This window comes from Apis florea, unplaced genomic scaffold (assembly GCF_048593485.1).
Source record: "Apis florea isolate Af1SG1 unplaced genomic scaffold, ASM4859348v1 contig_3564_pilon, whole genome shotgun sequence".
Classification (NCBI taxonomy): Eukaryota; Metazoa; Arthropoda; class Insecta; order Hymenoptera; family Apidae; genus Apis; species Apis florea.
In genome coordinates, this window is record NW_028256782.1 from 94,480 (window position 1) to 216,375 (window position 121,896).

The 121,896-nt window shown below is 41.1% G+C and overlaps 6 protein-coding genes and 1 long non-coding RNA gene across 21 annotated transcripts; 3 read left to right on the forward strand and 4 right to left on the reverse strand.

The window, feature by feature from the left end:
• Positions 1–22,859: 22,859 nt before the first annotated feature.
• Rim (Rab3 interacting molecule) lies at positions 22,860–90,150 on the reverse strand. The gene is made up of 26 exons (XM_086914004.1): positions 90,015–90,150; positions 85,053–85,257; positions 74,293–74,565; positions 73,463–73,687; positions 72,560–72,794; positions 63,360–63,573; positions 62,503–62,692; positions 55,749–55,950; positions 55,191–55,436; positions 52,307–52,574; positions 51,723–51,977; positions 50,830–51,015; positions 47,370–47,399; positions 44,703–44,847; positions 44,197–44,363; positions 43,952–44,124; positions 43,356–43,593; positions 40,369–41,976; positions 39,536–40,313; positions 38,527–39,466; positions 37,989–38,168; positions 33,679–33,889; positions 31,165–31,379; positions 30,763–30,902; positions 29,577–30,622; positions 22,860–28,604 (listed from the first exon to the last, which is right to left on the reverse strand). Exons 1-25 carry the CDS (start codon positions 90,122–90,124, stop codon positions 30,416–30,418), a joined length of 7,641 nt encoding a protein of 2,546 aa, XP_086770130.1. The 5' UTR covers positions 90,125–90,150; the 3' UTR covers positions 22,860–28,604; positions 29,577–30,415.
• A 2,818-nt stretch (positions 90,151–92,968) lies between these two features.
• On the forward strand, positions 92,969–95,066 carry LOC147656631 (uncharacterized). Its single transcript, XR_015294083.1, has 2 exons — positions 92,969–93,054; positions 93,121–95,066. It is a non-coding gene; the product is annotated as an uncharacterized LOC147656631 (long non-coding RNA).
• botv (tripeptidyl-peptidase 2) lies at positions 94,044–99,222 on the reverse strand. Of its 4 annotated transcripts, none has more exons than XM_086913997.1 (10): positions 98,940–99,222; positions 98,556–98,789; positions 97,938–98,478; positions 96,985–97,826; positions 96,706–96,921; positions 96,415–96,625; positions 96,089–96,345; positions 95,611–96,015; positions 95,431–95,535; positions 94,044–95,310 (listed from the first exon to the last, which is right to left on the reverse strand). In XM_086913997.1, exons 2-10 carry the CDS (start codon positions 98,730–98,732, stop codon positions 95,206–95,208), a joined length of 2,859 nt encoding a protein of 952 aa, XP_086770123.1. In that variant the 5' UTR covers positions 98,733–98,789; positions 98,940–99,222; the 3' UTR covers positions 94,044–95,205. The 4 variants fall into 4 exon arrangements, with proteins under 4 accessions (XP_086770123.1, XP_086770122.1, XP_086770124.1 ...); XM_086913996.1 differs by having other exon boundaries at positions 98,556–98,792; positions 98,940–99,080; XM_086913998.1 differs by lacking the exon at positions 98,556–98,789 and having other exon boundaries at positions 98,940–99,052.
• Positions 99,223–99,261: 39 nt separating this feature from the next.
• Positions 99,262–111,125, forward strand: SCCRO (defective in cullin neddylation 1 domain containing SCCRO). Of its 8 annotated transcripts, XR_015294082.1 has the most exons (7): positions 99,588–99,677; positions 100,209–100,422; positions 100,525–100,693; positions 100,780–100,993; positions 106,438–106,526; positions 107,183–107,332; positions 108,346–108,625. XR_015294082.1 is itself a non-coding variant. In XM_003689549.4 (5 exons), exons 1-5 carry the CDS (start codon positions 99,675–99,677, stop codon positions 101,319–101,321), a joined length of 765 nt encoding a protein of 254 aa, XP_003689597.2. In that variant the 5' UTR covers positions 99,262–99,674; the 3' UTR covers positions 101,322–101,382. The 8 variants fall into 8 exon arrangements, 4 of the variants coding, with proteins under 4 accessions (XP_003689597.2, XP_086770127.1, XP_086770128.1 ...); XR_004224985.2 differs by lacking the exons at positions 106,438–106,526; positions 107,183–107,332; positions 108,346–108,625 and adding exons at positions 110,147–110,620; positions 110,953–111,125; XR_015294080.1 differs by lacking the exon at positions 107,183–107,332.
• LOC147656633 (uncharacterized) lies at positions 103,152–104,519 on the reverse strand. Its single transcript, XM_086914003.1, has 5 exons — positions 104,226–104,519; positions 103,928–104,166; positions 103,656–103,811; positions 103,529–103,597; positions 103,152–103,421 (listed from the first exon to the last, which is right to left on the reverse strand). Exons 1-5 carry the CDS (start codon positions 104,350–104,352, stop codon positions 103,248–103,250), a joined length of 765 nt encoding a protein of 254 aa, XP_086770129.1. The 5' UTR covers positions 104,353–104,519; the 3' UTR covers positions 103,152–103,247.
• On the reverse strand, positions 104,368–114,105 carry LOC100867989 (tripeptidyl-peptidase 2). Of its 4 annotated transcripts, XM_086913994.1 has the most exons (20): positions 113,967–114,105; positions 113,041–113,315; positions 112,298–112,426; positions 112,041–112,208; positions 111,420–111,580; positions 111,157–111,320; positions 110,758–111,090; positions 110,401–110,670; positions 110,009–110,320; positions 109,760–109,916; positions 109,491–109,678; positions 109,259–109,413; positions 108,966–109,183; positions 108,648–108,882; positions 108,333–108,583; positions 107,091–107,350; positions 106,974–106,985; positions 106,132–106,589; positions 105,810–106,025; positions 104,368–105,723 (listed from the first exon to the last, which is right to left on the reverse strand). In XM_086913994.1, exons 2-19 carry the CDS (start codon positions 113,200–113,202, stop codon positions 105,816–105,818), a joined length of 3,843 nt encoding a protein of 1,280 aa, XP_086770120.1. In that variant the 5' UTR covers positions 113,203–113,315; positions 113,967–114,105; the 3' UTR covers positions 104,368–105,723; positions 105,810–105,815. The 4 variants fall into 4 exon arrangements, with proteins under 4 accessions (XP_086770120.1, XP_086770121.1, XP_086770118.1 ...); XM_086913995.1 differs by lacking the exon at positions 106,974–106,985; XM_086913992.1 differs by having other exon boundaries at positions 106,974–107,350.
• A 3,506-nt stretch (positions 114,106–117,611) lies between these two features.
• Positions 117,612–120,719, forward strand: Uxs (UDP-xylose synthase). 2 transcript variants are annotated; one of them, XR_001112301.3, is made up of 6 exons: positions 117,636–118,049; positions 118,144–118,734; positions 118,858–118,971; positions 119,038–119,358; positions 119,442–119,851; positions 119,989–120,719. XR_001112301.3 is itself a non-coding variant. In XM_003689548.4 (5 exons), exons 1-5 carry the CDS (start codon positions 117,989–117,991, stop codon positions 119,708–119,710), a joined length of 1,356 nt encoding a protein of 451 aa, XP_003689596.1. In that variant the 5' UTR covers positions 117,612–117,988; the 3' UTR covers positions 119,711–120,719. The 2 variants fall into 2 exon arrangements, 1 of the variants encoding a protein (XP_003689596.1); XM_003689548.4 differs by having other exon boundaries at positions 117,612–118,049; positions 119,442–120,719.
• Positions 120,720–121,896: the final 1,177 nt, after the last annotated feature.

A 121,896-nucleotide genomic window follows, 5' to 3' on the forward strand; every position in this document is an offset into this window, starting at 1 on the left:
GAGATACTACGGATGTTCTTCTCTCCTCCGCGATCAGGATAGAGAACGAATGTTTCCTGTTCCACGCCACGATTTACACCGATAATTATCATCGACGAGTCCTTGATTTATCTACCACCTCTCGCCTACTTTTTTATTTAAAATAGAAATATTTCGATCACAATTTAAACAATCCTATATATATATATACATAACATTTAACTCCTATTCCCGTTCAAATCATATTCTACTCGTATTCCAACGTCAAAAATCATCGTCGTCTTCTTCGAAAGAGAGAAGGAAAATTCGAATTCGATCTATTTACAAGGAAGAGCAAACTGTCCGAGAGAACCTCGAAGAGATACCAATTCCCATTGCAACGTAACGGATCGTTGAAATAGGCGAAGACAGCTGAAGATATATATATATATATATATACCTATCGACTGAGACAGAAGCAGAGGAATCAAGAGAAGGGGGTGGTTGAAGGGGGGCCAAGAGGGAGGGTCGAGCTGTCAAAGGCAGAGACGTTCGGGGATGGCCCCCATCCTCGTCCTCATTCTCGTCGTCTGTAATCGCGGGGGCGGCAACGTAGTCCTGTCTCCGACAGGATCACATCGCCACCGAGGCTCTGCTACTGTGCCTACACGTACATACGTACAACAATGTACGGAGAGTACTACCCTGTCCTATCCTTGCCTGCCAGCCAACGTGTGCACTGCCAATCTCGTCCGCCTAACGCAAAATCAAGTCAGAAATTGTCCCATTGTACGTAACGTCGCGCAACCTCGTCCTCTTTACTCGGATGGATTCCACGACTTCGGTGAGATGTCGGGAAGATAGATCGGCGATATATCTCGTTATTATCGTGGTCACACATCCATTCACGATTGGTAATTAAGGCATATGGACAAGGAATTCGAAAACGCGTTTGGATCCCGCGATGGTTCGAGATGGTTCGATCAATCGAGTCGGATTCTCTATCTTACCACAGTGAATATACGTATCCACGTTGTAATTGGTAACGGGATACGAGGCGTATAGATCCTGACGTTGGAAATATCGTGGAAAGTAACTCGATCCGGGATACGAGATAAATAATAAATCCGCAACGAGGTGGACAGTCGGAGAAATGGCCCGTGTCCCGCGAGACGGTAATAGCTCCACTCGATTAACCTTGCCTCTAATACGACTGCTACTACTCCGGTTACGTTCCATCTATCAAGCTGCAGTTGTTGAATTTACTAGCCGGATCATAACTCGTCGATACGCGAATCGAGCTACCGTATTATTACCACCTTTCCGATCCAATAAATTCAAAGCGAGAACGTCCCGTTTCGTTCGAGAAGAGAAGAGATTGAACGAAATTACTATTGAAAAAATTTGAGATTTCCTAAAAATATTCGCCTGATTTATAAATCGCTTTATTAAAAATTCGTCCATCCTACTACTTTGCTCGACTCCTAATTGCCCGGGAAGAGGTGGAGGGTAAATTCTCCAGGGGGTGAAGGAAGCCGAAAGCAGATTCGAGGCAAAACGGATGATCGTCGGAGAGAGGGACAAGAAGGTAAAACGACGACAAGTCGGAGGGAAACACGTACAAATGGAGGGCGAGCGAGGCCGGGCGACCGCCGTCTCGACATTGGGCCTCTGGCGTAATTTCGACATCGATCATTGGCGAAACGGTCCAGTGCAAAATCGTCGGCGCTGTAAACGTCCACGCGCAGCACGGTAAAAAACACCGGTCGTAGACGGGACACGGGCACCACCACGAAAGAGCCACGAAATACTTTATTCATTTGTGGGGAACCGCGGACGAGCAATGTTTTAGCGGTGGTGTATAGAGATGCCAATAAATATGTCGTGGACGGCATGCAATATGTATGTCAGCGTCTGCCAATCCGCGGATAAGTCGGGCCCCAATTCTTCTCCCCTGCGTGTCTGCCTCCCTCCCCCGCCCCTTCGTCTTCTTCCCCTTCATGCTCTTCCGTCTGGTCTCGGTCTCGGTCTCGGCCGGGCAAAAAAGGACCCAGAGTTGCGCGCGACCGGCCTCACGGACGTATTGAGACGAGACGCGCCTCACGACGACGATGATCGATACCGAAACGTTCTCCAAGCGGAGACCCGGTGGTCGGACATCCAGCAAGGATGCCGGCGTTATCTCGCATCGGTTGACGTGTGTCGATCGATTTCGATCCTCGACCAACGTTACCACGCGTTGCACGCGCTCCTACTCCAGTCCCGTGCAATGCTCCATCGAATTTATGGTGGATATACTCCACCGCGTAGGCGGACGATATTCGAAATTGGAACGAAGAGGAGAAGGAGAAAGAGGAGTTTCCATATCCACATCCATGTATATATTGGTCGAATTTTCGTAGAATGGTGAAAGGAAGAAATGGTGAAACGAAGAGGTGGGGGGCGAAACGAAAGGAGCTCAAGTATCCGTATCCCGGAAAGGCAGGCGGATAAGAAAGGAGAAAGTAACGTTTAAATAAATGAGGGAGAGACAGCGATCGGTTAGCAACGAGCTTAAGTCCTTTTTGCACCGTGTTGAGGAGACGGGGCGCATCGGGTGGTCGCCGATCGCGACGGATAGACGTCCGAACGGTCGGCAAAACATCCTTCGATCGGCCGTATTAACGATCTCATCAATAAAGCTTTCCTCGTCCTGGGGCCGGACGAGGGAGGGACGCCGGGGCAAGAAAAATCGCCAATTTGTTGAATGCGCCGGCCGTAATTCCGCGGGAAAAACTTTGCATCTGCATTTCTGTATCGAGGGGGGAGGTGGGGCGAGGGGGAGCGCGCAAATATCCGCTTACAAGCCGATCACGACGAGTCCCCGGTTTCGGCCAACAACCGAGGACGCATCGCGTGCGGTACGCGTGAGCCTTACCCCGTCACCGATGAATGTCCTCCTCCTCCTCCCCATTTTCCAAGCCTCTCCCTCCCCTCCACCCGTGGATATTTATCGCGTCGCAACGCTATTTACGGCTCTGCTCCGCTCCTTTCGCGACTCGTGCGTTCGCGATGCGGCCGATGGAAAATCGAATCTCGAATTACGAGCAGAGGACGGATAGAGAAGAGTTGCGCCTCGAGGAGAGACCGGTTAAGGAGCTATTACACCCGCGAGGGTTTGTAATTAATTTAGCGAGGCAAGGCGGGGAGGAGGAGGGAACGTCGAACCCCGGGCTCGGTAAAATGGATGGAACGAGATGGTGGAAAAGGCGGACTAGAACTATTTAAGTCCGAGGAACGAGAGATAGAGAGAGAGAGAGAGAGAGAGGGAGAGGAGAGAGAGAGAGAGAGAGAGCTGTTTCTCGAGTTGCTTAATTGACGCTAGGCAGATGCATACTTGCTTTTACCGTGTTTTGTAACCATATCAATTCGAATCCGGCCAGTTACACAAACAAACCGCACAGTATTTCGGGATGTTGATTCAGGGCGAAAAAATACCCGCGAGCTGAAACACCCAAACACCTACGCGCGCTTCGAATCCCCCAACAAATATCCCCTATTTTTCTCCTCCATCCGCGGTTGGAAAAATTCACTCGTGCGAGTAACGAACCTCTGCCCTTCGAATTTATATTTCATCGTTCAATTGTCGTTTAATTATTTGGTAATTGTACGATTCAACGTTTATCACGATGTATACAATCTTGTTATAAATCTGGTTATTATACGTTGTATTATGCACGAGACAACGAAGCATTGTCGTTACTCGGGACACGTGATCCAGCCTCGATTTCCGGCATTTCGATCGTGCGGCAAAAGCTATTACGGTGGCGCAATAATCGAAGGGAAAAGAAAAAAGGGGGCGGGTATAAAGAAGAAGCGTGATCTAATGCGATCGTATATCACTCACCAGCCTGTAATAATATCTATTCAGTTCCGATTGTGCGTACATCGCGATCGTAAACGCTGCGGTATGCGAGAAACAGGGGAGGGGAGGGGAGGGAGTCGTACCATATTCGTTCATCGTATCTCTCTTTTGCTCGAGTTTCCGGAAATCCTGGGACGGCGAGAGCTATAAATTTTGCACGAGAGCTTGATTCATCCCGTCGAATCATTTGATCCTTGAGCAATCTTTTGATTATCTTTGTAAAAAAAAAAAAAAAAAAAAAAAACAAACTCAAACACTCATTTCCAATTTCGAATCTTGTTGTTTGAAGAAAAATGAATTTGAATTTTAATATTTGTAAAAAGGAGGAGAGGAGAGAAACAACGCAATTCGCAAAATTCCAATTCTTCGAGACATAACTTCACTTTCACAAGTGAATCCCTAAATTGAAATTTTATAAGGAGGCGAATAATAGATTCCCCGGATCGGTAGATGCAGCGAACTGTAACTACTACGCGAGGCGTAGTTCGAAGAGGGGGGTGAGAAAGGGAGAAACACGATACACGAGGGGAAAGAGAGAGAGAGAGACTATGATTTACACTGTTGAACCGCTTGGTTCCTGCGATACCCTTTGTCCTTGGACGGTGAATTCGCGCCTCCACGTACGACCGCCTAACGTACGACTACTCGTGGAAAATAGGGGGACGCGTGATTGTTTACGTTATTTATGACGATGCCGGCTCGCGTCTCGTTCCTCGCCCGACATTATCCTCTCTCCACGAATTATTCTCTCGGCGTTAATAAAACGCGAAAAAAAAGGGGAGAAAGGGAGGAACATTTTTCGTACGCGTATCGATTCGACTAGAAACAAATTGTTCATTATTCCGCGCGTATTCCAACGCAATAATTTATCGCTGTATCGCGGCGATACTCGATCCGTTCCGGGGAGAAATTACGAGTAACAGGTATCCGGACTCGGACAATCTCGGATGGATATTTTGATACCGCGATGAAAAGTGGTGGCGAGCTAATGCCCGTTACGGCCCCGTTCTTGAAGCGAACGGTTTACTTCAACAGGGAAATAAAATCGGCCGCGCAATTACGGCGGGGCAAAACGAGTTCACCGAGATTCGGATAGAATAAAATACGGGGGATCGTAAACTCTCCGCCGTTTATATCGCTTGCAGTCCGATATCCGCCGCAGTCTACTTTCGAGTTAATCCACGCCTTTCGCGAAACAACCAATTGGAAACGTTATTATTATCCGCTCGGGGGTTGGCTGGGCGGGAAAGTTGGGCGATAAACGGGAAAAGGATATATCGGAATAGTATCGGCGAAGTGTTTTCTTTTTTTTCTCTCTTTCAGGAGAATAATTCACAATTTATGGCTTGATTATGGTTGGATTAAATATTGTTGTTCGGAGGATAGCGCGATACATTTGGATTGAAAATTTATGAAATGAAAAATAGGTAATTGGATTATGGATATTGTAAAAATCCTTGTATCTTATCTAATTGATTTTTATTCCTTTTTTTTTTTGCAGCACGTCGTTTCGAGAAGTGTGTGGAATGGAATCAAAAATATGAAAAAAATCTTCGACTTTGATTTTATCAACGATTTTTTAGACGCACTGTTGAACAATATTTTTTTTTTTTTTCTTTTCTTTTCAAACAAATAGATCGTACTTTACTCACGAGTAATCGAGAAGGAAGTGGTGCGCGAAACACGCGACTCACCGTCCGATCGGGCGTTTATACGTGTATATATATATATAGGGCGGAGAAATGGGGAATGAACGTGTCAGAAGCAGCCCCCGGGGTCTAATTATGAGTTTGCACAGAGGGTTGGTCGGTCTGACTTGGCTGCGTTACGAAGAACCCCATTGACTCATTGACCGAAATATCTTCATCGAGATATGTCACATGTGTATTAATTATTTCCTCCAACGCGCTTACTTCGTACGTGTACGTCATTTCTCTCTCTCTCTCTCTCTCTCTCTTTCTTTTTCTCCATTGTATCCTCGACACATAAAAGGGATACATAAATCTTTCTCTCTCTCGATATTCCAATGCTTAATTCGATCGAAAACACTTGACGGATGGTGGAGGAGGAGGATCGTCGAACGGGACGATTCCATGGGAATTCGAACGTCGTTAAGGTTTCATCGCGACGGGCCAAATAAAAGACGGGAGAGGAGCGCGAGGCCGAGCGAAAAGGAAGAGAAGGAAGAAGGAAAGAGGGGTCACGAGTCGACGGAAAGTTCGGCCGGGCAATATCTCGCGGCGTGGACGGACAAAAAGGGACACAATGCCGAGGGCAGAATCGATTCTCCTCGGTCGAGAGGATCACGGACAAGGAGGACGAGAGAGAGAGAGAGAGAGAGAGAGAGAGAGAAGAGAAAGGCCGAGGAGGTTACGTGGCGCGAGGAGGGCCACATTGTTGTCGAAACGATGCTCACCGAAGAGGTTCGGGAAACAACGAGCCACCGGTGAGTCTAAGAAGCGTAATTAATCACTTTTTGTTGCGCAAGAAACGACCGAGGAGGAATCGAGTTGCCGCGATTCCCGATTCATGCCGCCAAAACTTTGAATCGCAGATCGAAATCAAAATTCCTTCCTTTGTTACACGTCTTAATTAAAAGAATATTAAGACACCGTTCGATTATTTCCAATTTCCCCCTCCCTAAACCAGTCACAAGTTCTAGAATTCGAGGAATTGTATAATAAATTATGCAACGATAATGATAAATTCGAAAGGATCGGAAAATTTGAATCAGACGCGAAAAGGATTCTACTCTTCCAAGATTATTAAAAAAACTAGGCATATTCATTCGCATCCCCGAGTCTCGATTCACCCCGATTTACTCTCGACCCGACCTTCGAATTTTTACGTTCGACGAGGCAAAGAGATCGCCCCCAAGGGAGCGATCGCATCAACGTGTCCCGCGTTCCCACGAAGAGGATCGGATCGCGGCCGAGGGCCCCCTCCTCCTCTCGCGTTTCGGCTATGATCCGGCTAATTACCGACCAAGTTAGAGGTCGTCGGGGCTGTTAACGTTCGGCGGCTAATGGTATGCACGTCGGGGCGAGATAAAAAAAAAAAAAAGAGAAAAAAAAGCGGGCAGAAATCAAGGGAAAAGAAAATAGACCGTGGATCGGAGAAAGACGGTGGAGGATCGGAGGAGGGTTATGCGACTACGCCAGGGCCCCGAAACGACTTTACGGGAATTACACCCGCGAAATCGGGGAGATATGGAGCCGCGAAATGCGATGTGGCCATCCGTCACTCTCGCGGCCCACATGTCCGCGCCTGCCTTCCAAACCGGCTGCCTGCCTGCCTGCCTGCCTGCCTGCCTGCCTGCCCAGCCTGGCCAGCCTGCTTGCCTGCCTTCCTTCCTGCCTGCCTGCCTGCTCGCTCTCACCCTCCCCTTCTCGCCCCTCTTCGCCCTTTCTCGCTTCTCCTCTCCTCCACCGCGTGTACAGGTGGTTCTTCCATCTTCCATGGACTCCTCCATGGACTTCTCCGGATAGCGGTGCTGATAACGCGCCACCTCGATCAATTTGGGACGATTACTTCGAAACGAAAGAAAAGGGAACGTTCGATACGAAGGATCGAAAGAAAGAGAGAGAGGGAGAGGGAGAGAAGAAAAGGGAAAAACGCTTTCGAGAATGAGAAGCACGCGAGACTCGCTTGGACCTCGTTTAATTCGATCGATTCGACGATACGATTCGAGCGAATCGACGAGGTTGGAGGTCGCGAGAGGAGAAGGATCGAGGAGGGGGGGAGGGAGGGGAAGGGTTGGCGCGCGGTCGCACTTAGCGAGCTTTGATTTATGAAGCGATGATGTTTTAAACGAATGTCCCGGAGCACGGATCGTAACGCGATCTGGCCACACAGCACGCGTGTTTCCCGCGCGATATCGCGCCCGTAATATCTCGTGTACCCGGGGCCCGAAATGAATACAAACTCTTTGTCGCTCTAAATTTATACGGTGATAATAAAATTAGCGGCCGGCTCGCGGTGGATCGGCCGAGCATCTTTCACGCGCCACAAAAGTGCCCTCCCCGTAATAAACGTCCGACTCTCGCGGCACGCTTTTGCGTTTGCAACGAGATCATAGATACGATTCAGATACGAGGGGGCCCTCTTAACGCGCGGGACGTCGATTCGCGTGCACGATTCGATCCAAAACAGTCGAACGAAGGATGATGGTGCGCGGTTTCCAAGAGTTATTCGAGAAATTGGGCGCAATTCTGGGAGGGAGAAGGAGAAAAAAACTGTTTGAGCAAAAACTCATTAAGACCGACCCCCACAGAGGAGCTCTCTCTCTCTCTCTCTCTCTCTCTCTCTCTCTCTCTCTCTCTCCTAGACAAAACTGACGATCCTGATGATCCTGATCCTGGCAGACAGGCTGGAGCCTTCCTAGCCACAAATTCTTGGAAGAGACTCCTGCAACTCCGCCTACCTGGACAGGTGCGCGCGGTTTCTGGCCTAGGGCAAGAGAAGCGGGCTGGCTTCGGGTGTCAAGAACGTATCCCTTGAGTTATTGCATTTCTCGAGTTCCACCGAATGCTCGACGCCTAATGATTTCTTTCTTTTTCTTCTTTTTTCCCCTCTTTTCTTTTCTTTTCTTCTTTCCTTCCTTTCCTCTCTCTCTCTCTCTCTCTCTTCTTCCTCCTTCTGGGAGATCGTCAACGTTTTCTAGGTCTGACCCGCGTAAAACGTTTCCAGCTGGATCACAACACCGTGCGAACCCCGGCTTCACCTTTGCACCTTCTGTCCTTTGTCAGACCCCCCCGACCCGAATGCGATCCTATCGTACGTATATACACGAGTGTATCTTCAAGTCGATCTATGACTTCCACCAGATAACTTTCTATTATCGTGATCACCGGTTAAACTCGCGCTGCCCCATGAATCACGAACTCGCACGGCTATCCGCCCGCTACGTGCACTTTTCATCCTCCGATCCTCCTCCCTCCTGGTCTGGGAAAGTAGAACTTTGGAAACTCCGTTGCCTCTCGCTCACCTAACCCGGAAACCGTACGCGCGGTAAAAAATAAAGACAAAGGTATCGCGTCGATTTCTCGATTCCTCGGCCTGGAAGGATCGAAGAGGATGGGAAAAAAGTCAAAAAGAAAAGAAAAAAAAAAAAAGAAGAAAAAGAGTCGTAATCGAAGGGATGATCGAGAGAAGAAATCTAATCATCTTCATCGGTTGGTGATGAAAAATGTAAGCGTTTGGCCTAATGATAAACGAGCGCGAGTTCGTAAACGAGCGAATGATACACTCGAGGGCTCGTTGTCCGAGTAAGTTTTCACCACGGATCTGGTCTATTGTCGGCGGTGTCGGCTCGCATTGTTGCTGGGCCGCCGTGCACGATGAAACGCTCGAAAATCTTTCGTGGCGGAAAAAAAAAAAAAAAGAAAAGAAAAAGAAAAAAAGAGAAGGAGAAGAAGAAAAGGAAGAAGAAGAAGAAGGAAAAGAAAACGAGGGAGGCTCGTCCCGGGCGGGACAATGGCGATATTCGTTACACGATGTTGGAAACGGTGGCCCAGAGATTTTCGGCCGCGCCGAAATGACAATAGAGCTGGTGGACGCGAGTCTGGATTTTTGTCTTCCACGCTTCTTCACGCTTGCCAAAAATTTCTTCTAAGTTGGCCCGTTTTTACAATATCTCACCAACGACACCGCCTCTTTTTCCTTTTTCGGCCGAAAACGAAATTAACCCGCCGATTAGTTCCCTTCCGTCTTAGCGAGCTCGTCGTTAAAAGTTTTACAATCTTCCAGAGAGTTTTCATTTTTATACGAATATGAAGAACGATTCGTAGAAAATTCTCTTTCTCTCTCCTCGCTAGAGGAGGTAGCTATAAATGGATCGGTGTCACGCGTTGAAAAACGGGTTGAAACGAGTGCAACGCATTCGATGATCGCGTGGATGATCGAACAACGGAGGCGTAAACTGGCAACAGGGTGGAATATATAGCGCGCACGATGTATCCGTATATTCGGAAGTAGAAGGCGCAATGGCACCCCCAGTAAGCCTCCCTTCCTAGCCCCTTAACATCCTTCCCTTCCTGCGGTGGTCGTCATTGTTTCATTGTGTTATAAACGCATTGCGTGTGCTTAGCGCGCGAGGCGAGGGTGTATCGATTGCCCCGCCCCCTGCTGCGTAGCCATGACGACACACCCTATCCTATCTAACCCCTAGCCTAACCTCCAACTTCTACGTTTCACCCCTGCGACAAGCTCACCCCTCCCCGACCTGCTTTCTCTTCAACGCGCTTCTTCTTCCTTCTCCTCACGCGCAACCTTTGAGAGCACGTCCTCGAGGAGGACCGGAGTCCTAGCTCCTGGCCAAGGAACCTCCTGTCATCGCTCCTCCAACCGACCTGTCGTCTCTCCTCTTGCCGAGAATTTCATCCACGTCCCGTCAAAAGGGATGCTCCTCGATCGATAATCAAAAGGGATAAATACGATGATGGTCGAAAGAGTCATTATTCCACGAGATATTCTCGTGTCTTTTCAAGTTTCCGTTCGATTCGTTTCAATCTTTATTATTCCGCGAAATGGTGTAATAAGAAACGGTACGGAGAAATGTTCACGGAGAAGATTCATGTCGCTTGTCCAGAGATGACAAAGCACGCGGAACACCTCTCGCCGGAAGACAATGGGTCAGTCCGCAAGAAGGCTTCCGTTGCCGAGTGACGGAGTAACTGAGATCTGTCACAGCGGTACGTCTCACCTTAATCCTTATCCTCCGCAAGCTTATCCTCCCGTTATTAATTATCGCAAGCATTTCGCGTTCGTTCACGCGCACGATTCATCCCTCTAATGGCGAAACTTGGCGAAAAAAAGAAAAATCCTCGCGTGACTGTGCGATAAATTTAATGGAGGATCGAATAATCGAGAGGAGACCGCTTTTCGCAGAAGTAAACGTTCGTTATTCGGATCGGGAAATCACGTGTTTTCTCTTCTTCGGCCGAGAAAACTGCAGTTCCCGGAAAACGGAGGTAGAGAAACACGTTTCTCCGTGGCAGGGCGAAATTTCTTTGGGGGCCCGGACCAGACCAAGGGCCTCAGAGAGAGAGAGAGAGAGAGCGAGAGCTCCCCGGTCCTCGTGGGTCCCTCACCGGCACAATACGTCTCATTATGTTATCCGCGCATCTCTCGACACGGCCATTTATCATTCCTCCGCCCGTATACCGATATATCGATCCTCTCCTTACGCGTGTAAAACTCTCCGCCGACCCCTCCTCCCGCTTCCTCCCTCGCCCCCCTTTACAGCCCGCTCTCCTCTTTGTCTATGAGCCCCGTCGAAAGGAAGGAGCGCGCGGAAAACAATCGGGGCGGCGATCGTGCCAACGATACATCGCTTATGAATATTGTATTCGCGAGAGTGGGGCAAAACAACGATCCGAGAGATCGATATATGAATGTAAATAGGGATCGATCGGAAGAAATTCCGATCTCCTTTTCTTTTTTTTTTTTTTTTTTTTCGTTTCTTCCGACGAGTCGAAAAACGGGTGAATTCTTGGCGCGAAGAAATAACTCGTTCGATGACGTATTATCCGGAATGCGCGATGGGTGGTCCGATAAATATACGGTGCTCTACTTAAACTCGGGCACACGGAAGAGTTGGCGGCGCGTGGAGAAGAGGAACGATTAACCAGCTCCGTGAGGAAGAGGTAGGTTAATGGGAGGAAAACGGAGGGAAGATCTCGTTACGGTGCAGGTACGGTGGGGGAGGGTAAGTGTGGTACGAGGATCAAAACGGAGTCGGTTCGCGCCACTTATTATTCATGAATCGCGTCCGTTGCATCTCGCTAATGTGTCTGGCTTGCGAAGTCTCTCTCTTTCTCTCTCTTTCGCACACAGCCGCGCGGTTACACGCACGTGGGTGGCGTGCATGGAGTGGTACGCGCGCGCAAATGAGAGCCGCAGTAGAGAAAGATGGTCCGGGCGGACCTATCTTGGCCGCGTATGGGAAAGAAAAATCATCCATCACGTTCGAGGCTATCCAGAACTGGCAGTTGCCGGGACGGGCCATGTTTTAGGCGTCGTTCCACCTCTATGGACTCCCGTCATAAAATTGATGAGAGCCTTTCACTAATTTATTACGACGAAAAAACCGCGCGAAATTCATAACGATCGAAAGGCTATTTTCGCCTTTGCGTCGCTCGCTTTCGAATCAAATCTCTCACCACGGCGGACGTGCATGTCCACGACTCGATCCTTGATTTTCCTCGGACGAACGAAGATTACGTCTTTTTTTTCCCTTTTTTTCTACTTCCACGCACATCCCGAGCAGCGAATCGAAGAAAAATCCTACGAAACTTTTTGGCTAATGTTCGCGCATTCCTCCGCGAGGACGCAACGTTCGAACGACGACGAGGTTTTCGTTATTTTACGAGTATTCCATCGAGTCGGATCATCGAATTAGAGAATTATTTGCCGGGGACAGGACGGGTAGTACGCGTAATATCCGGCGAGCGGAGGAGTGTGGTGCGTGTTTACAACGGAATTCAAAAGGCTCATCCAACTGCAGAGCTTAATTAATAAACTCGCGATCTTATCGGGCGCAGCAAGACACACATCCTCCCTACTGTATCCCCATCCTCCTCGTTCCGTTCCACTCCTCTCGAGATCCCCTCGCCGTCCTTGTCTCGCTGCCGGGCCAAGGTGGCGCGCCAATTTTTGAATCGGGCAAGGGAGCGCTCGCGAGCTGTGAAAAATGACGCAATTTTCGCGGCACGCCTCCCATAGCGAACCTGAATCTCTCGTATAAAGGTACCTATTAGGTATACCTAACCCGTCCCCACGCTGTGTACCGGCCATTGTGCCCAACTTACGCGAATCTAACGGGTGACACGCGACGAAATACTTCCAATTATTTGCAACTAGATACACGTTCCATTTTTCTTTTTTTTTTAAAGATCTCGTTACGAATAAATTTCTAATCGGATAGGATATGATTGAGGGAAAGATTCGAAATAAACTAGGGGTAGAAGAGAAAGAGAGGGAGTTACTTTGTTCCCAAAAGATGAAATTCGTTTGAACGAAAGGTGGAACGAGCGATTCTTTCCCGAGCGCAATCTTTCATCCCGTCAACGTCTTTCGTACGAAATTCAATTACGCTGTCGTTACGAGGAATGGAACTGGGCAATCACCCCGTATATATTGGCGCAGGTATGTAGGCGCAGCGAGCACGGGCCCCGCGCCGCGCAACGGCGCAGGACTTTATGAAAGAGACAGATGGAGGCGAGGGCGCGTTCGAACATCTGCCAGTGATGTACCCCCTTCGTGTCGATCAATTACACCGACGTGCACGGGCTCCGTGTGCAATGCTAAACAATTCCTCGGTTATCTGTACCACCATCGTATTCAGATTTTCGAGATAGCCACAACCCTTGATCCTTGATAAACGTGTACTTCTCTTCTCCACGCTTTTTGGGTCAAACGCGGATGGAACGTGTCCCCCAATCCCAATCTCTTGATCTTGTTCTCTCTTTTCTCGAAACTTTAAAAAAAATTTGAAACTATCCAGGGATAGGAGAACGAGGAAGAATTGCACGAGGAGCCAAGATTCCACTTCGCTCGAAGTGGATTCTAAAAATATCGGAATTCTGCGAAAGATGGATGCAAAAACAACGGAGGCAAGAAGCAAGGAATCCCGGAGGGATGGAATTTTTCTCGAAGCGGACGGTGTTACCGAGACGGTGCGTTCGTTAAGCGAGCAAAAAGAAAGAGGAGGAGAGAGAAAAAAAACTGGTCGCGACCAAACGGAATTAAGGCTCCATAAAAAGGCTCCCCGGGCCTCTTCTCTCTCGGATCTGTCCACACGAGCACACGGGGATCTACCGTACGTGGCCCAACGATCGAGGAATCGCGCTGATCTACCGCGAGAGGCTCCACCTAACGGTGGATCGTACACGCGGGGTAGGATTGTTGCCTCTCCTCCGATTGGTCGACACGTGGCCCGCCATTGTTTCATTCACGCCTGTTGCACGTTTCTCGTTTATCTCGTCCAAGTTGCTCCGGGGCCGGGTTTCGAGCCCGCTCTCCTCCGACCGGGGCCCGATCATCGTTTCTTCGCCCGGCTATATAAATGGCAACACGATCGACGTTGACGGTAATGCCGGTTGTGAATCATTGGCTGCGAACCTCTTGCGCAAACGAAAAGAAGAAGAAAAAGAAGAAGAGAGGGGAGGGGGGAGAGAAAGGAATATGGGAAAGAAGGAAATTTAAATACCGCGGCCGGTTTTACGAGCGGCTCGTTAACGAAACGTCCGATTCCTGTATGGTCGAACCACTTTTTCCCGAAACGTTGCATCCACGATGCTCTTCGTAACCTTCGATATTTAAGGAAATCGTCGAAACGAGAATGCATCCTTAAACGAACGATGTTAAGCGAAAGAAAAGAGTAAAATTCATTGCGCGTGTTACCTTCGAGGGCTGCATCTAGCGATGCTAACGAGGGTGTGTTGGGGAGACGAGGCTGGAGGGACGTCGATCACCCGGAAAAAGAACTGGAAAGGAGGATGAACAGGGAGGGAGAGAGAGAAAAAATAAAGAAATCCTTGTAATCCTGAAAAGCTAAGCCGACAAGGAGGAGGATGATCCTGACGGCGTTACACGGGGAAGGCTCCTTTCGAATCTGAGAACAAACAGCGCGAAGTCAAGCCGAACCACTCGAGCGAGTCGAGCACGCGGTACATAAAGGACCAACAATGCTGGACGATGCACAGCTGCCTTGTAAAACATAGAGATCCTGTGAAGATACAAGAATACCCTTGGCTACCGCCCGCGTATCACGGGGTGGTCTCGTGTTTTTCACCAAACCAGGGATTTCCATGAACATTTCCACAGATTCTCGATCGAATTGTACACTTAATTAGAGATGTTCGAATTTAGATCTTCTTGTTTCCACGAGAAGAATTAATCGTGAAAAAGGGAGTCTCTGCTTCGATTGAAGAAAGATCGAAATGATACTCGTTGAAGGTGAAACTAGCCCAGTTTATTCTACGAATCTATTATGGGGAAAGAAATTTGAAAACGGTGCATCGTCATCGCGATCGTTCTGGCGGAAAAAAAGTAAGAAAGATCTTTTCCCTATCCCGGGTGACAAAGTCGTCTCAGAGCGCATCCGAAAACCCAGTAGGGTTTTTCCGCTTAATCCGCAGAAGCAACAAACAACGATCTCGAGGATATACGAGGAGCCGCGGGTAGAAAAGCTGTCCGTAAAGCTTGGAGGAAAACTGGGGATGATCGGTTACTTGGCTCGAAAGGGCTTTTCACGGCTTGCGGAGCTCGAGCTAATCCAAACTGAATATAATATGAAATTGGTCGTGTCGAACTGGTCGAATCGAGATGTGTGTATAGTGCCAGACACTAATCTCTTTAGCTTTGTCAAAATTCCTTAAATTCTTTTTGTTACGGGCGAAGAAAAAAGAAATAAAAAGGGGGAAAAAAAAAGAAAAGAATGAAAAACTCGGCAGTAGTATCCTATTTACACAACTTATTATTAATTGCAGAGAGCGTGCAATCGTGCAAAGAAATATTCTACGAATGTTCAATTATTTTTTATGTCATTTATTTTATATCCTCGCTAGACACGTTCTACGCTTCCTCTCCCAACTTTTCCCTACCATTTATGTTTTCGTTTAAGAGAAACTCGCCGATAAATATAATCGTTAACGAACAATCCCCCAGCGTAATGAATTAACACTAACGCGTTTGATGCTGTACGATTGCGTTTAAACGGGCATTACATCCCGGACAATTTAATCGGGAACGTTAACCGGCTGCGTCGAGTTCGCTTAATGCCTCGCAATGAAATGTCGTCGGGCTTTTCTTTAACCGGGCTCCCTCGCTGATGAAAGGTACATCATCGAGCCGACGAGTAACAAGGCTAGCTGGTTTTTGTATTGGCCCCCGGCTGCTGACCGCGTGCTCGTCAAACCTATTCACCGATGGTAATGACGAGGCGATGAAAAATTGCATAAACCTCTCGTAAATCACGTTTTATTTCGTCCAAAGGCATCCAGACAAATCCGGGGGAGATTTTTAAGTGGACAACCTCTTGCTTTGCGCGCGAGATGGAAATTTTCTCCCGGAAAGGGTTTCGTTATGAGCCTATCGTTCGAGAGGGGGAGGAGGAAAGGGAAACTCGTTGGAGGGCAAACACCTGTCATCGGGAAAGGAAAGCAGGGCGAGAATGTCGGGAAGGGAAGAAGAAAAGAAAAAAAAAAGAGGGGAAAGGAGAATGAGTAAGGTTTCAGAAGGCAGTTTCGTGTCTCTTCTGGACCTGATGCCATCCTAGAAATCCCCATCGCAGGACTATAATTTGGTCCTTAGAGGTGCCACGCCCACGCGTATACATCACCCTGCTATCGAGATCTCCCGCCACCGATAAAACTTGTCACTTTGTCGGTGTATGTATACATGTATACATACATACATATGTATACATACATACGCGTCAGGAAGCGCGGAACAGCGGAGATGAGAAGTAGGATAAGAATTCTGACCAGGAAAGTAGGAGGATCCTTGGACGAAACCTTGGAATCTGAATCGATCCCTTCTTAACATCAAATTATTTTCAACCGGGGAATCAAATCCTGGGCCTGTTCTCCATTATAACGGAATTGATTTAAATTAATGATCGAATACCAGAATTAATTCTCGTACAAATAAATCGTAATATATATATATATATCTTTAAGAATTAAGTCTCGTCGATGTCAAATCACTTTCACTATCGGTCATCGAGTTTTTTAGCGAGCGAAGGCACAACTCTGTCCTACTTGACACGCGTTACATTCGGCGTATCAACCTGTCAAAAGATGTATCTGGGTGTGAAACCCGGTGCGTGCACACGTATATACACCGAGCCACCGCATATATAATATACCAGGTGACCCTCTTCAAAGCGAACCACGCCTAGTTAGCCACCATTGTACGTGGGGAGGCTTTATGAACTGGAAACGAACGATCCATGACAACTTGATCGTTATGTACCAAGGGTTGGATTCCATCGTTTTTCGAGGAAAAAAACTTTTTCCTGGAGACACGCGCGTCTCGCCGCTTATTTATAAGCAGTGAAAGGGGGCACACGGGATATATGGGAACGCGGTCGCGCGCCACCCATACGAGAAAAATCCTGGTAAACACGCGTAATCCACGGAGCCGCGCTTACAGGCACAATTCTTAATCCCGATTCCACGGAATCCTGCATCTATAGGAACATAAATTCAAACGATCGCGTGAATGGTGCACCGTGAATATATTACGAGAAATCGAGTATTTTGTTCGATCGGGTCAGTGGCTCGTTGCGAATCCAATTTATCACTATCAGAAGAATTTAGTTAGTTGGCCTGCCTTCGGCTGGCTTCAATAAATGCTTCGTTTAACCATGCTACGTCATTTGTATCGTATTCGAAAATACGAATTCGCTTCTTAACTTATATACCATTCTACAATTTTTCATTAAATGTCAATAAGAGAAAAAAATTCCAAGTTTTCTCTTCCATTTTTTCTTTCTTTTTTTTTTTTTTTTTTTTTTTTACTTCTTCTTCTTCTTCTTCTAATATCGATTCCTATCCTTATTGGAAGATTAAAATCGATCGACGCAAGAACGAAATAAATCATCGAAAGATCGTACTCCCGTTGGATTAATATCTAATAATGGTTACCCACCAAGTTGAGGATAGTTTCAATCTCCATAAAATCTAATATAACGATATTCTATCCGATTATACGCGCGATGTAATCCCGCGTGTCAAGCGGCGTGATTAAGTGCGGAATATTCGGCGTTGACCCGCCGCGCGATTTTAATTCATACTCCAGTGCCACGTGCTTCCCTCAATTCCCCCCTCCCCGTTTCAAAGTCAACGCGATATATACCGTGTCAACGATCACGATCCCGTTTCTTTTTATTCTTCAATACTGACGCTTTATCCCTCCACCTCCTCGTCCTAAACAAATAGAATCAGGAACCACGAGTAAATATATGTAAAGCCACGCTGCTGCTGACCGTTTAAACGCAAAACACCATTTGGATGACACGTGCGAGTTGCACGGATGAATGACGAATATCGAAAGCAAATATTTGAAAAGTGAAACGTTCGATGGAAAAGATCCGTAAATTTTGGAAATTTATTGCCAATTCTACTTCGTTTATACACGCCACTGAATTGTTAAAAAATATTTTTCGAGATATAATTTCGTTATATTCACGCGTGTGAAAAACTTAATGGAACGTTAAATCATCATTTCGTAATTATAATTCGAGTTGTCAGCACGTGCTACCGATCCCCGACGCGGTGAGTTAATATCGAAAGTACGAGCGAGGGTGAAGCATAAATGAAGAACAGGGTGGAAAACTCGTATCATTGAAACGCGGTTCGGTTTTTTTTTAATTAAATAACCGAATGATCGATTACTCTTATAAATATTTACACTCTTATTTGTTCTTCATTGATCGGAAGAAAGAAAGAACGAAAAGAAAAATTGTTGAAAAATCGAGGGCGGAGAGAATTCTTTAATTGCTGTCGCGATAAAAATTATCTTTCTTCTTTTCGATTTTTCACCGCCAGAAAAAGATGGTAAACAACATCGTTAATTCTCTGTTAAGAATCTGTTATCTCGCGCAATTGCCCGTTTCGCACGAGCTCACCGCCCACGCGTGCTCGGATAAAAACCGGCGAGATAATTTTCCTTCTTTTTCCTTCGTGGACACGATCGTGAAAATATGCAGCGCGTAGTTTTTCCACGGTGATGAATGATAAAGGGAACGAGGAGCTTTCGTGTCCGGGCAATAATGCGATCGCGTCGGGGGCGGGGCACCGTGAAAGTATCCGCAGGGCACCCCGCCCATTAAACACGAACCTGTCGTGGAAAAAGGTAACGAATCCCGTGGAATCCTCCTTCTTTTCACGTAAATCTTCCACGTGGATGGAAGAATCCTTTGGAGCAACATAAATTCGTTGGTTAGTTTACTTTTATCTAATTATTCCCTCGTAACTCAACGCTTAACGAGCTGCGTCTCTTTTTTTAAAAAAAAAAAAATAATAATTCCTCCAATTCAATCGACTTCGTTTCCTTCATACGACTCGTTTTATTATTCGATGATTATTTTTCCTGATTACTGGACAAATTCGTATAAAGTGGCATCGTTTGTAAAACGTCAAATAACGAACTCTTTGTTGCGGAAACGATTTACTTTCTGGACACGATACTCGAGACCGTGGAAACATCCTACGATCACCGACCCGAATAAAAATCCGTTTATTTCCCCTGACACCGGCCATTTATTAAAGTTTTCGAAAACAACTTCACTTCCATTCCCTTTGTAAACTCCTTTGTCTTATAACAACTATAGATCTAAATTTTTACTCGGAAATTGGAATTGAATCTATGATACACAACGAATAAAATGATCGGAGAAAACGAAACAAGAGCTGTATCATCGGTCAAATTCACTAACAACGCAACCTAGGCGGAAACAGATACGTAGTCTGAAACAGATATCGCGTAATTAATCACGGACGCGTACGATGCACGGCAGCATCCTTAAATAATCCAGGAGCGGATTGGTCGAGGGAGGATCGAAGATCGGTCGTCGGGATCAGATGCAAATCAGATTCATTAGCGTTAAGCCGGAGGGACGGGGGTGGAAAGCGGAGTCTCTGCGTGGAGACCCTTCGACGTAAACACCGCGTCAACCTCTGCCCCAGCTTCCCAAGGGTTGTTATTGCGCGGTTACGCCGACCCCCCCGCGTGACATTCGTCTTCTTCGTGAATACGTTCATCCATACATCCTCTTGAAATTCTTCTCGAGACGCATTTTATCAAACGGTGATGAATATTGTATATAATTGAATATTTTTAACTAAATTTAATAAATTAAGATTCTAACTACGGAGATATTTTTATTTATTTCGTCGAATTATTACAAAGTTCTATCAATTTTTCTATTTGGAAATGATATTCCGTCGAATTTAATACACGGGAAAAGTTATTAAGGAAGGGAAATCGAAAATGATCGAAACCGATTATTACTGCGAGGAGAATACAAACATCACACTGTGTGGGGGATCGTGTTCGACAATGCTTGCCTGGGGAAGCGACCACGAGGTTATACTCTCGGGATTACAGAGATTACCAAGAGACTGTATCACTTTCGATCATTCTACGTTGATGCCTAAATGTGTTTCACACTAAGTCACTCCGTCTTTAGTTGATCGTTATCGCAATCGTATCAATCATTCGAATGATTAATAAAAAATCCAATTTCTAATTTATTTCTACGTCTTTTATTTCTACGAAAATGTTCTACGTCTAAGAACTATTAGAATTATTATAGAATATTTAATAAAATATACTACCTCCTCTAAAATAATAAAAATTCAATTTATACGTAACTCGTTAATTTTAAAAAAATCTACCAAAATAAATCAACTCCCCTAGAATTCAACAAAAAATTCAAAAAACAAAAAAACAAAATAGAAAAAGAAAGAGTCAACAAAGACTTCATCAAAATGTAAAAAGAAGGTGAATAATTTGCAATTTCCTTTCCGGCAATAGAATAACCGAACAGAGTGACAGAGTGGCCAACTTTTTTTTCCCCTTAGCGAACGATCGTGTCAATTATGCGAAACCGGAGTAATGAAAGCGCGGCTCCGTGGAAACCAGTCGAAAACAAACTCTGAAAGGATCTTGGCAACCCCTAATCAAGTCCCGTTTAATAAAACGCCCGGCCCCTGGTATTCCCGCCTCATCCCACCCCGCGAACCGCCCTCGGTAGCCTCGGTGTCGTCCCTTCGTGGCTAATCTGACTTTGATTAAAGTTTTAGCGACACCTAAAAGCGTGCCGCCCGATAGAAGCTGGTATACACGCGGAGAAAGGTGGCTAGAAGACCGGCCGGCCGCTCGTGTAAGTCGATTTTTATTACGTTCCGGCGCATACATTACCAAGCATCGGTAGAGACACACGGTAATGGGCTTATCGACGCCATGGGATTACGATAATAAAGCTACGAAGATGCGAAAACGCGCGACGCATCGTTCCGCTCGCGTCTTGGACACGATGTAGATTATGAATCGACAATACGGATCGAAAAACTTTTTGGAAATGCGAAAATGTATCAGCTAAGCTTTAATTACAATTTTTACCTAATATGATATGACGTTGGCACGATGAATATTTGTATTATACGTAGTTGTAAGTAGATGGTTTGGAAGAAAAATTTTTAGATAAATTTACAGTATGGAATACCGTTAACATTGATTTATGTTATTATTTTTACGTTTCTGAATCGTATGTAGTATGTTTACATGTATATTGATTGCGTGACTAATGGCATAATGACTAATATGTTTATAGTATTTCGAGTCTTCTGTACATTAGGCTATATTTTTGTATTTACTACTATGTAGTAGTATGTAGTAGTGTAATGTATATGAAGTTCGTATGAGAAGATTAATAGAAGTACGTTATAAAGTATGAATCGATTAAAAAAATGTATTATTGCATATAGTAACGTATCACAAGACTCGAAATATAAATCTATGCTACTACGTAATAAAATATGTACGAAATTCATACTCACATTGACGAGGATATGGCTACTTGTTTGGTTATCTTTCCCTTGCTTATTTGCTGACCTTGTTGCTCGTGTGACTGCAAATTTGCAACGCATATTCACTAATCACTTTGGAAACGTACTAATTATTATCACTAAATTTATACTTTTCACGAACGAAAATAACTAACGCAATTTCTACACGATAATATCTAAAAAATTATTCACAATATGCAAAAAGAAATAATAATTTCGCGCGTTTTTTAGTCACTTCGATGCACGCACCGCCATTTTCTTGTACACTGTACAAGTGGTAACCTCTAACGGCGAAATTTTAAACTAAAGTTTTTTGTTAGCATCAACCGACATTTTATATATTAAAATTTAAAAAAATATAAACGTATAAAACATCGAATTAAAAGCAAATTCTAAAATTAAATTCGAAATAATAACAAATATCGAAAAAGCAATTGAAAATATTGAATAATTTATATATAAATACATATATATATAAACGAAATATTGATATATATACTATTATTATAAATACGTAGAAGAAGAAATATAATATATTGCAATTTGTATCGTTTCAAATCGTTTATTCTAGAAATAAATGTAATTAAAGAAAATAAAAAGTATATGACTCACCGTTCGTAGATAATAACTTGGCAGTGGATAATCTAACAGCTTCTCTTTCCTCCATTATCAAAAACAACACTCACTCACGAATATAACGCGCGAATATTTTAACAAACATTAAATATTAATTGTAATAACTACGATTAACTATTAGCACACATGAGTTGAACAAAATTCACAAACCGTAACCGTCACATTATGCAATATTCGTACACGATTTTATATTACGCAATAGAATTGAAATAAATTACAAAATCAAACAAAATTTTACGTCCGTACGTTTCGGCGTTAATGGCGTAACTGAAGCTCCTTGTCCGTTGTGTATAAACATTGCGCGGCAGGTAACACCTCGGGCAATGTCGATTACATCGATAACGAAGGTAACTGCGGGTAGAGTCTCTATATACGAAAATAAAAATATTTTAATTTTAAATATTTATTATTTTATATTTTAAACATTGTAACTTTCAAAAATATTTTATTAATATTTTAATAAGTTTGTAAGTAATTACTATTTCTCATTTATTTATTTATTAATTTCTTAATTTAACATAATTCGTAAAATTATTTCTTAATCTTTCTTATTTTTTTAATATTTTTAATTTTATTAACTTGATAAATAATTTAATATCGCGTGTGATTAATAATAAGTGATCTTATATAAGAGACAAAAAAAATCTAATATTTTTTATGCAATAAAATTCAAGCATATAAATCGTAAATAAATCGAAAGGAAAAAAGTGAAAAGGAAATTTTTACATAATATATATATATATATAATATATAAAGGTTTTTAAGAAAGTCGTTCTCTCAGCTTTGAATAAGGTAGCTTTATTTTGTTAAAAATATTACTGACATTATCAATTAACAGCGGAGTAACGAGTAATCGGAAAACGATGAGATACTTTCTTTTACACATCGTGATCGTTGAATTCCGGCGGTGTCGTCTCGTACTTTACAAAAAAAATGTTCTCGTTTTGCGTTAAAATATACATGTCTATATGCACGTGTTTGTGTGTGTAAATGTATATATATAAGTGTGTGCCTGTGTATCGTGAAAGGTGGCTGCGATTGAAATGCGACGAGATCATTGAATCACTTTATTGTCACACGCCATATCTGGCATCAGGGGTATCTTTTATCAGATATATTATACTGGATACAGTCACTAACGCTTTATATTTAATCATTCCGCGTATAGATCCCGCCATGAACTCCTCGTATCGTAGCAGTGCTGCATTTCGAATTTTTTACCAGCTAGCCGAACCATTGAGATATATACAGAACTACGATTAAAAACGGTTTCGTGTCAAGGATTTGCAGCCGATTCTGTATCGATCCTAGACATTTCCCCGAGAACGAAAGAAAAAGAAATCGTCGGAGGAGTTCCCGGCCGAGTTCTTTTTATTCCCACGGAACTTTTTTATCTAATCGTATTGTTTAAATTCTTTCGCCTTTGTATTTCTTAATTTCTCTTTCTCACTCTCTCTCTCTCTCTCTCTCTCTCTCTCTCTCTCTCTCTCTCTCTCTCTCTCTCTCTCTTTCTAACGAAAATGACGCACCTTTTTTCGTGATATCCCACGCTCTCTCCCTTTCTCTCTTCCTTGCTTTCTCGCCCGTACTCCTCCGTGTTCCTTTTCGAAATATATCCGGACGTATGTCACACAGATAAATTAGAAAACCGTCCCAAGCGGTTGGCGCATGTTTCGAACGGTGCGAAGTTGCCTCATTGATATTCGAGAATCAGAACCGCGTGATCTTACAATCGATATGTGCATCGATTCCGTCGCGAGCGACCCGCGCGGGAAACTATGGGAATCAACAGTATTAGAAAGTCACGTGATCGAGGCATTGACGAATTGGAAAAGTCTATTTGAGATTCCTTAGTTCCGTCGAAATGATCTTATACAGTGCAGTGTTTGTGCGTGACTTGTCGAAATCCATTAACAAAAGCAACGAATTCGAAGCACATTATTGATCGTATTAATCGTTCGACGCGATTACAGGAACACCTATAGCTACGTTGGATCGTCTCTACGAAATTTTTAAGTAAGTAATGAATTTCATTGTGTAAAGAAATCGTTGACAGTGTCCCTTCGTTTTTATCGTTTTTTCTTTCATCTATCTCTCTCGCTCTCTTTTCTGTTCTCACACTCGTTCTTTCTCGCACACCCTATATCGTAATCGTAAACCTAAATTGCCTCTCTAAATTTGACAAAAGTGGTACCCCTTGGCTCTCAAATTTTCTGCATTCCGTGTAAATTGTATTATTTACTCGTTCTATCTCTCTTTGCGATTAATTTATTTCTTTTATATTTTCACTATTACGCCCCCTTTCTATCTCGTTTCAGCCATTGTTTTGTCCGATTCGATTATATTTGTTCGAAAGATTTCATTTTTTTTTTGTCTCCCTTCAATCTTCTTTTCGTTTTCGTTTAAATTCATTGTAAGTATATAGGTACAAAGTTGGATATTAATTTGTTCGTTTTCGTAATTAATACTATTTGTATGTATATGTGTATATATAATATATATGTGATTCACGATGCGTGTTCGATCCTAAGATTGAGCATGCCTATGTACAAATGGGCATGGCAAGAGTGTGAAAATTAACGAGTTCTATCTTGACTCTCTTCGCGTTATTTCTTCAGTTAAAACTTTTCAGTTATTTTGAAAGAATTTGAAATTAATAATAAATAAATTATACGTTTCTTACTTTTTAATTTGGATCAATTTTAAAAAATTTTTAAAGATAATTTATTTAGTAGGATATTTTTAAAAAATATTAATTAATATAAATATTAAATTTTAAATTACTGCGAAGATAGTCAAGGAATTAAATTAGATCAAATCATACGAAATTAAAAACAGTGATATCTATCATTTTTTCAAATTCAGCCTGCTTGTTTTCATTTTTGATACGTTTACCTGTTTAACAATTCTTTTCAAAATTTCTAACGAAATTTTCTACGAGAATTTATCGATGTTTTTAATTCTCCAAATTACCTGATAATGCAAGTGTAGAAAAAGTAAACTCGTCTTCCTTCTTCCATTCTTTTCTTTTTTTCTTTCGGAATTTCTTAAAACCGGCTACTAATTATAAAAGTCCTACGTTTGTATAGGATATGCAGTATTTTATATCATAAGCATTAACAGTTCGCAACGATAAGACCTTCGCGAAATTTCTTTTATATAATTTTATCATGATTATAATAAATTGTTAATATTAAGGAATTGAAAATTTTAAAACTAATTTTCAATTTCGTCAAATTTAAATTTTTCCTTCGTATCGTATTGTAAAATGAAAAATAATAAATAAAAGAAAATTAAAATTGTAAGAAGTTAGAAATCGAATAAATTTCGCGAAGAATCTTACAGCCGCAAGTAACCGGCGGATTACAAACTGAACGTATTATTATAATTCGTAGTCTTGTATATTTTTTTTTTTTTTCCCCGTTTATCGAGTGTTATTCACTAATACAGAGTTTATATTTTGTTGTGTGATTAATTACGTAGTCATTGTTCCAAGAGTCTACTAATATAAGTCATGCACTTGCAAAATGTTTTTTTTTTTTTTTTTTTTTACTTAGAAATCGTCTTAATAGTAATTTTTTTTTCTTCGTTTGTTCATTTGATAGTTTACGTTACACGTCGTCTGATAGAACTCTACGTTTGGTTTTTGTGTTCGCTTTTTTTTTTCTTCGTTCACGAGTAAAAAAGCTTATTTTTTCGATTTTTTTTCTTTCTTTTTTCTTTTTTTTTTTTTTTTTTATTCCTTTGCTGCACGTTCTGTCCACTAAATCAAGCGTGTTATAGGTATGATAAGATATCGCTTCTTTTTTTATACATCCTTCTCGTAATAATGGTCGATCGATTACCCGGTTACCAGATGGTTCAGCCTATCTATAGAATTTGTCGCGAAAGAATCGAGTTTCTCACTATTTTTTTTATCCATCTCATCTCAATTCTGTTTTCGAAATTAAGCCTCACATCGTGATCACGTATCATTGTTTCGCTCGAACTTGCTTAAACTATATCTCTATGGAATTTTGTAGAAATTTCGCGTGGTAATAGCGGGTAATACGATAGAGTGCAAATGCAAGAAGGAAATGATAGAGTTGTCGCGAGAGTTTAAAGCAGAATAGCGTGACACCGGATTTTATAAGCGTAAAAATATACGATGAGATATCGATAGTGAAGTCACTGACATAGAAAAACTTTCTAAATGTTCTAATATTTTAATATATGAAAATTCTTATTCAAACGTTTCGAGGAAAAGTGTAGGTCGATATACGAAAAATTAGATTCGGTTGCAAATTTTAGACCCTCGTGCGGTACCTACATAAGTAGCTATTCTGCAGTATCTCCGAAAGAAAAATGGTGACTCTATTTCAGTGACGTCGATCAATATCCAAGGAGTACCTTTTAAAGAGCAACAAACGAGGAGTGAAGCGATGTAAGGGAACGAACTCAATTTTCGTCGTGATGAAAAAGGACGACCACAACCGTCGTGTTTCTCAACGAATGCGTAATACGTGCAATCCAAAAAGCGGAACGTATTTGTTCGAAGCAATTAAACCGGCAGATTTCTTTTTAATCTCTTCGACTCGAATGATTCCTCTTTTATTCCCAATTTTTCTCTACGATCAACTTTCAATAATTCTCCTCTTTCTTCTATTCTTTTATCCCAGTTTATCCTCATCCTTTTTTTCTCTCTCCTTTCCTTTCCTCCCTCCCGTCCTCATTTCCAAAGAGAATTCACATATTGCAAGCACAATCAGCAAAAAGGAAATTACATTCGTTAATCAAGTGTTTAATGCTACAGATAATTATCTACGTACACGTGCATGCTCATCGAATTTTTGTGTTCACAAGTGACCAGACGAATGCACAGACAAAGATCGAACACATAACATGATAATTAAGAGATATAAAATCGATTGTGAGTTTCACGAATCGCGCCTCCTCCCCCCCCCCCCTCCCCCCCTCCTCGTTCCTCGATGGACGATGGCGGGCGCCGTTCCCGCTTCCGTTCCCGTGAGGTTCGGTCAGCAGTGATGCGTAATGTTAATTCATGGATCGACGGTGTCCGTGCCGTGTCTCGTTTTTCAGGGGACGAGGCGCGATTCCACGGAGGGTCCGTTTTATATGCAAGAATTACGTGGGCGGTTCGTTCAGTAAATATTCACGTTAAAAAAACGAGCGTTCCTTTGAAAGTCGAGTGCAAGTCGATAAAGAGAATAAAATATTCTAAAAGGTACATACGGTTGTCCCCTTACGCGTAACATCCGATTCGTGAGGTTATTCGACAATTAAATAAAAACTAACATAATCACAATATATGACAGTCGATATAGTTAGCATTTTACTTTTTTCGTACGCCTCGTACTCTCAATCTTTCTCTCTCTCTCACTCACTCATTCACTCATTCATTCACTCACTCACTCGCTCGCTCGCTCACTCACTCACTCTCAGTCGCTCACTCACTCGCAAAATAGTTGAAGATGGGCTACTTTAACGTTCAACAACAATTCGCTAATTCACGATATTTCTCGGCCTCGTTCCCGTTCGCTCTCGCGATACGTTCGAATCCACGGACGATTTTCGACGGATACAAACGCGATGCAAAGCTCGAGTCAAAGTCCCGGTCTCGTCTCGAGCTTAATTATTATTATTATTATTATTATTATTATTTTCTCTTTTTTTTTCTCGATCGACGATAGTAAAAATCCATGTCGCGTTGCGGTTACGCCGCGATCCTTGAAATCGCGAGGGGAACGGGATGACGAAAACGCGACGGTCAAGGCAAATTGTTCATCTTTTTTTTTTTTTTCTTAATAAACAGTTTCGTGCATACGTATCGCGAATTCATATATATAATAATATATATATATATATATATATATATATATATATATATGTACATATATATATATGTATATACATATATATGCCTATATATATATATATCATTGTTATAATATTTACAATAAATAATATACGCTCTGACGATGATATCTCTTGGCTAAAAACTTTGACAACGAGTTCCAAGTTAATTTCTCCTTCCTTCTTTTTTTCTTTCTTTCTTTCTCTCTTTTCCTTTTCTTTCTAATTTGTTCATTTGATTGTTCATTTGATACTACGACTGTCTTTTTTCTTTTTATATACATATATATGTAAATATATATATATATATATATATATATATATATTGTGTTCTGAAAATCGTCACATTGGCGTTCAACACACGGAGCGTTCTAAATTATGTACAAATATAATGTCTCTTCGCGAATACGCGAATAATATATTAATATTATTAATATTATTATTACTTAAAATTTCGTTAAATGGTTCGTGAGGATGTTTCACAATATTCGCGTTCACATCACGGGTTCGTAACGGGTTTAGATACGAACAATTTCACCACTTCACAAGTTTCTCGTTCCCCGTATCACTTGAACATCGAACATCGAATCACCACCGTTCGCCACTCCTTTCTCACAGCACACCGCGTTGAAATTCGTATCGATCTCGTATCGAGTATCTCTGGGTTGCTTTCACTGTAAAGGAAACGAAAACGTACAGATCAGTCGGTTGCTCGGCTTTTGGCGCGATAATATATGTATATAATCCATAGAAACATCGTATATATAAGAGGAACAATAAGAAGTAGATAAATGTGGAAGTAGCTACGGACGTATTTACACAATTAAAAATAAGAGATTCAGATCAGGAAAGGATGTTGCATCTTTGGTGGAGCATCACTCGGGGATAAATTTTTGGTCGTTCTCCCAGTGTTATTATTTGTATAAGAGACATTGAAGAAAACTTGGACAAAGGACTCCGAATACGGCAGACTTACCTTTTATCTTTGTTTTCTTTTATTTTTTTTTTTTTTTTTCAAATTTACTCTATTAAATCGAACAGGTTTCGCACATTGGACTGAAATCGTTGAAAAAAAGGTATTTGCGATAGGGTGCAATGTTGTGCAGAATTGTAGATCAACAAAGTAACACAAGTAATCAAGCAATGTCGGGGGGTTCTCTACGATTACTCGTAGCTGCGAGTAACGAACAGTCAAAGAAAAAGAAAGAAAAAAGAAAAGAAAAGTAGAAAGAGGAAAAAAAGACAATCAGATTTCGAGATTGTGAATACAGATTGTGGAGAGAAAACAAATACAGAGATATTCATAGTAAGAAAAGAAAAATTCATAGTAGGAAGAAAAGAATGGAAGCTGAAAAATATACGATTGGCCACCAATACAAGAAAGAAATTTAAAAAGCGACAAGATATAATTCATAATAATTCATCATAAAACGGAAGACAAGGGGTACTTTTAACAGCAGATAGATTTCACGTGGATACTTTTGAAAATATTTGATTATGATTCAAACTTCAACCCTTTACAACAATCGAATAAACACACGAGAGATTAACACGGAAGAGTAATATTGTCCAAGTATCCGCGCGAGATCGCTTTCAAATCAATTCAAATTATTTAGGAACGATGCGTTGATCTTTTAGGTGCGTACCTAAAACTATCTGGCGCTCCAGGAACATGGCTGCTATCTCTACATCTAGTCTACAGACTAGTGGCTCATCTGATATGCCGTACATGATATGTGATGTGCTAGTGGTGTTTCTAGAAAGACATGTCCTCTCGTACGACCTTTCACACTTTTCCCATTCTCGCTGTTACCTTGCAAAGTAAAACACACTTTTCTCGTTTTTTTTTTTTTTCTTTTTTTTTTCTTTTTTCTCTCGTCCAACGACGCGAACTCACTTGCCCAATACTTTACCCACGCAAACTTTCCTCTCTGTACATTTCATCATTCTTCTCGATTATAATACGATCATCGATCGTGATTTCCTCTTTCACCGTATTCAGAGCCGACGGTTATCGATTGATTATCGATGCCATTATCGATTGTCGAACGGATTGAAACGCGACGAATTTCTTCGTGATACGCGATGGAACGAATAACGTATCGCGTGAAATCTCGCATGAAAATCTCTATCCCTTAAACTTACGACTAACGCGTTTTTTATTCATCTTAACGATCCTCGAATATTCGCCAACAATTACATCTATATATATGGATATTCTGTTCGAAAAAAAAAATATATGTGTGTGTGTGTATATGTGTGTAGATTATATATTCAAATCGCGATCAAGAATATATTCGATATTTTTTTTTCTTTCTTTTTTTTTTTTTTTATATATACTTTTTTCTCTCTCTCTTTTTCTTTTACCCTTTTTTTTTTTTTTTTTTTTTTTCAACTCTTTCCATCGTGGGAATTGTGCTCGAAAAGAAGTTCGAAAACTAGCGTCGGATTACACTTAAAAGAGAATACCAGATGGAAGAGCTGTTTAAATCTTAAAGGACTCTAAGGACGTGGCCGAGGATCGACGGGACAAAGCTAAGGATGGAGGTCCACTGACCAGGGATATGTTGCCAAACAGCTTATACCACCCGAACACCATCTCATTGAGGTTCAGTTCGTCCAACACGATCTGCGCAATGCCCATGAACACTTTTTTCCCTTCTAATCGGCCGTAATCACCCCATACTGTCACCTGTAACATCGGCAAGGAAGACACGGGGCGATTAATATCGAAATCTCTTAAACCGATTAGAATCTCGCGAATACGATTACGATTATATACACGATTTAATGAAAGGGGGAGGGGATCATCGCGGATCGGCGTATACTTGCCTGCAGTATACAACCCCGGCAATTTTCCCTGAAGGCTAACGACTGTTGGTAGAATGGATCCAACGTTTTCCTGGCTGCTGTCGTTTTCGCTTTCGCGATGCATTTCTTCCCGTTCACCAAATAAACTTTCACGTAGGAAGCTGGAGGATCGATATAATAAAATGATTCGGATTGATTAATAAATAAATAAATCAGAATTGTTTCAACACATTCAAGATCCGGCTGGTATCGTCACTGTATATACCCATTTTTCATTTAAAATCAATATTAATAATAAATCCTTCACTGGAGACTCGCTTCGATTTTGGACGCAGCCATTGAATGTGTTAAAAACAAAAAAAAAAAAAAAAATAACCCATGGTGCGAATAAAAGTAATAGGTCCAAGAATTGACCGAACGAACCTGGAATGGCTTTAGTGCCCTGTTTCGGTTTAAGGTCTTTGGCACGTATGACCTCCACTTCGAGGAAGCCTTTCTTCTGAGAGAGCGAGAGCTGAATCTCGCCAAGGCAGCGAGCACCGAGTGCCTGCCTCCCGACCACTTGTCCAGGCCCAAGATCTTCGATGAAATCTCTCAGTTGGCCGGTCTCGCCCGACATTCGCAGACTGGGGGACCAACTGCAGTTCCCAAAATCGAGACGTTTAATCGAAACCATCGAGAAGTCTCTCGATTATTTATTAAGGTGGGTTTGTTGAAAAAGATCGAACGAAAAAGAAAAATGTAAAAATTAAAACGGGGAACGGGGGTGGGCGGTAGGGGGGGAGAGAATTGGTTTGAACAGAAAGTTTTTTTTTTCGAGGGAAAGCTCGATTCACAGGGTCTGCGAATCGAAGATAATAAACGTATAACATTTATTATTCGTTGTTGTTCGACGTATCGTTCCATCGATTCTCTAATTTTCCAAAGTTTATCGATATTTATCAATTTATCAATCACGAGAGAAGGGGAAGGGGATAAAAATATAAACGAATAAGAGATCGTTCCGCGGGAGCGAGGGACGATTCTCGCAAAGCCTTCGACGTAAGTGCGGAAAGAGAGAGCACATCTCGTTCAATTTGTATGGACAAGAAGAACTCACGCTGCGAGTATAATAATAGTGTTGGTGTAGCGAGTAAATATATATATATATATATATATATATATATATATATATATATATATATTATATATATATATATATATATACGTATATTATAATATATATACATATACGAAGAAAATTGTAAGTTTTGGAGAACGTAGCAGGCTGTCGGTGCATGCAGTCCATTCTATGAGCGAGTAGTAATATACCATTCAACGATAATCAGTTTTGCCCTTTGACACGATTCGCTTCATTTCGTTGATATTAAGATTTACGCGCAGCTTCTGATTATCCTTGAATCTGACTAATTGTACTCTACGTCTATTCATGCTTCGTCAATTAACTTAATCCAGAATAATATTGTTCTCTTAACTTACGTTCGTCGGATTTACCTTTCGTCGTCTTATTGTCTATAAAATCTTAGTCCTTAGTTACCGCAACGCTTTAGCATCCTCCTCGCCATATCGCGTGAAACGAAAGTTTTCTTTATACATAGAGTAAGACGATTAACGATTTGATATATCCATCTTCCCGACTGTTTCGTTATCTTGTTGATTCTTTTTTTTTTTTTATTTTTTGTTTTTCGAAAAAAAAAGTCGAGAAATACTTGGGATCATTAGCTGCGGATCACATGTGGTTCGATCACAATGAAAGGCTGATGATATATTTGTCTGTGAATATACATATACATATATATATATTATATACATTGCGCTCGATCGAATTAGAAATTAGCATGATAAATTTGTTCAGAATAATAACACTCTATACACGTATATATGTATATATATATATAGACAGTTTTTAATTTTTAAGATGGGTTATAGATAAAAATATTCTTCGTCGTGGTATGGTATGGTCGATGAAAATGAATTTGAACGAATGATATGAAACACGTATATGTGTAACGTGTATATATATATATATATATATACACACAGAATGTGTGCGCGGTTCACATACAATGGTGCTTCGACGATTATTTAGCCAAGCAATAAGCCAAGACGACGATAACATCGACAAAAAAAAAAAAAAGAAAAAGAAAATGATAACGATCAAGATCACATTGATATCACATTGAAATATAAAAGTACGAGAGAAACGAAAGAAACTTAAAATAAGTGACATTCGTATACGTTCGGCAGGCTTCCATTTCTTCCTTCTCGTGGTAAACTCACGTTAACTCAACGAACAAAAGAAATCGCATGTTTCGAACGGAAATGACATGTGGTGGTGGTGATGGTGATAAAAAAGAAGGGAAGGGGTAGTAAAAAAAGCATGAATGAGCAAAACATCGATGCTGGGCATACACATCAGCTCAATCACACGTCGAAAGACAAAACGATCCACGTTTCACGTTCGCGATCTCCTGTGCAATAAAACAATAAAAAAGGTTCGTCCGAGGAGCACGGTGAAGTAAGAAACAGAAAGAGTGAGAGAGAGAGAGAGAGAGAGAGAGAGAGAAAGAGAGTAGAGTCATTAGCAGGGTTAATCCAAACACTTCTCCTCGAATCAACTGCGGATCATTGATCTTTTCTTCTTTCGGTACATTTAAAGCTCGCGAGTAACCCTGCTGGAAAGATAATAATGGAAAATAGATCGTTGAGACAGATAGAGCGAAGAGAAGGAGACAGAAGACGGAAGAGAGAGAGAGAGAGAGAGAGAAGAGAAAGAGACAGAACGCGAAGTGAAGAACAGAGAGAGACAGACAAAGACAGAGAGAGAGAGAGAGAGGAGGAGAAGAAGAAGAAAGAGAAACAGACAGAGAAAGAAAGAGACAGCAAGGAGTCTCGCAGTTCCGGTTGCAGAATCGGTCGGTGGAGGCCACTACTTACGAGCTTCCTTCGGAACTAGAGATCGAGTTGAGACTTCCGGCTGTGTCACTGGCCACCGATCCCGATTGTTTCCCGGATTCAAAGCGCTGATATGGTACAATCTCCTCGGAACGTTGTATGCTGCTCGGCGTGCTGTTGCGTTTCCGGCTCGATATACCGGCGCGTGCCTCCGCGACACCACTTCCGACGAAGACCCCGCCGACACTGCATTCTGCGTTGTAAACCAAACAAGAAACAACCGCTAAAGCTATAATCTTTCATTTTCATCCCGGTATCGCGTCTGCCGCAGCCCTTTCTTTTCTCTTTTAATCCAGCTCCAGGTGGTCCCCCTGCCATCTTTCTTTCGCGATTCTAATCACGATTCTACTAACTTTCTCTCTCTCCCTCTCTCGCGCTCCCTCTTTCGCTCGCTCGTTGGCTCACGCATATCTTTCGATCTCACCTCTCATTCGAATTTTCTCTCTCGTGACGAAATTAAGAAAAATGATAATAAGGAGAGAAAGGTACACACACACACACACGCCCAAGATACAGCTCGTGATCGAGAAACTCATTTCAACTCAGTCAGATATAATGAATGATATAATCGATGAGGGTTGGAAGGCAGACAGACGTAAGGGAAGGAAGGGTGGCTTTTTTCTTTTTTCTTTTTCTTTTTTTTTTTTTTCCTCTCTTTAGACTTGGTCAATTACCACGTAGAGAAAGAAAGACTTCGTCAACCTGTGTTGTCGGGTTAAGCTTTGAGATTCGATGATATGGATGATCCCACACAAGGAAGCCTGCAAAAGATCTCGTTCCTCGATGGGGCTAAACGTTCGCTGTCTGGAAGAAAGAATACGATAGGGCAATGGTTAACGGCCAACGGGAATTCGAGCGTCTCCCCACAGCTCTTCCCAACTCCGTTTCTCGAGCTCGCGCTTGCAATCAGAAGCGAGCAAAAAAAAAAAAAAAAGCGTCACAAGCTTGAACGTATTTTCCGAATGTATGCTTCCTTCAACGAAACGTCACATCTATGGTTCCGGCTACGGTTGAAAACATTGGCCTCGCTGCGCCAACTACGTATATATATATATATATTGCTTTGCGTGTCGTGTTCGTGTTTCAACACAGAAACGTGTATGGAGGGGGGAGGGGGGATGTCCGATCCTACGAAAACTCGTTCGTTTCTCTTCGCACGAATTAGAGAGAAATATAACGAGTGTTTACCACCAAATTTTCGAAAGAAATACGTGACAAGTGTCCGCAGGCAGAACGTACAAGATTGTGCGCTACATTCAACGAATCTGTCTTTTTTTTTTTTTTTTTACTTGATAACTGTAACGAAAAAAAAAAAAAAAAAGAAAAAGGATAAGAAGAAAAAAGAGGGAGAGAGATATCGAGATATGTATAATCATGTGTGTACATATATATATATGTATATACACATATATAGATACATATATGTGTATATATATACACACACACACAACGTACGTATATGTAGAAATATATTGCGCATAAGAACACTGCAACGCTCGAAGACACCAAGAAACGAATAAGCCGTAACGGGTGGAGCAACCCTCACCCCAAGCACGCTATCAACAGCTGCCTCTAAGATAAAATATAAATGAAAAACGAACCAGGTGGTCAACTTACCTACCGTGGACGCGTTGATTCTCGATTCATCGCGATCATCATGCGCTGAGATTCGCAACAAGTTGACCACGTGTTTCATTCTAAAATGTTGTAAAAAAAGCTGTACAAAAACAGACAGACACCGCGACATCGTATTCGCGCCAATCCGGCGCTATAGTGACAAAAGTCACGAATAAGACAGCCCGAAACGGACAGAGATGATGATACTTGACCGGTTGAATACGTAAGGTATTCTTACGAATACGGCAGATACATAACCTTTCCGCTCTTCTCGATTTCATCGAGCTCGACCCGGTTCGACGACAACAACGTGCAACAACGTTCCTCTAAGAGCGTACGTATCGCTACTAACAATCTCTAATTATCTATATGGGGACGGGGGGCTGATGGAGGAGGAGGGGAGAGGTGGGGGGGGAGTAAACCGAGAATCGTCTCGCGGCTTTAATTTTTTTTTTCGAAGAAAAAAACACTTCTTCTCCTCCTCAAATTTCGATCGAAGATTCGAAGGGATTAAAGAATATCTCTTCAATCAAAGAAAGAACGAAAGAAAGAAAGGAAATAGCCAGGAAACGTTTCGCGTGTTACTCCCATGCACTCTCTTTCTAAATGCACAAACTTCTTTCTAAAAAAAAAAAAAAAAAAAAAAAAAGAATCGGTCATTATGCGCTGCGTGTTAGTTTATAATATAGTTGTTGGCTGGTAGAGAGAAAAAAAAAAAAAGTGTCGTGGATCGATCGTCACGTTGCTCTCGTTCTTCTTGCCTCTCCCGTGCCTCTCTGTACGCTGCAATTTTTTTTTCTCTGTACTCACATTTCTCTCGAAGGCTCGATAAGGCGGCGATGTCGAGCGTTGCATTCGACCCCCTCCTCTCCGACCGAGCGTGGACCGCGCTAATTATCAAGTTGGAGAAAGAGAGAGAAGAGATCTATCGAGGGATAGATCAGTCGCGCGTCGTCACTTTAAATCTGAATCGCGTGGAAATCGAAAGGGAGGGGGTGGGGATTGAATCGACGACACACACGCGTCGCCTCGCTCCCGCCGCGTAGCGAAAAGAAAGAAAAAAAAAAAGGGAAAAAAAAAAGGGACGTGGCAAAGGGGAGGTTGAAATCAAAGGGGAGAGAAATAATTAAAAGGGGGGCGGGGGTGGGGGATGATATATTTTGCAGGGTGTGTTCGGACCTGTCCCCGTCGCCGCTACCCTCGCCGTCGCTGCTGGCGGAACTCGGTTGTCGTCCGCTCCTTCCGCTGGCCGTGTCCTCCGGCAATACCTCCTCGCTCCTATGAACTGTAAACGAGGACTTGCCCTTCTTCCCGAATCCTAGCCGCCGTTTTCGTCCTTCGTCGCCCACGCATGTACCACCAACAGACGCACGTGGTATGTTATGGTTTTTGCGTGACGTGACACAGTTTTTTTGTTGTGATTGTAGTAGTAGTAGAAGTAGTAGAAGAAGTAGTTGTTGTAGTGATGGTGGTAGTCGTGGTAGTAGATATTGTTTTGTTGCAGCGGATGTGATCGTGTTGTTGTTGATTTGCATATATACGATAAGTATATATGCGTGTGTGAAGAGATATTTTTTTTTTTTTTTTTTTCGTAGTAAAATGTGTGGTGTGCGTATATATACACACACATATTTCATTCGTTGAATTTGATTTGAGTGTATTGTTGCGAGTATATTTTGCGTACAATAGTAGAGCGATCGTTCCAGCGATCGATCGGGGGTGATCCGCGTCGAGTGTTGTCCCGTGACACGATCGCGCGAGCGACGATTATAGCCCGCCACGATGAGAATTCGTGCAGGTGGGTGCAGATCGATGACGTGAATGGTCCCCAGCGTCGAGAGATAGAAGTCGGTTGGTAGAAGTAAAGTGTGAATGTGTTCATGTCGAAGAGAGGCGGATAGAGATGAGGAGGGATGGCGGAGAAAACAAGAATACGATTAGAATGTACATACTGCCCCGTTTTACTGGGATTTTTTTTTTTTTTTTTTTTTTTTTTTTTGTACATCTACGATGCGCTCTCGATATCGTAAGACATCGCGGTTCCTTCGAATTTCTATTATTCGTTCGATCCACGCGAAATTCGAATTTTTTCGAAATCGGTTTTTCGTTTTTTTACAAAGTGTCGTCCCAAGTGATGCGAAAAAAAAGAAAAAAGAACAAACAACGAGGCGTTGTAAAATTTTAGAAGGAAAGGAGAAAAATTATCTTTGCTCGAAAGCAGCGAGAGCACATCGTAATGTCTACTCGCTAATGGCGCTAAAGCTATTTACGCTACGCTATTTTTACTCGGAAGGGAGACTATCGTTACATTTATATACTGTAGAGACTGACTTAGAGATTTAAGATGACGGATAGAAAGACAGAGATAGAGAAGATAGAGAAGATCTAGATATCGCGCGTGTACGACAAGTATGACAAGTATGAAAAATAAAAATAGAATAGAAACGTTTTCTTCTTTTTTTTTTTTCTTTTCTTTTCTTTTCTTCGCGCGACCGCTCTCGCCGTGATTATCGCGTTTATTACACACATATATATATAAAAAAAAATTATATATATATATTTAACGGACGCGCAGAAGTAAGTTACACAGTTTATACACCGCACGCAAAATATTCTTATTAAAAAAAAAAACGATGATAATCGAAGAAGAAACGACTAGTGTGACGATGTGTTACCTGTGGCGGACAGTTGACTGGTGCTGTTACTCTTCTTCCCCAGACCCGACTGATACTGCACCGCGCTTCCCCCACCGCTGCTACTTCCGCTTCCGCTTTTACTCCCGGGCGAGCTCTTGCGACCCCTTCTCGAGGAGTCCTCGACGTTCAAACCGATCGCCGTGTCGCTCAAACTACCGTCTGAGAAACAAAACAAAACTCGCGTGAATAAGCTCGAACAGGCGAGTGTAGCAATAATCTTGTTATATCCAATTAAAATGTCGCGAAAAAGAAAAAAAAACCGACTCTCTTCTTCCCCTCTCCCCTCCTTCAAAAAGAAGAAGAAGAAAACAAAAAATCCGAATTTGAATTCGAAACGAAATCGATCGATCACGAAAGAGAGAGAGAGAGAGATGAAAAAGAAAGGAAAAAAAAAAGAAAAACGAACGCGAGAAACACGAGTCAGTCGCTCGTTTCGTTTCCCCTTTGGATGGAAAAAGTTCGGGGAGGACAGAGAGAGAGAGAGAGAGCGGGATCGTTCGTTGGCGGTCTGACTCACCGACTTTCTCGTCCTGCGGCGCGTCCGTGTTACTGAGACTCCTGGTGAACTGACCCCTTTTACGATCGTCGTGCTCGGTATCGGGTGGCTGGCTCCTGGACGGTTTCTCGTACGAGCCCGACTGACCGGTGTACTCGCTGCTTTCGGGCACGGTGGAGGATCGGCGATCCCGGCCGTCCACGCGTTGGCGGTGGTCGACGGCGGGGCCGTCGGAGGCGTCGTCGGCGGCGGCGGTTTTTTTCCGCGAATGCCGTCGGATGGACGACGACGGGGAGGGCGTGGCGGTCGTGGTCGCCACGGTGGTGGCCGAATCGTTGTAGTCGTCGTAGTTGTCGCGCGGCGACGATTTCGTGTTTCGTGAGGTTTCGTGGTGATCGACGGCCCGTGGGTGGTAGTTTTTAGCAGTGTCGGAGGTAGCGGTTTGGGAATCAAAGAGACTTGAATTAGCGTTACCGGGGTGGGGTGCTCGGTTACGGGGCCTACGCGGATCGCACGGGCCAAATCCGCAGTTCTCGCTGCACTGGCTCTCGCTCTCCATCGAGTACTCGTAGTACTCGAGGGTGTCGCTGATCGCTACGTTCCTCTTACTACCCTGCTGCTGCGCCTGTTGCTGGCTCGGGTGCCGCTGGGCCTGCTGACGCCTTCCCTGCTCCTCCTCCCTCTTCTCGAGCAGCTCGAGATCCCTAGCCTCCGGGCAACTGCTATTTCGCCTACGATAATACCTAACACGCCTCGACGGATCTATCGACGCCCTCCCATCCTCCATCTTACGCGGCGACGAGCCGAACCTACCTAACTCCACGTGACTCGACATCGCTAACTCCCGACACTCCGGGCAGCTCGTCTTACGCCTAGCAACAATCCCTCGATACTCCGACGTTACGATACCCGAACGAGAGGGCGGGGAGTACGAATCCGGGTGATAATACTCGCCGCGGCTCTCCATCGTCGTCGTCGTCATCGTCGTCGTCGTCGTCGTCGTCGTCGTCGTCGTCGTCATCGTCGTCGCGCCTTCGTCGTAATCGTAACGACCTCTCTCCCCAACCTGTTCGTCGTAGTAAACCGAACCGAACCGACCCTCGCCCCGAATCCTCGTCGCCCCGCCACCGGTTTCCTTTTGGCGGAAACAGTCCGCGCACACGACCGTCTCCATCGAGCCGAAATCCTCGTCCGAGTCCAGGATAAAGTTCGTCCTTCTCTCTTCCTCTTCCATCTGCTCCTCCTCCTTCCTTCTTCGCGGAGGCGCGTCGTAGTGAGAATCGTAGTATCGAAGCTCCCTCGCCTCGGGGCAACTCGTGTTCCTTTTGCGACGATACAGACGCCTGGCCCGCTCGGCCCTCTCCGACGAGCTCAACTCCTCGTCCGAGCGTAGGATCGGCGTCGATTCAGCCCGTTGCAGCATCATCCGTTTGCTCTCGGAGAACGTTGGAACGACCAACGAAGACGTGGTTGCCTGCACGTTCTCGTAAATCCCCGCACCGGCGCTCGCCTCCCTGCTCCCTTCTCGCCTGCTGCCTCTCCTCCTTCTTCGACGGGGGAACGTGTTCTCTCGGTACAAGGCGTCCGCTGCTACTCGCCCGTATTCCGGCCCACTGTGCGCTTCGTAATCGTACTCCTCCGCGGAACGATAATCCCGATAATCGCCGTCGTATTCGCCGTACTGCGACGACCTCCTCTTGCGTCTACCTCTTCCACCGTCCCCTCTCTCCTCTCGTCCACCGTAATAATCCTCGTACATCTCCATCGCAACGTTTTCATCCTCGTCGTAATCGTCCTCGTACACTCGTCGTCCTCGTCGTTGTCGTCGTCGTCGGTTGTTGTTGTTGTTCTCGTTGCTGTTGCTGCTCGTAATCGTCCATACTCCCTCTGTCGACGAAACCCTCGTCGTCGTAACCCTCCACGTCCCATTCGTAACCGTCGTAACCACCGTTCTCCAAATACGAATCGCTTTTTCGCGCCGCTGTATCGCGAACAGCGGAAGAGGAACGAGCTCTTCTCCGCCCTCCTCCCTCGGGAGGATCGTAGCGGGATCCCTCGAAATCGGGGACGAGTCGGATCGAGGAACGAGGGATCTTCCTCCTGTCCCGCCCGTATCTCTCCACGGCCTCGTCTATGCTGCAGTATATGTGCTCGTTGTCGGCGTCGGCGAGACTCCTCGCCCGGGATTTCTCCGCCGCGTACGTGGCGGGTACGTCGCGATCCTGGTGGAACGTGGCCGACTCCCCTCTGTACCTTCGTACTTTCGTGGGATCCTCCCGGCCGAGCAGGAGGGGATCCTCCCTACCGGCGAAACCGATCGTTTGATCGTCGCTGCTGAACGAGTTCTCCTCCGATAGGAATTCGTAGGAATCCCGGGGATAACCGTCGATAACCGTCGCCGGGACGGTCGAGCTCGTGTCCAATCCCTGCTTGTCGACGAAACGCGGCATGTAAATCTCGGTCTCGCCGCAGCTGAACTCGGAATCGTAGCCGTAGAACGGTTTGTGATCCTGTTTCAGCATGTAGTCGTAATTCTTCTCGCGGTCGAGCAGAATGTTGGTGGGCATCTTGTTGTCGTCGCCGTTCGAGTCGAAGTACGATTTGCTCTGGTCGCCGAGGGCCGGTATCTTGTCGCCGTAACCGGCGTCGTTGATGGCGAGATTCTTCTTCAACTTACGGCGGGCCGTCCTCAGGCTGTCGTCGCTGAATATGTTGCTCGAGATCGTGTCGTACTCGAAACTCTTTGCCCTACGCGAGAGCGTGCCCGCTCCTAGTCCGAAACCGGCGTAACGATCGGCGTAGGTGTCGTGGAGCACGTCGTAGTCGAAGCTCCTAGCCTTCGAGAATAAAAAAGATCTACGCGGCCGCAAGCTAACGTCTAGATTCCTAATGCCGAGATCGTCCGTAACAACGTCGTGCAACAACCCTCTCGAGAACAAGTGGTGCCTAGATTTCGCGCTTCTTCCGCCACGATCTTGCCAGCTACGCGACCGTCTACGAGCGCCGGCCTCCAGTTGATAGGGCGACGACGAGTATCTGTCGCGAAACTTCTCGATGAGGCGATCGTTGAAGTCGACCTGAAGGCAATCCTCCACGTATATCTCCGGTATACGTTTCTTTGAGCTACCCGTAAGCTCCTCCGGCTTGAGCATGTAACCCTCGGAGACGCTGTACTCGCTGGTCTCCGGGCTGTAATATCTCAGCATGTTCTCGTCGACTGTCTGCGACCTCGTGAACGGCGTACGCATCTTTCTGTACAACGAGCGCACCACTGCGGACTTGCTCCGTACGAGGGGATGCGGGGTGGGATTGTGCTTGCTGGGGTTGTTGCTCCTGGGCTTGGTGGGATTGTTGTTCGGACAGTGACATTCGCTGCAGGGTACCCTAAGTCTGTGCCTGCGCCTATTGCGCCTAGGGGGCAGGGGCATTGGGGATATGACACCGGGTATTAAAACGTTTTTAACTGTCGGTCTGCAAACAATGTTTTTCATATATAGAGTTTTAGCGCTTCTGCGATTATCAGGTTAAATTCGATTTTCTTTCGAGCCCATTCTTTCATCTTTTCTTTTCTTTCTCTTTCTATTTTTTTTTCGTTCATCATCAAAGAATAAAAGAAGAAGAAGAAGAAGAAGAAGAAGAAGAAGAAGAAGAAAAAGAAGAAGAAAAACGTAGACGTTCTACTCGCGCGTTCGCGATCGATCGAACGCGTTCTCTTTTTCCTTCCGCTCTCGCTTATCCCGACTTTTCTTTCCTCTTTCTTTACTCTTTCTTTTCCTTTCTCTTTTCCTTTTTCTTTCCTCTCTCTTTTTTCCTTTTCTTTTTTTCTCGTCTCTTTTCGTTTCGATCAAAGCGAGCAAAAAGAACGTGGCAAAGAAAGAAGAATTTTCGATCTCCCGATTAATTTTGTCGCATCTTGTCACTCGCCCGAACAAATATATACATACGTATATACATATACATATATATATAAATGCAGGTTTATGTCTGCAGGTAGGACGTGCGACGATTGATTTATCGATACTCTTTGTACGTACGTATATAAACAACGTTATTACAACAATTGTGAAACGTGTTTCAACGTGTAGATATACCTAGCCGTTCGACCAACGCCACGCACTAATCCCTGCTTTATTAGAATGGGACGATATTAAATGGACATTGACACGGTGCATAGGAGGTGCAAGTTCTAGCCAACTAAACGCAGGTAGAAAGAGAGAATCCTCGAAGAGAGCGCGGAAGGAGTAACGGGGTAAACCTATCAAGCAGGCGGCGGCGGCGGCGGCGGCGGGCGGGTGGGGGGGGGGGGAGATGAGACGAGTGCAACTACGGGATGTCATTTCATTCGGCAATGTCCATTTAATTCCAGGGATTATCGTCGTCGATGAGAAGGTAAGCCATCAAATGTTCCATTCTGTGCACACGGTGTACATGGTCCATCGACGAGCAATAACGATTATTAATTTATATATATACACACACACACACACGGGGAACGAAAGCGTTTTACTCTATTCTTCTCTCAGCTGTGGAAAATGCATGGATTGGAAGAGGGAGAAGAGAGAAACGAGAGGAGACGCGAAAAGAGAGAGAGGGGGGGAGGGAAGGAAGGATTTTATTGCACGATTCAACCGAATGTCACGTAAAAATGGTACAGTGGATGGCTGTCTCCTCTAAAGGGATAATTTCTTCTCTATGGAAATTTGTCTTGCTTTGTACACTGATTTTGAAATGCAAGGTCATTGACTCGACAAAATAATATATATATATATACATATATATACATATAAAAAATATATATATATATATATACACACACACATATAGTACAATAGACATCGAACTATACTCACATTAGTCCTCTAGAGCCACGTGGTCGTTCCGATTGCGTACTGAAGGCACTGCTCGTCACGGAGGCTACACTCTCCATATCGGAGTCACCGAGATCTCCAAGTACGTCTTTGTCAGGACTTAAGTGTCCCCTTCGCGGTCTGTGCATTCGATAAGCGTGACTGTGCGGCAACGATAACGGATCGTGATCTATCGAGAGTAGATCCGAGTCCGACAGACCGCTGTAATGTCTTTCCCAACCTGGAAAAAGCGAGAATCATCCCCCTGTGAGGGTATTCGTCGATTCCTGCCGCGCGTGAATTCCGTTCTTTCGACTGGAGAAAATAAGATACGCGTAATCGAAAACTATCGCAAAATTGTACACCTCCGAAATTTTATTATACCGCGTCAAAAAGATATCCAAATATCCAATTTAATAACATCGTGTATACGAACTCGTAACTCGCCCCGGCCGAAATTTCGGGAAACAGGGTCAATCAGGGTTGCGGATTTTCACGAGGTTATAATGTTCTCGTATCTCTAAAACTGGTATTCGAAAACTTTCGAATTAATATTCCGCGGCGAGGGGATCGTGTGTAAAAGTAGCACGAGCTCTCACCTCCCATGCCCGTACTCCTGTACGTGTGCACCTGCCTACTTCGGTGTCTCATGAATCTGGCCCGCTCCTCGAGGTCCTGGGCGGCCCTTTCCTTCAGGGCGGATGGGATCAGAGGCAGCTGCCTCTTCTTCGGGCTGCCGGTGGGAGTGGCTGTCGCCGACCTCGAGCTGAATCTGGAGGAAAAAAAGAGAAATCAGCGTTGTATCCCGTCCCGATAACGAAGCTCGTTGGCTCTCTTCGCGTACCTGGGTGGAACGAAGCCGTGCGAGTAGGGCATGGATCTGTGCTCGGGCGGGGACAGAGAGCGATGACCGGTGGGACTTTGGGACCTTCCGCGGTACCGAAGGCTCGGCGAGTCCATGGGTGCTGCACTGTGCGACCTGTGGCTCATCATTCCTCGATGAATATCGTCCTGGGGATCAAACGAATTTAACGTCAACCGTCCGTACTCCATACCCATACCCGTTCCGTAGATGGGAACGAATCGATAATCGCGTCGAAACACGGATAACAGCGTGTGCAAAAGGAAGCTATAGCCCACGAAATCATTGTTAATTTGAGGCACACATTTCCTTCGATTCGTCTCTTTTTTACCAAAATTTTCTTTTTTTTTTTTTTTTCAACAAACGATGACTCGAAATCAACGTGCGATTCCTCCAACTACCGATCCGTTCCTCGACCGATCGTTAAATTCTCGAGAGAACGGGGAAATTTGGGGAAAACGTGTGGAAATGACGCAGCAACGACTCACCTTGCGATAGGTCTGGTAACCAGAAATAGACGCCGGTTGATCCCGTATAAGGGCCCGTTTACGCCCCTGCGGCGACATGTCCCTTCGACTTCGATGCTCCCCGTCCATGCAGAGCTCCCTTTCCGGCGGGGGGCTAGAATAGTGGCTGCTCCGGCATGCGTTCATTTTTTCGCCGATTAGTGATCGTCGTGTTATCCTTTTTTTTTTCTTTTTTTTTTTCTTTTTTTTTCTTTTTACAGATGCGTTTAAAATATGGGCGGAGGGGTAAGGCGAGTGCTTGTGATCTCTCGCGCTAGATTACAGAGTGCATGCGGCCAGGCTGGTTCTCATTGGCGATGCTTTATCAAATATGCATTCTCTACGCTCTGCGCGTTGCAACCGTGGCGCGGTTCTATCCGTACGACTGGTCACACACGAACGAGCTCGGTAAGCGACAGACCATGGCACAGAGGACACGCTCTACTACGTGGCGGAAACAATAATGGATAAACGCAAGAAGGTGTTCTCCGTATTTGGGGTAAAAGAAAAAGAAAAAGAAAAAAAAAAAAAAAACGAAAGGCGATCTCGATAGCCGAAGTACTTCAAAGCCCAAAGCTCGGGCCAGCTTGTTCCTTTCGAATATTTCTACCGTACGTTTATATATATATATATATATACACATATACGGTGCATAAAAGGGTTTTACGAGCGTTAACCGTCTCAATCCTTCTCGTGGAACAATTTACTCGATCTTCGAATAATCGTGGCCCTTTTGAACGGAGCCGAGATCGAATGGAATTTCGGGAAACGAAACGAACGATGCACTCTAATCGAACATTTTATATCACGAGTTTCTTCCATCCGTGGAAGATATCGTAGGAGAGGAATTAATTTCGATGCAACGCTGGTATCGATCCACGCGAGGCGGTAATGCGAGCGGTCGCGATCCACGCGCGTAACTACACCCTTAGTTGCCAATAAAAGCGGGCCGAGTCCGCTTGGACCGCTCTCGGTGTCCTTCCCGCGGTGGAGGGGCGGGTTGTTGGCAAGAAGCTACTCGGTAAAGAAAGGGTGGTTTGGCTGCTGTAAACAATGGTCGGCTGATCAACCGAGCCAAATGCGTAGGAAACGGCGGCGGGGCGAGATTGATCGCGCGCGAATCAACCAGCCGACGCGATTCCGCTTCCTGGCAACGATGGCAACGCCAATAAGCATCGCGGAACTGGACGTTGCCCAACGACGAATCGGTGGAAAAGAAAAGGAAAGAAAAGAAAAGAAAAGCATTCCGTCCGGAGGAGGACAGAAGGGGGAGGGGGAGGGAAGAACAGAAACGGAGCCACCCCGGCCGATGCATCGCGTTTGCACTAAGCGTTACTAAAAAGCCATGTCCTCGCGCAAATCTAAGTCTCGTTTTTCTTTTTTTTTTTTTTTTTTTTAAACGTGAAGAGATGCAAGAAGCGATGACATGATGACGCCTACGTGTGTCTACATGATCGGTGACCTACTGAATCTCTGCGCCTAACTAACTCGTCTTTTTTTTCCCTTTTTGCGCTTTTTTTCTTCTTCCCTTTCTTTTTTTTTTGTTCTTTTCTCTCTCAATTTTTCACTCGTACTCGCTCGTCCAATCGTCTCCGAGTGATGGCGAGTCACTAAGGTTTCTCCTCGAAATGCCGAACTCGTTTTTTCTTTTTTTTTTTTCTATTTCTATCGTTTGCACGCGACAGAGACGATCCGCGCGCAAGCAGAGGGGAACACCGAGAGGACGAGAGCGGAAGCAACCACGAGCGGCTAATACGGGAAGTGGAGCTGCGTGATCCCTTTACTTTGGAAGCGACTACGTCTCGAAGGGTACCGTATCTATCTCGGTTGCACGCTCGCTTTAACGAACGCTCTGCCGACGCCCTCGCGCGAATATCCGACATTTCCACGTACGCAGATAGAGCACACCCCCTCCCCCAGTTCGAATATTATTTCGATGTTATAGGATCCGACGTTATATTCGAGAAGTTTCCTACCGAAAGTAAGGAAAGGCGGCTTATCGTGCACGAACGTGTAGATTGGCTAGGCTCGAAAGATTTCCCCAACGATTCCATTCGTCGATGAATTCCTCCTGTTCTTGTTGTTGTCGTCGTTGTTGTCGTCGAGTTCGAGCGAGTTTTTATCGTATCGTTGATGGGTGCGTGGAGGATCGAACCAGAGATTGTTTCCCTAGAGTAGATTTCCCTCGTTTCTCGCCGATAATAATGACGCGCGAAACTCCGGCGTGGTCGTTAGTCGGACCTCGTTTCGAGGAGGAACGAAAAAAAAAAAAAAAAAAAAAAAGAAGAAAAGGTGGGAAAAATACGGTCTGGCGCACATTTCCGATCTCTTTGAAATACGGCATCCCTCGTTTCTTTGACTCTTTTTTGCCAGCCATCTCGTCGATCTGACTCGTCGCGACTCGTCCCGTCGCGTTGGTACCCCTCCCTCTAACAACTCGGGCAACACCTCGGGTGTCGATCGTGTCGTACGTACGTAGAGGAAGGAGGAGGGTGGAGGAGGGAAGGGAGGTCTTTATCTACACACGCGGAACGCTACCTTCAACCTACCTAGCATGGCGAGGATGCAAGAGACGCGCGTGCTTTGCGTGCGTTTCGTGAGAGAGAGAGGAGGAAATATAATAATATAATATCTTTTTAATGGCCGTACCGCTTATAATTTGACGGCATATTATGAAACCTAAAAGATAAACAAACAAAGAAGAGATAAATAAGAAAGGAAATCGATCGAGCGGGGGAGGAAGGGGGGGGAGGGGGAGGGAGGAGGATGATCATTACGGAAACGTAATCATCGTTGTAAACGTCATCGTCGTTGAACGATGACGGAAGGAGTGGGAAGAAAAGGTACACGTGTCCCCCTCGAGGAAAGGAAAAAGAAAAGAAAAGAATAAAGAATAAGTAAATAAAAGAGAGACGGGGAGGGGAGGGTGAAAGGGAATTCGTAGCGGAGGAAAGAAAGAAAGGAGAGTAATCTGATCGTGCGACACGTCGCGGCCGCCGACTCGACCGACGATGGATTTATTAATGTGTAACCAGTGAAACCCCTTTGGATAATCCTGTTAGACGATATTGAAGGTTATTAAATATCTCTGGCAGCCCGCACACGCTCGCCTCTCCCTCGAACGTGTGTCGCCTCGAACGTTTCAATTATTGCTGCGCGCGCGTATCCCTTTTCGCGGGCTCGTCATCATCATCATCAAGGGAGGGGGATGGAAGGAAAGGGAGAGGGGGAAAAATTGGTCAGCGACTCGCAGATTGAGGCCATCGTGGATTAACGAAGCACGCGCCGTTCCGATTCGTTTCTACAGATTCCTCGACACGACCTCGAGAGACGGCAGAGAATGAATCGTCGCTCCTCGCCGCGTGTGCTCGAAATATAATGAAAAATTGAACGTATCGACAGAGAGAGAGAGAGAGAGAGAGAGAGAGAAAGGAGAGATGACGGGGAACTCGCGAAAGTTTCGAGCGGAAGATCGGCCAACTTTCCTCGGTCATTCGACGCTGCGTCGTGCAATTTTCAACGAGCACCGCCAACTTTCGGATATTATTATTCGAGCACCCTCGAATCGAAGAGGGTCGGGGCACAGATAAGGCGATTGATTACAAACGAAAGCGAACGAGGCGAGCGTGCAGGGGAATCCCGAACAGGGCAATCGCATTTGCTCTTGTTTCTAGGAGGAATCGAGAGAGGAGAGAGGAGGGCGAGAATTTCCGCGGAATAAATTTACAAAAGTTGGGGGAAAAATTGGTGGAGAGAGATTTCGAGGCAATGAGAAAATTTTGTTTGTACGAATCCCGAGTGGGTGGTAACCTCGTGGTGGATCTTCGAGGCAAATGTTCATCGAGATGAGCATCGAAACGATACGACGATGACCGCGCGCACTCTGAACACTCTTTTCCTCGCTCCTTTTCCTCGCATCACACGCGATGTGACTCCACGAGTTTTCACGTTTCTTTTTCACGTCTCACTTGTGACGTATGTTGAAATAAACGCGTCGAATCTCTCGTCGAAAAAACATTCCAAAGTAGAAGGGGTAGTGTATTGTCACACGGATCCTCGAACGTTTAAAAAAAGGAGTCGATCAATTGGCCACGGGCCCATGCCCCCGCGAGCCAATGAATCCAAAAGATACCGGTGCTCACAAAATTCGAGGAAATTGCACGAATTGCGGCAAAAAACTTTATTAAGCGTCTCGTTCAAAGTGGATTTGTTTAGACACGCCGTTCGACGCGGGGTTACCATCACCGTCCGTAGCCGTGGGCTTCGAATCTCGTCCTTTTCGCTTTACCTTCTCTTTCTTTTTTTAATCTCTCTCTCTCTCTCTCTCTTTTTCTCTCTCGCTTTCTCCAATTTGCTCGCCCTTTCCTCGTTTTTCTCACCCCTTTCGCTTCAACTCCGCAACTTTCGGCGATAATCGTTATGTTATTCTTTTATTCCTTCCCTCCCTTCGGGAAAAATAAAGGATCGGAATGGCTGGATGCACGAAGAAGGAAGCACTTTGCACTCACAAATAACGATCGGACGTCATCGTTGGAATATTAATATGGATACGGGGCTCGGAGGCTGGCTTCCGCAGCCAGCGGTGGTTGCAGGCCAACTGGCATGTCAATTGGCTTGTTGCCCAGTTTTATAACTTGGCTCCCGGCTTCTCTTTCTCTCCCTCCCTCCCTCTGTTTCTCACTCTCTCTCTCTCTCTCTCCCTCCCTCCCTCTCTCTCTTTCTCTAATTCTCTTCCCCCGCTACACTCTCATTCGCACCCTCCCGTTGCCCCCGCCGCCATTGTCTCTCTTTCATCGTTGTGGTCGACGGCTTTACGTCACGACGACGACGTCGCCGTCTTCCGCGAACACACGACACACAAAAACGCCGCTCTATCCCCCCTCCCCCCTCCCCCTCCTTTTCCCGCAATTGTCCGGAGATTCACCTGGTGAAATCGAACGAAGCCGGGAAATACTTGGGACCCTTTAAGCGTCCATTATTCCAACACGTGTTTGCTTATACAAAAACAGATATCTGTGAGAGAATAATAATTCTCGAATTTTTTTTTTTTTTCTATCAATCGAGAATCATTTTCGAAAAGAAACGATCGTACGATTTCGAGCATGAATTTCATCCGTTACGTTTCTTTCGGTATCTTTTCAACAATGAGCAACAAAGGCGAATGATGCATGGAGGAAACGGTTCGAATCTCTAGGCTAATCTCGAGTACCGGCACCGCCTCGTGTGTTATCGACGATTAAGAGCGCGTCGCGTGCCGCCGAGGGAATAACCATTACGACGACGACGGTTACGGTGCCGATTACGAGACCTGTGAACGAGGAATCTTAAGTCGGGAATAATAACGCTCGACGGATTAATAGACGCGAGCTCCTGTTGGCCAGACAGACACGCTGCTTCGTGTTAAGCGCCATTAATTCCTGCCCAAATTCACCCGCGTCGAATATCTTTCTCTCTCTACTTCCTGCACAAAATGTCTTCGTCGAACGACATGGATTCGCGAGAACGCGAGTCGTCTGATCTCGGGCGCATTAATATTCCAATCGCGTATCGGAAAGAATCAGCTCCTTCCTTTTTTTAGAAGAACACTTTCTTCTAACTCTTCTAATCGAGCAAACATCGACTGACGTACCGAGTTTGCTACAAAACAAAACAAAAGTAAAAGAACGAACTCATTAAAGCGCATCGATCTGCATGCAAATGAATACGATAACAAGAGCTACGCGTGCAGATGCAACTGAACGTTGCGTTTTTCTCTTTTGAGACAAAATAAAACGAGAAGAAGGCGGTCTCAAACTTTTAAATACGTTTAATTGTTAATCCGCATATCGACGGTGTCTATAGTGTTGACGATCCACGAAGTTTATTCCTCGTTAAACGACGACCGACGCGTTCCTGTCTCGTATCCGCCCGTGCAAGATTTCTTTCGCGCGTGAAAGTAGCAAGGCGCTTCTCTCTCTCTCTCTCTCTCCCTCTCTCTCTTGTCCCCAGTTTTATAAATGTATATATCGTTTCGCGGGAGGGACAGGGGGGGTGGTGGTTGGTCGGTAGAGTGGTTGGGGAGAGTCGTTCGGGACGCGACCGTGGAGAGATTTTCGAAGGATGCTCTTACCTGGAGGAACTGCCGATACTGCTTATACTGGCACCGTCAGCTGTTCTCCTTTGCTCCCTGGAGCCGTCGCAGTCCGTGATATCGCATTCGGAAGTGTCAGAGTCGCTGAGCCGCGACGTCGTCGACGGTGGACTGAGATGGCAGTCCACCGGTGTTATCACCATGTCATCGGGCTCCTGATAGTATCTGTGCAACGCGAAATTTAGATCTCACGCTACGCTCTTCTCGCTAGCGCTAGGTGAAAAAGAATCAGCCGAACGGATTCCGCTGAACGAAACATCATCGTTTCGTTTCGACAAATTTTTTTCCCCCTGTTTATTCTATCCTCGAATTTCTTTACTATCATTTTCTTTCTTTTCTCTCCCCCCCTTTTTTTATCTATCTATCTATCTAACTATCTATCTATCTGTCTGTCTGTTTATTTCGTTTACTCCGTTCCCTCTGTTCACTTCACGAGTTGTTATGCGCGAGAATGTTAGACACGCGCGCGAGATTTGGACGTGATAAAAGGGTGATAAACGCACGTGACCGTCGACGGATTCCTTCTCCCTCAGCCTAAGATACTCGGAAAGAAATGGCTGCACGCCTACACACACACACACGCACACACACACACACAGGCCCCTAGGCCCTTCTCGCAAAGCTGTAGAAGACTCGGTCCCAAGACAAAGTTTTTTGTATTTTGCATTCAGCGACTAAGAAGCGCAAAGAGTATTCGTCAGTCACCAATCTCTAAGATAAAATTCTCACCTAATTCTCTCATTGCAACAAGCGGACGAATGCGTTTTTTAGCGATTTGCGTCTCATCTCAGAGGCATATGAATAAAGTGAAACATCCTAAGGTATATATATATATATATATATATATCGATTCGCATAAGTGATCCACATACCCAATATGCCGGTGCTCGCTGTGGCCTGCGAGGGGGTGCCACTCGGCCTCCTCGTCGAAACGCGCCGCCGCGAGCTCGAGGACCACCTCGCCCAGGAAGTCGTTCGTGTCGTACTTCCCGTAATCCCAAACCGTGATCTCGAGCGCCCTTTTCCTCAACTCCGACACCCTCCTGATACCCTCGTACACGAACGTCTGATTCCACTTCGGGTCGTTCGTGTTCGCCAACGTTTTCGTCCGTCTCTTCGACTTTTCGCTGGGGGAAAACGAGATTAATAATAAATACGATTGCACGTAATCGCTCGTAATCGATATGGTTGACGAGAGAAGTTTCGGTGGCAACATCGTTTGGCAACCCGGCCAAACTGACCGGCTACCTTTTGGCCCCCGCGACTCCTTCTTAAGGAAATGATTTATCTTTTCGAAAGGAGGACAGCGATGGCCCGCCCTCCGTGAAAACGTTTCGCGCTCTCTCAAATGCACGCCTCTATTTCGATTTCGCGAGAATCATCCGCATTTCTCCCGTTTATATAAGAACATATATGTATCGAAGGAGTGGATCGGTTTCCGATCGAGAACACTCACCTCTTGTCGGGGAGCAGGAAGATCTTGGCGTAGGGATTTCTGGGTTGGCCGTTGCTCCTGGGCGTGAGCCCGGCCGCGCAGATCAACGTGACGATCAACCGTAGCGCCACGGGATCGAAGCTCAGCTTCACCTGGAGATTACCACCGACGTTCGCGTTGCTGGACGACGCGTGCCGTAGGTGTCTCGCGTGTCCTCGGGCGTGGAAATCGGGCGAGCCGGGCGAGGTCACTAAAACCGAAGGTTTCTCGCGCCTCGCGTCGTATAACTCTGCAAGTGATCGTTCAAGCGCCGACTAGATTTTAGACGTTTCTTCCTCGTAACCTGGCGTGCTTCGAACGAAATTGGAATTGGGCTACGTGGGTGTTAAAAAGGTGTCTATATACACGTGATGTGTAAAATATGACGTAGGAAATAGTATAAATATCGCGTGGGATGTATGTTATGCAAAGACACTAGCATTCGCGAGGAGGAGAAAAGAGGGAGAAATGGTCGGCGCGCGACTAGCTCGACGCTTTTGTATAGACGCCATCTATAGAAGGTGGATATGGAAGGAAGATTGGCGGACAAACTCGTGAAAACTGTGGGGGCAAAACGGGGGCGTGGGTTCGACGATCTTTTACTAGGGCGCCGAATCTTGGGATAGGCGAGGAGTGTATATATCGAGGGACGTTCGAGTTACGGGCAAATGCAAGAAATTCGAGCAACTTACGGGCCAACGTTATCTCCGATATAACTTGTTCCCTAGAACAACGTGTAAAACGGTTGTTTCGCGAATTTCGATTATTCCGGGATTGAAACGGGATTGATTGGATCGCGTGTGGATTTTACAGCGATTCGACGAATATTCAGCAAGACGATTCGATTCAGTCGCTCGAATTCGATCTTCGACCGGTGTCGAATCGCCGTAAGATTCCCCGTAACTTTCCATCAGGACGATGCAATGCAATTTGCGGGCGGACGCGTCCATTCCATGGGTATGAGAGGTGTTCGCAATTCACGCGCGAGTCGCGCGAGTGAAAAGAGCCATGCGTTAGACGCGTCGTACGCAGCCGGCGGAAAGTAGATGCGGTGAAAGTGGTTCGCGGATGCGTTTATTAACTGGTGGCTCCGCGTGACTGGGCGTCAGGATGCGATACACGCGCATACATACGTCGCCGGTGCGGTTGCGTTTTCTCTTCGTATTCGGTTCCTGAAGAAGACGTGGTCTGGCTATCGGTCGATTATTTATAAAATAAAAATAAAAACTGCTTCAACAATTATTTATATATATATGTATATATGTGTGTATATAGAAATGAATTAAAAGAAAAGAACGATCGCAAGCAAAACGTTCACGCTCGTCGTTTGTTTGTTTTTTTTTTTTTTTTTTTTTTGCGACTCGTGATCTTAAGTCACGAACGCAAGGTGTGCAGCTTTCGACGAGTCTATAAGAAACAAAAGGAGGGGTAGAATCGCGCGAAAGAATGGCGCGTTACAAGGATTCGAACGCGTTTGATCGGCCAATATCGAAGGGGAGAGCGAATTACGAACGACGCGATCATCTTTGTGTTTGTCAAAGTTGTTGCTCCCATAAAAAACACTATGTAATCGTAGAAAAAGAAAAAGTTAGCATTGTGGCGGAGGGGGATGCATTGGCACTACCTACTCTCTACGCTCTACGATAACATCGATGGATGGGTACAGAAAGCGGACGAAATCGAACAATCCGTAACGGGGCTTTCTCGGTTAAAAAGCATAGATCTCGATAATCGTTGCTCCTTTGTGTTCCATTCCGTCCGGGAATGGCAAATCCTTTCCGGTTTTTCGCCACTCCTCCCGTGAATCTTCCCCCAAGGAGGATTATCGGTGAGAGAAAGAGAGAAAAGAAAGGATGTAAATATATAATATATATATATGTAAATACAAGGGAAAGAGTCAGAAGCATGAACAATCGGGGGCGGGGCTAAAACACCGATTATTAAGGATCAAGAAATTTAAGAAATTTGAGGCCTACCCCATAGAATACATTTCTTAAGACCTGGAATACGAAAAATCATATAATCTGTGACAATATAGCGTCGCTTTCAATGCGCTTAACTATACTATAGCTAATAATAATTAATGGTATCGTGACTTGGGGGGGGAGGGGAGAGGAAAAAGGAAAACCCGATCGATATTTCCAATGCTCTCGTGCTTTCAATCGACATTTTCTTTTTTCTTTTTTCCCCCCCAACAAACTCTCTTCTAAAAATTCTGGAGAACGTGTATTATATATCTCGCTCTAAGTTAGCTCTAGAAACTCTCTATATACTACGTAAAATGGATGCTACGTAAAGGTGAAATTGTCGAACGATGTAACGATGATTGTTACACCATCTCTCCTTTCAACCACGAATACGAAAAAAATATCGAGAACTCGATCGATCATCGTTCAACAATCACCCCTTTCTCTCAAACTGCTACTCGTTCGCAACAAATTCCCATCTTAAAGTATACCTCTATCGCAACCGAGTGAGCTTCGCTCGTTTGTCTACCTCCATTGTCTACCTTCTCTACCTTCTTCGTCGTCTAAACGCGCGTCTTACGCTCCGACCACGGTTCGAATTATCATCATTTTTCTTTTTCTTTCTTCTTCTTTTTTTTTTTTTATATTTCGAACGTCACCGTGTCCGCTCTACGTACACGTGTATATATATATATATATACATACATACAAGTATACGTATGGTAGCAGGCAAGAAGGGAGACAGAGAAGAGAGCCTGAGAAAAGTCAGTCTTCTCTCGTGTGTGTTCAACGAGGAAGGGAATGGTAAATAAGGATAAAGAAAGAGAGACGAGTAGAAGATAGTAGAAGAGAGAGAAGAAGAAGAGAGGGGACGAAGGGAGCGCGAAGCGCATAGTCACCTTTGTGATGCTGCGGCCCGGATATCGTCTCCGGATGCTTTTGCCTCCACTGGGTCTGCGCGGTCTTCCTCACCGCCATCGCGGGCACAGGGCCCGCCGAGGCCATGGGGCCCGTAGCCGACGATATATTCCGCGAGACAACCAGCTCCACTTGGGGATCCTGCCTCGACTCGGCGATGATGTCGTAAACCTCGCCGAAACTCTTGCCCTGAAGGGATCTGCCGTTCCACTTGATCACCTCGTCACCTGAAATCGTCGAATCGTCCGAATCGGGTGGCCAGCCTCCAACCAGCAATTTATTTACTTGGGATCTACCGAGTCGCCTCGTTTCCAAGCGTTGTATCCGACCGACAGGTTAGTCTCGAGGAGGTACGGGGAAGAAAAGAAGTCGTGACGCGAGTATCGATGAAAAACGATGATTTGGATCGGATTGGGTGTGATCTTGGGTTGGGAGGAACCCAACACGAGACGAATTCGCACGGAGGGTGGCGAAGGTAGGCGAAGCATCGAACGTGATAAAGAGGGGGAGGAATTCTGTGGGTTAAATTTATTTCTTACCGGGTCTGAGTTGACCTTCTATGTCGGCCGTGCTACCCTTCTTCACCTTCTCGATGACGGCGCCCATGGACCCATCCTCCAACAGTTTGCCGCCAACCACTTTCAATCCGAGTATGCTACTACTGCTCCCGGAGCCGGACTGCTTTCGCAATACCATGTGGCCAATGATCTTCTGGCCGTCTCTGCTCACTTGCCATGGATGCTACGAAGCGCGGAGAAACGGGTTTTCGTTGGTTTCTTTTTCTTTTCTTTATCGTCGTTACGACTTGGTCGCGTCTCTCGTGAGAATGATAGAGGGACGGATGAAGGGGGAGAGAGACGCGTGTCTCTCTCACGCTTTCGAACTTGGGAACCAATGCGATGCTTAATCTGCAATCTTGGGAGGTTTCGCGATCCTGGATTGGTAATATCGTGGATTGGTTTCCAAATTCCTTGCGTGACATGGACTGATCGCTATGAAAGTAATTCGTGAACGGGCTTGTGACGTTGATGGTTTCAAGCTGATCTTTCCCCGCAACAACATCCTGCGCCCGCCTCGATATATATATATATATGTTGTATAGCGTTTAATCAACCGTCAAAGGAAACCCGGTATCGATCCGGCTCATCAGTCGCAGGATATTTCTGTCGCGGGGGTGATTTCTGATGAAAGAGAAGCTGAGAAGAAGAGAATGGTAGCGATTCCTGGCGATGCGATGTGCGCAGCGGACGGAGAACACCCGAGGACCAGTTTCTTGCTTTCGCGTTTTTAACAAATTAGCGCCACGTTTTCATCTTCACCATCCGTTCGCTCGGGTATCCTCCTCCTCCTCCTCCTCGTTATTATATATAAAACGTGTGTCCACAGCGAGGTGAGTCTACGTGTTCGAGAGTGAAGTATATAAGTATAAAATGAAGTAGAACGAGATCATCAAGCTTGACGGAAGAAAGAAAGAAAGAAAGAAAGAAAGAAAGAAAAAAAAAAAAAAAGAAAAGAAAAACAGAGTTAGAGAAAGCACTTCTATGATACATCTAATGATCGAATATACATCTATTTACATACACGGTATGAACAGTGACGCTAGGCTCATGCTTCGCGGCATGCTTCTCTTCCCAACGAGCATACGAGCAGAAAAAGCGACAATCGCAGTCCCTTCGAACGTCCGATGTTCGAGGCTCTCAAGGTTCCAGGCATGCAACAGCGACGTGATTGCAATCGTAAAATAAGAGGAGAAAGAAAAAAAAAGAGAGAAAAAAAAAAGAGAAAAAAAAAGATAAAGAACACCGTGGAAGTGAGGTATCTTTATCGAAGAGCGATTCGATTTAATCTGGTGGATCTACTTTAGGGAGAGGGGTCGCCTCCTTCCAAGGGGTTTCCAAGTCGATCGTGTCGATCATGAGCGAGTCGTGGCACTTTCGATTTCGATGCAGACGAATGTATGCGCAAATGTGTTCGCGCGTTTATCCCAATCGTACCTTTTAACCCCTATTCGTTGGATAACTTTAACCCCGATATAATTGGCTGCTTGAACCGTGTCACCGTTTATCTTTTATTAATCCTCCCTTGTTATTTCTTCTTCTCTCTTCTTTTTTCTTTTTTTTTTTTGTTTGCCCTAATTAAAGGATCCGAAGAACTTTGGATTCGTTCACTCGACACTCGAGCTTTTCTTTCCACTTTTCATTTCCACAGATTCGGATGGGATACTTGAAAATTAAATATCTCATTGACGAAGATAAACGCGCGTACGAAAAGTTTCGTTAAAAAAATGCTTGTTAAATTGGAAAAAGTTTAAATATGCCTATTATGAACGCGAGTTTTTAATTCACGATATTCTATTTTTTTCTTCTTCTTCTTCTTCTTCTTCTTCTTTATATATGTATATATATTCCATTCCCATTTACTTTCTCCTTTCTCCTCCTTAAAGCTTAGAAACTAACGTTAAGGAGAGAGTACGTAGTTTATGTTTCGTCACGAGCACACGACAGGCGCAGCCAATTACATCCGTTTCCGGGGCGGCAAGAGTCGCGGATTTATCAAAAGACACCGCGAAACCGATCGACGAGAGCCTAACGAGGTCGTCAAGACTCGTCACTGCTTCGGATATCCTTTGGCCGTGCTCCAATTCGATTAATTATGAAACAGGTACGCCTCTCTCAACAACCAGCCATCCTTTTAATTGGACGGTTTTGGATCGGTACACCGGTAATCGTCCAAGCTTATCACCCAAATCGAATTTGAATTGAATCGTAATCCTATAAACGAGAGTATAAAAAAATTAAAAAAAAAAAAAAAAAACGCACAATGCTTCGTAATATTCAAAATGTTCAAAAAATTGCGAGCGATTATCTCGCGATCTTCTTCTCGATCGAACGCGTGAATACGAAGAAAGGGACGAGAGATTTAATTTCCTGCGATCGTGATGCAATTTCCATCGATCCTGTTCTGCCTCTTATCGGCTCGATCGACACCTGTCGATTATTCGATGGGACGGTGACCGGCCTCCCCATCCCGGAAAAAAAGGGGGTCGATCTTGATTCGACCGAAGGAGTACACGAGATGATCCGCAAATGGGATAAATTGCACGATTCCCGTCCGTTTACTCGGATCGAATTTAATCTTGCTTATTTGCTTCTCATAATTGGAGCACGGCCTTTCCAACCCTCGACCCTCGGCCGACCCTCCACGGTTTCTCCTCCCTTCTTCTTCCATTTATTATCGAACGTCCGTGATCCGTGGCTACGTATCAGGTTTCGTCCAAGTGCATCGAGTGATTTCGTTGGTAATCGTTCGTTCCCGAAAGAAAGAAAGAAAGAAAGAAAGAAAGAAAGAAAGAAAGGAAGGAAGGAAGGAAGGAAGAAAAAAAGAATGAAAGATCTCTTAGAGAGATCGAGATTACGCAGGGTAATTGTAGAAAATTAAAGGGGAACGATCGAGAGATATTTTGTACGGTCGAAAAAGGGGCCTCGGGAATTCGGTCGTGGCACAGCCGCAATTCCCTCGTTCTCGTTGCGGCGCGGAGAATTTTCCCGAGAATTTTTCAAGAATTACCTCTCTTGCCGAGCGCTGGATTGTCGTTTTTATTGCACTGGGTATCGTACAGGGTGTTCCGGGCGGGGTTTAGAAGAAGACATAATCCCTCTCGTTTCAACCGGGAGAAACTTTGAAACATCCTCTACTCGCGGGCTAAAAATCAATACGAGATGCGATACTTTGTTTCTGAGAGGGCCTTCTCGTGCAAACGAACTCGTCAGTCGCTACTCGGGACGGCGACTCGATCATAACGAGATAAATACCTCCCCTCCGAAAAATATCTTTCTGTAATAAAAATATTACAAGAAAAGGTAAGGAAAGTTTCTAGTTTCTCTCAATCTCGTTAAACTGCTAAGATACAACGTTTCTTAAAATTTATACCCTCCCCCCCCTCTCTATTTTTAAACGGAATCTCGCAATCGTCCTTAAGTCTCAAGAAGCTTTCCATTCGGGAGACGAACGATTAAACGGGCGTGCCGATGCGGTGTTTCCACGGCTTATAACTCGGTTCCGTTCGGGCGAATCCGAACGAGAGACGTTCGAGATTGGAAAAGAATGGGCGCGCATCGGATCGAAATTCGAAGCCGATTTACGGGGCCGCGTAATAACAATAACGGATAATCGAAGCGTGGCCGGCCATCGGCCATCCACCGACACCAGCCAACTGACAAATGCGCCCGGCAAGGAGGCTATCGGAAAACCAGCGCCCGAACCTGCTGCAACCCGCCCGTCCGGAACTACGAGCGATGATGATTGGCAAGACTCTTCTCGCGCGATGACACTGATGATTCTTTTCTTTCTTTTCTTTTTTTTTTTTTTTAATCACGTTGGTGCTGCTTCTAACGATCTCTACCTTTTCAAGCTCAACTCGCAGGAACCATTTCGGAATAGATGATTACGATTACGAACGGTGGCTCCCGATTCTGAATCGATACACGCATAGTACATAGAAGTACGTACAACGATGTTTTTCCCCCTGTAAAACGAATGACCGATTCCGTCCTCGATTCCAACGAGTGCAAAATTTAATCGCAAACACGAGTGGTCCGTGCGAGTTAAACCTAAATCGATCTTCGAATCGATAGGACGATATTTATCCCTCGTTCACGATCAAATACGAACGAGATCGTATACGATCTTGCTATAATTCGAGATTCGAGAATTTTTTTTTATAATCTCATCGAAGATCGAACGAATCGAGTGAGATTACGCTCGAGCCTATCCTCTCGCGCTGAACGTGAGAACGTTCGATAAAAGGAGGGGGGAGGGGGGGGGAAGGGGGGAGAGGTAAAATTTTTTCCGGTATCCACGCTTTACCGTGGATCGGCAAAGAAACGAGTTTCCAATTAACACCGTGGCGTTTCGAAATTCGGCCGAAGAGCGCGATCCTGTTCAAAACTTGATTAAACGCGGTCGCAAATGCCCCCCTCCCTCCATCCCTGGCCCCCTCCTGGCCGTTTAATAACGCGGGGCGATATATCGTGGCGGGCGATGTATCGTGTGGTGAATGAACAGTGGTGATGTCGGTGGTGGTTTGGTGGATAAGTTGGTGGTGGATGAGGGTGGTCCGTTGCACGACGGACCGTTTCGCATTCACCGGGATGACGAAACACGGATTGCGAAAATCGGCAAGAAAGAAGATCGGTAAAAACCCAACGATCCCGGATATCCCGAGGATGGGGATCGAGAGATGCCTCGCCGTTGGTGAGAGTTGAAGTTGTGAGAGCTAAGAAGAAAGAGGGGAAGAAACGGCAGATGAACCGATATATGCGACGAAAACGAGCGACGATGACGACGATGACGACGGGACGAATGAATCTTTATCGATATGCGTTCCATCGAGTCGTTCGATCGAGTAGAACAACAACAATAATAATAATAATAATGATAACAGTACAAATGGCTAAAGTTTGAGAAGAGATGAAATCGATGAGAAGGAGATAGATAGATAGAGAATAGAGAGAGATAGAGAGAGAAAGAGAGAGAGAGAATGAGATTCGCGAGGAAGAAAGCATCCTATTCTAAGTAGCTGTATAATAATCACGGGAAAGGTTTGGGCCGAGGCCCGAGAGAGAGTTTGTTTAATCAGGTGAGATCAATCCAAGACTCATGCGATCAGGTGCGATCAAACTATGTGTGTTTGCCAGGAACATTGCATTCCCGTCGCGTTTCGTCAAATGCTCTCGCTCCGTGACACGTTTCCGCTGATAATGCTAAAAAAAAAAAAAAAAAAGAAAGACGCTCGACAAAAGGAGGTCCGAAGGACTTGCGCGTAACAACCCGGATTCGATATACAAACTAGATCTGTATATATACATATATATTTATATTTACAATATAATATAAATTTATATGTATAATATATTAGAATAGAGATGCGTGGGAAATAATAACGTAACGTAACGAAAAGTACGCGGTATCCAAGCACGAAAGCCTTCAAGCTCGAAGTTTGGGGGTGAATCGAGCAAAAGAGGTTTCTTCGTCGTGCGAAGTTCACAATGTATATATATATATCTGTGTGTGTGAAATGGCAAAGGAGAAGGGAGTAAGAAAGAAAGAGATAAACAAAAAAAATTAAAAAAAGGAGAAAAACATATAGAGAGAAAAAAAAAATATATATATATTGTTTGAAGACGCGGGTGGAAAACGGGTGGAATCTTTCTCCCTCCCTGAAACTTCGGCTCGCCCGGCATTTGACATAATTACGTCGTGTCGATTAACCCCTTCGTCACGCATTCGATCCTTTCACGCTCGATTTCACGATCTATTCAATGAACGAACGAAGCGTCTAGAAATAGAGAAGAAAAGAAAAAAAATATATATACATATATATATATATATATATATATATATATCGCATATCTATGGTATCTATGCGTGTATCACATCTACTCGAAAACATTGTATCCGAAACGTAAGGAAAAAATCGTTATTCGTTTCTCCCTCGTCGAATGTGAACGGGCCGTGAACGAAAGGGTTAAATCCAAACGTTATACTAAAACTACTACGCTAATGGTACATGAATATCAATCAAATAATCAGGCACTAATAAACAAACCACGGATAATAATAATAATAATTATAATAATAATAATAATAATAATAATAATAATAATAATAATAATAATAATAATAATAATAATAATCATCGTTCTATGTATGTCTCTCTCCACTAAAGCTATATATATATATATATGAGAAGCAAGGAACGAGGAGAAGAATTAAAAAAAACCGTATTCCACTTTGGACGACAGAGACCCGCGACGAATAATTGTCTAAGCGCCACTTCGTACAAATTAAGGCGCGATTATTAGACGCGACGTGGGGGGGAAAAAAAAAAAAAAGTATACACAGCTCGTGAAATCTTGTAAAAGCCGTGTCCGTGTTTTTTTATTATCTCGTTCGTTCTTGAATCGCTCGCGCGACATAGACCCCTTTTACTCGATCATCCACCGGCTACATTCGTATGTGTCCTATGTGTACAATCTCTGATCGAAAGCGACTGGCCTGGCCATGTTTCTTTTTTTTTTTTTTTTTTTTCTTTTCTTTTCTTTTCAATTCTTTTCTTTTTCTTTTCTCGCTCGAGAGAACTCGAACTCGTAGAGAGAGAGAGAGAGATCGATGGAACTCTAGCCTTTGTTCGTGTTGTTCGTCGATCGACAGTAAGCAAATTATTGTATTTTCCCGGAAATGTTGAAATTGATACATGAACGATCGACGCGAGTCGAGTAACGGGCCAAGTACCTTGGGCAGGTCGCCCCTGTTGCTGTCCTCACTGCTCGTGAACGTGCTAGAGGTGTCTATCCCGGAGTCTTTGGTCGCGCTGTCTTGGCTACCCTGCCGATCGGCCTCCCAAGACCAATCCTCCTGAGGGCCGCCGACATTGGTCCCACCGTCAAATCGTACTGTCTTTTTCCCCCTCCTCTCCGTGAACCTAATGGACACGCCACATACACAGGAGATACGAGAACGTGTGTCTGGCTACTGTGTGTGTGTGTGTGTGTGTGTATGCGTCTGCTACGTGTTCATTTCTGTGTATCTGTTTCGTGTGTGTATTTGTATGTGTGCTGTGTGTGTTGTGCGTGTATACGCGCAAGTGTTCCGTGCGGTGTTTTCCCGTTTTATATCACAGTTTTCATCACTCTTCTATCATCTACTGTCTATCACACGTAACTCGTCGAACTCGTCGCGACAGAGCTCCTACGTTACGTGACGATCCCGAGTTTGCCAGAGACGGCGACTCGTCCGTTGACAATAATAACAACAACAACAACAACAACAACAACACCGATCGTTATCGATCGTTTCATTAAAGATGTTAAAAAGGAAAAAGAAAAATGTATATACGTCACGATACGTATGGGGGGGAGAATCGTAGAGAATGAAATCGAAATAGAAAGAAAGATGGAAAAATTGCAAGTTTTTGGAAAGCCGGCGATCCCGGGACGACCGACGCGAACGAAAGGACGAGATAATAATGAGATAATAAAGGAACGATAAAAGAGAGGTAATTGAAAAAAAGAAAAAAAAAAGAATATTCGATTCATTATCGATTGGAGGAGAAACGAACGCACGGATCGCGCAATTTTTTTCACACGCACCTCCTACTGTCGGCGCGCCACTCGTCGCCACTCCTTCGGAAGCTCCGTCTCACGAGAGTGTTCTCCTCTTTTCGCGGCTCTCGCGGTGGATGATGACCGTTATATTCGATGGTCATCGCGGCCATGTTGTAGTGCCCGTTGTGGGGTCCGTTGTGCCTACGTCCACCGCCGGACATTGATATCGGACCTCCCGTATGGTGGTAGTACCCCTTCCCTACAGTAGATCCAAAAAACGTTTCGTTTCCTCTGCTCTCATTCTCTTCTATATCGAGCTTCTATCTCCAATTTTTTTTTAACCGTCGCACTCCAACCCCTAATTAATCGCATCTAATTAATCCCTCTCTGTTGTTACAACCCCCCCCTCGTGACGAACAATTACTCGCTCTGTTTTTTTTTTTTTTTTTTTTTTTCTTTTTCTCCCTCGACCCTTAATTTTGCCAGACATCCAAAGAGAATTCCACGTCATCACAACACTGCGTCACATATCGCTTTCCTATCAATCGCTGTGTCCAACCGTGTTTCCCTCTATCTTTCCCTTCTTTTCACCTATTTATTTACGTAAGCCGTGCGCGTTCTCTCAGTGTACAATATAAATCGCGTTTCTACGGTTACACGGCCTGTGTCTCGTGACCATAGCCAAGAGATCGGGTGCAGGCTTGCCCTTGTATTTGGCGGAAAAGTGTGGTGAGGGACGGTGCTCGGGCGAATCGACGACGAATCCTGGACCCGGCACGCTTCGTGTGTGCAGGGGTGGTGTGTGTTGTATGTGTGTGTACGTGTGTGCGCGTGCACAATAGCGATGCCATTTTTTTCTTTTTCTTTTCTTTCTTTTTTTTTTTTTTTTTTTTTCCCGATTTCTCTCGAATCTCGGCGGCCACAGAGTAGTGGTCCCCTCGGTCGGTCGCTTCGAGCTACCTTCGAAACGTGGTTTTTATTCTCGCGCGGTGAAGATTCAGAGCGAAGTGAAGAAAGAAGAACCGAAAGAAGAGAGAATCCCGCACGCTTCGGGAGTTCTCGATAGATCGTTTCTTCGAACGAGAGAGAAATTCATCATCGTCTCTCCTCGATTCGAATTCGCGGCGCGAATCGTTCGTTCGTATTCGAGAGAGAGAGAGAGAGAGAGAGAGAGAGAGAGAGAGAGAGAGAGAGAGAGAGAGAGAGAGAGAGAGAGAGAGAGTGGACGCGAGGCGTGCGAGAATTCTCGGGGGTTGGAAAAGTGTTTCGTAAAGGGTGTACAGGGGGAGTGTACGTGTACGCGATAAAAAAAGAAAAAATATGTTTGCAGCGTCACTTGTGCGGATAATCAACAATCGGGTCTTCGAGACGAACATCGAAGCAACAGAATATCGTGAGAGAATGTCGGGGGTATATAATATATTGGTGGGCGATTACGTGTACGTGGCGTGAGTGAGGTGTAAACGATAGATACTTGTATACCTGTGCACGATTCGTAGCCGTCCAAAGTAGAACAAATAAAATCTGTTACAGCTCTGCCGACCGATCGCACTTTCTTCGCCGGACGATACACATTCGAGATCACTTTGAATTCTCTTTCGCTTTCGATTTTCGATTCTCGAGAAGAATTACGAAAAATCTCGTTCGTGGATCAAGAAAAAGAAAAAGGAAAAAAAAGAGGAGCTAATTTTTCTCGTGGCCGCGATCGCTCTTCGATCAATTTTTCGGGGCAATTTTCTTTTCCAAGAAGAAAATAGGGCGTGGATGGGGAACGATTTTGGAAGAAACGTGGCGCCATATGAGGATCGCACACGTGTCCCCTGGCCAATGATTCGCTCGTTTTCGCGCGTCGTTAGGCTGGCGAGAAAAACCAAATGGCGAATTGAACCCATTGAAAGAAACGGAGGGAGGGTGGAGTTTCGGGGTAAAAAAAAGAAGTGTGTAGAATAATTTTCGAAGGAAGATCGGTCGGTACGATCGCAATCGGTCGGCAGATGACGTACACACACATGCACACGCATACGCAAAGATATACATATAATATATATATTATACATAAAATATATATATATATGTATATTTATAGGTAGATATATATATGTATACTTTTGGTTTCATATATATATATTTATATAGCGGAAAACGAACTGCCTTATTTGCATTTTGAGAAAATTAGTAGGTACCGCGAGGAACTGACGATTCATTCTGTCCCCGGGCTTCTCCCTCGAGCTCCTGGAAGTGACCACCATGGACGGCGGTTTATCCCCTAAAAGGCGATCTCTCTTTAAGTCACACATGTTCCTTTAGATGCGTAACGGTGCTTCGCTTATCGCTAAACTTAACAAAAAAAAAAAAAGACAGAGAACACGACAAGAATAAGAGCGGTCGCGAATAATTAATATACTATATATATCTCTTTCCAACTCGGCGACAATATCTCGAAACATCATTTTTCTCCCTCCCCCGGAGAATTCGTGTGTGTTTAGATGCATATCGAACGAGAGATAGAGTGGCTTAACTTAACACAGTATTAATATATATATTTGTCGAAAATCTATCATTATCATAACTACTGCTGTATTGGTGGTAGGTCCGCAAAAGGGATGATGGTTCTTAGTTAAAAATCTTTGAACAATAATTTGGGTGTCTATATACTATAATAATAATAATAATGATAATAATAATAATAATAATAATAATAATGATAATAATAATATTAACAATAATAATAATAATAACAATAATAATAAATATAATCAATTCGATGCAGCAAGAACAGAGAGGAAAAAGAAAATAAACAAAGATATTAGTCACTGCTATGAGAACTGCACTCTATGTTAACAATCGAACACTGTATATATATATATATATATGTGTGTGTATATATGTATATATGTGTGTATGTATGTGCATATATACATATATATATATACATATGTATATATAAAACTAATGGTAATCGTAATACATTGCAGGCAGAGTCTGGTGTTCTCTCGCTACACGCAAGAAGTAAGTCGTCGTTTTCGTTATGATACGGCCCGGCCTCGAGAATTCGATCTGGATCGTTTCTGAAAGGAGGATCTAGCCTAGGAAGGAAGGAAGGAAGGAAGGAAGGAAGGAAGGATGGAAGGAAGGAAGGAAGGGGTGGATCGGTGGTCTCGCTCGTCGTGCAAGCTCGCTGTAAATAAGGTGAAGTATCACGCATCATAAAACTGGCAAATTGGCCATAAGATCGCCACTCGAGACGCGGCTCGCCGTCTCTTCTTATATAATCATACGATGTATTTTCTTCTTCTATATTACGTATACATTCTCCACGATTTGCACGGGAAGGATTTTATGGATTTTACGATACAACGAATCGCAAAATATCGGGATCTTCATCCCCGATTCCGTCTTCGTGGATCACCCAGCCACGATCAGTAGTTATCGAGTAGTTGGCAAGCTCGCTTGGCGATTAATTCGAAACGGTGCCCCACATTTCACCCCTGTCGTCGTTCAGGGTTGAAAGATAATCGGTATTCCGCGCGAGAGACGGAGAATCTATCGTTTGCACGATCGACGATGATCGGCCAGGGTGTGAAAGGATGTTTAAAGGAAGGCGGGATGATGGCTGGATGTCCGATTATTTCCCGTTAAACCGACCGATATAAATGAAAGCGCGCGAAGGGAATGCAAATAGATACAAACGGTACAAACTCCCTGGCTAGAAGTTACGACGAGTCTTAATTTAAAAGTTACACGACGCCGACTTCAACCCCCCCCCCTTACCATCGTAATATTCGTGGTATCACGGTCCGCCCACCACGATTGAAAAATACGGTTAAACTTGGAAAGCGATAAATACATCGGGTATATATCTTATATATTGGACGAACGAGACCAACGAGACGGTGGAAGGAGAGGGTGGTGATGGTGGCGGTGGCCAATCCCTCGACACAGAAAATTCGAGATCGACTCGCCACCGATCGCTGCGCCTCGAGGAATAATTGCAGCTCCTCGAGGAAACGTTCTCTCAACGTTTGGCAATCGTTCGCGACGAAACGTCGCCGTATAGCGATCGCGAGGCCATTTACAAGTCTCGTTCCAGCGAAATCATCGCGTGAAAGATCGATGGGCGGCGATGTGTGGATCGTCTCTCTCTCTGTGACGATGGAAGGAGGAGTGTGGGAGCACGCGTGGGACGAGAGGAGAGTGGGTTTTAATCTACGGGGGGAGGGGGTTCTCTCCGGGAACGCAGGTCGCTCCTGAAAACGAATTAAAATCTGTTTAATAGAATTTCAGCGTGAACAGGGGGGGGGGGGTGGAGGTGGATGGAGAGTGTCGGGTCGGTGGAAAGTGTCAAAGGAGAGTAGAGGGGTGATCAAAGGCGGAGCAGGCTCGATGAGAGGCCAAAGCGTGGCCGTGACAATTTATCCTTCGCCTCTCCCTTCTCCTCGTCCGCCTGGGGGATCCGATGGACGTGCAGCAGCTCTCTTCGTCCCTCTGCAAATCCTTCGTTAAAGGGAAACTTGCGAGATGCGAGCGCGCGCGCGTAAACGGACTTACCTCTCGTAACTTTCTACAAACTAATTTTCACTAGTCACTAATAATTGTATTGTGTGCATCTACGAATGGGAGCAACAACGCCGCCCGACCGACGCAGGTCACTTTTCCTTTTTCTTTCTTTTTTTTTTTTTTTCCTCTATCGCGCGCGTGTCGCTTATCGCGCGCGCGACACGCGCCAACCTTCGCCAACCAATTTCCATCCTCTTTCAACGCGCGCGTGTTCGAATTTCGAGTTCGATTCACTTTCGAGTCCACTTTCTTCGCGATAAATAACGAGGCTCGCCTCGTCGGATCGTGCAATCGAACAGATCGATGCTCTCTTTCCATTTTATTTATTTGACGTGTTCAAACGATACGCGTTTCGTGGTAAAATTCGATACGAGCTCCGCTTAAAAATAATAAAAGGCAATCGAAAACGGATCGAAATTGTTTTCGTTCGGATCCTCGCGGAATTCCAACGGGAAATCTAGCGGAATTCGAAACACGATACGCAGCGATGGCGTCTTTAATAAGCGCGATCTCCGCATAGCGGTGGACCCGGCCATCCGCATCAGCGCGTATGCACCAAGCGCATAGCTGTACCGCTGTCGTTCCCGTACACACGATCTCAGAATTTCTTCAACGTTCTACCGTTGTCGCACGATCAACGTACAATCCTAACAATCAGTTTGAACGCGGAAACTGGATTCTCCGTTTCCTAAGCCTTTAATCCGGTTTCGTCGAGACAGTTGGACAGTTCGAGAAATTGTTCCGATCGGTGTTAATCGATGTGATAAAACTCGCATACGATATATGCAATCGGATATTCAGGAACAGGATGGATTAAAAATCCACACCGTGGAAATATTTCATAATCGACGAGACGGCAAGAAGAGAGGGAGATACTTGCCTCTTTCGGTACAAACAAAGTAATTTCAATTCCGATAGTAGATCTGCCGAGAAAGATATAAATGGCGGAATCGACCGAGTCGACCGTCAAATTGCAATGTCTTCTTGGATTAAATTTCGATGAAGTTGGCAGGCAAGGAGAGGGGGGTCGTTTGCGTCCCGACAAGCGAGCAATTCTTGGGGTCCCAAAGGTCGATGCACAAAGAGTCGTTCGAATCGTTGTATTGGAAAAGCAATACTGGTAACTCGAAGTTATCTATAGTCGGCCGCAAATAGACTTGTTTAAGAATTAAAGGGGCGAAGAAGGAGAGAGTAGAGGGAGACGAAAGATGAAGTGGAAAAGAAAAATTCCACAACATTTTCGCAATCATCGATCATCAATCGATCCTCGAAATATTTGATAAACAATTTTTCCTCCTCCCTTAACGCGCATCGCTTTGATTAATAAAACTCCTCCGTTTGCAAGATTTAGAAGCCGGTCTCCGAATGATCCTTGAAATCCCGACCTCTTCATCATAATTTCATCCGATCTCCGTGACTCGTGTCGGGCAAGAAATGTCACGAGTCCACCGGGACAAGTTTAACACCCAGGTTAAATCGGTTGGCGCAATTTTTTCCCCACGACTCGAGTTAAATATCGATGCAACCCAAAAGCTAGAAGGCTATTTATAAAAGTATTAACAAACTCGGACAACAAGCGCGACGAATTAACGAAAACTCACAAGGAAGAATAAGTAAGAATCGACGTACGATTTCATCGTAGCCTATTTAAGGCAACAAGATTTAGGAGAATCATCTTCAGAAGAAGGTAAAAAGAAACAAATTCACGGATTCCCTTCGACTCCTCGAAGAAGGAGGAGAAGAAGAAACTGCAATTCCATATCCATCTGGAATCCGCGGCCGCTCAAATTTTCCACCCTCGGTGGAAAATCGATTCTCGAAGTAGGGGGGCGACTGGAAGCGTAAACACCGTGGAGGACCCGTCGAGGCGAGTTCGAGTAGGGTGTGCGCGCGACGTGTGTGCCCGAGCGGGCGCATTCACGTGAAGCGTGCGAAATGTGGAAAAAAGGTTCCCTCCTCCTCCCCCGAATGGGACGACGCCTTCGAAGGGAAGGAAAGGAGGCGAGAGATTTCGATACTTTCCGCTCCTCCTCGCCGCGAAGACTGGAGAATCCAGAAATAGCAGGAAAGGGATAGATGTTTGAATTCGCCCACGTGTTGGCCGCGTGACGTCACGCGGGCCGTGTGGGCGTAGCGAATGGGGAGCGGGAGGGGAAGGAGTGGTGGAGGGTGGTGGCGGTGAGCCGTAATGGTAGGGAAGGTGAGGAGGAGAGACGCAGGTAAAAGGGGCAGGGAGAAACGAAGGGAAGGGCGAATTGTAGGGTAAATTGTAGGGGTGGAAAGAAAGATCGAATTAAAATTAAAAGAATTGTAAAGAGAATGTGTGGAGAGATAAGGGAAAACAAATTACAAAATAAGGAGGGGGGGGGTGAAAGGGGAGGGGAAAGGATCATAAAGTACGTAAAGATAAGAGGGGAATAAAGCGTAAAAGCTGTGCAAGTGGAGTGGAATTATGTAGGGTAATACGAAGGGGGGAGGGGAGAGCGAGGGTAAAAAAAGAAAAAAAAAAAAAGAAAAAGGTATAACAAAGAGCAAGAGAGGAGAAGAGAGACTAGGCGGGATAGGGTGGAAGGTAGGCAAGAATCGATGCAACCCGACGAGAAGGCAGAATTCGAGAATTCCCGCAGGATAGCGGGATATACACGATCGTGGAGATCCGATCCGAGGATTTAACGGGTAGGAGGATAGCTGGGATGCCGATCGGGAGTCCGCGCGTATCTCTGGTCAAGTCGATACTCGGGGAAAAGGATTGGAAAAATTGGAAGAAAATTCACCGGATTCGAGGATTCCCTCTCGCTCGATACGGTTGTTGGGAAAAAACGAGCTTAACCCTTGAGAGCATCTCCTCAACTTCCTTCTCCAAGGAAAAAAAAAAAAAAAGGGGAAGTTTCCGATCGAAAATTCGATCGAAATCCTGCGACGCGTCGATTTCTCTTCGAAAAGAAGAGACAAGTTTCAAAAGAATCGAACGAATTGAAAAAAAATTCACTTGCATCGCATCGAAAAGTAAAATGGCGAAACGAGAGAAAGAAGAAGACAATGGTGGTGGAGAAGAATACGAAAGAATACGATGCGTGTTTCCAGTGGCGAGGTGATAGGCTTTTCTCTCTCACGACGATGCTCACCTCGATCAATCGGTTCCACGGTTCACCGATCCCTAATCAACCGTGGAACCCATGCACGCGTATTCCCTTTCTCTCGAGTGGCGGCACGTCCGCTCCTCGGAAACCACTCCTCGAATGCGTCGAATGCGTAAAAGCGATGTTGAGCGTTCTCTCACACGGTGAGCACACGGGAGAACGCGCGTGCACTGGAACGATCGAGCCGCTGGATCTCCGGCATCGGTAACCTAAATTTACTCATTAGCCAAGGAGGAACCCGGTTACGCTCCCTCCCCTCGCGCGCCCACCACGCGATAATGCGGTATCGCTTTTCATCTGCCACTCCACTTCGTGCCGATTCACCTGCCACCGAGTAGACCTACTTTTCCGTTTCAAATATTTCGTTCCCTCTGATATTTTTTTTTTCTCCCCTCCTTCCCCGTTTCTCGTTTCGAAAAAGAACCAATCTTCTCTACGCGTCCCGCGTTTTTCTCCCGATTTTCGAGAGATTTCCAATTTTCTTTTCTCTCTTTTCTTTTTCTTTTTTCTTTTTTTTTTTTCTTTTCTTATTCGGAAGAAAATCGATTTTGGCCCCGATTTTGGGATCGAGACGAGGCCGGGTGCGGAGCGTTAAAACGCTTTGTAAACACGCACGCGTACGCATACGGGGATAGATTTTTAGACTGCACGAGCATCGTATCGGTCGATTACACTTTCCTTCAACGGCTCGCCTGTAAATATCGCGATACAGGTGCACACATTCTCCGTAAACCAATTATCCACTGACACGGAAAGCCTGCGCTCTCCTCCGTGCACCGAGTTTCAAGGGCAAAGCTGACCCTCCCGATCAGCTCACCCTCTCTAATGTCTCTCTCCGTCGTAGCCGATCCTCTACACCAGCCTCTGACGGTAATTCGATGGTGGATTTGACGTTTAACCGCGTCGCTGCTGAATTATACGACTGGCACGGCGGGGACGTGACGTATCGAAAGAATGACCGGCCAATATCGTCCTCGATCAACTTTGACAGTGTTCGAGCAAACTACCAGATATTCGAACTTTTATCGTATCAACGATTGTTTTCATTTCCGTTTTAACCGGTTGTTAATCGTTACTTATATATACGTATATATATATATATATATATATAAATATACATATATATGTATATGTAGAGAGAGAGAGAGAGAGAGAAGAAAAAGAAAAAGATCTTTGATTTTTTTTTTTTTTTCAATCGAAAATTAGATTAGAAAAATGTCACCTCCTCCGCGCGCCGTCGTGCTCATTCTTTGTCCAAAGCATTCCCCTAAATCGCGACGCGAATCAAACACTCTCTGTCAAAATGAAAATAAAAATCAAACTCGAACTCTGAAATCGTTCACAAATATTTACTCGGATAAAAACATCATATCTATAATATATATATATCGAAAGAGAAATCATTAACTAGACACAGATCTACGATCAGTTCCGCGAGTTCAGAGATCCGAACGTGCGAAATTGAAATCCGCGGTCTCGTTCTCGAACTCGTTCGTTGGTGGTAAAGAAGAAAGATAATCGGCAGATAATTATCGAGCATAGACTCACCCTTCTCGGATTCGTCAGGCTCGTCGCTCGCACACTCGGGTGTGCTTCGCTCCTCCTCGCTGCTGCTGAAGCTTCTCTGAGGCTGAAGACCACCACCCTGTCCGACCACCGCTTGCGGGGGGTGCGCGCTTTGCGTCTGATGCACCGAATGTTGCTGAGGGGGATGTACCGCGCTTCGTGGTGGGCCCGCTTCCACCATAGGCTGATATGTCATCGCGAGATCCGTGTTCTGATCCTGTGAACCGGGCAGGGAAAAAAAAGAAAAGCTCAGAAGCGAAGAAGGAGAAGAAGAAGAAGAAAAAGAAAGAAGAAGAAGAAGAAGGAAGGATCCAGAATAGAAAGACTTTTTCTCAGAGACCGAGTCAAGATTCGGTGTTAAGACAGCGCAAGAAGCAAGGTTGAAACGTGAAATGAGATGGAAATGAGGAGAGAATCGGGTGTGAAAGTGAAAGAGAATACGATTTTTTTATCGAACGCGTTTCTCGATCGATGCGCGATATATAGAGGCGAGGCGCGAGAAAAGTAGTAGTAGTAGAGTAGCCAGGATAAAGCAGACATTTCGAAAATTTTCATCCGCTTCTTGTTCCGCTTCTATAGACTTGGCTCCACTGACATCCAGCCAGTCGTGTGTTAGCTAGTCGAGAGCATCCTCTCGAGCGCCGCCTACGTAAGAATATCGTTAGCATCCGCTCCTACACGCTCCGTAGGATATACATGGGCGCATAACTTGTTGAATGTTTAATTTTCCAAGTCGCTCTCTCTCTCTCTCTCTCTCTTTCTTTCTTTCTCTCTCTCTCTCTTTCTCTCTCCCTCCTCTCTTTCCTCTCTCGAGCCAACCGTATCGCCACCGTTCGTTCCCGGGGGCTGAACCAATCGAGAGAGAACCGGGTAGGTCCCACTCACCGGGTAGATCGGCCGTTGCCTCTGCTGGTAGTTCTGCTGTTTCATGAGACCGTCGATCTCCCCTCTGTACAGATTCGGGTCATCCTCCGCGTAAGCGTCCGGATGCCTGGGCGGTTGTTGGACCTGATGGGATGACGCTAGGTGGGGCGTCGGAAGGCTTCTCGAGTGTGGCGAAACGGACATGTCCACTCCGCTATCGCTCGTCGGCAGTCGACGCCCTGGGCCCTGTAATCGCCACCAGAAAACTGCCATTTTTTTCGAAATTCCCAGGCAATCTCGCCCCGGTTCGATATATATTATTCGCCGCGTGTCGGGTTGCAGTGGTTGGGTGGATGCAAACAACAGTGCGTTACATTGTTGCGTTCTTGTTTTCTTGTTCATATCAGCATGTGGTTGAGAATATATATGCGGTTGACGCCGCTGCGTCTCTCGACGACTCGTCTCTGTGAACGAGTTTCCTCTAAAATCGTGAGAATTATCGTGATCGAAGTCGTCAAGGGACGCAGCAGTAGCAATGGTTGGTGACAATGAGCGCAGTGACAGATGGTGACAGAATATATATATATATAAAAACGTATAAAAAATCAATTGCATTGCCTTGCTTCGACCTCGAATTCGCTTAGCTATGTGTTTTTAGCGATTGTTGTTGTAATTGTTGTTGCATATATATATATTATTTTTTAAAATATTGTTGTTGTTGTTGTAGTAGTAGTAGTAGTAGTAGTAGTATATCCAGAGCAACAGTGCGTGCACGAGCGCTATTTAACGACCGTGGAGAGCAATTTAATCCCCGTGGTCAAACAAGTAAAGTGAATGGAAGTAAATCGTACTTGCTCTTGCTGAGAGTACTGCCTTCTGAGCAAACTTCCGCTGCTTAGTAACAATGGCAAATTCTCCTTTTCGGCCGCGCTGTGCGCTCTCTCGAGTTTCGGTCTTTTATCCTGAGTTTGGTCCACGAGTCCCGGAGGACCACCCACCTGCATGTCCTGCATTCGTCGCACCATCGCGTTGTCCCCGGCGGCCAGGCCCGTCTTCGTTATCCATTGCCCGGTCTTTGACAGCAACTCTTGCTTCTTGCGACAAAGGATGCACACCCATATTACCTGCAAATCAAATGGAATGGAATTCGTCACGTTGTGCCTGTCCCATTTCGTCCCTAATCGTTCAAACGTGCATCAAGCGAGTCGTTGGAATTTCAGAAATTTCAAAGTTTCTTTCGATCGACAGGGTAATTAAAATTAATCCGTAGCGGCGCGAAAAAAAGAGAGATAATTCGAGCAAGAGAGAGAGAGAAGGGCGCGGAGAGGGAAAGAGTCCTGATCGATCCAGGTCACCGCTTGTAGCGAGGATATTAATAGGAAATTATCTATAGGAAGTCGATGCTAATTGAAACGTGTAAGCGGATGACGCGAGTTTCAATTCGATTCGAGTTCTTAAAAAAGTGGAGGGGGGGCAGAAGAGCGGACGAGTGGAATAGATTTGCACCGTCTTCGAGCTCGAAGCGACACCCTTTTTACGAGCTCGCATTATTTGTCGAGCTCGAGCAACGGCGTTAAAAATACACGACAGCCGGAGGGGACAAGCGAAGCCGCGAACCTTCGTCGTAGTCTAGTAATATACAATCCGTCATATTCGGCTCCAGTTTTCGGCGGCGATTCTCGAGGAAAAGTGAGAGAGAGAGAGAGAGAGAGAGAGAGGAGAAATTATTGCAAAATCCCCCTTTAACGAAGTCTCTCCTTCGCGCTCGCCTCGGGCGAGCAGTTCTTATGCAAATTCCCTTCCCATCTTTCCAGAGTTTAACGTTAAATTAAATCGAGCGAAGATCCGATGGTACAGACGCGGAGCGAAAATATCCTGGTCGCCGAAGGAAGCGCGCCTCGCCTCGCAACGATTATCGAAACGTCGTCGTCCCGACGACGTCGATAATCCGACGAGAGAAGCGACGATGGGAAGCGCGATCGATCGATGGAAGCGCGATACAGCCGCGCTTTCCTACTACTTTCCAGCCGAGTAATTGGAGCGTCGAGGCTTCGAGAGACGCAGGAAAGTACGCGTCGAGGAGTTCGACGAGTGGAGAAGGGAAATCGAGCGTCTCGAGTGGACGAAAAGCGCATTCTTCGTGTACGACCATTCACCGCGTCGGCACAATGAACGAGAAAGGGGCTAATAATTAGCGAGGCTAGCGTGGCGGTAACTGGAAGTGTTTTGAAGGATGAATAGGCGGGGCGGAATACTCCATCAAGATAAAGCGTGATGGATGGACCGTTTAGAGGCAAACCATAAAACAATGCCCATGCCGGTTCCCATCGATAACACTTTCCACTTGCCCATTCACGCGTATTATTGTACCAGCTATAATGGCGTGAACAACCGTGCCGCAAGGACACACGGGACTGCTGCTCCCCTTGAATTACGGCCGGCCGGAATGTCGGCGTAAAGTCGGCGGGATTAAAATACCCCGCCCGAGTTTTTCCCAGTGATTCTTCCACTTTCCTTCGATCCTCTATTCTTATCATTCTTATTCGAACGGGATTGATTATCGAATACGTCGTTGAAGACGTCGTAATGTCGCATTCACGTATATAATTACACGTGATTGAACTTCGTCGAGGACGCGTTCTACGACGTGGCATAATTACTTTTTTAATATTATTATCGATATCGTTGTAATTATACTTTGACTTTCGTTGCACGGATATTTCGTACGCGAGTTACGGGGATTAAAAATCTCGATTTTTATGGACAAGTGGAAAACGAGGTCGGTTGAAGTGAGACGAAAGAAGGGAGAAGAACGTAATTTTACCCCCTCCCCGATTATTCACGCGTTTCGTAAATTTGAAAGGAGAGAAAATGGTCGGAGTGGCACGGTTGTAATTGCAGCGCGCGAATATCATCATGAATCGATACACGATCGGCCACACGGACCATTTGCACAATTATCGTTGTCCATTATCGTTATTCGATGAATATCCAATCCCGGTTCCGCTAATCCGCGAGCCGAGGACGGTGGTGGAAATGAAAACGTGTTTGCCCCTATTAGGCGCGACGCGAATCAGCTGCGATCGCACCTTAGCCGGGAAACGTTCTGCCTGATTTACTCGTCGAGAGGCAATCGAGCGACCGAGAGAGAGAGAGAGAGAGAGAAGCTTAACGAGAAGAGTTTTAAGAATTATTCGTAAGAGGAAGGAGAAAAAAAAAACCATTGAATTATATTTTCTTTACCCCCCCTTTTCTTCTTTTTCTTTTTTTTCTTTCTTCCTCCTTCTTCAACTTCTATAGGATATCAGAGAGGCGTTCGTGGAAATTGGAATTAATTTCTAAAAAAAAAAAAAAATCTCTCGATCGGTCTCTCGGATGAAAAGCAATTATTATTCGAAACGAGGCACTATCACGTAGTCGTATCACGCTGAAACAACGATCATCCTTTGATCATCTATTTTCTCCGCCCGGCGAATCGCCCGACTTACATCGACCTGTTCCCTGTTATTATCGGAGTTCTCTCGTTTGCGTAACGAGAAGGTGGAACGCGCATATACGGCCCACCGTATAAATAGACGAGATTCGTCCCTAGAAACGATTTTCGCGAGGACGAATCGAGAGTTTCGCGCGCGTCCGTATAACGTAATTACAAAACAGCCGGCGTCGCATTACGTAAAAACCGGTAATGATTGCTTTAACAGGTTGGGAGCCTGTTACATAAATAATACTTTAATATACCCTTTATCCGACTCTGTGTGTGTATGTATATGCGCGTGCGATGTGTGTATACGTGCAAGAGGTTGACGTTCGAAAATTCCTTCCTTCGCTTAAGCGAATAGAGATCCAGAACGAGTATTCTGGAGAACATCGATTAAGGAAAAAGAAGAGTAGCAGAGAATCGTAATCTCGAGATTTGACGAAGAAGAACGAGTACATATACACACACATATATATATATTACAAATAGCGATCTCTTTAGACGACAGACAGATATTTCGTCCCTCCTCCTAAGTTTGTCCCAGTTTTTAAATGCGAGCCCGTAAACGTGGAATTTATTTTTACCTTCTTGCCTGCCGCCGTTTAATAATAAGCGAAGAACACAGTTCCCGATGAAAGGAGGATCCCCCCTTTGTCGAAAATGCTCTTCCAAAGCTGGTTGCGAGCTGCGCGACGTAATTATTTCATGGTTGCGACGCGATTTTACCGCGTGCACGGGTAAAAACACACACGACACGAAGGATGGCTGGGCGGGAGGAGGGGAGAGGAGGGGAGGGAGGAAAATCTAAAAATATTCTTCCTCAGTTGTGCGCGCACAGGAGAACGGAACGGTCCTTCGAGAATCGGCAAGTTTCATCGTTGATTCAACGACGAAATGTATTTTACAGACGTGCGAGGAGCATGGTTACGTCGATGCGTTTCAGACGCGAGAACGCTCGATTGATGGGGACGATCGACGAAGAAGCGACGAGTCCTTCGCGATAATTCGAGGCCACGTCGAATTCGACATGATCCTCACGAGTCGTCGTTGCACGAGGGTCCGTCGTGCGGATCACGAAGGGATCGCGAGACTCGCGTGCATCCGCGAGAAAACGCGGGGATGATTTTTTATCCCCGACCGTGCTTGCAACGCCGACCGTACCTCGCTGCAGACTGGCGGCCCGGCCGTGGAACAGAGAGTGAGTGCATCGAACAAGAAAGGGAAGAGAAAGGGTTGCAAAAAAAAAAAAAAGAAGAAGAAGAAAAAAAAAGGAAGAGAAGGAGGGCGGGTGGGGGGCGAGTTGGGCGAGGAACGAAGCGGGAAAGATAGAGGCGGTGGCGGGAGAGGGGGTGGGTGAAGAGCACTTCGTCGAGTTGCCTAGGTAGCAATATGTCAAGAGCTCAACCCCTTTCCACCACCCTCTCGCTCATCCCTGTGCTATCCTTTTCGCCCGAACATTCCGTACGTACGTACGTACGTACGTGTGCGCTATTTTCCGCAGCCTAAAAAGAGAAAAACGTTGTCGCTGGTGGTGGTGGTGGTGGTGGTGGTGGTGGTGGTGGCGGTGGTGGTGGAGGAGTCGATGTGGAGGAACGAGGTGGCCCTCGAGTCGTCTCACCCCTCCTTTCGCCGTTACGCCTGCCGAGGGGGTGATAGCGGTGGTGGTCGTGGACCAAAGGAACGAGAACACGGCGTTGCGTGGCCGCCCGTAACGTAAATGATCATTAGTTTGCCGGCTCGAGGCGAGTTGCCTGCGATTTGCATTAATTAATTAGGGGCCAATTAATTCGGATTACTTTATCACGGGGCCCATTGTATGTGTGCGTGTTTGTACGCAATCCGTGTGTGAACCGCGCCAGGCGACGCCGGTCGAGACCAGACAGTGACGACAACGCGGAAAGACATCGACGTCGTTGGACGTTGACGTCTCGTTGCCTCGAGTACGACAACCGGGGGATCGATACGTGGCTCGTTCGAGTCAATCCGATAACTCGATACGATAAATGCTCGATACGAATTACATCGGTCCGAAACGACGATCGAAACGAGACTCGACTCGTCGATCGGGTCTCTTCTTCATTTCCGTTTCGAAATCGTTTGTTGAAATTTTTATACGTTGGCTATCGTTCGATCGTTCGGTCGAGGAACTTGGCTCGGATATAGTCGGATATATATATATAGTGGATAAATCGAGGGAAGAAAGGAATAAAAAGGAGAAAGGTTTGAGATCGTAGTGGTAGGGGAGTGTTTCGATGGTGTCGATCGAAACCCTCGGTAAACTGGCGAGGCAAACGACGATCGCGGCGCCAAGGAGCTGTCGAGCTCTTTCATATTCCTAACGAGATGTACGCGAATCGTCGAGCGTAAGAGGATCTTTTGCAACGCGGAAAGGGAGAGTCCCCGTCTAAAGCGGGGGCCATTGAATGCCGGAAGAGCGAGAATATTTCGAAGAGAGGCGGAAAGAGGGGTAAAAAGAGGAAGGAAAGGTTTGAAGAGGGGCAAGATAGTGGACAAGAGTTTCAGTTTTCAGATAATAAAGTCTAGTTGGCGAGTGGCATCGGTGCTCAGACGACCCTTCAAGCCAACTAGCGGCCATGTCTCCTCACAGACGCGTCGCATCGACGACGATCCTTTCAAGCCTTTCCAGCCTGAAATCATGCTTAAGCATAATAGCAAAGAACGGGCTGGCAAACGAGAGACCTCTGTCTCGCGCCTTCCACATAATTTCCACGGATTATGGTAATTCGTCCCCTCGCTCGTCTCCAACGAAACGAAGGAATAATCGAGGGTAACTATGTTTCCCTCCCCGGCTTAATTATGAGATTTATGCAAACGCTGAATGAACTTGGATCAAAGGAGGGTGGGACGATTTTCAGACGACTAACGAGGCAATCGTCGATGCGTCTGATTACGTACGGAAAAAAAGTTTGTGGGCGTTGCACACACCTACGTAAAACACCTAATTACTATGCAAAGTCTTCGTGATCGAGCCTCGTTCCCCCTCGTTTCGAAGTTACGGGTTTACGGTCTCTCTGAACAACTTCGACCTTTCCGCTTCTCGATTTTTCGTGGAACAACGTATACCGCCGTGCATTAGCGTCACGAGCACCGAAACTTTGCTGCCCCAACTTTTCAACTGTCCTACATACACGCGTCACGTGAAGACTCCGATTGCCCGATTCGGCCACAAGAGGAAGAAACCAACCCCTCTCTCCCCATTCCCCAAAGGGGACGACAGATGCCTCGACCAGGTATCCGAAACTTGCCAAACTTTCAATTACCAGCGGTTTATTTTACGGACCTGGCTGCGGACCTCGTTACGAGAATCACGCGAGTACGCGTTTAATCATTCTCATCCAATCTCTCTTAACCATACCCCAAAATACTCCAAAATCGTTTGAATTATATTCTTCGAGGAAAGTTGACAGTTTAATTTCGAACTCGTAATGATTGAGTTGACTCGAGCTATAATAATATAAATAATTAGAGGAATACGAGTACAGGGGGTTAAAATCGTTAAAATTTACAAGACGATCGAGGCAATCGAAACGAGACGAGGAAAGATTTTCGAATTGGAAGTCGAAGAATGGGAAGAAGAAGTCGCGTAGGTGAGGATCGATCGTGAGAGAGGAACGATGGCGAAGATACGGGCTGGAATGCTGGGTTGGAACGAAGGATACTTCCTCGAACACCGTTCGATTAGAATTACCGTCAATCCCAGCCTGCTCTGACATAAATACCAGAGATACACGCGTGCACTCGGTCGAACACGGGCTCACAATGGATCGACACAGAACTTTGGAGCCGCCTTCGCGTCCCACAGACCTTTGCAGCTATTCACCGCCGCCTGGACCTTCGATAATTCCGAAACGATCTGGTCATTAATCGCCGTGGTTCGATAGATCCACGCGAGCTATGCAATCGGCGTTGTGTGACTATTGCGCCTCGTTGCGCGAATATAGAAATAGATAATAGCTGGAATTCTAGCTAGAAAACGAAATAACATTTCATATATTACTTCCAATCTTTCGAGAAAATCTTTTTCTCAAATCTTCTGTTTCAATGCTTCTTCGCTCGCTGTGCAATTTTATTCACTTCTCGTAGCGAATCATAGTATCGTATATCCTAAACTTTGTATCGTTTCGATTAATGACAGCCTTCCCGAAGAACGCTCGATCCGCGTTAATTTCATTAACAGAAATGCAACGGCCCCGGCGAGCAATACGTTTCAACCCGTTTCCTCGCCTTCCACCCACGCGCGCGGCAGCTTCAAAGCCACTCCTTCCCCTCGATCAACGGCTACCGCCGCACCGAATATACACGCACACACACACCGCGCGCGTACGCACGCACGCGCGCGCGATCGTTATGAAACAAAGAACAGCGTAAATTTACCGGCCACCTTGTATTCCGTTCCCTATCCGCGACACCCCTCCGTCGGTGTCCTCCTCCCCATCATGGACTGTAATCCTCCCTACGAAACTTAGATCAATATGTTGCGTCACGTTTCGCCCCCCTGCACGCCGCCCGACATCCATCCTCCGCCACCCACACCTTCGTCCACCCCGCGCTTCATTCCTGACCCCAGCCCCCTACCCTGAACGTGACGTCACGCAGGGACGCGCCCCATTCATAGGCTCTCTCCCACGCAGAGAGACGGAACCGCGGTGGCCCAAGAGAAATCGAAAGAAAGAAGGGAAAGGGGGAAGACTCGAAGAAGAAGGAGGAAAGGTTTGATGCGTAATAGGGGAGGAAAAGAAGGAGAAGGAAAAAAGGAAGGAAGTAAAAAAAAAAAAGAAAAAAAATCGAGGATTCGTCCGTTCAAACTCTGAAATCGGATTAATCGAAGAAGCATTTCGTTCTTGGGTGAGAAAGCTCGTGTAATTGAACGAATCTCGCGCGTATCGTGCCTCGCCCCTCTCTCTCTCTTTCTCTTTCTCTCTCCACAGTCAGCGCTCCCCAAAGAAACGTACGAGCGTTTCGTTCCAGCGGATCGATGATGTCGTAACGCGCGCCGTGACGTTTATCATCGTACTTGCGTGTGGCCCTGGCTGGCTCTGTGTATGTATGTATGTATGTGTGTGTGTGTGTGTGTGTGTGTGAAGAGGGAGGGGAGAGTTACGCGTTCACCGGGTGAAACCGCTGACACGCACGTGCCGTCTCTCTTCTTTTCGGCCTGTCCTATATTTTTCGGGTGTATTAAACCGGGGAATTCCTCGAAAACACGGGGGATTGGTTATCCAGCGAGAGGAAGTTGAAGAACGATCGATGGAATCTCCTGTTCGCGAGCGAGACGTAAGGAAGTATCTGGCTGGCGCGAGATATTTCCATCTGGAAGTATTACAAAGGGGGAAGGCGTTGAATCGAAGATTAAATATTTTCGAAAGTATCGTAAATTGTTGTTGCTCGCGAGGCTCGCTTTAACCGACTGCATAGCCGATCTTCCGTTTCTTAAGCCGCGGCAAAGTACGACGAAAGCCAATAAACTTGCAGGAAGTTGTAAACCGAAGTTCCTCGCGTCTGCCTCTATTATTATACCATCCCCCGGCCGGGATGAAACACGCGCGCGTACATATTCCCTGTGTACGTACGTGTATGTTTTCTCCGCTCCCCGGATGCGCCACTTTCAAAAACGAAGTTAAATTACTCCCCTCGCCTCCCCTCGCGTAACAGAATCGAATAAATGGAATCGTGGCATGCCCGAAGAATCGTTGACTAAACTACTGTCACCGTTAATCGAATTACTCGTTCCATTCCCGGATTCCCTCTCTCTCTTCTTCTTTTTCTTTTTCTTTTCTGTTTTTTTTTACACACACACACACACATATATATATACATATATATATACAGAAAATTTCTCCTCCTATTGTTTCAAAAATAAACTTGCGATCAATGGAAAATTCATGAGATTAATTGTATGATATAACATCGGGGCGAAGTTTCGATGATCAATTCAATTACCAATCGAATATCTTATCTTACAATCTTGTTCCAACATTTCGAAAATAACTTTCGATACGATTAATTATAACAACAACAATCCAACAACAAGCTCTCCATCGTATCCATCGTTTCCATTTATCCAATTATCATCGATATCGCTTCAACAAGCGAGAAAGTATCGAAGAATGGAGCAAGAGAAATAAAATCCTCGAGGAATGCGAGAAGGAAGACCATCCGTCCCTCCCTCCTTTCCTCCCTCCCCCTTTCCCTTCCCCCCATTGATGATGAAAATCCTATCGAAATCGAGCGATCCGTCCAGGGAAATAGACGGCGCAAAACAGGCGGGAAACGCTATTTAACGATGGCTTTAACGCCCACATACGCTACACACGCGCGCGTCCGCGATAAGGGTTAATTGGTATAGCCAACGGAGAAAGGGGGTCGGGGGAGGGAGGGGGGGGGGGGGGCAGAGTGCCGCTATAGGTCAATTATTTCCACGTATTTCAAGCGTGCGCGACGATACGCGGCCGTTATCGTCTTTCCCGATACCCGACCCCGCTCTTAATTGTTTCCAGGAAGCTGACATTTTCCACCGGCGATCTCGCCTGCACTTTTAACCGCCGGCCAGTCCGGGGGAGGAGGGTGGTGAAGTCGCGACAAAGACGTGTTTCGAAATCCTTCCTCCTCCTCCTTCCCCCCCCTCCCGCTTAGAGAATAAATGGGCCGTCCTCAAGACGCGATAAATCACGGTGGCGCGGATCCAATTTTCCTCGCGAACATCGAGAGGATGGAACTGCGTGAAATCGGTGGAATCTTCGATAACGCGAGAACGGGACCTTCCTACGCCATTAAACGCCTCTTCCACCGCTATTGCCTTCGACATCGATCTAATTTTTCAACGTTTCTTCTCTTCCCTCCTTTCCCTCCCTCTTTATCATTATTATTATTATTCTGTATTAAACAAAGAAAAATTTCATGTTCCAGGCTGGTTCTTGGTAAATGTTGGTAGATCGATGGAAAAATGTGTAAATCTTTTTTTCCGAATTAACCTCGGATCTCGATCTTTTATTTTATTTAGAGATATATTTGTTCGCAACGAGGAATGCGAGTTCCATTTGAGAAATGTATGGCGAGATAATAGTTGGAAGGAGAATCGGGTATCGTCTCCGTTTCTGCCACCCCCAAGATCCCATTGATCAGAGTTATATCGGTGGGGGTGGAGCCAGTGACTCTGGTTTTCGGACCGGTTTTCACGCCATCGATTCGCGTGGGGGACCTTCGCGTGCACGATCGACAATCTCGTTTATCGACCTGCGATGACGTCTCTCCTCTCTCCTACCCTCGCGCCTAGATTATTTTCTAGAAGTTAAACGAATCCTCGCATTGTCGTTCGAGCGAGCATACCGCGCAGGGGAAAATTCGTTGCGCAGACCGGAAAAAAATAAAGTTGAACGATCGATTTGCAATTAAGAGCGACGACTCGAATATTTTCGCGCGTCTAAGGAGAATTTATTTGGATTTTCCCAGGGGCATGAAAAGAACGCGAGCCTTGAAATGTCACGGGAGGCAAGGCGTTTCCGGTGCTCGCGTACCGAATCTCGCACCGTCACAGAGGATTCTCCTTTGATCCCTTCATTTAGGTAATGAATCTTTTTTTGCTCGCGCTAGATCTGACCGGCGACAAATAAAACTTGTGATCCCTCAAAGCGTAGATGTTCACTAAATTTAAGTAGCTTCCCCGTAATTAAAAGAAAAATAGCGGATTATCCTGCCACCTTGCGCTTTGAAACTCTTTTTAACCAAGTCCAATTAAAAAAAAAGTAAAAGTAACGCGTTTAAAGCGTTTCGAAAAGCGTAATTTCGAGAAACACGAAGACTTCGAGAGAATCTTTCGTCGATTGCGCAATGTCGATATCGATGCAAATATCGCGTTGGAAACTTGAAAGGACAGGCAGTGGTGATACGATACGAGATAACCAATATTCAGGCCGGTGTATCCGCGGAAAGTTCAACGACAGCGGATCGAATACGGAAAGTTGGAGGCAATTAGTCGGTCTGAACACCACCCTTGAGTGTCGGGGCGTGAAACGCGAGCGTAAAAGGAAAAACGGTGGGGAATTAGAGCGAGGAGAGGGCTCGATTCCTTCGGATAATATATCTTTGCCGTTTCTTTTCCGATCTCTCCCCTACCTTGGTCGAGCGTAGAGTGACCTTTCCGCCGCAGCGTGCGCAGCACCGGATGCTGCAGTAGTTGCAGATGTGACCGACGCCGTCGGCGAACTTGGTTTTCAGGCATATGTGACACGTGGCGTGCAGCTCCACTCCCGCCTTCTTGTGTTTCTCCGAGCAGGCACGTATCCTTTCCTCGAGGATCTTCACCTCGTCCTGCTTCCGTCTGCAAACGATAAGGAAGAATAATTAATCCATCTCGAGGAACGAATGAAACGAAAGAAACGAAGGATTTAGGATTCGAAGGAGAAGAGATCGATATTGGAAATGTTGAAAAGAACATTGGTTCTCCTCCTTTCGGTTACGATGAAATCGTATTCCGATGGTATTACGATCGATTTAAGAGCATTATTTCATCGCGTTTCTTTCATTCGAAACACGGGAATCGATGAAACAAGAGGAATCGCATTTAGAAACAGTCGACGTCGTATGCAAATTACAGGCTAAACCAGACGCACGTTGCATTCGAGTAGGAATTGGTCGAAGAAGAAGAAGAAGAGAATTCGGATGGGAAGACGTTTTCGTATCCAGCCTCGTATAAATATGTAAACGCGTGTGTATGTACGTACCGTGTGCATTCTAACAACCCTTTCTTCTTACGTAGCTTCGAGAATGGATAGGAAGTGGAAAGGAGAAAAACGGAGGAGAAAAAGCGAGCTTCTTCGAGCGTGGGAGGTTGGTTTCAGAAGAGTCGAGGATCCGCCATTAGACTCCTCGATAATTACGGATCCTCAATTTTCGGAGGGTTTCGGAGGGTCGAACAAAGCTAAGATACAGAGAGATCCGTCTCTTTCCCTCTTACTCCCTGGCCCGCCATTAAAATTCACCCGACAATCGTCCTTCGTCGAGCCGAGATTTTTCTGCAAATTGCAGCAACGGCGTCGCTCCACTTTTATCTGCCCCCGCCGTGATTTCGTTTACTAGCCACCAGCTACTACTTAATTCCAACCGCGTAACTAATTCGCAGCGCGACGTTTTTTTAACCCTCGCTCGTTTCCGCTTTCACCGATAATTTTCCAGATTCAAGAGACCGAAACAACCATCGATTTTTCATCGTTACAACCGAGATTCTCCGAGATTCTGACATCGAGTGGAGAGTTTATATATCATCGTAGATATGGAGAATCGTTTCGAACAAACAAAGAAGATTGAGTTCGATAAGTAACGGAATCGTCGATCCTCGTGCGAATGCACTCTTATTATATCGTACACTTTAGAAACTAGATGTCGACTATAGTCTTCCTATTTATGCATCGTATGAACGATCGTAGACTCTTCCTGTCGATAGAACCGGGATAGAAGATAACAGGTGGCAAAGAAATTTTATTCTATCTATCAATCCGATGCAGGGGTATAATACGGTCGATGAAAAATACGCGCTTTCCACCTTGTTCTACGACTATCTATTCTCGAACGATCCGTTAAACGATGTTGGAGGAAAGGGACTTTGTTATATTCGATTTGAAGAAGTGGTGTGGAATCATTCGCGAAAAGGAAGAAGGGAAACGATACCGTTCGATTAACAGCGGAGAGTATTGTCGAGTACTTGCAGTTAGAGTATTTGCAATGGTCAGACTTTAATACCGGAGAGTCGATTTATCGGCGAGGTGGTTGAACTGGAATGGAATGTGACCGATGTCATCGATTTATTCTATCTACAGCCAGCTTAGTACGTATTCGAGACGACGAGAAATTCTGATACGCTCAATCTGTACGTAGCAATTCCCCAGCTCTCCGTCTCCTTTCCAATTTCGTAATTTTAACGAACGTGCGACAAGAGAATTTTCTTTGAGAAGAGCGGTACTCGTAAACAATGTTAACCACTCTAATCACAAGGGATGAAGATGACGAGCAGGCCCGGGAAAGATAGATCTGCAAGCCAAGTAGGTTAGGGAGAAGATGGACGAGATGGAGGAAAATGAAAGACAGGAATACTTGGCACGAGGCAACGAGCTCCAACCATCGCCACAAAGCATTCGGTCTGTCTGGATCGCGTGTACGAAGGAAAGTTGAGAATCGCGAGGGTTGTTGGCACCAACGGTTTCGAACTTGGATCCCCGTGAAATAGACGCGAGCGAACAAATTCCGTCGAATTCCTTTTGATCGTTATCCACCATTAGCTCCTCACAGAGGGAGGGAAGATCCGCCTATATTAAATACGTAGACGACAGTTGATGGAGTTTCGTAGCGGAAATTTGCATGGAAACAGTAGCGAGCGGCTACGAGCGGTAACCTAAATCTTGAGTTTGCCGATCGAGTCAAAGGTCGTAGCTGCATGTCACAAAGTATATATATATATATACACGTATAAAGACACATAGTGTACGTGCACCCGCCCACGTTACTCTAATTGCTTTACCAATAATCGCGCGCGACTCACGAACACGCGACGACGATCGGTCGCGTTGCAACCGCGTTTCGTCGAGACACGATTTATCTGGGGAGGAGAAAAAAAAGAAAAAAAAATTCTCCCCCGACGAAAGAGGAGCAGATCAAAGGGAGAGAGAGGAGCAGAGGAGCGCAGAAATGTAGGTTACTTAACGAACACCAACCGTGATTTACGCGCGACTTTTCCGTCCCACAAAATCCGCGCTACGCGACTTTTCACACGATGTCCCCGGCTACGTGCCTCGCCTCGAACAAAGAGTCTCCACCCCCTCCCCGATCTTTGCTCGACACGTCGAAACTTCCGCCCGTTAGAGTCGCCGCTTCGTATTTTTTTCTTCCTTTTTTTTTTTTTTTTTTCACGCCTCAAACTTTACGCCTCGTCCATTGTACGCGAGTTTTACAATATCTACGGATGGAAGAGGGGGGGAAAAAAAAAAGAAAAAAATATCGAAGAACGACAATTGTTTTACACGACATGTTAATGTGAAAGGTGGGATTGGTTGAAAACGATCCGACGTCGATTACATCAGAAAATTATATCGGTGGGCTCGCACGCACGCACGCTTGGCCAGCCTAAAAGGGGATTGAAGAAGAAAGGTTACGCGGCTATTTTTGCGCGTGTTACCTTCGGATGCGGCGACGAGATCCGTGGAGCGAGGACTAAAATTATCATCGCGATGTCAAAGAGGGCTGGGGTACTCGAGGGAGGGGGCGAGCAACGTAACCCACGTAGCGATAATCCCGGGGCTACCGCGTCAAAACGCGCGCCACCACCCTATCGCGCGTGGGCCCAGCCTTCTGTATTTCAGGATCCAAGAATTTACCGTGGCAATCCAACCCCTTTCACACTCCATCCACGGATATGCATACCCTATGCATACCCTGTGCAACTACAGCAGCTCGTTACCGAGCCACGTCAAGGCTCGCTGCCTTGCATTTTACATGCGTCCCTACACGTACTTGTCGTCCACATTACATGATCTCGCATCGGTATGGCGAAGCACGCTTTCCTCATTACTCTCTCTCTCTCTCTCCCTTCTCTCGTTTCTTCTTCCTTTCTCTCGGTGTCCAACCCCTCTCCTCTCTCTCTCTCTATCTCTTTCCCGATTCACTCCTCTTTTATCCCCCGTGTTCTTTGTCTCCTTCTCTCTGTCTCGCATTGGCTCACCCTTTCTCCTCTTTCTCTCTCTCTCTCTCTCTCCTACTCTATGTCTGTCTCCATTCCCCGCTCGACTGGTTTCTCACGTTCCCGTTTTCCATCAGCGACAACCTATCAATAAAACGCCTTCCTCGAAGAACACCGTCCATTTTCCTCGGCGTCGCCTCGCTGCGACTCTGGCACCGTAATTACATGCGAATGAGGCTGCTGGCGCATCCATCACCAGCTGCCTCTTGCAAGTAGGTAGTAGGTTGCCTGTTAAAAGGGTCAGTTTTCGTTGATTCCTTTCGGCGTTGAATGGAAAAGTTTAAGGCAGGGGTGGAGCAGTTTGTCGAGATTTAAAACGGATACCGTTTCGAGCGAGATTAAAAGGAAACTTTTTATTCTCGAGTTCAAAACTTCATTATTCATTTTGAATAATTTGATTTGGATCGAAATAATAAATTTTTGTTTTATTTAATAATTGAGACTTACTGAGTATCGAAGCGAGGTAGATCGGAATAATCATCCGAGGTAACGGAATGAATATCTAAATAGGGAATAAGGGAAGATGCGATGGATATAAAACGGTCAAGGACTAACGAGCAGGTAAAGTGGAGAAAATAGGCGGAAAGCCGTCGGAGGGGACTCTGGTCAAGAAATACACGTATTGGATCGATCGGGCATCGTTTCGCTCGTTCAGTAATTCTGATCAACGACGCGTGACCGTCCATGGTCACATTTTTTGTAGCTCTGCCTAGCCTGCCAGACCATTCAGACTTTATACTACTTGCCGACGTGCTATTTCTTCGCCCCCGGATTTGCTCGTTTTTTCGTTTATCGTTTAGAGAGACAATGCAAAGGCATCTGATTTTCCTCGACGAGGAAGGCGATACGGTGCGCGTGCAAATAAAGAAAAAAAAAAAAAAAAGTAAACTATGGCAAAAAACTAGGCGTAAAATTGATAAAAGCGAACGTTCTTTAGAAATCATTTTACGTTTTTCATTTTCGAAGCGAGTTGAAAAAAGAAAAAGATATTTCTAATAAAAAAAAAAAAAAAAAGAAAAAGAAAAAATATATATATTTCGCATATCACATTCTCTCACTATTTGTTACCATTCTCTTTCTTCTTGATAGACCAAAGACGAATCGATGCATCGTCTCTTTTTCATCTCATCATTGGATAAAATAAATGCAAAGATTATGTGTCTTTAAAAACTTCTTCCACATAATTACAATATGATGATTAAAAAAGAAAGGAAGATTAATAAAGGAAAGAAAAAAGCGTGGAAATAAGTAAATAAATAAATAAAGCAGACGCAGATAGGATATCAACACTAATCCCAGCATCTCATTATCGGAGAGAAAAAAAGGATGGATGGAAAAAACCGACCTACCTCATAATCTCATTTTCCTTCTCCTCCTCCTGCTTCTGCCTTATTATAACCTCCTCGATGGTGCTCCTCTCCTCGGGGGTGAGGTGCGACATATCAGGTACAGCCGCCATCACGGACGTAAGATAGGAACGTGCACGGGAAGCTCTAGTCGCGAGGAATTTAGCGCGACGCGCGGGCCGGCGCAGCACCGACGACGCCGCCGATGAGGTACCGCGACGAGGATCGCTCGCCGCGCGATAACGCTCGTTCCTACGGGATATCGCGTCCTTTCTACGACTACGGGAAAGCTGTAGCGTACGGGGGGAGTCATCCGACACCTGGTAATCGGCGCAGCTGGCCACGACAACACGGGTACGCCTTCGGCGAGCGTAGATTACGCCGTGCTCGCGCTTTTGCGTCCTCCACTGATTCCTGCTCTTCGCGCTCCTGCTTCTGTCGTTTCGTTCCTTCACGCGTCTGTTCTTCTTCTTGTTGATGATGTTGTTGTTGTTGTTGTTGTTGTTGCTGCTGTTGCACGTCACAGCACGAGCGGCGATCCGTGACGATCGGTAGGCAGATTGGAAGCCCGTCCACGATGACGACCACCGCGTTCGCCCAACGTTCGACTTGACAAGAGGAAGCCACTGCTCGACACCGGATCCCCTTGTTCGTGCGCGCCTTGTCGTCCGCCTCGAGGCTGCCTCTCATGCGAACGTCATCGAGATTCGTCGAGGCATCGACGCGACGTTGGCTAGATCCGTGATCCTCGTCTCCGTCGGTGTCCTCGTCGTCGTTGTCTCTCGTCGTACGATTACCAGCGGTCGCATCTGTATGACAAATCATGTTTCACAGACTGTGTGGAGGTTCTCGCATTCTCTCTACCGTCCCCGGTCCTAGTTCTCCGCTCGAAGCCAGCATGGAACGATGCGAGGATTGTCCCCAGGTGTTCCTCGAAACCGACCCTCGACGAGCTTCTTCCTCGCGTCCTCGATATGGCGGCTGCGAGGTTAGAATGTGCGCACTGCTCTCCTTCGTTATACTCTCTAAACTGATGCTCCGATTCTTCCCCCCTCTCTCTCTCTCTCTCTTATACACTCTCTCTTCGTATCGTCGTGTAACGGATAGCTCCTCTCTGATCGGATTTGTTTACCCTGTTTCCTCTGTTTTGATGGTCGAACACCTCGCGAGGTATCGAGGTTTTCGAGCGGACGAGGCGGCCCAGTTCACGAGTACATCGATTGAAAACGAAAACGGGTCACGGGTGCCGTTGGTGCACTCGTTTCTGCCGTACACACGAAGCCCAGGTTCTTGAACTTTGCAGGAGAATACGCGATTCTATACACGGCAGACGTAGAACGCTTCTGCCGTTTAAAGAGAGGGGCCAGTCCGCGTTTCAGCACGAGCCAAGTGTCGCGTTGACGGCCGCGCGACCAATCGGGAACGATGCGATAATAATGGCTACGTGGTCATGTTTCTGTCCTTTTGTGAAACGGTTTTCGGAATTTCATACGGTCGCGTACGGAAACGGATGTCACTGGATATCTCTGTATTGGGGATCTTTCTTCTTCATTTTCGTATCGTGAACACAGAAAAAACACCCTTCTTTCTTTCTTCCTCTTCCTCTTTATCAACTGTGTAAAACAACTATGCAACCTGTCGAGTCACGGTGATAATCGATTCCTTTCAAAACGTCGAGCCGCGATCAACAAAATTTCACAAGCATCAGTCGAGAATAGATTAGAATTTTTCTAAAAAGAAAAGGGACACAGGACGCGATAATTCGTGCGAACGCGTATACGCGTAACCTCGATCGTTCGAGGAAATCGAATGCCACGTATGCCGATGCTTTCGTTCCACACGATATTCTCAACGCTACAAGTATTCTCTTCTCAATGTTTGCGATTCACGTGGCGGCCGAGACGATGATGGCGCTCTTCGACGTCTCTGCAGCGACCGCGACACCCACACAATCAATCGCCCTAGACCGGATTGTTCCACACCCACGAGAGACGTTTTCTCAGCTGACCGGCTGTTCACGAAGGTTTTCGAGCCGCGTTCGAACGATTAACACCTCGCCTCGTCAGCTGTTCCCCTCATTCTCGAAACCCCAAAGACATATATTATTCCCACGGAAATATGGATTCTCGGCCTTCTCTCTTTCTCCTCGTTCCGTTCCTCGTCAAATGTAAAACGGTATCACTTACGGCTGTTATCGCAGCTTACTCTCTCTGCCCGACTCTCGGTTTATCGTTTCCTCGCACTGATTACACACGCGAGTACACGTTAATAACCGTTTCGAGTACGGTGGTTACGGCGTATGGCGAAGCGAACGATATTCTCTCACTTCCGTGTTTCAGCGGTTCCCTTCTCGCCAACGCTCGACGCTAGAACAACACACGAATGAGCTTATTCCACACCCCTAGCGCGCTTATGTCCGCCAACGCTCCGCGATTGGTACTACTCTCACTGACGGTTCGGTCTCTCCTTCTCGCTCTTTCTCCTCCTCCTCCACTGCTCTCTCTCTCTGTCTCCCTTTCACCTTTTCTCCCACCGATTCACCTCACATCTTTCTCCCTCTACCCTCCCTATCTCTCCCTATCTCCTTTCTCCTTTCCCTTGTCGATCTAGCTCCGCTCTTTCTCTCTTTCTCCCTTCCCTTTCTCTTCGTCCCTCCACTTGGCTCGCGCACGGCACCGCCTGCACCTCTTGCCAACCCTCTTCGTAACGGGCTGAAACGAGAAAACCGGTCTCCGCGAAGGGGGCTAATTTCCGGCCGCGAATCGACTTCCTGTGAGGATTCTGGCGTCGAAATCGCGCGACCCACCGACAGGCCCTCGGTTCCATTCGCTGTCGTGCATGAAAAAAGGAGAGAAAAAGGAACGGGAACCGAGTCAAACCACCGAGACCGCGGAAGGCTCGACCCTCCTTCGTGGCTCGTGCTTATGTACGACCGCAGTTGCGCGAACCGCTCACACCCCCTCTCCTATGTGTTTGTCCATTCGGGACAACTACCCGGTCTGCAAGGAATTCGGCTTTCTTCCATTCCATGTGGCAGACCAAAGTGGGGAGACAGAAACACGAAAGGACGTTTGTCACTCGCGAACACATCCATTTTTCTGTATTTTAGAGGGTTGTGAATCTTCCTCCCTCGATGATGGTTAAAGCGAATTCCATGGAGTTGGATCGCTGAAAAACGTCCATTCATGCGGTCTTAATAAATAATGGGATGCGGTGTATGTCCGAACCAATAAGGACCACAGGCCGCACTTACGTCATGGAAAACTTGGTATTGATCGCACCCTAGGCCAATGGGGTTCATCGCCGCAACGGTGTTACTTTTGCCGTTCTGGCGGTGAATTCGAACGCCATCGAACGCTATCACGGTCATCACTGTGACCCGGGAAAATATGAATTTTCTGGATCAAAATTGGGAGAGTCGATTAGTTTGAAAAATTATATCAAGGAGGATATCAATAATATATGAAAATTTATGATATATGAATTTGTTTCAAGATCCGATTCGATGAATTTAAATTGTTAAATGAATGATGAAATAGTTATTAAAATGATATAATAGGTAAAATGCGAAATTTGCGATTTTTGCAGCATTTGGTTGGCGAGCGTCCGACGTAAAATATATTAACACTACTAGTAACACGGTTGACTAATAATGATAATAGTCACTGTGTTAAAGAGAAACGTTGCTTTTTCTTTATTATAAAATTTAGCAAAATATTAATTTAATCGGATAAAAATAATTTCCTAAGTATTCTATGCAAATTAGAAAGAAAATTACTTTCGATATTCGACATAGATGATATATTAAATATCGATCGATCAAGAGCAATATTAGAATTAACCATCATCAACAACCATCGTCTCAAAATAGTAAATTTCGCCAACCAATTTCGTATCTGTTTTCGTAGTATACAATAGTATTTGAATACGCAAGATTAATGATATCTGGATCAATGCCAATGATATTAAAACATATCTTTCGTATACGAGAACTAAAATCAAAGTATTATTCAATTTTATAAAGTAAATAGATTTTTATATACAATCATAAATAATATATATTCTTATTTTTTTTTTTTGCACACAGACCTGAATTTAATTCAGGTTGACTTTACATTCAATCGCGTAATATTCGATGTAAAATCGAATTTACAAATTCACATTTGTTTTCGCACGTTATATCATGTTTTGTAATAATTATAACATTTGTTATAAACGATGATATGTATAAACATTATTTGTTAAGCGTATTACAAGAAAAAAATTAAATCCGAAAAAAACTAACTTAAAATAAAAAATTGTACTTAATTTTAGAAATTTGGCACATTAAAATGACATAATTTATAATAATAAAAATATCGTTGAAATATAATATAAATGTTAATGATATAGAATAAAAAATAAAATAATATAATTATAGATTGATATAAATAGTTTTCATCTATTTTTTAAAAAGAGCACTTTTTCTCAATTTCATTCAGAATACACTTCCATATTTGTTCGAACAATGTCACAACGCGCATTAATATTTAATTATATTCATTTAGTTATTTACAAGTATAATTTGCAAACAGATTATTGTTATATACAAATATTGTACAAATTATTGTACAAATCGTAAAGTGCAATACGATGTATTCATATTGGTTATACTCCACATAAAATAAGACCGATGTATTTCTAATCTGATCTTATAAGATATATATATATATATATATATATTTATGTCATAAAATTATTGACATATATATACGACATAAATATATACATTTCAATAATTTATTTTTTATCTTCCTATTTGGTGCATCGTAAAAATAAACTCAGTTTTGTAAATTAATTTATTACGCTTCATGGAAATCGTTAAAATCGGTACGATATATGTTATGTATACAACGACGTAAAAAGAGTTCGTACTATATTCTCTATAATATATGTATACAATCGACAATCTTTCATCATTAAATTTCACTATAAATTTCGAATGTGCATTTTACTCAATCATGTACATTGATAAAAAAAAAAACATATACAATAAAAAAGTAAAGACAATAAAAATTCTATCATATTTGTTTCACATATTAATATACTTTATAGGAAATTCAGTTAAAATGTTATCAAAATCATGTAAATTCTATCAAGTAATATTTACTTGATATTAATATTACTTGCATATTAATTTCCATTTCTTTTCCTTTTATATAAATTTAAAACATTTCTGTTTATCATGTGGAATTCTCGTTTTAAACAATATCGAGTCGGCTCGATATTGAGTATTTAAAAGAGGCATGTATCCAAAAACCTGAAAGTATTAGAATTCTTACAAAATGTTTATTATATTTTACTTCGTATTTCATTTTTAAACATACACTTAAAATTGTAAAAAAAACTTAGAATATGAAAATAATAAAACTTAATTTACCTGAGAGAAGAAATTGATGCATTTGTGCCTTTCTTGAAAATGCGTATCATCTTCCGAAAGAGAAACAGGACAACCAGGACATCTAAAAGTCCATCGAGATGTGACCTAAACATAAGAAAAATTAAATTAATTGCTAAAAGCATTCCGAAAATAAATATATTGTATGTATATTATAATCACTTTAACAGGTGGTTTTCTAGTAAGATGAGATATCAGAAAATTCATAGCAATATCTTCGCAATTCATATATTCGTCAACTTTGTCCCGGATTGCTTGTGGTAACCAATGCGTATATAGATATGTATAGTGTTTATGAATAAATGCAGCACCAGTCAAAACCATTGATAATTCGCACGAATAATTAGAATTGTAATTCCAAGCATTGTGGTAATTCTGGTCCCATGCATGAAAGCGGCCGGGAAATCCAACAACACGATCTCGATGTTCTCTCCATACTCTGAATCCGAACATAATTTCGTCATGTCGTAAATGAGCATCGTCGTCTACTGAAAGAACAGCTTCCGTTTCGATAGCATCAAATGGTAGAAATCTATTATTTAAACTGTTCCTTGGAGCCTTGATTACCTATATATAAAAAATTTATTTAATTTTATTCAAAAGAATAATATACTATAAGAATTCTAGTAAGAAAACTTACATGAATTGGTACTCCAATGTCAGGCCATTTTAAATCTTCCATAGGTGGTTTTGGACTATTCCATACTACTAGAACTTTATTTAAATATGGTAATCCATATAATCGAGCCAAAGAATTTATAAGAACTTGTTCTCGTTCATATGTCAACATCACAATTGTAAATTGTTCTCTGGGATAATTTCCGCCTAGAGCTTCGCTAAATTCCTTACCCGCACCTCCAGCACCTTTACCAATCGGCCTGAATCCCATTTCAGAACCTGTGATTAATAACGTTTTAAATAAAATCATTATTTTAGAATATTGTTATGTGTTAAAAATTGATTTACCAAGAAATTTTGCATCGCTAGGAAGGACGGTATCAAAAGGTAATTGCGGATATAAATAAAATGGATCCACCCAATCATTCCAGATTTCATGACCTTGAAGTAACATTGTAGTATAATTTCTTTTAAATGCAGGAGATGGATAAGGTGGTTCCAGAGGTCCTAAACTTTCTTCTGCTTCTGGTTCAGCGATAATAGTATCAGATTTTAAAGGCTAACAAAAAAAAAATGTAATTATTACATTTGTATGATATAAAATATATCAAATCTCTGTATATTATAATATATATTTACCACAAAGCTTTCATTAAAGACACTTGGACTGGCAGTTTGAGGTGCTGGCAAAGGTGGTATACCAAGTCGATCTCTAATTACAGCTACAATAGTATCTACCGCACCTTGAGCAGTACTTAAATAACGTTCCCATATTAATCTACCTTGTCTACGCATATTTAAAAGATCAGTGTCGAGAACCGCACGTAATAGGAAATGCATTTCTGTTACCCTGGCCTAAAATTCAAAACAAATCTAATAACCAAAAGCAATATCATATTAAAAATGTCATATTTATACCTTTGGCAAAAAGATAGCTGCTCGTCTCCAACTGATAACTTCACTATAACTTAATAAAATTTGATCACCACCTAAAAAAACTGGGATAGAACCCGACCGTAATGCTTCATACAACCTAGCCTGCATAGATGAAGTGGTTACAAATGATGTATTACTAGGAGCTAAAATTAAAACAAATGTTGATTCTTTCAATATAGCTTTTCTTGAAGAATCTGTTCCACATAAAGACCAGTCAAGTATTTCTACTACATTTTTCTCCTCAGAGGCTGGTATACATTCAAATTGAATAAAAAATTTATCCAAAGTTAATCCTGTACTCATATCTTTAAGATGTTGTATAATAAAAGCATCCAAATTATTCTCATCAATTGTTAATTTTTCTATATCTATATCTGTGTCATCAATTTGATGTGTCATGGTAGTAATTTTTGGAGATCTCATTTCTCCTTGAAAAGATAATAAATATTTTCTTCTTGCTGGCAACATCTGTGCACATTCTTGCCAGACATCACCACCTGGGGGTCCTAAAATTGGCGGGACAACTAAATCAAATCCCTCGCGAAATTGATTTCTAAAGAATGTGGATTGTACTATTATAGCTCTTCCTGTATCTATTCCACTAAAAATATCACCAGATTCTACAGATAAATCTCTACGCGCTAAATTTAATAAAATATGATTTCTGCCATCTCCACCCCAATATGGGAGTGCATGTAATTTTTTTACATCTATAGGTTTATGAAATTTTTTATCTACTTTTTGTTGAATAGAAAGAGCTTCCCCTATGAGTACTATATATATACAAGCTTCAGCTGCATTTGTAGTGAGATGTGGATTGTATCCTGTAATAAAATAAAATAAAAAGAATATATGGATATTAATATAATATAATATTATAATTATAAATTATTACTTATGTTATAATTATTATAACATTTTATATTTATATATACCTAACGTTTGTTTTATAGTAGTTTTTAAAAACCCATCAACATCCCATCCAGAATTTACTACAGAATACTGATCAGGATCATACAAATATACTGGAAAACCACTAGTTAATGCACATCGACTGTGATCAAAACAATTATACATTCTACATGAATGTGGTACAGTATTAGGTAATACTACAGGAACAGAATCCATTAATATACGTTTAGGTGGTGCTAATTCTGGTGTATTTCTTTCCACTGCTTCTCTTTGAGCTACTTGTGCTTGTTCAACACTGATCTTTAATCTATCAAGATCAGTTTGTTGATGCAATAATTCCTGTTTTAATTCATCAATTTTTTGAGTTAAACTACTAACTTCAACTTGAAGTCTTTGCCTCTTTGCACTCAGATCCCTAAGTTCGTTATTTACAGAAACTTTAATACGCAACATTTCCTCTATTCTCATCTTCAATTGAGAAGCCTTCATAGGAGTAAAATCTTCAAAAGCCTCCAGTGTGGAGAATGTACGATAAATATCTTTATCTGGGGAATCAGATTCCACCTAAAAAAAATATATAAAATTAATATAAGATTTTTAATCAATCATAATATATTTCTATTTATATCCAAAAAAAATACCTTTGATAAATAATAATGAGTGAATAATGGTACAATGAATAAAACAGCAGATGTTAACATTATAATTCTAGACAATTTAATATGTGTTATCCAATGACAAATTTCTCTACCACTTCCATTTTGATGGTATAATGGAAGTATTTCGAATATACTTCCTCCCATCATGTTATAGATCATTCATGTTTATTTAAATTTCAAATTAATAAACTTATTTTATAATTATTTAACAAATTCCTGCTAACACATTAAGAAGATATTTATCATTAAAAGAAACACACAATCTTATATTTAGTAGTTTTATTTCACAGAAAATATTAACATCTTTTTATAGTAATAGTATTTTACAAATATCAGAATTATAATATTAACAAATATATTTCTTACCAAAAACATGATAATTGTAGAATTTTTATTGACATTATTGATCAATAACCTAAAAAGAAGATATTCTTTTTTCACATATTTTAAAATCGCAATCGAGTATCGTTACAAATAAATCATTAATATTATTATAAAAAACTCAATAAGTGCATTTTATTTTATATATACACATTTTCATAAAAAAATAATTCATTCACATAAAATATGTAAAGAGAATTGTCAAAATCACAATAAGATCAAAGAATCACATGGAGACAGCAATTTAAAAAACAATATCAATATTAATAGTGCTATTTTTTCATTAATGTTTATTCATTCTCTTTTTGACGTATGTCCTTGTAACTTCGTGTATGCATTCATTTGCGTGGGCCAATATTTACGATAGCGTTTTGTTGTTATTTCATGAAGACTTCATCCTTGACTTCTACCTAATACAAAAAAGAAAGATTTCGTACCGATGCCACCCGACGTAAAACAGAATCACGTGACATTTTCGATGTTTTTTTATCTTATTATGTCGTAAAATGTAGTATTTAATAAATTAAATGTAAATATTTTAAATAACCCGCGATATTGTTCTCGAAGTTGCTTTCCTTTGGCAACGTCTGGTGGCATTGCTTATAGTCTTGTTGGTGTATTTGCATTTCTCAGGACCTTCACAGAACATGCGCATGTTCATGTCAAGTGTAGTGCAAAGGAAATAATATTTTGGCTTTCGGGGGCCTAAAATTAGCTAAAATGGTGAGCTCTTAACAAATTTATGGATTATGTTAATCCAACGATCTTTAAAAACAATTTTGCTAAAAAAGTATATTTTGCTTTTTATGTTCTCGACAGTGTATTAAAAAATGTTAAAATAACCTATCATGAGTCAACGTTAATGTTCCCTTTTGCACTAAATACAAATCAATTTCGTGGCATATCTTGTGACTAATGACTTTGTGAAAAACTGTGCATGTATTTTTTATTGCAATAGATTATATTGTTATTTAGAAATTTTCAAATTTGTTAACATTCTTCGCTGAGATGTTACTCAAAGTAGTAACAGTACTCGTAATAAAATCTTTGTTTATGAGTTCTTTTCGAAGTTGATTTTGAAGTGTTATAAATAAAAAAAAAATTTATAACATTAAAATGTATATATACAAGTTTGATAATAAATTGTTTATTTAACATAATATTTAATATTATATAATAGAAAACAGATTATAAATCTTTTTTATATTAATCTTTAGAATATATGCACAATAATGTATCTAATTTTTGTTGCAGCATAAGTTAAAGTTCTCACAAAGAGATAAAGTAAAGAAATTTATTACATTTACACATACTGGAGAACAAACTGCAATATATTGTTTAGCACAAAATGATTGGAAGCTAGACTTGGCAAGTGATAATTATTTTCAAAATCCTGAGGCATATTGTAAAGAACCAAAAAATACAGTAGATAAAAAGAAATTAGAAATATTGTTTAGTCGATATCAAGGTAATTTTATGATTCATTTTTTTTATATGTAATAATAATGCATATATAAAATTAAAAATATATTTAATATTTTCATAATATTTGATTTCATAATTGAAATAGATCCAAATGAGCCTGATAAGATTACAGCAGATGGAATAATGAAATTTTTGGATGATTTGGATTTAAGCCCTGAAAGCAAATTAGTATTAATAATTGCATGGAAATTTAGAGCAGAAACACAATGTGAATTTACTAAAGATGAATTTATGAATGGAATGACAGATCTAGGGTAAATCAAATTTTTTTATCTTTGTTTTAAAGTGTTTAATTTTGTTTTACATTATTTTAATATAGTTTTTTAAAATTATTTTCTAGTGTTGACAGTATAGATAAATTAAAAGCTTGTTTAAGTAGTTTAGAAAATGAATTAAGAGATCCTCAAAAATTTAAAGACTTTTATCAGTTTACATTTAATTATGCAAAAAATCCAGGACAAAAAGGTTTAGATCTTGATATGGCTATTGCTTATTGGAACATTGTATTAGATGATAAATTTAAGTTCCTGCCTTTATGGTGCCAATTTTTACAGGTAGGATATCTAATATATACATACATATATATATTATATGAATATTTTATATATATATACATGAAGTTCTTATATAATATAAATATTGATTAAGCCTAAAAAGGAGGCTTCCATATTGGTTAGGTAAATATTATGATACAAAGTAGTTAACACTATTTTTTAGGAACATCATAAGAGGTCAATTCCAAAAGATACATGGAATTTATTATTAGATTTTGCACTTATGATCAACCCTGATATGAGTAATTATGATGAAGAGGGAGCCTGGCCAGTACTGATAGATGATTTTGTAGAATGGGCACAGCCCCGAATTCGTCAGTCCCTCTAACATCTTTTTGTTACATCTTTAACTTCATATAAAACAAAGCTTTATTTATTCAATTATAAAATCGTATATTCTTCAAGTGAAACTTGATCATATTTTTCTGATAGAGCATCATTTTACTTTGTGTACAGAGTATATGATGAAGAAGCAGGAGTATTATAATTGTTAGGATCAATCTAATGTATAATAATTCTCTTTTTCTCTCTCTATAATGTAAACAAATTTATATACATATATATATGTGTATATAAACATATATATACATATGTACATATATACATATATATACATATATATAAACATATATATACATATATATATATATATATATATATAATTCATAAAAAACAAATTGATTTCACAAATAATTAGAATTTCTGTATCATTTAATTTCAAAATTATAAAACTTAAAATTTTACACAAAAATCCCATTATTATACATCTGTCTGTACAAAGTAATATGATGTATAATCAGTTTGTTCGAAAAAATAATGACAGTGAAAAATGCTCAATTATCGACTGTATTTGCAAAATCTGAAGAAATCGCTGACTGTGTTCCTTTGCACGAATTTGGCTTCAAAAGGAGAAATCATAAGAAAGATTCATTTATATCATTTTGTAGATAGTAATTTCTAGAAATTGCGTTGTTAAAAATTGTTATTAAATAAATTTTACGACACTCTACAGAACACTTGTAATATACATACAAAAAAAAAAAAAAAAAAAGAAAACATAGAGAGAAAAATCTGTATTTTAAACAAAACGTTATTTCGGCACTGGTATACTTATCTTTTTTACTATCACCAATTTAAATGGTGACAGAAAAAGATTTGTTTCTGTTTTATTAGTGAAGAATAATATTTATATTGTAATTCTGAGATATAATAGCTGTTAGGGAAAATAAATTAAGAATTTTTTACGAGTTTAAATTATGGGTTTCATTTATAATTATTGCAGATTGAATATATTTTTTTATAATATCATAAAAATAATGGATATAAATATTTATTGGTTTTAAAACTTACATAAATCAAATTGTTAAGTAATCAAATTGTTAAGAAAGCAAACAACTGATGAATCCTCATAACAAATTTTTTGTTTATACTACAAAGTGTAGTTATTAATAACATTTTAAGTTTTATGTTTTCTTTCTACTTCACAATGCAATGTGTGTGATTAATGCTTTTGTAGCTTAGCAAAGTACACAAATTTTCAAAACTACTAATCATCTTAATTTATATATAATGCAAAAAGATTACAGAAACATAATGTAAAGAAATATATATCTCTGCAACTTCATGGTTAACAATTAAGAAATCAGAACATTATATCTGTTTAGGTATACTAACATTGAAAGGTGCAAAGTAGAGAATTAGCAATATAAAAAATATGTCGTCCAGAAATTTTGGATTATATTTTATAAGAATGTTAAAACAGTTAAAATGAAGGTTCTGATATATGCATTCATTATAAAAGGAAGAGTCCAGTAAAATGTTGTCAAAAATATGTTTGTGCAATGCAAAAAAAAAAAATCACAATGTACATTACATTCATTTAAATGATATTAAGAAAAATACGATTTTCAGATTTAAACTACGTTATTTTTTTAATATTTTATGCATTGCGCGAACACTGAAAGATTGTAATAGTTTTAGGAAAAAATTGTACATAATGTAAATAAATCTGTCAGTCTTAATCTACATAGTATGTGTAATTAAACAAAAAATACCGTAATCATTATATTATAATATTTAGTTTCAAACAAAACTATTTAAATATAACAGTAAAATAAATTTTTACTGTTATATAAAATAAATTTTTAAACTTTATATATAAATTTTACTTTTTTTTTAGTATTTTTGTATAGCTTTTAAAATATTTACATATGCACACTTAAGTGTGTAGAAAAGTAAGAATTATTTTACTAGATTATTGTTTTCTGCAATGACTGCCACACTTGCATAAAGGATTACAGCCACAGCATTGTGAATTGAATGGATATAAAAATGCTAGCTCATATTGATTTGCTTCTGTATTGTAACATTCATTTAATATATCCTCTGTGTACCAATTGCATAAATGTTCCAACTTGTCTATAGTTGTCTACATTATTTTTTTTACTATTAATATGACATGCATTACTATCATTTAAAAAATATTGCAATATTTATTAAATATCAGTCTTGTTATATATAATTATAAATCCTTACCTGTGCAATAACTAATCCCCGATTTGGATTTACAATTGTACTATGACTGTGAGAGTCAAAAAAAGTTACCTATAGACAAAATTTTTATGAAACAAAATTTTTATAGACTTCACAAAGCTGTTCTTACCATATTTTCTTGAAATATGAATAGTACTGTACGTCCACAGGTAATAAGAAGCATAAATAAATTCTTAGATCTTGGTGCTAAGTACCATTTATGTAAAAAATCATTTATATGTTGATATAAACCGTTTTGAATCCTTTCATAAAATACTTGAAATGTCTATAACATAATTGATATTTTAATATGTCAATATATCTTATTTTATCAAATACATAAAAACATTTTAAATCGAAAAATCATCAAAGAAAAAACAATAGAATATGTTTAATTTGTACCCATTCTCTTAATAGATTTAAGTTTCTGCCTCCAAGTTTTAATGCTTCTTCTGTACTAAGATACGGATGAGAAACCAAACCTTTCTTAACAATCCATGCATGAATGTTATTACCTTCTATCATAGCTTCAGCTATGATAGCAATAAATTGAGGAGATTTTTCTATATTATATATTAATAATCCTGTCTGAGATATTCGTTGAGCAACAAGAAGACAAATCAGAGTACATGCTTCACTAACTAGAATAGAAAATTATATATCATTCGAAATTAAAATATAAAAAAAAATTTTTTTTTACTTGTTTGTCCTGGAGGAAATCGACTTTGTGAAAATTCTTGATTATACCAAAGTACTACTACGCTATTTTTAAAATAGTTCTTCGTATACGAAGAAAAGTAAGATTTGAGTAACAGCGATAAGGACATAACTTTTCATGGAACTTTCAGTTGATATGCCATTTATTACTTGTAAATTTTATATGTGAAAGCATTTTTTCTTATCTTGACTTACAAAAGATTTCATGTTTTGTCTATTAAGAGCCATGAAGCTGGTCGAATAACGAATTTGTTTTTGAATTCACACAAATCAAATTAAAAAGTTATAATGCAATGTATTTATGTACACACCTTCATACTGATAAAACAAAATTAAAATCTTATTATGTTTACAATATTGTATTCCGAGAACAAGATATTCTATTTCTTTTTATAAAGTCAATATATCTTAAATATAAATTTTCATTAGTGCATTTATTATTTATATCTCGACTTGTAATCGTACATTATTGGCATTCCATCAATGGCATGCGCAATGCATGTTATTTAATTATTTTCCAATTATTGAATTTATAATATTTTTGTTACATTATGTGAAAAAATATGAATCATCTTTTACATTTTACATTCATTATAAAATTCAAATAGAGTTTGAATTATTTTATCTCTTTCATTATATACATCGGCTCATACTTAACACTTATTGCATAAAGTGAAAAAAATATCCGTTATATATAACACAATGACAACAAAAACTGAGTATATTGTATATAGATTTCACAATCACACAAGTCATGTATACAATTATAAATAACAGAATTCAATAAGATAAAGTTACTCTATGGATATAAAGAAAATACCTGTATGTATACATATGTATATATATATAATATATATTTATTTACATTTAATATATTGTAAAAATGGAAAAACCTAAATGATTTCAAATGATACATATTATGTTAGTTGAAATAAATGTTCTCAAATAACATATTATAGTTCAAAGATTTTAATATCTAAATTGATAGTAATTTCTATGATATTCGACGCTTCTTTTTTTTTTTTGATGCGTTAAGCATCATAAAAATGCACTATTAGAAACAATGATATTTTTGATAATAATCTTTTTGTGCAAGTACACATACATGTATTGTCATATTTTTTAACATTGTCCTTGATGAATATTAGCAATGTGCTTCGATTTATTTATTACATATTTTATATTATTGCCATAATTTTTGCTTCGTGATTCATTAAAATTGATTAAGCGTGTTACGATTTTTATAAAATAAATCATATGTTGCAAGTATGAACATTATTTAATTTTTTATAGTTAAAAATTAAAATATTCTTCTAGAGTCACATTTTTTCTATATATATATTTTTTAATATGAACAAAATTATATTTTGCTAAGTGTATAGTACACTTGAATGACTCACAGAAATATTTCTGTTGTGGAGATGCATTGGAAACTGTCTGATAGTTTCCTTTGTCAAAATATCAAATTAATCTTATCATACCTAAAAAAAAAAAAAAAATAATTATATATTTATATTTCATCATATTTTACAATTTTATTTTAAAAAATCAAATAAGTATTATTTACTGTTGATCAAAACGATCTGAATGAAGGAGGATAACGTGACGGTATACTCGTATTAATATGACGTGATAAATGTTCCCATCCTAAGATATTTGCAAGTTCTATACATTTTTCATCAACTTCTTTTAATGGATGTTCTTCATAATAACGTAATAATAACTTTAAATAGCGACCATAATGATTATTAATATGGGCATGCCATAATGAGAGAGAAATGACCTACAATTAAAAAATAATAAATATTTTAATTTTTTAAATATATATTATTTAAATATGTAATATACTATTTAATAAATAATGCAATTATAATAATAAAACTTCTTGCCTTAATATCAGTTGGTTCAGCAAATTTTTGTACTTCTTGCCAGTGATGTGTTACACTATCTAATAAATGTTCATAAGATTGACGATCTCCCTCTCCTTTCTTTGCACTGTGTACATATAATCGCGATAATGCACATCCTTTCTTCACTAATGCTTTTATTAAACTAAACTTTTGTTTTTCCATAGTTGCCCTAATCTTTGTTGCATCATCACGTTGATCGCTTTTCAAGCCATAATAAGCTAAGAGTTTATCTTGATCAATATTAGTAATCACAGCATCTGCGACACTTATTATTTGATTTGCCAGAGAAACAGATTCTTCTGAAATATCATCATGGGGTACATGACGCCGAGCTTCAGGAGAGTCCAAGGAAATCAGCATGGCAGTGTGAACAGGTAAATGATCCGAGAAGAGATTTTTCAATTCTCCATATAGTAGATTTGCATATTCACCAGGTTCTATTAATAATAATTTAAAATCAATTAATTTTTAATGTAATTACAAAAATATGAACATATATTTCTATTACAAACAATAGATCAGGCTTTTCATAAATATTTGAAAAAAATTAAAGTATTTAATTATTTTTATGTTAAAATAATATTGATAAATATATAATAAATATTTGTCCACTTAATTTTTTTTAACATCACAAAGGAAGAGAGATATTAAGATAACTTATTTGTTATACATTACATAATCGTGCATTGACATAAAACAAGTGAAAATATAAAAAAAATTGATATTAATATTGATATTGATATTCAAAGAGGGTTTTAAAACAATATAAGGTTTTAAAACAAAATTCAAAATTGACGTTTTATCGCATTCTAATGACTTACTCGTAGAAGGCGCTATTTGTAGAATTGAAACCGGAAAGAAAAACAAAATATTTATATGATGATAGACTTTACATAATATATAATTATACATAACTAACAAGATAAATGAAAAATTACCAAGTTTTGTAAGCCAACTGCATTTGAAATCCCTAAGTGCTTCATTATATTCATCCCATTTAGTAGGCTTTTCTTTGTTTGATGAATTGTAGGAGCTACTGCTACTACTGCTGCTACTGCTACTACTAGATTTCTTGCTTGGTTCAGACAAAATGTATTTAAATGTGTGACAATCCACTTTTTTTCCGTTATCATCTTTGCAGAAAGTCAATGTACCCTGTAAATAGCTACCACTTCCTAAGGTAATACCTCTGGAAACTCTTTAAAATAAAACAAAAAATTAGTTTCTTTTTAATTACATAAATATTATTGTTTAAGTATCTCACTACAGAAAAACAAATGTATAACTAATAAATTAGGATGAAAAAAAATGCATAACATTTTTGTATTTAAAGAAACTATTTAAAAAAGCATTATGTATAAAGAATAAATACATATAAAGCAAAATTCAAATATATAAAATTATATTAAAAATAACTAAAAAAAAAAAAAAAAAAAAAAAAAAAAACTTCTATATAAGCCAAAGAAAGCCAACTTTATATGATTAATAAATATGTTGATTTTTTTAATTAATAGAATGGTGCAATTACATGTAAATTTGTTTAAATTATAAGCAATAGATAAATAAAATTTTCTAAAAATAATTTAACATAAATATTAAAAAAAAAAACTAAATTAAAATGCTATGAAGCAATGCATAAAATAGAAATATCTATTAAAATTATCTGCTTCAATAAATAAATTTTTTTTTAATCAAAGCATGTAAATGTTTAAAAATGTTTAAAAAAAAATACTATAGACTTACTTGTTTTCAGAGCTGCAATGTGGGATAAAAAAGGAAAAAAATTGAGTAATATTTTTAAAATGATTGATTTATATGAATAAAAATTAAAAAAATATAAAATAATTTGTATAAAATTATTTTATATTTTTATTGATAAATATGAGAAAAAGATAATTAATAACAAATTTTAATAAATATCTCATCTAACATGTTTTGAACATTTACATTTTAAATAGTGATGAAAATATTCATGCACCTTTTTTATTTGCATAAGAAAATAATATGCATAATATTAAATATGCAAAATGAATGTAGAATAATCTTAGAAAAAAACATATAAATTTATATAAATTCTAAAATAACTATATATCTTTTTTAACAACATATAAATAATAAAATTGTAATTTTATTATAAATAATATGAAAGAGACAAATTTATTTTAAAATAAAATACTTACTTGTTTTCATTAGATATAGGAGCAATATATAAAGGAAGAATATGACCAGGTGGAACTGAAGCTGCTATCATTTTTTTGCCACCAATAATAGCTTGTGATTGACTGGCATAAACATCTAAATTAATTGGATTACTTAGTTTATGACTCAAAAGAAATGGCATTTCTGTTAATCTATCAAGTAAATCTTTTTTTTCGTGACGTATATGTATCTTCAAAGTGTAATCGCCTTTTTCTATTTTTTGATTAGAATACTGTAATAAAAGATAATAAAAGATTATTTATTTTTTAATGTATTATTTTATAAAAATCACTTACTTTTGATGGATATGCATCTCCACAACAAATAAGTTGTTTATTACTATCATATATCATCCACATTTGACTTTCATATTCACTTTCATATAATAAATCGCTAAGTAATGCTGCATTTGGAGTTATTTCAGTTGCCTTTGCACAATGGAACGTATATGTTAATTGTAATTCATAAATTTGTCGCGAAGGTGGAATAATATCTCGTTCTCGTAAAGGTGCAATCTTTGAATCAGTGGGCCTATCATATCAGAAAAGAAAATAGAATTAAATTAATTTATTTTCATTGATGCATATCTTGTACAACGTTTTTATTATACACACTTCAATATTTGTACGGATGATTTGAGACAAATACTAGGGACTACTTCTTCATTTCTAAGAGAACTTCGGACTTCTAAACGATTTATACCATCTCCAGATTGCATTGTAAGATTGCCACTTATCATACGAACACCATGAAATTCTATGACATAATCGACTAACATGTCACCTATATTTGCCCAATATTTCGCAATAACTAATTCTAAGATTAATCCGCCCTATGAAATTTTAATTTGATTTTTAATTAAATAAGAATTTAATTTATTAGAATGTATAAAAGAAATTAACAATACCTGAACAGCAAATGGATGAACAATTTCTGATTGAGAAGTAACAGTAAACAATTTATTAACTTCGAGAGTTTTACAGGAGAGTCGAGGTTTCAGTTGAACGCTATGAATCACAAATCTTCCAGTTTTATCTTTTTCTGTGCTCTTTAATCTAACCACTAAATTAGATCATATTAATATCATTTATTTCATATATCCAATATTGTACATATGAAATATTATAGAAAATACATACCCGCCCATGTTGCATCTTCAGGAACGAGAATAAAATGTCGATAAATTGTATTCGGTTTAAATAAAATATTTGTGTAAGTTAAGTCTGGAAGAATCGCAGTTTTTGGCAGTGTTTGTGGTTGCACTACAGTTACTGGTATTTGGAACACTGGACCTTTTGCAATATCTGTTACATCATAAGCGCGGACACTATAAACGACGATTAATATTAATATTATACAATAAAATAAATATATAAGATTATATAAATGTTAATTTGGACATATTTACTTAGTTGTATGAACACCTTCGGGTAAATTGAAGCCATCGACTTTGATCGCAAATGCGCGAACCATATTCATTAAATCAAGATGTGTTGGAAAATGTACCCAAGATGCATCACATACCAAAGTTAATTTCAAATTGAAAGCAATTTTGAGTGCTGGATCTATAAAATTCAAATATTACAATGAATTATATTTGTAATATCTTATATAATGAAATTATAGTATTAGAATAACAAAATATATAAAGTTATACCAGTATTTTCGCTATTAAGAAATACAGGTTCAACAGTAATAGCATAATCTTTTGGTCGATCAATAATGCTACTTCTCATATGAATTCCTTTAGCATTATTTGGACCACAGTTAATGGTAAATCTTACATCTCTTTCAGGTACATCACAGTAAGTAATAAGATTATCGAATGCACGTTCGACTTGTAATAATCCTGAACCTTGTGCAAAAGGATCTAGATTTTGTATATAATGAGCTGTGTTTTCAAGAGCTCTTTTTATACTATATGGAGAATAAGAACAACCTTTAGCAACAAGCCCTGATATAAGTATTGCTACAATATAAACATTATTATTAACATTTCTCTTATTTGTAATATCTTATATAATCTTTATAAAAAAAAAATCAATATACCAATAGCTCCAGTTACATGAGGAGCTGCCATGCTTGTACCATTCATGAGTTGACTTTTTCTTAAAGTAAAATTGGGAACACTAGTTATAGCTCCTCCTGGAGCACATACAGTAATTCCAGCTCCACCATCGATCATTGGACCACGAGATGACCACGTATACGACATACCGGGCATTTTTTCTCTTAAAGAATATTCAGCTACCATCATATCAGGAGAAACGTAAGCACCAACGCTAATCACACTATTAGAACTAATATCTGGTGGTGTGCCTATATATGAGTTAAAATGAATGGGATATATTAGATATTAAGTTTTAAATATATATTTAAGATTTTCAAATATTGTTATCAACTAACCAATAGTACATAAAGCAGGCCCAAGATTACCAGCAGATGCTACCCATGTTACACCATATTTATCGATAACTTCATTCATTAATTCTCCTATTCTTCCTGTATTGGACCAATGAGCATGTTCTCCATAACTCATATTTATTACATGTATTTTCTCTTTGTGTTTCATTACATGTATCATTGCACGTACTACTGCAGTTCCTGTTTCCATTGTACCAATACGACCATCTCCAACACTTAATGAAATAATTTGAGCACCAGGAGCTACACCATTTAATTCAGGATTATCAGGAAAATATGCAGCTGCAATTGAAGCTACGTGTGTACCATGACTTGCTGCAATAATAAAATTTATTATAAAAAAGAAGAAAGATTTTGGATTGAATCTTATCTAATACTTACAACATAAGCTAACAATTTCTAATGTATTTCCATCATCATGAATATTAATACTAATATTTAATTGATCTTCGGGTATAAGTGGTGCATACTGTCTTGTTATAGTGTATTCTCCTAGAAAGACACCAGTTTCCAAATTACCTTCTTCAGAAGTATCAATGCATGCTCTATAACAAAAAATATAAAAGATTAAATTAAATATCAATATTTGTAAAAAATATTTGAATAGACATGGAAACCCAAGAATATCCTACATATATTTTTACCTCCAAACTTCACCATCATGAAAAACAACACAGTCATAAGTAGGTCCTACATCCGAATATTTTTTCTCAATATTATTTAATATTTCAACTCTGGCTTCAAGTTCCTCTTTTTCTAGTCTTTCTTTTAATGTAGTTAATTGTGGATTCTTTGCTTCAAATTCCTATGTAGAATAGTTATATAACATAAAAATCAAGTTGCTTTTTTATTTATTAAAAATTACATGTTTACACAATATTTACTTATATTTTAATTAAATTTATTCTCTTGCATTTAAGCATACTATTATAAAGAAACATTGCATACTATTACATAATGAATCAATGGCTTTACAATAGATCAAACTGCCAATTATAAATATAGCATTAGATACAGATCAGTGTGACACATTGTGAAACTGGCCTCATTTTATTGCATGGTTCAACATACCCACAACAACCCTATCTTTGGATCAAATGGTCTAAAAGCCTATTTATTCTTATTCTTAAATATTAGTTATTTTAATATATATAAAATTAGTTTGTGTAGAGTAAATATACAAAAATATTTTATGTAAAAGATTAAGATTTCTTATTTTTAATATGTATATCAGTATAATCAAAATGCAATTATCTATTATTTACTTGTAATTGTCTAGATGCTTCTGCAAGTGCAGATTTATGATTATTATCCCATAAACGTTTTTTTCTTTCTACTAATACTCTTTCTCTTAGTTTTCCTGGATATAATGAATATAGATTCTTTATTCCAATATGATATTGTCCACTGGGATTTACCCAATTAGATGGAACCTAAAAGACAAATAATTTTTTTGCTTATTTATATAATTATGAATAAAATTAATAGTACTTAATATACATATATATATATTGAAATATACCTTTAATTTACGGCCAGTTATGCCAATTATATATCCATCTGGTGCCTGTACAATTTTACTAGTATCTACATCTCCAGCTCCACTACAGTCATATCTTTCAATAATTTTTGGTTTTCCATCTGAAGTTTCCTATATGAAATATATATTTATTATAAAATTTAATATTTTATTTAAATCTAATTTTTCTTTTATTTATAATATTGTTGAACAAAAATTACTATATTATTTTGCAAAATATTATATTATTAATATTATACAATAAAAGATGTCAAATATAAATTTCTAAATTTTTAAAAAAATGATCAAGACATTTTATTTTCCATCAGTTCATGATATACAATTTCATAAATATTCTTCAACATTTATTGTTCATACATTACATTACATACATTAAAAATTAGATATATAATTTAAAAATAATATGATTATATGAAAGAAATTTTTAGAATAAATCTTCAAAGCATAATTAAACATAAGGATAAATTTAAAAAAAAATAATAAATATAAATAATGCCATTTACTATCAGTAACGTAAAATTATTCGAAATCTTTCACTTTGTACACAAAGAAAACAAAGAAATTTATAACGGAAACAAACGTACTTAGCAAACTAAGATTTTAAACAATATATATTAATATCATAAAAAATTAAGATACTTAATTAAATTAAAAGAAAAAAGAAAGAAGTAAAAGAAAATTAATTTTAATAATCGCGAGGCGTGTCTATATAAAAGCTTACTTACCTGCATACCAGGAGCTCCAGGATCAATTCCTGAATCAAAAATTGCAATGATGACTCCTCGACCATCATATTCAGGATATTTGGTAAGAAATTGAGTGACACCAGTTTCTTTTTTAGGTAAAAGACCCCAAACAGGAAAATTACAATCAATGACCTCTGCCATATTTCAAATACCACTGCCACCGCGACTCCAGAAAAACTACTTGAGATGTTTCCTTTGTACTGCCACAGCCTTATATATCAATCAAAAAACAGCATCTGCGCCTGCGTCAATGACTACAGAAAATTTTGAGGTTAAGTTATCGGTCCACGATACGTCAGACTAAATAGACAATAAATGGAGATAAGATATAGAATAGATCTAATATTCAAAATCATTTTTTTATCCCATGTCGCAGAAATACTTAGGATTCTTTTATCATTTTGTATATGTCATTCTCAATGTTACGAATTCCGTTTAGAATAAGATATAACAGTAATGATTGAAATTGAAATTAAATTTCAATGTAAAATAAAAAAATAGAATAAATATTTTGTTATAAAGATCCTGTTGCCTCGTATTCGATAATAATTAGTGTTTGAATAGTTAATTGCATGATTTAAAAATGTTTTACAAAATTATAAACTATAAAAGAATAGATTTGACAAACTTCGATAGAAAAAAAATAATCTTCATAAAATATTTCAAAATTTCTTCCTATTTGCTTTGTAACTGGCCCAGATATTCATTTATTTAAATTCTATTGCTGCAGTGGATTGAAATCCACATTAAAAGTCGTTTCATATATCAAGAAATACTATTTTTTTGTGAGATATCCTAAAAATATTTTCTAAAATTAAGAATATAATATCTATGTTTTTCATTAAAAATTGAGACACAGTTTTGAGAGAAAAATAATGAAAGCGTGTTCAATTGATATCTCGTACCTCATCTATGGTCACGCGCCAAGAGCAAGTATAGACAAGGAGAACAAATAATAGGAAAAGAATAGAGATAGAATAAAAATTCAGGAATCAGTACAATATTTAGAATGTCATAAATGAAACACATAAAGAAAGAACAGAAAATAATAGGCAAGGATAGAAATGGAATAAGAATTGATTATCAATGCCATCTCTTAAATGTCAAACACATTTCTTTAAAGGCGAACTAGAATAAGAATTGAATATAGCGCTGTTTTTTAAATATTCTATCTTACTTTTTTTTTGAAAAGTTATCTTGCATTTTTTGTTGTATTATCGATTAACAATTCCTATAGATCCCAAATGCATATACTTATTTATATTCTTATATGTGAAACATATATTACATTTTATTATATATTTTATATGTACATAAATTTTTTTTCTGTAAATATATATATATATATATATTATATGTAAATTAATAAATTATTATTATAATAAATTAAAACATACACATAAATAAATGTTTCTTCTTTTCTTTATTATTCATCTCTATATTCTTCACTCACTTAAATGATTTTTAAATTATAATTAATATAATTTTTTTTAAATTTTAATCCTAATTACTGATGAAATATATTTTGCCGGTAAGTAAGATACCTATTAAAAAGTTTTCGATGTCAGCGCCATCTCGCGTTTGGATTCACGAAGCTCCGACTTGTTACTAGCATAACATGATATGCAAGGAGGTATGCGAAGTCATAGAGAAGGAACGCAATACTGTGCGAGAAGGACAGAGAACATTTAAAAATACGCCACATGGAAAAATCATTAATTACTCGTTTTCTACTTAAAATTTCGATACATTTGAGGTCGCATTTTGAAGCTAGGACTCCAGGCAACTTTCTCATATCAATTTTAATACGAAATTCTCTTTATTTATTTAATTATTAATAATTAACGCGTTATACGTTCAAATACGTTAAAGACGCCATATTGAAAATTCACTAATTACTCGTTTTCTACTGAAAATTTCTGTACTTTTAAGCATGCATCTTGTAGCTAGAACTTCAGACAAGCTTCTTATATCAATTTTAATATAAAATTCTTGTTAATTATTTAATTATTAATTATTAACGCATCATATGTTCTAATATGTTCTAATACGTTAAAGACGCTATATTGAAAATTTATTAATTATTCGTTTTCTACTGAAAATTTCTACACTTTTAAGCATGCATCTTATAGCTAGAACTTCAGAGAAGTTTCTCGTATCAATTTTAATGTGAAATTCTTGTTAATTATTTAATTATTAATTCTTAATATGTCATATGTTCTAATACGTTAAAGACGTTATATTGAAAATTTATTAATTACTCGTTTTCTACTAAAAATTTCTACATTTTTAAGCATGCATCTTGTAGTTAGAACTTCAGAGAAGTTTCTTATATCAATTTCAATATAAAATTCTTGTTAATTATTTAATTATTAATGTGTCATATGTAAACGACATGTTGATGTTATCGACATGCAACTCATTTTTCATTAATTTCATATTATTATAAGATTTATTTCTTATCACGAATATATGTATCTTAAACGTTATTTCCTCCTTTATATTCCTGTATTATTTTTGTTCATAATCTTCTTGTTATTTAAATAAATAAATTAATTGTTTATGATTCGGTTACCGACGGGATATTTACGATCGCAACATTTTCTATAATAATTGTTAATAAATATTTAATGACGAAGAATTTTATATTAAAATTGATATAGGAAGCTTGTCTGAGGTTCTAGCTACAAGATGCATGCTTAAAAGTACAGAAATTTTCAGTAGAAAACGAGTAATTAGTGAATTTTCAATATGGCGTCTTTAACGTATTTGAACGTATAACGCGTTAATTATTAATAATTAAATAAATAAAGAGAATTTCGTATTAAAATTGATATGAGAAAGTTGCCTGGAGTCCTAGCTTCAAAATGCGACCTCAAATGTATCGAAATTTTAAGTAGAAAACGAGTAATTAATGATTTTTCCATGTGGTGTATTTTTAAATGTTCTCTGTCCTTCTCGCACAATATTGCGTTCCTTCTCTATGACTTCGCATACCTCCTTGCATATCATGTTATGCTAGTAACAAGTCGGAGCTTCGTGAATCCAAACGCGAGATGGCGCCACCGGTACTAAAATTTTCTATTTACTGTTTTTTCCTAATTTATCGACAAAATTTGTATACTCTATCGGTATATTGTGAGAAAAATAAGAAGCGCGGCAATTTTATATTTAGAAATACTTATTTGAAAAGTAATGAATGTATGCAAATATAATTTTTTTTTTTTTTTAATTGAAAAAACAGAACATATGATGCGTTAATAATTAATAATTAAATAATTAACAAGAATTTTATATTAAAATTGATATAAGAAGCTTGTCTGAAGTTCTAGCTATAAGATGCATGCTTAAAAGTACAGAAATTTTCAGTAGAAAACGAATAATTAATAAATTTTCAATATAGCGTCTTTAACGTATTAGAATATATTAGAACATATGATGCGTTAATCGTTAATAATTAAATAAATAAGGAGAATTTCGTATTAAAATTGATATGAGAAAGTTCGCTGGAGTTCTAGCTACAAAATGCATGCTTAAAAGTGCAGAAATTTTCAATAGAAAACGAATCATTAATGAATTTTCAATATGGCGTCTTTACTGTATTAGAACGTATGACACGTTAATCGTTAATAATTAAATAAATAAGGAGAATTTCGTATTAAAATTGATATGAGAAAGTTCGCTGGAGTTCTAGCTACAAAATTCATGCTTAAAAGTGCAGAAATTTTCAATAGAAAACGAATAATTAATGAATTTTCAATATGGCGTCTTTACTGTATTAGAACGTATGACACGTTAATCGTTAATAATTAAATAAATAAGGAGAATTTCGTATTAAAATTGATATGAGAAAGTTCGCTGGAGTTCTAGCTTCAAAATGCGAGCTCAAATGTATCGAAATTTTAAGTAGAAGAGGAATAATTAATGATTTTTCTATGCGATGTATTTTTAAATATTTTCTGTCCTTCTCGCACAGTATTGCGTTCCTTCTCTATGACTTCGCATACCTCCTTGCATATCATGTTATGCTAGTAACAAGTCGGAGCTTCGTGAATCCAAACGCGAGATGGCGCTGACATTGAAAACTTTTTAATAGGTATCTTACTTACCGGCAAAATATATTTCATCAATAATTAGGATTAAAATTAAGAAAAAATTATATTAATTATAATTTAAAAATCATTTAAATATGCAAGAACTATAGAATATATAAGGAATACAGAGATGAATAATAAAAAAAAAAGAAGAAACATTTATTTATATATATTTATTAATTTATCTAATTTACAATAATATACAATAAAATATATATAAAAATTTTTAGATACAATTTTTTTTAAATGAAATTTATGTATATATAAAATATATATATATTTATTATAATATATATAGCATAAATAAATAAATATATATATTGTACAATATATTTTTAACGTCATAAAAATATAAATAAATATAATAAAATATATATGTACATTCTATTATGATTTTTAATCAATAAGATAAGATGAAGCTTGTCTGTATTATTTACTTCTGTAAATTATAGAGGGCATACTAAACATTCTAATTTTTTGCGCGATCGGTATTTTATACCATGGAACACAAAGTCTCGTTAAATATTAGATCTATCTTGTATTTTATCTGAGTAATAAAAAAAACAAAATTTGTGAAAAGTTTATGTTAGAAAGCTCAGATAGCAGCACTTACATTACATCAATAATTAAACGTAACAATTAAAAGTTAACAATTTCAGAAAATTAATAAATAGAGATGACGTAAGAGGTTATCTTTTTTTAATTATATAAAACTGAAAATGATATTGGTTGAACATTTCCTTTTACGTACAATATTATGATGTCAATGTGCGATACAAAGTTGATTAGAAAAATAATATAGATATCCTCAATGACATGTGCAATGTTAAAGCATGGTTGTCACGCCACGGAAGATGAAACAGGTTGCCTTTTCTGTGATTTGTATAATATTAGGTAAATATTTAAAATCGTATTGATTTCTCAATTTTTTTTTATCGGTCGTTATTTGTTATTCATAATATGTATATCGTATGTTTTCATATGACAGTGTTAGGATTTTATAAAACATTAGTAAATCCAGAAGATGAACAATCTTTTACCCGAGTTCACCCACGAGATCGTAAATCTCATCTAGGAGATGTAAATGAAATTGAAAGTGTCAATGAAAAAGTTCAAGAGGTAGTTGATGAAAATATACGTTATACTGATATTAAAGATATTGAAGAAGCAAAAATACGAATTCGTGAGTTAGAAGGCAAATTACAACATCTTGAAGCTAAGATTGAAAATAAAGTATCAAAAGACTTCCCAACAGTCAAGTTTCTTAATTATAAAAACCGGAAAAGAATATTAGTCACAGGTGGAGCTGGCTTTGTTGGATCACATTTGGTTGACCGTTTAATGCTTGCTGGCCATGAAGTGATAGTCGTAGATAATTTTTTTACTGGAAGAAAACGTAATGTTGAACATTGGGTTGGTCATGAGAATTTTGAGCTTGTTCATCATGACATTGTTAGACCTCTTTATTTAGAAGTTGACGAAATATATCATCTTGCTAGCCCAGCTAGTCCGCCACACTATATGCTTAATCCAGTTAAAACAATAAAGACAAATACATTAGGTACAATAAATATTTTAGGTATGTATATACTATGTCTTTTTGGAGTTAAAAAAATCCATTCAAATAGTCAATTATTTAAATAATTAAGCTATATTTTATTATAATAATATTGATATAAATATAATTATTTGATTATATCAGGTCTTGCGAAAAGGGTGGGAGCAAGAGTTTTAATAGCTAGCACATCCGAAGTTTATGGAGATCCTAATGAACATCCTCAGTCAGAAACTTATTGGGGCCATGTGAATCCTATAGGTACATAGAAATGATTGTAATTTTATTTAATTGTAATGAAAATAATTCATAATATTATTTTTGTAGGGCCAAGAGCTTGTTACGATGAAGGAAAACGCGTAGCTGAAACATTAAGTTATGCATATATGAGACAAGAGGGTGTTTCAGTACGTGTTGCTCGAATTTTTAATACATTCGGGCCAAGAATGCATATGAATGATGGTCGTGTAGTTTCAAACTTTATTTTACAAGCATTGCAGAATGATTCGATTACGATATACGGTAGTGGAAAACAAACAAGATCTTTTCAATATGTATCTGATTTAGTCGACGGGTTAGTTGCTTTAATGGCATCTAATTATACCCAACCAATAAACATTGGAAATCCTGTGGAGCATACAATAGAAGGTAAATATGATGTTAAATTTTTTAGAGTAATTGATATAATGCTTTGAAAAAAAAAAAAAAAAACAATTTATAATTGATTGCAGAATTCGCTCTTATAATAAAAGATTTAGTTGGTACTAATAGTAAAATAGTTGAACTTGCCGCGGTCGAGGATGATCCACAGCGAAGAAGACCGGATATCACTAGAGCTAAAAAATATTTAAATTGGGAACCAAAAGTTCCTTTAGCAGAAGGACTTAAGAAAACGATAATGTATTTCGCTAAGGAATTACAAAGAACAAAGCATTCTCAGAAAAATAGTTTCAAACAATATTCTTACAAAAACGATCACGATATAGTAGAACAACTTTAACAAACAAAATATCAATACAATTAATTTTTTATCCACTTTTAACAAAGTGGTTTCGGAAAGTGCCATTATGCTATGGACCATTATGTGCCAAGAGATTCCCCGTCCAAATTGAAAATTTTGTATAATTTAGAATATTAACAGGTACACATATTCTCTTTTTTAATTTAAAAAAAAAAAAAAAATAATAATAATAATAAAAGAAATACAATGATATTTAAAGAAAAAATTTTCGTAACAAAATTGATATTTTGTATTTATGAAATCGATATTTATTTCAGCTTGATTAGAATGATAAATGATATGTTAAGTTTGACACACATACAATGAATTTATTTATTACATATAATGGTATGCAATAGTATTTAGTTCAAGTGGCGAATGCTTATATCACTTATTTTATAATGAAATGAAATATTCCTACGTTTAGCAATGAATTGTGTGCAATGGTGCTGGGGAAAATTAATGTTTTTTTTCCCTCTATGAATTATTAGATTAAACGACATGAACTTTGAAAGGTATTATATCGGATTTACTTAATATTTCTATAAAATTAATTTTTCTTCGAATATACATGACATTATCTATTGTTGAATTTCTGTAATAATATATGATAGTAATATTAATCTAATTATACTGTAATTATACTAATTAATAAGTAAGTTTTTGTCATCGAATTTTTTATTATAGAGACAAATGCGGTCTCAAGGTTTTCTCGTTCTTATGAAATGATTTTTTTGAACGTTTGTAATATATTAGTAACGTGTTGTGTGATATATATATATATATATATATATATATACACACACACAGTTGTAAGCCGTAAGTACTGTAATATTTCATAAGTGTGTAAACAGGAAAGTAATTTTATACCGTACAAAAAAGAATGTATCCGAGTATGAGTAAAAACACTTTTGTAAAGATAATTCTGTTTCGTCTGGAGGACTGATACTAGTTTAATTTATATAAAAGTATATCATGTAGAGAGAAATATAAAATCAATGCTTGTGTATCCATGTGTATAATGTGTACCCGTAAATTTGCATCAATGCCACCTACTACTATTCAACCATTCGCCTCAGCAAAAGTAAAAAGAATTTTCAACGATCGCATCGCGGGGATCTATATACATTGTTGCATAACGAGTTTGATGATTCTTCTTGTCCGGTTGCGCTCCAACTAGATAATATTATAATTCCGGCAAGCGTGACCACTTGCTGAAGACGCATTCCAGGGCGAGATTGAAGAATCGTCCCGGCCGATTATAGCGCATTTGAAGGGCCGATTGCCCATAATGGGTGTCGCGTGGGCCCTGACAGGGCGCACATGGTTGTCTTGTCTCGAAGACAGGAAAGAGAGAAACGGCTAATATAACGGGGGAAAGAAGGAAAGAGATGGACGAACAGATTGGCGAGAGTAAGGGGGCCGGTGGTAAGACTCGGCGATTCTTAACGATAATCATCGCATCCGGGATATGCCGTGGCTTTGTCGTCGCGGACACGAAAATGCCGCAAGGGTGAAGATGACCTAATCGTTGAGGAGACAGTCGCACGACTAACGACTCGGAGGAAACAAGGCGGATAGAGGTCTCTCCTCTTCTTAATCTCTGCTTACTACTTGGCTTTCGTGCAATCGTTTTGTTTTAATCAATCCGCAACAATTTCGCACTGACACCGATATTTATATAAATAATCGGATGAATCAGTTGGGACGAGTTACTTTTATAACAAGAGGCATTCGTATTTTCGTTTTCTTCCTATGAAACGAGCAACTCGTTCAAAAGAAATGGTCCGCAACGAGTTTATCCAAGAGAGGGTGTGTACCATCGCGTAATCGACGAACTTCAACGACTTCCTGTCTGCGGGGACCGGAGGAACAGGTGACCTAATTCGGCGTAAAGTAACTCTTGCTCTCTGTTCGCCGGTGGTCCGCCGGTGGTAATCCGATCTATCTATTGGTAAATGATATTCGTCTAACGTGGGTTGAGCACGTGAGCACCGGTGTTATATGTTATCTGGGCAAGGGGATGTTTCGATTAGGGTAAGGATGAATGGATGAATCGATTCGATGAACAAGAAACGAGACAGGTCTACGCGTACTCCGCATTGTCGATAGAATAGTTAATAAATATACAGAAAAGAGAAAGAGAGAGAGAGAGAGAGAGAGAGAAAGAAGGTGAAGAAAAGGAA

Bases quoted from the DNA above. Each gene is read 5' to 3' on its own strand.
- Rim (XM_086914004.1), bottom strand. From the start codon at position 90,124: ATGGCGGCTGTACCTGATATGTCGCACCTCACCCCCGAGGAGAGGAGC. The intron at 44,848-47,369 runs GTACGGCCATTA...ATGCCGGAGCAG, and splicing joins ATGCCGTCAAATTATAAGCG to CCACTATTCTAGCCCCCCGC. The intron at 44,364-44,702 runs GTGAGTCGTTGC...TTTGATCCCCAG, and splicing joins GTTACCAGACCTATCGCAAG to GACGATATTCATCGAGGAAT.
- botv (XM_086913997.1), bottom strand. From the start codon at position 98,732: ATGATCTATAACATGATGGGAGGAAGTATATTCGAAATACTTCCATTA. The intron at 95,536-95,610 runs GTGATTATAATA...TCTTATGTTTAG, and splicing joins CTAGAAAACCACCTGTTAAA to GTCACATCTCGATGGACTTT. The intron at 95,311-95,430 runs GTAAATTAAGTT...TAATACTTTCAG, and splicing joins GCATCAATTTCTTCTCTCAG to GTTTTTGGATACATGCCTCT.
- SCCRO (XM_003689549.4), top strand. The intron at 100,694-100,779 runs GTAAATCAAATT...ATTATTTTCTAG, and splicing joins AATGGAATGACAGATCTAGG to TGTTGACAGTATAGATAAAT. The intron at 100,994-101,156 runs GTAGGATATCTA...ACTATTTTTTAG, and splicing joins TATGGTGCCAATTTTTACAG to GAACATCATAAGAGGTCAAT.
- LOC147656633 (XM_086914003.1), bottom strand. From the start codon at position 104,352: ATGTCCTTATCGCTGTTACTCAAATCTTACTTTTCTTCGTATACGAAG. The intron at 103,598-103,655 runs GTAAGAACAGCT...TTTTGTCTATAG, and splicing joins TCATATTTCAAGAAAATATG to GTAACTTTTTTTGACTCTCA. The intron at 103,422-103,528 runs GTAAGGATTTAT...AAAATAATGTAG, and splicing joins GGGGATTAGTTATTGCACAG to ACAACTATAGACAAGTTGGA.
- LOC100867989 (XM_086913992.1), bottom strand. From the start codon at position 113,202: ATGGCAGAGGTCATTGATTGTAATTTTCCTGTTTGGGGTCTTTTACCT. The intron at 109,184-109,258 runs GTATTGTTAATT...AAAATTTCATAG, and splicing joins TTCATCCATTTGCTGTTCAG to GGCGGATTAATCTTAGAATT. The intron at 106,590-106,973 runs GTAAGTCATTAG...TATTATTAATAG, and splicing joins ACAAATAGCGCCTTCTACGA to AACCTGGTGAATATGCAAAT.
- Uxs (XM_003689548.4), top strand. From the start codon at position 117,989: ATGGTTGTCACGCCACGGAAGATGAAACAGGTTGCCTTTTCTGTGATT. The intron at 118,050-118,143 runs GTAAATATTTAA...TTCATATGACAG, and splicing joins TGTGATTTGTATAATATTAG to TGTTAGGATTTTATAAAACA. The intron at 119,359-119,441 runs GTAAATATGATG...AATTGATTGCAG, and splicing joins TGTGGAGCATACAATAGAAG to AATTCGCTCTTATAATAAAA.